Source organism: Nematostella vectensis, chromosome 6 (assembly GCF_932526225.1).
Source record: "Nematostella vectensis chromosome 6, jaNemVect1.1, whole genome shotgun sequence".
NCBI classification, from domain to species: Eukaryota; Metazoa; Cnidaria; class Anthozoa; order Actiniaria; family Edwardsiidae; genus Nematostella; species Nematostella vectensis.
In genome coordinates, this window is record NC_064039.1 from 7,594,038 (window position 1) to 7,732,618 (window position 138,581).

Here is a 138,581-nt window from a genome sequence, read left to right on the forward strand (position 1 = left end):
TCATCACTGTCATTGCTAGGTGTCTCTGGTATATGTATGGGTGCTCTGCTCAAACAGTCAGAAAGGACTTGTTGCTTACCAGGAACATAGTTGACATTCAAATCATACTTTGTAAGCTTAAGGAGCATGCGCTGTAATCTGGGTGGGGCATCATTAAGTGGTTTCTTGAAAATTGACTCGAGCGGTTTGTGATCTGTCTGTACGATGACTGACCGGCCATAAAAGTAAGTATGAAACTTCTGTACCCCCCAGGTAATAGCAAGTAATTCCCTTTCAATGTTTGCGTAATGTTTCTCTGCATTGGTGAGTGTTCGTGATCCATATGCAACTGGCCTTCCGTCCTGCATTACCACTGCACCTAAGCCTGTACTGCTGGCATCAGCATTCAAAACTGTCTGTTTGTTATTGTCGAAATATGACAGAACAGGTGAACTACTGATAACACGTTTGAGCTGTTCAAACGCATTTTGTTGTGGTGTGTCCCATACAAAAATGGCATCCTTCTGTAGCAACTGAGAGATGGGTCCCTGAATCTCTGCTTTGTTTTGGATAAACTTATCAAGATAGTTCACAGTTCCTATTAGTCGTTGCACCCCCTCTTTGTCTGTTGGTGGTGGCATGTCAATGATAGCCTTGATCTTTTCTGGATCTGGCTGCAAGCCTTGTGAAGTAAGCCTATGGCCGACATAACTTACTTCATCCACTCTAAGCTTTACTTTACTAGGATTAAACTTCAGTCCTACCTCTCGGCTTCGCTCCAGTACCATTGACAGTTTTTCATCCATTTCTGACTGGTCTTGTGCATGTATGAGGAAGTCATCCACAATGATTTCAACTGGGACACCTTCAAACAGCCGTTCCATCTCTCGCTGGTATATCTCTGGCGCTGGAGCAACTCCGAAAGGAAGCCTACAGAACCGGTACCTTCCCCAAGGAGTGTTGAATGTGAGCAACTTTGAACTTGCTTCATCAACTGGGAGCTGCCAAAACCCACTGCAGGCGTCTAGAGCTGTAAAAACAACAGTGTTAGCAAGTTTGTCTGCAACTTCTTCTATAGTTACCATAGGGTGGTGTACACGCTTCAGTGCAGTGTTTAGATCTCGTGGATCAATGCAGATTCTGATTTCCTCTTTAGTGAGTTGTCCTTTCCCCTTCTCTCGTCTCTTGTCTACCACTAGCATTGAGCTGACCCATGGTGTGTGTTCCTCCTCCTTGACTATGATTCCATCTTGTTCCATCTCAGACAGCTTCTCTTTTACAGGCCCCAGGAGTGATATTGGTAACTTTCTTGGAGGATGAATAACAGGTGTTACAGACTCATCAGTTTCCAGAGTGATTTCATTAGGTAGTCTACCAGGCTTATCACTGAAACAATCTTGAAAGTTCTTTAGCACTGGATCTGTTGTAATGATATCTGGAAGGGAATGCTTGCTATCTTGAGCATCTGGGGCTGTTGGTTGACGCTGAATCAAATCTAAGTTCATAAATTGCAACACCTCTAAGTCAAGGCATGCATCGCAGCTCACCAGTGGAGTAAAATCACCACGTACAACTAGGTATAACAGGTCAACAGTACGAGTCTTGTATTGAGTAGGGAGCCGTACACACCCAACTGGGTGTATTGTCTTAGTAGCTAACCATCCCTTCAATGGCTGGTGGATTTTCTGGAGTGGCTTTCGTGTAATTTGTCTGTACAGCCTAATGGGAATGACATTTGCCTCAGCACCAGTGTCGGCTTTAACTTTGACTTGACAGTTACTTATGGTGACATTGATCATGCTTTTGCTCCTTGACGCTGATACATCCACTGACCTCAGCTCAACTGAAGCAAAGTAGGCATGAGTTGCATCATCGTCATCGTTGTATTTACTGGCGGCTTTTTCAACTTGATTCACACTGCTCTTCCTTGTAGATCTACACACCCTCGCGAAGTGACCGACCTTTTTACATTTTCTGCACTCTTGCTTAAAGGCTGGACATTTACCTTGCGAAAATGAATGCCTGAGACCACAAAATTTGCATAAAGGGTCATCTTGCCTCACTTTGTTATTTTGCGACATGGAGCTCTTGATGTTATGAATGTTAGATGCTGATTGCTCAACAATGCCAGTGGGTAGATTGAACTTCATCTTTTGTGCCTCTGAGGCTTCGTAGGTACGACAATAATCATGTGCTGACTGTAATGTCAAGTCTGGTTTCTTCAACAGTTCACCTCTCAGTTGATCAGACAACACTCCGCCGACCATTCGGTCTCGAATCAGCGAATCTTTTAGAGTCCCAAATTCACATGTAAGGGCTAGTCGTTTCAAGTCACTCACAAAATTATCAATCCGTTCTCCCTCTTTCTGGCTTCGTTGATTAAACACCAATCTCTCATATATCACATTTCTAGCACCTCGACAAAGTTCTTCAAATTTCTTACAGACGTTCTCAAAGGATTCTGGACTTTCATCGGTACCGTATGTAAATTGACTGTATTCCTCGATCGCTTCACTCCCAGCGCAATTAAGCAACATGTTTACCTTGATCTTGTCGGATTTGTTCTCCTTTTCTGCTGCTGCTAGGTAGATCTCAAATCGCATGATAAACTTTCTCCAATTTTCTGCAGCTTGGGCATCCAGTATTAATGGACCTGGCTTGTTGAACGATTCCCTCTCCGCCATGTTGTTTTGAGATCGATTCGAATGGCCTTTATCTCCTTGTTTAACTCTATTTACGTCTCAGAGTCGTAGCCTGCATTCTTCTTTTCCAATTTAGACTTCTGACACCATGTTATAAGACGGTTGTCGGCCAATTCAACACATTTAATCTCTTAATTCTCTGACACAAAACTCCATGCAAAACGCCATGTGACTGTTTAACGACAACACGTGAGCCCGCGGTACGATGGGCTCCTAAGGGGGGGAGGGTAGTAACAAACTAATATTATAACATTGGCGAAGTGTTTTCTATTGCAATGCTACCCACAATGAAGCGAAGAATAATTTAAAATCGAGAATTGTATGCGAAAAAAGAAAATATCATTTTGTTGTAGGTTTCAAAAACAGCGCGTGCTCGTGAGAATGTCGTCATTCTTGATTGCGAATGCAGCTCGCGCGCACAATGCAAAAACAATTCAAAGACTAAAAGATATCTGCTAAATTTTGCAGATTTGTTTGCTAAAGTTAAATAATCATTTGACTACCAGGTTGAGATATAAAGATGGCGGTAAAAGTTGTAACCACACAACGTTCTTCAGCAAGAAGACATGAAGACGGGAACCGTATTAGCACGCGAATATGTTTTCTCATGTAATTTGGTTGACATCTCGATCTACGTCACAAATGACTGGACCCGGGCCTTTCAGTTCACGGCCTTTTTTCCGAAGGTTGACCAAAATACCTCAATATTACAGATTTGAGTTATTCACGCGAACGTGCGTTTTAAAGGGTCTATACGGACCACATACCATTGGAAGATGAAAATATAAGGAATTGACAAAGTCTTTCAACTCTAAAAGGTTATATGGACTTTAAGAATGTACGCACGGATTGAAATTTAACGTATCCAGGTATCTGGTATCTTTATCACTGCGGTGGCCCTCATTTAGGGGTCATAAAGATGTGGAAATACCTTGTTGGAAAGGGAAACTAAAATCAATTGATCTTATCATATATTCTCAATTTATTTTAGAACATTTATATTTTATGATTTTATCACGGATATGATATGAACTTAGTCTCTCTCCAATTCGACTACCAAGAGATTGGTATGATACACACCATATGATATGATATAGAACCGGTTGTAAATCCACCTGAGTGCCAGGGACCGCTAGTCGGGAACGTGTTAGTCGGGTTGTTTGGTGGAGAAGTGTGCGGGACCCGAAATGATCCCAGGACCCAAAGCGATCCCCAAAAGTCCCCCAACTGATCCCGGGACCCGAAACAATCCTAATTAGTCCCCGACCTTAATGAATTGAAGTAACGAAAAGAACCTTCTGGCCCCATGCTTAGGGACCCAGCGTTCTTTTTCGCCGCCGAAGAAAGAACGCGCTGGAGCCTCGAACATGTTAGGGCCCCCTAAAATAGAGAAAACAGATTGCTTAACTGGAAATACAAGAATTATTTAACGCTCAGTAATACCTTTATTTTCTGTTACAAGAACGATGTACAGGCATACCCGATGCGCCAACAGTAGGCGCATAACGTGCGTAAAACAACACTATTGCTTTAGCTGACCAGTGACGAATTGCAATATTATCTAGATGAAAGCCAAAATATGCAGTTGAAATATCTGAAAACTTCTAAAAAAAACATGGACATCGTTATAGTGCAGTTGGAAATAGCTAAATATGGCGACTTCAAACATTAGTTCGTCAAAGTAAGGACATTTTGTAGTTTCTTATTTAAGTCCTCAGAAAAGTGGCATTTTTATATAGAAAATCCTAAATGAGAACGCGCCAAAATATTTGAAAACGCCTTAATATTCTATTAGAGGCTCTATAAAGCCCAATAAGCCTCCAATAAGCCCCAAACCTCCTGTTCAAGATGACTTCAAGCCCTCTTATCTATTCCAAATACAGGACTGTAACAGGCATCAACATCAAAATACTGGATGGGGCATGATATAGCCTCGTTCCCTGGCTTCTATTGGCTGAGCGGCAAAACACATGAATGTGTAGTTCCAGAAAATATCCATACACCCTTCTGGAATTTCCAACCCCCTGGAAAAAAATTAATACAGTAACTGTTAAGGAAAAAGGGCATTTTAACCCCCACCCTCTGGAAATTCCTGGGCGTTTGAACCCCAACCCCCCCCCCCCCCCGGAATTTCCAATCCCCTCAATGTGGGGGGGGAGGGGTATGGATATTTTTCTAGAACTACACAATCCGCAAATCAGCGTGTCTATGGACTTGTATGGAAATAGGTTGAAATGTCTATGGCTTATAAGGGAAACTGTTATCCAATCGTTTCAGCATGAAATCAGTTGGGATTATTTATTAATTAAACTGAGCCCGGTTTTGGTAGATCGTCAAAGTGCAAGTGTGAATTTAACATGATATTTTGGGAGTAGGTCTGGAACCCGCCATACATTTTTTCCTTTTGTTGTGGCTGTATAGTGTGCAACCATATACACCATGTATATGGTACACAAGGCTCCGCTATCAGTAAGCTGTCAATGAGTTAACGTGTCAGAAAAAAATGCTGAGTGCTGAACTCAAATTTTATATTCTAAACCAAATTAAATATCATTAATTATATTTGACCACCTAATCTGTTTTTATTTTTCATAAAATAATGTTTTACTAAGCTTTGGCACTAAAATATTTGACCACCTAATATGTTTTTATTTTTGTTTTATTAAGCTTTGGCACTAAAATACAGCATTGTCATCACATCGTGAGAATAATTTATGCAGCAGCAATAGATTATGGTAAATTATAAATTTTGCACTGAAAATGTGAGTGAACAGCAAATCACTTGTTTACCTGTACACAGCGGCGTAGCCAGGATTTTTAACAGGAGGGGGCCCAAAAGGCCATTTCGAGGCATATTCTCCTGTGTTTTAGATAATGCCTCATATCTTTACTGTATTTTTGGCTGCTAGAAGGGGGGGCCTTGGCCACCCCCCTGGCTACGCCCCTGCTGTACATCCAAATGGGGTTTAGAGAGAAGCACTAAAGAGGGCCGTCATTGGTGAGGGAGGGTGGGGGGGCTACCAAGTTTTAAAATATTTGGGAATTTGAATAAAATAAGACCATAAAAAAAAGTAAAATCCAAGGAAATTACTTGGTACACAGGTGAATTACCTCATGCTAGAACATCTGTTTTTCCTTATAACCCATTGACTCCTGGCTATTTTTCAGCTGAATTTACAAGAAACAGACTGAAAACAGATACCCCCCCCATTCTTTTATATAGCACGTCAAAATCAAACACCGCTGCACCTCGTCAGCGATATCCTAGCTTTTCAAACAGTGCTTTGCGGTCCCCACTTTTGATCCCTCGTCATTGTGCTTATGCGAGCACAATTTGATGGAATACAGCTATGTGCACATTGTGAGAGTGTCCTAGGACATCATGAAGTCTATTGGGACATAATTGAGTGCTGTGCTTATGGATATTTGCAAGCAAAGGTGGATTCATGGTAATTTTTTTTTCTTGTTTTGGCTTTGCCTGGATGACAAAATATTTTTCTAATGAATCACCACAGCTCTCCTAAATGCTGTCTTTTCTGAAAACCAATTGATTCCAAAACTGTTTACACTGCTATTCTGGGACTGTATGAACAGGAATTCATTTGGCTTCGGGATGAAAAGACTTATGAAAAACATTGTGTTTTGAGGCAATATGAAAATGAACCTGGAGGATCAGAATGAAGGTATCTATTTGTGTCTTGAGCTGTGTTTGCTGATCTCTTCCTTGTGTGGTATTTTTAGCGTTTTGTTAAGAGGGGTGATTCTGCTTTTCTTTCCTTTTTCGATTTGAAATTTGTCAAAGAACCTGTGCTATTATTTGGCCTAAGAGTAGTTGCTATCACCTTGGTAGGATGCATATTTTCAAGACCATTTATCTCTTAGACTGATGCCTGAGTATCTTCATCTTGTTGTGTTGATTTTGCATTATGAAATTTTTTGGGTTGTGGGTACTTCTAAAAGCCGGTACAGGCCGGTTCAGGGGTCAATGTGTTAAAAACAAGATAAATGGTAGAAGCCCAACCTTTTCATAAGGAGAGGTGTATGTACGCACCAAACTCAAACAATAAAAAAGATTCATTTTTTTATTGAAAATCTATAAAAAAAAATCCCCTTTTTCCATATAATATCTCTGACTGCACCCAGTCCCCCCACCCCCTAGCAAACCCTGGCTAGGTGTCTGTGTTATGGCCATCAATTGCAAGATTTGATTTGTTTTGGCTGTGCTAAACCACAGGGTAGGCAGTAGCAACAAGTGACGTTCTTCTGTCCCTGTACGTTATGATCTTGACCCTTTTCCCGTTCATTTGGCAGGTACACTTCCCGTTAGGGTACTTGAGGAAGCACGTGGTGTAGAGAGACAGTTCGAATTCTGGGCTTGTTCCGACGAAAAAACCGCCGATCGGCTTCTGGACGGTGTGGTACTTGAACCGAGCTGTCACTATACGGGGCTACGAGGGGGAAAATCAGAAAATCAGCATAGTCCCTTGCGGTCTATTTATGGATTTCGGTGTGTCATTCATATATGGTTCACCATAGTGTCCCCAACCCTAACGAACCCTAACCATTACTAGTGAACCTTATGCGAAGGATCTACGGAAATTCCTTTGGTTGAGTAGGGGTCAGGGGGAGGTTGAGTCACATCATCAGCCACAGGAGACCCAAAGAACCACAGGAAACCTATGACGAGCCAAATGGATCCTAGGTCCTCCGGTACACAACAAAACAGCATGGTGACAGAAATTGCAAGTCAAAAAATGGGCGTTCATCTCTCAGATCGAGCTTGTAAACAGTGAAAACAAGAAATTATTCGGTAAAATTGGTAACCATTTAACCGGTCCTCATTTACCCGAGAGCCCCATAATACTCCCAAACTACGCATCCCTCAATTATTAATTCCCACTGCAATTTAAAAGAATGGTTCTATGATCCCTCACATCTGAACACGAACCTGGAGCTAGTTAACGGGCGAGCTTACAAAAAGGTACCTCATATCGGCGCCAATTTAACCCTGTCTAGAAAACCCAGGGCGTAGCAGGGTGGTGGGGCACTTGGGTCATGACCCCTCAAATGGCTAAAAAAAACTTATAAGAAAAAGACCAGTAGGAGCGTGACTGTGCCCCCAATATTTTAATTCAATACAATATGTGCCTGTATCGTGTCCCCCGACTTCCGAAGCCTTCTACAGCTCGTCACAAACCTGATGCTACTTAACGAGCGACCTTAAAAAGGTACCCCAAGGTTTAAGAAAGACATGGAGAGTGATGGATGCTATACGTATTTTACCTCTGCTGTATTTGCGACAATGAAGCCCTCGTAGTCAGCCTCCTTCTTCTTCTCCTCTCGATAAAAGCGAACCCAGTTATGCATACCCCCAACGACGTCTTGAGGCCGGCGACTTCTCTTTATCTCTCCTAAGTGCATGTAAAAGATTCTTTTTTCTAATGATGGTCTTGGATACTGTATATAGCTATGGTGGTGTTGATGCGAATGGATGTGATAATGATGATGATTATGGTGATATGATGGCAATGATAACGGTGGTAGTGGTAGTGATGATGGTGGTAGTGGTGATGGTGATTTTGATAGTGATGATGGTAAATAATGATGGGATATAACAATGATGATAATGCCAATGGTGATCATGATGATGATGATGATGATGATGATGATAAAATATTAGTGACGATGATGCCAGTGGTGATAATGAAGGTGATGTACAGAATAAAGGAGGTGTACAGAAAGGTGTTACTTACCAACAAACACGTGCTCAAAGCCAGAAGTGTCGCCAGCAGTTTTTCGACGGTAAAAATTAAACCATAATTTGATCAGCAGCTTCTTGAACGAACCCTATATAAACAGTATTAGTGTCATGGAATATCCAAGTTTTTGCGTTACCTCCATAGGGGGTACATCCTTGGAAACCCAGGGGGAGGGGCGGTAGTTTCAGTTAAATCTTTGTTTATCAAGGGTAACATATTTAACCGAATATACAGTTTTCTAACATATGGCCCTCGGTTAGTGAGCACTGTCACTGGGGGTGGTCACTGCCAGAGGGTTTATTGCGTCCCCAGTGGTTCTTTTACGTCCCTTCGGTTCAGGTTAGTGTAGTGCAGCTGGAAGAGACGGGACCTCGGGTTTAGTGTCCTTATCCGAGAAGACTGGAAACACGAGAGAATAACTTCAACTCACTTGTGACACAAATTCGAATCAAGGCAGGAACCCGGAAAAATCCCCAGTTTGAGCCAGGAATCGAACCTGGGCCACAGCGGTGAGAGGCCGACGCGCTAACACACTAGGCCACCCGTGCTTCCAGAGAAAGGAAGGAGAAGACTTTCTAGCCGTTCTTTGTGTCGGTCACGCAATGCTCAAGGGAGACTACCTTCCCCTACGCAGTCTCTGGGTTCCTGTGGGTGTAAGGGGTAGAAAACAATGTGTGGTCCCGGTTTCCTAATGCTCAGTGTATGATCTTACCCGGCTTTTGGGTACAAGTCTCTCGTGCACAAGATAGTTATGGGTGAGCTTCATCACATCTGTTGCCATGACAGCCTCGATGAACCCTTTTTTCTCTTCTCTTTCTTGTTTGGATTCATGTTCCTTGTTCCCAGTGTAAAGGAAATAGTTGTCAAACAATGCTGTGTGAGAAAAAAAAGATGTTTCGAATGGTGATTATGGTCGGTTGATTGTCTGTCCGCTCGGTCCTTCCGCCTGTCTGTCTAGGCCCGTCTGTCTACATGTTTGTCTAGCTGTGGCTGCGCGCCAGTCCTCCGGTTCATCTGGTTATTGAACATACCTTCCATACTTGAGAAAGTGGTATGCTTAAGCCGCGTTTCGTTTACCCAAGTAAACAGTGGCAGCGGTGCTACGTCGTCACGCATGCTCGGGCGGGTATGATTCTGTAAGCTGATGTTATAGTCGACACCATGGTACAGCCGATTGATATCTGCTTGAAACAACCTTTGGCAAAACTCTGGATCCAGACTTCTTGAGCTACTACTGTAAACCAAGGAAATGTATATTTGGTGATTAATATCATTGAAAAAAGCAAGTGAAATGGACAAATAATGTCGATGGACAAATAATGAGGGAACAGAAAATGCCATCTCCGACACTAGCCTCGTCCTTGGCTTCTATTGGCTGAACGGATTGTCGGTTGATGACGTCACTGTTGCGTTTAGTATAAATCCACCGTTCTCGTTTTCTATGAGGGGGGAGGGGGTGAATAGGGGTATGTAAATCCGCCGATCCGCTACATTTTCGGGGCAAATCCGTGGATCCGCAGATTTTTAAGATCCGCATGGTTTGACAGATAAATAATAGCATCGATTGAAATTCATTTCAAATCCGAAATTCGACCGTCAAAGCAGTCGAAATCCGAAATCCGCGCCCAAATTGTTAACTGATCCGTGATCCTCCGAGTTTCCAAAATCCGCCAATCCGCTGAAATAATCATCAAAATCCGTAATCCGTGAGCATTTCGGGGCCGAATCCGCGAACCTATTCACCCCCTCCCTCCTATGAGTCAAATAGGCGCTACGCGCGTCGTTGACTATCTATTGACTCATAGAAAACTCGAACTAGTAGTCTAATTGTTAAATAAAAGCTACTTCGACCACCATTAGTCTTTTTTTTCCTTATATTTGAGCCGGCTGGATATATGCCCCGCTGACCAGGTGGATATTAGCCTGTCTGTAGTGGTTATTCAGGGATTTCCACCGGGACATAAAATGTATCGAGTCATATATTTGTTTTGTTTTGTCCGCGCGTGGTTTGTCCGCGCGAGTTTCTTTACGCTACAATCATCTGGTGAACGTCGACTGCAAGCTAGTCCTAGTCCATTTAGCAGTCATTCTGTCCTCGTGTAACAGAGGTGAGTTTGTGAACCGTGATACCAATAATTTCCGAATGAATTCCACACAAAATTCTACAAATACTTCGAAGCAATTTATCTCACAAAATCTTGATTTGCAGGTATATATATTGCGTGTCCATAAGTTGACACCGACACCATACACAGAACAGTCTATCCTGACTATGAACATTCGTTTTGAGTTTGACTCGTATGCCCGCCGTATGCCCTGTATAACAATACTGCGTTAGCACTCTAGCTTTGTACCAACACGATTTTAAAGGCTTACTTACTGTGATGTCGTTATCAAGTTGACAATCATAACTGACCAAATAACAGAACTTAGCGTCAGTGCTTTAGTCATCATTGTTAACTCGAATTTGCCAGACTAGAATACCTTGCTGGCGAAGAAAACTAGCGAATACAGAAAGCTCTGAGTTGGGGGGTAGCCTAAAAGGCGATGGAAGCTTAAACCATCGTGTTAGAGTTAACGTCACTTCCGGCTTACGGCATTTACGTCACATCCTAATTAGTCCTAGGTCAGGTTTATACAATAGGAAATATATATATATTATATTTAATTAATGATCACTTACTTTCTGGTTAGACATCTAATTTATGCATTTAATTTTCACCATGGAGTGTTTAAAACAAAGCACTTCTTATTTCCTTATCACAGGATGGTCTGAATTCTTACCTTTTGCCAGCAGCAAAGCGGTCAATTTTGTAAAACCAGAGGGAGAGTAGACAAGAGGAACACGGATGAATGTCAGTCTGATCCATGGAGTAGAGACGTGTACCCGCTGATCCTTATTCCTTCGTAACGTCGCCATCTTTGTGTGACGGGTTTGCACACAACCTATTGTATACTGTCTGGCTTTGTTTTAATGATAGTTTGGGTGAGCGAGTCGTCCTTTAGCGCTGATCTTTGCAATTAAACAAGAAGGGTTCTTTTAGAATGAAAAGATTTGATATAGCTAGAGTGAACTCAAACAGTTGTACACCGGTGACCGGAAATGGTGTACATACAAACATTGAAGTGTTGTGTTATAGATGTTTTTTACCTATCCCATTCTCTCCTTGACAGTCCTCAAGGAAGCTTGTAGGTTTACCCCGGTTATATTGGTACCGTCTCCTCGTTTTTTTATAATTTTTATATTTGATACTGGTGCGCATGCTGGGACATGGTTGGTGTATACAAGAAAAACGCAACCAGTTAATCAACAGATCACAAAGTGAGCGCGTCATCAATTTTAAACTTCGCGGAGAACCGTCAATGTTTATGCGATTGCTCTAGATTTTTTGCCAAAGACGATGGAGAGTGCTCACATTTAAAAATGTTATTTGTATTAACACGCAATAATGTAGTAGCACATACAAAGTAAACAACATATTTTGCACTTATTTGAGACTGACGCATTGCCAAAATCCATTCAATATGTGGTGATACAGCCTCTGTGAAGGTTAGATAAAAATCTGTGGAAGGGAGAAAGTTAGATGTGTATTTAGAATTTCGACCCTTAAAAATGGACGGCGAAGTTCAGCCTGTTCGAAAAGAATTCATGTTCGCCTTTATTATCGCGAGTTTTTGCAAATACAACCGCCAATTGTGTACAATAACTCATACCAAATTTGGTTTGGCTATGTTCAATAAAAAGAAAGTTGTAACATTTTGAATAACACTACCTTTTAGAACATTTTTCCGCAAAACTGATAAAAACACATAATTCACAATATTTCAACAGTCAACCGTTGAATTTTAGAGATATTTGTGGATGAAAAAAATCGGTCCTTTAAAAAAATTCTATGATCGGTTATATTGCATAGAAGCGCTTTGTTGGGGCAGGGGATTATTTTAAAGTGGGGGACAATCTCGGGTTGTGTTTTCGTGGTGGCGGGGGTTGTTAATTTCACACCACACAGCGGTATGCAAATCGAGAGCGTGTTGGAAATGCATACCTCAGTCAGGGGGGAGCAAAGACGAGGGTCAAGTGTGAACTGTTGTTTACAATACAACACCATATGATCTCGTGCGTATCAGCGTGCGCTTTCTTTAGGATGCAAAAAAAAAAAAATTATGTGCTTCATTTTAACAAGGCCGGTGCAGTATTCAATTACTACAATTGGCCAGTTTATAAAATATTGTACTAGACAGTAATAAAAGAATATCGGTCGTTTTAAAATGAAAGCACAAAGTTTTTGAAGCTAAAAGAAAGCGCACGTTGATACGCACGAGCTCTTATGGTGTCGTTGACCCTCCGCCCCTATAGATATATGATAATCATTACACAGTTGCCGTAAATGATTGTTGCAGTAGCTACATCCATGTCTTACGGGCATATTTTTTAACTAGACCCTGCGCGCAGGGTTGACTGGGATACCTGAGATCTGCAATTTGTTTGGGCACTATGTTGTGACATGTATGACAAACTTCTACTGCCCACCACCTTGGATATAATAAAAACATGTATAATCTTGTTCTATTGTATATGCCATATCACAACAATGATTGGGGCAAGTAAGGTACGAAGCATCATCTCTTGAGCTGGGGTTGGACTCGAGGTGTGCTACATTAAAGTAAATGGGGCTGATTTTCCTATCTTTTACAGTGTAAAAATCTTGAAAATACTATCCCCGCAGCAGAGATCGAAAGAAAAGTCAAGAAAACTGAGAATGTGGGGATGTTAAATATTTCTTAAACATTGTTTTGGTTCACTGCCCTCAATGTGCTGTTACTTTAGGGGTTAATTTATTTTAACACCCAAAGTGAGCCATATTGTATTAACAATATAATTTAGATTAAATTTATTATTTCATTTATGTAAGTGCATAGTAAACAACAATATCTATTTATGCTATCATAATGTTTAAACATTTTTATTTTGAAGTAAATAAGAGGGCTATAGAATATCCAGACTTCAAATTATAGCATCTACATATTCTTAAGGATCGAGATCAACAACACTTTAAAGACAACACAATGCTCTAGATTTCATTGAAAATGTTCCATAAAATTAAAATGAAATTATTATGAAGTTATTTTAGGAAGAAAACAAAACTTATCTAAAGGAAGGACCAAAATACCAAATAATAAGCACAAAGTACCGAAATAATTTGAAATCTTTTTGGAAAAAAAATCAGGACATTCAATGAGAGAGATCAAGATATTTTATAGTAAGAAAACAAAATGTGTCTTATGGGTAGCCGTGTCGCGATGTAAGGTAGTCACTTTGGGATTCATTCATAGCGATTTGTGGGAGAAGATTTTCTTCAATAGTTTCAAACTACTTCCACTTCAAAATAGATTAAGCAATCAAGGTAAATACCTCGAGTCCATTCATGAGTGTCCAGAGCACATTTAATTACGTCTTGAAGTAAGCTGTATCTAAAGCAGCCAGTAGATAATTCTAATTAGTCTAGTGGCTAGGAGGGGTTATCGTGCACCCCTCGGAAATAAATGTCTAATTTGCGTTTCTAGAAGGTATAAGATGTGTAGAAAACGGTTTGCAAGCATGAAAAGTGTCCCACGTGCCTTTTTTATGCACAATTTATGCAAATTAGTGCCGCCATTACTAAAAAATGTAATTGTCACTTTAACTTCGCTAATATTGCCGATGAAAATTCGGTGTCTACACCCAGGTTTTGATGGTCAAATAGGGTAACAAAAATATTTTTGGAGTGACGACTGGTTTCCGTGGCATCGAAATATGCAAATTAGGGGCTCCATTACGGAAAAATGGATATCATGTGTCCTTGACATGCTACCAAGCATATTAACAGAGACAGCAGTACTGTATAACTGCATGCAATTTACTATACGTGGAATAAGTTGAGAGTGTTTTGTTTAGGCTACAGGTCATCATCACTCTTGATGAGGCTATCGAAGTCTTCTACACCCTCCACTTCCTCACATTTATCATCTTCGTTACTACCAGTGTCAAGGAGATCCGCAAGAGCGGTTGGTAGGACAGAACAGCAAGACCACACTGGATCTAAAACTCAATCGTCTGTCCTTCTCCTTCCCTGTCCGTCAGCATAGGGTTTTGGTTTCTCTACGATGGCTTTGTGAGCTCGTTTGTGCAATGCAATGCAGTTGTTTACACGCTGGACATGGGGTTTCAGAGCAGAGTAACACGGAGTCGAGCAAGGTCGACCTTAGACTTCGAAGTTAGTTTCTCATCCTCCCCAACCAACTTGTATAGTAGCTTAGCACGGACACTGCTGACTGAAGACTCCTGATTGTGACCATACATCAAACAGGTGAACTGCTCCAGTTGCTTCAGCACCTGCGGCTCAACATCCCAGTTCGTCACCAAGTTGGCTGAAGGCCTTGTGGAACCTGGGGTTCTTCTCTAGCTTCTTCAGGGGCCCCACCTTTCCCTTTCCTTTGAAGGAACTTGTACAGTCCTCTCCACTGAACACATAAAAGCCAAGAAGAGTGGCACAGTAACTTTCTCCCAGGCATTCAGCAAGATCCGAGACGTTGATCAATTGGCGGTGTTTGCATTCTTATATCCCAGGGTTACAGCAAAATGGAGGTACAATACGACTATTGTATCAGTCTCTTCTTGGTTGCTGTAGATGGCAGGGAGCTCACCCACTTCAACCTGAAACACAAACGCGCATGAAAGCTATCAGAATAACAATATAGTTTATTGTTGTTGTTTTCAACTCACCTCGCCATTTGATGACATCAGTTGATGTGCCCGCCCCTCCGCGATCAGCACTGCCATGCCTGTCACTTGCAGCATTGACACTGCCTTTTGGCTACTCCATACACGCAGCAGCAGAGCTGCTTCTTGTTGTCACCGTTAGACAAGAACAATTTGAAGTCGTACTGCTTCCTCGTAGCAGGTACAGCCAGAATGATCTTCTCTGAGCTTTCCCGCCTCAATCTCTCCTGAGCTTCGATGGAATCTGGGTGATAACTGTCAGTCGAGAACAAGAAGTGCTTCTTTGCAACCATTTAGTAATCGAGCACCTGTAGGCATGTCTCGCCACATGTCGCGGGAAGACTGCTAAGGGTGTGGAGCAGCGTCATACCCTCTTGGATAAACAGGGCATCTTCAAGGCATGGTAAGTATTCTGGTGTGACATCTTCAAGAAGGTAGTGCAGAATTGTGGCTTTGTTTGTTTTGGAGAAAAATCCATCTGGTGTCCCACGATTTGGGGGCACAGGAAACAGGGGGTACGTCATAAGCTCTTCTAAGTCCAATGGCTCATCTCGATTCTGGGACTTGACTAGAAGCAGGTAACTTTGCTCCTGATACTGGATGGCCTGGAAGGAATTGAAGATATACAACTTGTAACAACAATTGATCAAAGCATTATTTTTTAAGAAGTACTTTATAATAAAGGTTTTTAGAAAATGAAAAATCAGAGTACCTTTCCCTGTGAGGACGTAAGGGTGATCTTCTTGTTGGAAGCCTCCATTGTCTTTAGTTTCTTTCTCTTGATTGGACTGAAGAAGCATCCTGGAGTTCCACCCTTTATGTATTCCACGAAGTCTGTCTTGCCAACAGTTTCTGCACTCAGTACATCCAATTCGACATCCTTGGTAACTGGAGCACCTGAAGCCACGCAGTAAAGCCTTTCCTTGTCCGCAATGACAAACGGATTGGTACAGTTTCTGACTCATTGATAACGCACAGAACAGCCTCTGATCAGGATAGGATATCAGGATATGAGGTCTACCATCTCGAGGGTCTTCTCATAAAACTGGGCCCGTGCGGAGTTTGTGCGGCACCATTTCTGCTATGCCCCAAACTGGCTGTAATTCGCCTCTGTTATTTTCTTCAATCGCAAAATGATACCTCGACTCCATGCTAAGCCTCGACTCCAAACTAAGCCTCGACTCCAAGCCAGGCCTCGATTGTTGGACATATTTTACAATGAGAAAATCATGGAGTCTTTTTCGTCATCTATAAATATGCTCAAATCGCTTACAAATACCAAACCTTTCGCGGTATAGCCACACTAAAAGATGTCTTCTTTTATTATTTTCCCCCCAAGGAAGTATTAGATGTATACGTATTTTATATTAAGCTAAATATTCACAATTTTAGGATATAAAACTCACCAGTTTTTCGATTGCTATACTCAGATATGGTAGTCAAAGACATATTTATTTGAATTGGTTGCTTTACTAACTCTCAGACATTTCAATAAACATTTCTTCACAGAAGTATTGGGGAGTCATGTCTATAGTTAAATCCAAGAGATAGTTAACTTATAAAATTGACTTAAAGCATAGGAGTCTAAAGTTATTAAAATTGAGTTTATACATTTTTTTAAGTTACTGTTAAAATTTCAATATAAGTAGTAGCAGCCAGTTATCTACTGCATTAACTAATTATTAAAAAGGTAAAATTATTTGAAGTAGCAAGCAAACAGTTTTCAGCTAATTTACATCGAGTCCAAAGATTGAAAGAAAAATTGGCAAACAGCCATTGTACTACTGCATTTATGATAAAATAAACAGATATTTCAATCATTTTTTATTTTTGTGTCTCTTACGTACATAGTCAATTTAACTTCAACATGGTTAAAATCAACAGCTTTCTTCTTTTCTCTTGAACATTCAAACAAGTCCAGTTAAGTAATATTGTCTTATGGTAACTAAAGAAAAACCATAGATAATAACTTAATATACTTTATTTCAAGGCCATACTGTAACATAAGCAAAGTCTAAGTATAACAGTTTTAACAAAATTAATAAGGTTACATTCTAAGAATAAGGTACTTCAGAGTTAATTCATGCCCAAGTAGTGGATAGTTAGTAAGTATGGGGTATTAATATCTTTGAAATAATTATCTATGCCAAAACCTAGACTTCTGCTACTACAGGTAGTCAGAGTAATTAGTAATTTCACTGCACAGTCGAAATAAAATCACTGTTCAATTCTTATTTGAGAAGGCTCACTTAGGACAATGATCCAGTTGTACGCTCCTAACGATCATGGTTAGTAGAGGAGGCCACTAGAGTGATTTTCATTAACCCGCAAACTACACTTCAGCGTATTACACTTTATTGCGATCTAATTCCATTGTTCTCCTTTGTGTTTTCCTGACTATCATACCTTGTTTCGCAGGTTAATGAACCACTCAATGAACCACTCTACTGTGTTATGATGGACTCCTAGTTTATCAAGAGTATTTGAAATATTTTTTGAAATATTTTAGGGTTCTAAAAAAGTATCTAAAACATTTTAAATTTATTTATCAATTAAGAATTATTGATTTACTTTACTATCGATTACCTATACTATTACTAATGGTTGTTTTCCTATTAATTAAAACACGTCCTATTCCCGCCAGCGCTATTCCCAAGCCAAAGCCAGACAAGGATTTTGTATTCACCGAGGTCGCGCAACAACGAATTTGGATATCACCTTAAACTTTGTTTAACAATGGCCTGGGCCTGCTCCCCGCGCCGTGAACTTTGTCATCTACTCATGGAGCTGAGCCTGCGATAAATACTCGTCATCATTATTTTAAGTTAGAACGGATTCTTCTTCAGTGACCGTTGGAAGACTGGACACCCTCATCGGGGTATCCGCTGGCTTGGCACTCACATCGGCTTGAACCTCTTCTATTGGTTCTAGGGCAGTAGTAAGCGGTACATGCTCAGGCGAGGGAGTTCCCCGTAACGAGCTTTGCCGAGATATCATCGATCCTGGCCGACCCATCTCCGAATGCGTTCGAGATAATATTGATCCATGCCGCCCAAGAATCGAACTATGCCGAGACAGCATCGATCCCTGACGAGACGATCGCCTGGTTCCTAAAACAGACACATCAATCGCACTGAGGGTATCCGGGTCAAGCTTGCTGTTGTACGAAGACACATCGCGATAATTATCATCACCGACGATTCCGAATATTCCCACGAAGCTGGAAGATCGACGCGAGATCACCGACTCTGTAACCGAGTCAAGCCTTGCTCGAATTTGCGCGAGCATCATCTCTCCCGGCGAGTTGAACCCGAGCAGCTCGGCGAGCTTCTGATCGTCAACAATCGATGCCGTCTCGGAAGAATCGTCGTAGGTGAGGAGTAACTTCTCGAGCCTCGCGCGATGGGCACGTGAAAGTCGCGGGATAAAGGTCATGAGGGCGGCACCAGTCAAAGTCAAAGCCGCGGCCAGATAATAGACGGCATTATACGAGCCGAGGCTTTCATACATCAGCCCTAAAACAACACAACGAGTAAGGGTTAGAAAGCGGTGCACAAGGCTAGAATATCATACATCAACATAATGTCCAAGGGTTTGCTTAAATATCATAAGTCATGTCTAAAATATTTCAAATAGCCAGGTTAGGAAGTCTGCAAGATGCAAATAAATTTTAAGTCATGAGCTCTAAATTGCTCCCGAAATCCAAATCCACAACATACCTGCCACAGGGGGCCCAGCAGTCAATGGTATCGCAACCACCCCATACATACTACCAAGCGCGGCAGCCATCATTTCTTTGCCGACAATATCCCTAGTTACGAGCCCAAACATGACTGCAGCTCCGCAATCCAAGAACCCATGGATCAGTGCATAGGTGAGCAGACCTGGATATGAGCGCAAGAACGGGAAGACGAAGGCTCCAATAGCGATGACAACTAGAGAGGCTTGGAGCAAATAAAGCCGGTTCACCCAGCGCACATCAGCAAGCCTCCCAAACACGATCTTGCCAACAGTCCCACTGATACACATAAGGCCAACCATGAGACTACCCTGAGACGGGGGGATCCCTCTGAGCTTGGCAATCTGGACCTAAAGACAAGCAAGGAAATTTATAATATTTCTTAGCTAGGTAAAATAACCCATGGTGCGTGGCATCATACGGATAAATGGACAAAAAGACAACAAAAAAGTTTGTATTTTTGGCTCTATTCTGTCAGCAATGCATTGAAACCAACAGTTTCAATCATTACAAATGGTCCTTATCAATAGCTTGACCCTACCCCCTTTCTTGCTACAACCATCTAAATCATAGCTGCCCAATCCAGAAGCATCCACTTACCAAATATATGTATGGAATAAAGACAGCAAAAAACACCAGACCGAGGCTAACAGTCCACAATAGGAACGCCTTGTTTTGCCAATGAAGCCCAGGCTTGACAGCATCATAACATCTCAGTCTAAAGGGTATGCGCTCGTGATCCTTATCAATATCCTCAACTAGGAGCTCCCCTTCATCATCACTCACTGTAGGGTGGTACACCGAGCTTGCCAGAACCCCAATTACACCCGCTACAGCTAAAGTCTTGAATCCAGCATGTACACCATATAGTGAACACATCTTGCCTAAAAGAAGGCTAAAGGCCATGGAGCCACACCCTGAACCAGCCAAGACAACTCCATTTGCAAGTGATAGTTTATCAGTGAAGTATTGCATAAGTACAAATAGAGAGGAGAAATACATAAAACTGAAGCCAAATCCACTCATAAACCCAAACGTGAAGTACATGGGAATAATGCTTGACATATATGATGTTATGAGTGATGCCGTCATGAATAGAAGGCTGCCTACACATGCTATAATACGGCAGCCAAACCGCTCACACAGAGCAGCAGACACAGGGCCACAGAAGTAGGTCATGCCAATGGCAAAGGAGCCAACCCATGCTGAAAGACATAAAGATGTGTTAATGTATTGATCTAGTGATCTTGGACAACCCAAATACAATTGCTATTTGCAAATACAGTGGAAGCCACTTTAGAGAATATACTGAATAATGCAGCATTATTTATTGGAGTGCAAATTGTCTCGTTACCCTGCAAAATGCAGAAACATTGCTGGTAAGATTCAGGCGCACAGCCAGACATGTTTACAGGGTGGGGGGGGGGGGGGGGGGGGTGCACAACCCATCTCATTTTATCCACCAAAAGATATTTTATTAATAGTAAAATTGCAGATATATGTTACAAGTTATATGTCATTTATTTAACATACAACATGCCTTAAAAGGGTAGCGATAAAGCAATGGTTCATTTCAATGCGTAGCATGAATAATAGATACAAACTGATCATCCGTTCAATTTTATATCACTAGAAACACATTTTATAACCCATTATCAAGTGGTATAAAGTGACTAGACATCAGCAAAAATTGATAACCAATCATAAACAACTCTATGATATCAGACTTTTATAGAGAATTTAAAAAAAGCTGTAGTGACAGATTTTAATAACTTATAAATAAACAATAGATAGCAGTTATAATGTATTCTTATGAACTAGAGATGATTTTTTTTTATTTAAAAAGCAATCTATATGAGAGTCGATGAGAGATACACTCTTCGAGCTTCCACTGGGTTCCGATCAAACGGTCTTTCGCAATGTGGTGACTTAAAACGATTACGATGTTTTTTTTCGAGCAAATTATCTCCAAATTATCTCCCGCGTGGGGTCTGATCACGCTGTTTTTTTGTTGTTCGTTCAACCTCTCTCGTGTGAGGGAGGGAGGTGAGAAAAAAACCCGAATAGTTGACAGCTTTCCTTACCTGTTTCTAATTCGCTTCGTTTAAATTCTCTAAGGAGAGCCAAAAACATCGTTCCAAACGAATTCGAAACTCCTCCGACGAGAAAGTGTACACAAAAGGAAGCGGCACACACCAGCCAAGACCATCTTGAATTTGGTTGCTTGACAGACTGGAACATCTGTATTATTGCGACATTCATTTTCTAACGAAGAAGCAAAAAGAAGAAGAAGCCAAAGACAAGAAATGAGGACATAAATCAGCAACTACTTAAGTGCCAGGCTAATCTCTCACGCAAACTCGAACCACGTTTCCCCGGGCGAAGTATTTTTGAGCCTGCGGTTTCTCAGCGGTTATAAGGACAAAAGATAGAAGGAAATCCCGGTAAGTCGATGTCACACAAGCGACTATGAGACGGAACAAGGCCTGCGAAGGGGGAGGGGGTACGTTACGCTGACCTCGACGCCCTGGGTACACGAGGATGTAGATATAAGTTGTTCTGTTATTTGGTCAGTAATGATTGTCAATTTGATATCCTCATCTAAGTACGCCTTTAGAATCGTGTTGGTGCAAAGTAACTAGAGTGTACGCCTAGTCCGGTCGCTTAATGTTTCAATCTATACATAGCGGACAAAAGCACCAAACTTTGCATAAAGATAGCCAAGAGGATGCTTATTAATATTGAGACCGGTGCCCACCGGTACCACTTGAGGATTTTGTGTAATAACAGAATAACAATTAGAAAAAAGCGTCCATCACAGGCTCCCTGTGGTGAAATTTAAAATATCTTGTATTTCCAAAACTAAGGCGAAATATCTGATTGTTTTTTTTTTTTTTTTTTTGGGGGGGGGGGTAGGGGAAATATAACAGTATTTGTTAATATTGCAAGATAAAACTGTCGTCGGCTGCATTAAAATGATTTATTTAAGAGAAAACGTTTTCAAAGCTAGACCCAATCTCCTCACGGTAAGTACCTCATAGAATCGCGTATTTAAGGTAAAAAAAGCTCATTCTTTATGTGTCAAGGACGTACAATGTCTATAACCTACTAAATATGAAATGTTGTCTTGATTTTAAATTTATTTCTTCTAAATCTGCGATTAATCGCAATTATCGGGTATTTTGACGTTGGCTAAATAAAAAGAGGGAGAGATGGATTTAATAAGGGGGCTTTGTAAGTGTCTGTTAACTAGACACCAAAGACCAATAAGATGATTTAGACTATATGCCTCCTTAATCAAATTTATTAGGTTGTGATTCTTTTCTTGAGAATATTAGAGAATTTGGATGTTCTGCAGAAGAAACATCTGTAGAAACTCTTTGTCGCGCAAATAGCGCAAAATGGCACAGGAATTATCACAAATTTGCGGTATTAATGCTCGAAAACACTTAAAGGCACTTAGAGGCACTACGAAAAAAACAGTGCTTATTGCTCCCCACGTGTGCATCATAGTGATGAGGTTGAACGCATCGCATGCTTTTAACAGGATAGCAACCAACCTCCAACGAATCGCCGCACCAATATAGGACTATTTTATTATCCTAAAGATGTCTTAATGATGACCTTGGGGATGGAAAGGGCCGTGGAGCATAAGAAAAGGAAAGGTCTCCAGGAAGCGAGAGAACATGGGGTAGAGCGAGGTTCTCGCCTCGGAAACAATTGTGATACTTTAATTTAAAAATAACATAGGGCGGTAACGAAAAGACAAACAAATGATCCGAGTTGTCATGTCATGTCACGTCATGATATAATATATCAACGCACAATAGGCTATGAAAAATCTCCCTTATCGGTAGCATATTTTTTTCCTGCTGACGGGCCTATTAATTACAGCCGCGCTGGTTAAATTGAAGCTCTATAGCCCTTAATATAATACTTAGAGAACTCGATGAAAGAAAATTTCTGGGAAAATTCATGTGCACTACATTTGTGCTTATTTAATGAATAAAAATCAGTCATATTTGCATGTTAGCAAAAGGGATGTAAATAAAGCTGCGTAGGGCCTGGGTTCCAGTTGGTTTTCCTTCTTCAAATGTAGCTTTTTATAGCTATTTGTATGTTTCTTGGCTCGGAATTCGATAGAATACAGCTGAAATGATAGAAATCGTTTTAAATATGTGCATTTTGATCTTTTTTGTGTCTTGAAAAGGTATGAAAATCTTACCACAGGGTACCCGCAACACCAGATTTCTAGAAAAATTATTGCTCTTTATTTATGGATTCGCAAATGGTACCGGTGGGCACCGGTCTCAATATTGATTACCATCCTCTAGGCTATATTTATACCAAGTTTGGTGCTTTTGTCCGCTTTTTGTGCGCTAAGCGACCCGACTAAGCATACGGGGGGCATACATGTCAGACCCAAAAACTAAGGTTCTTCAAATAGTCAGGATAGACTGATTTGGACACGCAATATTTATACCTGAAAATCAAAATTCAAAGTTCTGTTAGATAAATTGCTTTCACTTCAAAGGATTTGTAGAATTTTGTGTTGAATTCAATCGGAAATCATTGACATCACGATTTTATGTCGGAGATATGTATAGTATATCATAAGCTCACCTCAAAACAGGCTCAAGGTCAGGAACGACTGCTAAATGGATAGGACTAGCTTGCAGTTGGGCCGTTCACCGGAGGATTTTAAGAAACTCGCGCGGACAAACCACGCGCGGACAAAACAAAACAAATTTAGTCGATTTTCAACTTTTAGATCAGTTTTATTATTCCCCAATACTTGTAAATAGGTCCTCATTTAATATATATTTATTCATTTTTATCTCTTATTAATTGTAAAATATTATGCAATTCAGCTTTTGGCTGCTATTTTAATATTGCCCAATAAACTAAACTATCTATCTATCTATGACTCGATACATTTAATGTGCGGGGAAATCCCTGAATAACCACTGCTACCGGCTAATCTCCACCTGGTCAGCGGGGCATATCCAGGCGGCTCAAACATAAGGAAAAAAAACACTAATGGTCTAATGGTGGTGGAAGTAGCCTCGTCCCCAGGCTTCGTGTGACAGCCTCTGTTGTCACGCTTTCTATAAGCAGTGATAGCGGCAATTCAAAAGTGACGTCATCAACTTACAATCAATCATCAGCCAATACAAGCCAGAAGATGATTCTAGTGTCGGAGATGGCATTTTTTGTTCCCTCATTATTTGTCCATCTTCACTCGCACTCGGTTTTTTCTTACAATGATATCAATTGCCAAATATACATTTCTAGCGACAGACAATCAACCGACCATAATCACCATGAGGCATTCGAAACATTTTTTTTTCTCACACAGCATTGTTTGACAACTATTTCCTTTACACTGGGAACAAGGAACATGAATCCAAACAAGAAAGAGAAGAGAATAAAGGGTTCATCGAGGCTGTCATGGCAACAGATGTGATGAAGCTCACCCATAACTATCTTGTGCACGAGAGACTTGTACCCAAAAGCCGGGTAAGATCATACACTGAGCATTAAGAAGCCGGGACCACACATTGTTTTCTACCCCTTACACCCACAGGAACCCAGAGACTGCGTAGGGGAAGGTAGTCTCCCTTGAGCATTGCGTGACCGACACAAAGAACGGCTGCGCGGAAGACTAAGGGGTGAAAGAGAAAGTCTTCTCTTCTCTTCTCTACCACCGCTCCCCCTGGGTCCCCAAGCATGTACCCTCATGGAGGTAACGCAAAAACTTGGATATTCCATGACACTAATACTGTTTATATTGGGTTTGTTCAAGAAGCAGCTGATCAAATTATGGTTTAATTTTTACCGTCGAAAAACTGCTGGTGACACTTCTGGCTTTGAGCAAGTAACACCTTTCGATACATCTCGTCATCACCATCATTATCACCACTGGCATCATCGTCATAATATTATTTCATCATCGCCATAATGATCATCAGTGTTATTATCCTATCATCATCATTACCATCATCACCACCACGACCGTCATCATTACCAGTACATCACCATAATCATCATCATTATTACAACCATTAGCATCAGCACCACCATACATAGTATCAAAGCCATCATTTGAAGGGGATATTTTACATTTTTTTACTAAGGAGAGATAAGTCGCCGGCGTCAAGACGTCGTTGGGGTATGCATAACTGGGTTTGCTTTTATCGCGAGGAGAAGAAGGAGGCTGACTACGAGGGCTTCATTGTCGCAAATACAGCAGAGGTGAAATACGTATAGCATCTATCACTCTCCATGACGTTTTTAACCTTTATGGTACGGGTACCCGGGTGACCTTAAATTTAAAAAAAAGATTCACCTCTTTGTTGGGTGCGATTCATATCAAGAGAATGAGTAGACAAGGTCAAATTAAAACAGTACTTTTTTACGGTCGCTTGTTAAGTATGTAGCATCTGGTTTGTGTTCATGTTTAAGAGCAGTAGAAGGTCTCGGAAGGAAGCGTTGTGGTTCTTGGCGTCTCCTGTGGTTGATGATGTGACTCAACCTCCCCCACTCTCTCAACCACAGGAATTTCCGTAGATCCTTCACATATGGTTCACTAGTAATGGTAAGGGTTCGTTAGGGTTGGTGACACTATGGTGAACCATATATGAATGACATATCGAAATCCATAAATAGACCTCAAGGGACTATGCTGAGTTTCTGTAGTGATTTTTCCCCCTCGTAGCCCCGTATAGTGACAGCTCGGTTCAAGTACCGCACCGTCCAGAAGCCGATCGGCGGTTTTTTCGTCGGAACAAGCCCAGAATTCGAACTGTCTCTCTACACCACGTGCTTCCTCAAGTACCCTAACGGAAAGTGTACCTGCCAAATGAACGGGAAAAAGGTCAAGATCATAACGTACAGGGACAGAAGAACGTCACTTGTTGCTACTGCCTACCCTGTGGTTTAGCACAGCCAAAACAAATCAAATCTTGCAATTGATGGCCATAACTCAGACACCTAGACAGGGTTTGCTAGGGGGTGGGGGGGACTGGGTGCAGTCAGAGATATTATATGGAAAAAAGGGATTTTTTTTAGAAAAAAAAATGACCAGCTTTCTTTTTTTCTCTTGAACATTCAAACAGTTAAGTTATATTGTCTAATGGTAACTAAATAAAAACTAAAGATAATAACTTAATATAATTTATTTCAAGGGCATATTGTAACATGGGCAAAGTCTAAGTATAAAAGTTTTAACAAAATTAATAAGGTTACATTTTAAGACTAAGGTACTTCAAGTTAATTCATGCCCAAGTAGTGGATAGTTAGTAAGTATGGGGTATTAATAGGACATTCGATTTTTTTTCAATAATTATCTTGTTATTTGACCGGAAGTTACCACACCGGAAGTTTGAAGATAATTCAAGGATTTACTATGTTGCGAAAAGCACAGAAAGACCACAAAAAGTTCACGCAGGCAGGCATACAGGTATACATACATGCCCAAGGCACCTAGACTCAAAAACCGAAACCTAGACTCCTGCTACTACAGGTAGCCAGAGTAATTAGTAATTTCACTGCACGGTCGAATTACAATCACTGTTCAATTCTTATTCTTTGAGAAGGCTAACTCAAGACAATGATCCAGTTGTACGCTCCTAACGATCATGGTTAGTAGAGGAGGCCACTAGAGTGATTTTCATTAACCCGCAAACCACACTTCAGCGTATTACACTTTGCGATCTAATTCCATTGTTCTCCTTTGTGTTTTCCTGACTATTACACTTTGACTATCACACCTTGTTTCACGGGTTAATGAAAACCACTCTACTATGTTATGATGGACTCCTAGCATATCAAGAAAATTTAGCCAAAAATTGTCGTTTTTCCCAGACGCGGTCACTTCCATATAAGGAAACTAATATCTTCCTTATTTGGAAAACCTGCACGATTCTTGTCATTTTTAGGGCTGCCGTACCGCAGGTGCTTCGCAAACTTTGTGAATTGTATTCAGAAGAGAAAAAACAGTGACTGTGACCATCTTTAGTCAATGGAGAAAGCCTCTGAAAAGAAACTAAAATTCCTCTGTACCAGACCCCTAAAACGACAACGGTTTCTTCATATGTTTATCAGGAGTATTTGAAGGTTCTTAAAAAAGTAATTTATTTATCAATTAAGAATTATTTATTTTCTTTACTATCGATTACATATACTATTACTTTACTATCTTTTTTCCCATTGATTTTTTATGTATTTACAGAGAAGTTGCCAGAGCCTTTGCAGGGGTGGGGCACTAGAGGCACTAGCCCCCCCCCCCCCCCCCCCTAAATCGTGCCCTCCCCCTTATCATTTCGAGGCCTGCTACAGCTCTGCTAATGAATATGAGATTCCTTACAAGTTGCTCAAAAGCTTCCCGGGGTCAAAGTAGAAACCGAGACCTAGTTATACAGAAAAGATGATGACTATGATAATGAAACGAAGCTCTATTCTAGCTTAATTGAGAAAGACTTTATTAATTAAAACACGTCCAGAAAGGACGGCAGAAAGTCAATCAAGTCTAACTTTGATATGAAAAACCTTCCAGAAGACACTTTAGATTTCTACAAATAAATTTTATCCACATGGGCATGCTCAGCTAGCCTACTACCGGTAGATGTTAATGATATTGGATTTATTCTTTTTCAACCTCTCTGGAGCAACAGCAATGTGAAAATCCCATTAGCTATAGTTAACTTGAGCCCCTTAGAAAATAAAGATGTCAGTGTGGTAGTTGACTTATGCGACAAGGCGGGAAGTTTTAGTTGGGAGATTGCGAAAGCAAATGGTTTTGCGGAAAATCAGTTCTTCCAATGGCATGCTATAGTTAAATTTATCCTCTTGGCTTGGAAAAAAACTCTTGAAAAATCGCCAAAATTTGCCCAGCTCTGAACTCAATCCGTTCTCAGTTTATATTAAGGGTGAGGTTATAGATTTGAACAAATTTAAACATAATCAATTATATATGCTTCTCTTAAAATATTTGGTTGAGCCTCCAACATCGCAAAAAGTCTCCCACGCAAACTGCATCTTTCAAATAATAGATCGGAGATTAGTATATAACAGAATCTACAAGTGTACAAACAATTGCTAAGAGCATTCCAGTATAAGATAATTAATAACTGCCTATACCTAAATTGTGACCTTTATAAATTCAAGCTTGTAGCTACGCCAAGATGTTCATTTTGCTGGACAGAGATGGAGACAGTTTCTCACCTCTTTGTAGACTGCTCTGCCACCAAAACCCTCTATCTTCAACTCAAATCTCTTTTAACACAAAACAATATCACTCTTCAAAACATGACGCGATTAAAAATGATTCCCTTTCCTATCACAAACGAAAATGGGACAAAATAAATAAACTATAAGCAAGAAGGCTAAAGACCATCTTGGGCGAATCTTTATTGCAGCCGCAGGCACAGGTACCACTTGAATATTTAAAATCTATCCTTTTTTTTTCTTTTCTGATTGTAGTCGTTCTTGCGTCCCTCTGCTTTTCTTTTTGCTCACACTAGGCATGGTGGGTTGGGCGGGGTGGGGTGGGTAGGGGTAGGCTGGGGAGGAATGGTGGGGAATGGGGACGGGTGGGATGGTTAATAAGGGAGGGGCTGTGAGGGGGAAATATACCAAAATAATAGTGAACACTGTATTTATTTAATTTAATACATTTCTGTAATCATGTAAAAAACATTAGTCTTGTAAAATACTCACCTCACTTGAGAATCAATAAACAATTATCATAAAAATAAATAAATAAATAAATAAAACACGTCCTATTCCCGCCAGCGCTATTCCCAAGCCAAAGCCAGACAAGGATTTTGTATTCACCGAGGTCGCGCAACAACGAATTTGGCTATCACCTTAAACTTTGTTTAACAATGGCCTGGGCCTGCTCCCCGCGCCGTGAACTTTGTCATCTACTCATGGAGCTGAGCCTGCGATAAATACTCGTCATCATTATTTTAAGTTAGAACGGATTCTTCTTCAGTGACCGTTGGAAGACTGGACACCCTCATCGGGGTATCCGCTGGCTTGGCACTCACATCGGCTTGAACCTCTTCTATTGGTTCTAGGGCAGTAGTAAGCGGTACATGCTCAGGCGAGGGAGTTCCCCGTAACGAGCTTTGCCGAGATATCATCGATCCTGGCCGACCCATCTCCGAATGCGTTCGAGATAATATTGATCCATGCCGCCCAAGAATCGAACTATGCCGAGACAGCATCGATCCCTGACGAGACGATCGCCTGGTTCCTAAAACAGACACATCAATAGCACTGAGGGTATCCGGGTCAAGCCGACTGTTGTACGAAGACACATCGCGATAATTATCGCCACCGACAATTCCGAATATTCCCACGAAGCTGGAAGATCGACGCGAGATCACCGACTCTGTAACCGAGTCGAGCCTTGCCCGGATTTTCGAGAGCATCATCTCTCCCGGCGAGTTGAACCCGAGCAGCTCGGCGAGCTTCTGATCGTCAACAATCAATGCCGTCTCGGAAGGATCGTCGTAGGTGAGGAGTAACTTCTCGAGCCTCGCGCGATGGGCACGTGAAAGTCGCGGGATAAAGGTCATAAGGGCGGCACCAGTCAAGGTCAAAGCCGCGGCCAGATAATAGACGGCGTTATACGAGCCGAGGCTTTCATACATCAGCCCTAAAACAACACAACGAGTAAGGGTTAGAAAGCGGTGCACAAGGCTAGAATATCATACATCAGCAATGGAACAACACAATGTCCAAGGGTTAGGAGGGCTTGCTTAAATATCATGTCATGTCTAAAATGTTCCAAATAGCCAGGTTAGGAAGGCTGCAAGATGCAAATAAATTTTAAGTCATGAGCTCTAAATTGCTCCCGAAATCCAAATCCAGAACATACCTGCCACAGGAGGCCCAGCAGTCAATGGTATCGCAACCACCCCATACATACTACCAAGCGCGGCAGCCATCATTTCTTTGCCGACAATATCCCTAGTTATGAGCCCAAACATGACTCCAGATCCGCTATCTATGAACCCATGGAGCAAAGCATAGGTGAGCAGGCCTGGGTATGAGCGCAAGAACGGGAAGACGAAGGCTCCAATAGCGATGACAACTAGAGAGGCTTGGAGCAAATAAAGCCGGTTCACCCAGCGCACATCAGCAAGCCTCCCAAACACGATTTTGCCAACAGTCCCACTGATACACATAAGGCCAACCATGAGACTACCCTGAGACGGGGGGATCCCTCTGAGCTTGGCAATCTGGACCTATGGCAAGCAAGGAAATTTATAATATTTCTTAGCTAGGTAAAATAACCCATGGTGCGTGGCATCATACGTTTAAATGGACAAAAAGACAACAAAAAAGTTTGTATTTTTGGCTCTATTCTGTCAGCAATGCATTGAAACCAATAGTTACTTTTCATTACAAATGGCCCTTATCAATACGTAGCTTGACATTACCCCCTTTCTTGCTACACCCATCTAAATCATGGCTGCCCAATTCAAAAGCATCCACTTACCAAATACAGGTATGGAATAAAGACAGCAAAAAACACCAGACCAAGGCTAACAGTCCACAATAGGAATGCCTTGTTTTGCCAATGAAGCCCAGGCTTGACAGCATCATAACATCTCAGTCTAAAGGGTATGCGCTCGTGATCCTTATCAATACCCTCAACTAGGAGCTCCCCTTCATCATCACTCACTGTAGGGTGGTACACCGAGCTTGCCAGAACCCCAATGACACCCGCTACAGCCATAGTCTTGAATCCGGCATGTACACCATATAGTGAACACATCTTGCCTAAAAGAAGGCTGAAGGCCATGGAGCCACACCCTGAACCAGCCAAGACAACTCCATTCGCAAGTGATAGTTTATCAGTGAAGTATTGCATGAGTACAAATAGAGAGGAGAAATACATAAAACTGAAGCCAAATCCACCCATAAACCCAAACGTGAAGTACATGGGAATAATGCTTGACATATATGATGTTATGAGTGATGCCGTCATGAATAGAAGGCAGCCTACACATGCTATAATACGGCAGCCAAACCGCTCACACAGAGCAGCAGACACAGGGCCACAGAAGTAGGTCATGCCAATGGCAAAGGAGCCAACCCATGCTGAAAGACATAAAGATGTGTTAATGTATTGATCTAGTGATCTTGGACAACCCAAATACAATTGCTATTTGCAAATACAGTGGAAGCCACTTTAGAGAATATACTGAATAATGCAGCATCATTTATTGGAGAGCGAATTGTCTCGTTACCCTGCAAAATGCAGAAACATTGCTGGTAAGATTCAGGCGCACAGCCAGACATGTTTACAGGGTGGGGGGGGGGGGGGGGGGTGCACAACCCATCTCATTTTATCCACCAAAAGATATTTTATTAATAGTAAAATTGCAGATATATGTTACAAGTTATATGTCATTTATTTAACATACAACATGCCTTAAAAGGGTAGCGATAAAGCAATGGTTCATTTCAATGCGTAGCATGAATAATAGATACAAACTGATCATCCGTTCAATTTTATATCACTAGAAACACATTTTATAACCCATTATCAAGTGGTATAAAGTGACTAGACATCAGCAAAAATTGATAACCAATCATAAACAACTCTATAATATTAGACTTTTATAGAGAATTTAAAAAAAAAGCTGTAGTGACAGATTTTAATAACTTATAAATAAACAATAGATAGCAGTTATAATGTATTCTTATGAACTGGACAGGTTTATTCTGCCAAAAGGAGATTATTTTTTTTATTTAAAAAGCAATCTATATGAGAGTCGATGAGAGATACACTCTTCGAGCTTACACTGGCTTCCGATCAAACGGTCTTTCGCAATGTGGTGACTTAAAACTATTACGATGTTTTGTTTTTTTTCGAGCAAATTATCTCCAAATTATCTCCCGCGTGGGGTCTGATCACGCTTTTTTGTTGTTGTTGTTCGTTTAACCTCTCTCGTGCGAGGGAGGGAGGAAAAAAAAAACGAATAGTTGACAGCTCTCCTTACCTGTTTCTAGTTCGCTTCGTTTAAATTCTCTAAGGAGAGCCAAAAACATCGTTCCAAAAGAATTCTTTACTCCTCCGCCGAGAAAGTGTACGCAAAAGGAAGCGAAACACACCAGCCAAGACCATCTTGAATTTGGTTGCTTCACAGACTGGAACATCTGTATTATTGCGACATTCATTTTCTAACGGAGAAGCAAAAAGAAGAAGAAGCTAAAGACAAGAAATGAGGACATATATCAGCAACTACTTAAGTGCCACGCTAAACTCTCACGCAAACTCGAAGCACGTTTGCCTACCCGGTAAGTATTTTCGAGCCTGCGGTTTCTCAGCGGTTATAAGGACAAAAGATAGAAGGAAATCCCGGTAAGTCGATGTCACAAGCGACTATGAGACGGAACAAGGCCTGCGAAGGGGGAGGGGGTACGTTACGCTGACCTCGACGCCCTGGGTACACGAGGATGTAGATATAAGTTGTTCTGTTATTTGGTCAGTAATGATTGTCAATTTGATATCCTCATCTAAGTACGCCTTTAGAATCGTGTTGGTGCAAAGCTAGAGTGTACGCCTAGTCCGGTCGCTTAATGTTTCAATCTATACATAGCGGACAAAAGCACCAAACTTTGCATAAAGATAGCCAAGATGATGCTTATTAATATTGAGACCGGTGCCCACCGGTACCACTTGAGGATTTTGTGTAACAACAGAATAACAATTAGAAAAAAGCGTCCATCACAGGCTCCCTGTGGTGAAATTTAAAATATCTTGTATTTCCAAAACTAAGGCGAAATATCTGATTGTTTTTTTTGTTTTTTTTTTGGGGGGGGGGGGGGTAGGGGAAATATAACAGTATTTGTTAATATTGCAAGATAAAACTGTCGTCGGCTGCATTAAAATGATTTATTTAAGAGAAAACGTTTTCAAAGCTAGACCCAATCCCCTCACGGTAATCCAGGATGGAGGCATATATTGGCACTGTATATGCTGTAAGTACCTCATAGAATCGCGTATTTAAGGTAAAAAAAGCTCATTCTTTATGTATCAAGGACGTACAATGTCTATAACCTACTAAATATGAAATGTTGTCTTGATTTTAAATGTATTTCTTCTAAATCTGAGATTAATCGCAATTATCGGGTATTTTGACGTTGGCTAAATAAAAAGAGGGAGAGATGGATTTAATAAGGGGGCTTTGTAAGTGTCTGTTAACTAGACACCAAAGACCAATAAGATGATTTAGACTATATGCCTCCTTAATCAAAGTTATTAGGTTGTGATTCTTTTCTTGAGAATATTAGAGAATTTGGATGTTCTGCAGAAGAAACATCTGTAGAAACTCTTTGTCGCGCAAATAGCGCAAAATGGCACAGGAATTATCACAAATTTGCGGTATTGATGCTCGAAAGCACTTAAAAGAAAGCTGACCAGCAGAGGCACTACGAAAAAAACAGTGCTTATTGCTCCCTACGTGTGCATCATAGTGATGAGGTTGAACGCACCGCATGCTTTTAACAGGATAGCAACCAACCTCCAACAAATCGCCGCACCAATAGAGGACTATTTTATTATCCTAAAGATGTCTCAATGATTACCTTAGGGATGGAAAGGGCCGTGGAGCATAAGAAAAGGAAAGGTCTCCAGGAAGCGAGAGAACATGGGGTAGAGCGAGGCTCTCGCCTCGGAAACAATTGTGATACTTTAATTTTAAAATAACATAGGGCGGTAACAAAAAGACAAACAAATGATCCGAGTTGTCATGAGTCATGTCACGTCATGATATAATATATCAACGCACAATAGGCTATGAAAAATCTCCCTCATCGGTAGCATATTTTTTTCCTGCTGACGGGCCTATTAATTACAGCCGCGCTGGTTAAATTGAAGCTCTATAGCCCTTAATATAATACTTAGAGAACTCAATGAAAGAAAATTTCTGGGAAAATTCATGTGCACCACATTTGTGCTTATTTAATGAATAAAAATCAGTCATATTTGCATGTTAGCAAAAGGGATGTAAATAAAGCTGCGTAGGGCCTGGGTTCCAGTAGATTTTCCTTCTTCTTCAAATGTAGCTTTTTATAGCTATTTGTATGTTTCTTGGCTCGGAATTCGATAGAATACAGCTGAAATGATAGAAATCGTTTTCAAATATGTGCATTTTAATCTTTTTTGTGTCTTGAAAAGGTATGAAAATCTTACCACAGGGTACCCGCAACACCAGATTTCTAGAAAAATTATTGCTCTGTATTAATGGATTCGCAAATGGTACCTTTGGGCACCGGTCTTAATATTGATTACCATCCTCTAGGCTATATTTATACCAAGTTTGGTGCTTTTGTCCGCTGTGTATAGATAGCTCTTTTTGTGCGCTAAGCGACCCGACTAAGCATACGGGGGGGCATACATGTCAGACCCAAAAACTAAGGTTCTTCAAATAGTCAGGATAGACTGATTTGGACACGCAATATTTATACCTGAAAATCAAAATTCAAAGTTCTGTTAGATAAATTGCTGTCAATTTTGTGTTGAATTCAATCGGAAATCATTGACATCACGATTTTATGTCGGAGGTATGTATAGTATATCATAAGCTCACCTCAAAACAGGCTCAAGGTCAGGAACGACTGCTAAATGGATAGGACTAGCTTGCAGTTGGGCCGTTCACCGGATGATTTTAAGAAACTCGCGCGGACAAACCACGCGCGGACAAACCACGCGCGGACAAACCACGCGCGGACAAAACAAAACAAATTTAGTCGATTTTCAACTTTTAGATCAGTTTTATTATTCCCCAATACTTGTAAATAGGTCCTCATTTAATATATATTTATTCATTTTTATCTCTTATTAATTGTAAAATATTATGCAATTCAGCTTTTGGCTGCTATTTTAATATTGCCCTATAAACTAAACTATCTATCTATCTATGACTCGATACATTTAATGTGCGGGGAAATCCCTGAATAACCACTGCTACCGGCTAATCTCCACCTGGTCAGCGGGGCATATCCAGGCGGCTCAAACATAAGGACAAAAAAAACACTAATGGTCTAATGGTGGTGTCGTCCCCAGGCTTTGTGTGACAGCCCCTGTTGTCACGCTTTCTATAAGCTGTGATAGCGGCAATTCAAAAGTGACGTCATCAACCTACAATCAATCATCAGCCAATACAAGCCAGTAGATGATTCTAGTGTCGGAGATGGCATTTTTTGTTCCCTCATTATTTGTCCATTGACATTATTTGTACATCTTCACTCGCACTCGGTTTTTTCTTACAATGATATCAATTGCCAAATATACATTTCTAGCGACAGACAATCAACCGACCATAACCACCATGAGGCATTCGAAACATCTTTTTTTTTTCTCACACAGCATTGTTTGACAACTATTTCCTTTACACTGGGAACAAGGAACATGAATCCAAACAAGAAAGAGAAGAGAAAAAAGGGTTCATCGAGGCTGTCATGGCAACAGATGTGATGAAGCTCACCCATAACTATCTTGTGCACGAGAGACTTGTACCCAAAAGCCGGGTAAGATCATACACTGAGCATTAGGAAGCCGGGACCACACATTGTTTCCTACCCCTTACACCCACAGGAACCCAGAGACTGCGTAGGTGAAGGTAGTCTCCCTTGAGCATTGCGTGACCGACACAAAGAACGGCTGCGCGGGAGACTAAGGGGTGGAAGAGAAAGTCTTCTCTTCTCTTCTCTACCACCGCTCCCCCTGGGTTCCCAAGCATGTACCCCTCATGGAGGTAACGCAAAAACTTGGATATTCCATGACACTAATACTGTTTATATTGGGTTTGTTCAAGAAGCAGCTGATCAAATTATGGTTTAATTTTTACCGTCGAAAAACTGCTGGCGACACTTCTGGCTTTGAGCAAGTAACACCTTTCGATACATCTCGTCATCACCATCATTATCACCACTGGCATCATCGTCATAATATTATTTCATCATCGCCATAATGATCATCAGTGTTATTATCCTATCATCATCATTACCATCATCACCACCACGACCGTCATCATCACCAGTACATTACCATAATCATCATCATTATTACAACCATTAGCATCAGCACCACCATACACATATACAGTATCAAAGCCCATCATTTGAAGAGGATTTTTACATTTTTTTACTAAGGAGAGATAAGACGTCGTTGGGGTATACATAACTGGGTTTGCTTTTATCGCGAGGAGAAGAAGGAGGCTGACTACGAGGGCTTCATATACGAAGCATCTATCACTCTCCATGACGTTTTTAACCTTTATGGTACGGGTACCCGGGTGACCTTAAATTTAAAAAAAAGATTAACCTCTTTGTTGGGTGCGATTCATATCAAGAGAATGAGTAGACAAGGTCAAATTGAAACAGTACTTTTTTACGGTCGCTTGTTAAGTATGTAGCATCTGGATTGTGTTCAGGTTTAAGAGCAGTAGAAGGTCTCGGAAGGAAGCATTGTGGTTCTTGGGGTCTCCTGTGGTTGATGATGTGACTCAACCTCCCCCACTCTCTCAACCACAGGAATTTCCGTAGATCCTTCACATATGGTTCACTAGTAATGGTAAGGGTTCGTTAGGGTTGGTGACACTATGGAGAACCATATATGAATGACATACCTAAATCCATAAATAGACCGCAAGGGACTATGCTGAGTTTCTGTAGTGATTTTTCCCCCTCGTAGCCCCGTATAGTGACAGCTCGGTTCAAGTACCGCACCGTCCAGAAGCCGATATCGGCGGTTTTTTCGTCGGAACAAGCCCAGAATTCGAACTGTCTCTCTACACCACGTGCTTCCTCAAGTACCCTAACGGAAAGTGTACCTGCCAAATGAACGGGAAAAGGGTCAAGATGATAACGTACAGGGACAGAAGAACGTCACTTGTTGCTACTGCCTACCCTGTGGTTTAGCACAGCCAAAACAAATCAAATCTTGCAATTGATGGCCATAACACAGACACCTAGACAGGGTTTGCTAGGGGGTGGGGGGGGACTGGGTGCAGTCAGAGATATTATATGGAAAAAGGGGAAAATTTTAAGATGTTCAATAAAAATTACTCTTTTTTGTTGTTGTTGAGTTTGGTGCTTAGGAAGAAAAACAGATGCACGAGTTACTGCACATATATACCAGGTGATTTCCTTCTCTTACTATTTTCCTGGTTCTTTTTGCTTTAAATTCACAAGTATTATAGAACTTGACAGCCCCCCCCCCCCCCACCACCACCACCAATGATGGCCCTGTGATCTGCTGTTCACTCACATTCAGTGCAAAATTTTAAATTTACCATAATCTAGTGCTTCTGCATAAATTATTCCTACGATGTGATGACAATGCTGTATTTTAGTGCCAAAGCTTAGTAAAACAAAAATAGAAACATATTAGGTGGTAAAATATACTGAATGATATTTAATTTGCTTTAGAATATGAAATTTGAATTCAGCACTCAGCAATTTTTTTCTGACACGTTAACTCATTGACAGCTGACTGATAGTGGAACCTTGTGTTCCATATACACCATTATAGTTGCACACTATACAGCCACATCAGAAGAAAAAATGCATGGGGGTGTTTTGTCCTTATTATACTAAAATTGCTATTCTTTGTGTGGGTTCCAGACCTACTCCCAAAATATCATGTTAAATTCACTCTTGCACTTTGATGATCTACCAAAACCAGGCTCAGTTTAATAATCTCAACTGATTTCATGCTAAAACACTCGAATAACAGTTCCCCTTATAAGCCATAGACATCTCAACATATTTCCATACAAGTCCATAGACAGGCTGCTGTTTCCCGATTTCATGTGTTTTGCCGCTCAGCCAATAGAAGCCAGGGGACGAGGCTATATCATGCCCCATCCAGTATTTTGATTTTGATGTTTTACAGTCCTGAATTTGGAATAGATATGAGGGCTTGAAGTCATCTTGAGCAGGAGGTTGGGGGTTTATTGGAGGCTTGTTGGGCTTTATAGAGCCTCTAATAAAATATTGAAGTCTTTGTGTTTTTGTGTTTAGAACACAGTTGTTTAGAAGAGTACAATATTTAAGGCTCTCAAGGAATTTTCATAGTGTTAGATTTCAGCGAAGCATGCATTAGATGAATATTTCAAGGAAGCATGCATTAGATGACTATGTTTTACATCTTTGGTATGGATTTTCCACTTCTACGTCAATGTAAGTCCATTTTCGGCTACAACGGCATTCCACGCCACATTTCTCCGATCCACACGCCGAGCATGGGAAATGGCAACCTGGGCAATTCAAATCCTGGCAATCGCACACATCTTTGCCGTCTGAAAGACGAACTCCAGAGCGATCATGACGAGCCTGCTTGGACGGGGGAGTTCTTTTACGACGTTTAGTACCAGCTGCACCATTACGATCGGCCCTTCTCGAGGTGTGTTCTTTCTTTTGTAAAGTTTTCTCAACAAATTGATTAACTTTTCTCTGTTCTCGTCTGCTCCGATCTGGGTTAAAACCGCTTAGCTGTGGGCCTGGATTCCTAAACTGTAGGACTTTCAGCAGTTTCTCAGTTTTGTCGCCGTCAGAGCTTACAGATGCACTCCTACTGCATGTTGCTGCCGAGGGCTGTTGTTGCAAATCGAACAAAGTATTGGAACTTGTTTGTTGACAAACTAACTTTGTTTCAACCATTTGCACGCTTCCATTACAGCTTTCACTGTTTTCCACCATAATTCTTCCTTTTGAAGGACTTGGTGTTCTTCTTTTTTTAATATCTAGTAAAATGTTCAATAGTGTGGTCGACGGACCAAAATGTTCCACCAGCAGTCATCACAACCATGCCGCCATGTTTTTCAAGCAAAGTAACAATGGCCCAGAAGTCTGTGCGTGTTGTTTGGGAAGCCTGTGGTGTCTAAATTACAGTGAGCCCAAACCCTGTACTACTAGGTTCGATTCATGGGGAGTTCAAGTTATTCAAGTTCGAATTGTCGGGGTTCCACTGTATGTAATAATAATAATAACAATAATCTTTCTCAAGCTTATGATCTAGCTCATAGTTATATTTACAATATATATTACACTTTATTGTAAATAAGTCAAATGTTTTGATGCTCGAAAGGTCAAGCGAGGCATGGGTGTACTTCTGGAGAAAGGCACTCTGTCATATGGATGCGTCTGGGAGTTGAAAGAGCACCTTTTGCAAACCCGGATGCCTTTTCCAAGTCAGATTTTTTTTACACATCGACATTGACATTGACTTTTACAAATGCATATATTATAGCAGGAGCTCATAAATAGGGGCAATCAACTTCCCCACATTCTGGTATTATATAAGTGTCACGGCCTTTCCGAGGATCAGGCTATTTTTAGACGGCTATTTCTCTGGCTTTTTTTCTGAGACCGTGCGTGCAGTTGAGCTCAGCCAAAACGTCAACACAAAGGTCGAATCTGATTGGCTCATCCGCGCGTCTTAAAATAGCCTGATCCTAGTGACACTTATATAATACCAGGGGCTCATAAGTAGGGGCAGTCATCTTCCACACATTCTGGTATTATAAATGTGTCACGGCGTTTCCTAGGATCAGGCTAAAAATAGCCTGATCCTGGGAAACGCCGTGACACTTATATGACACAGATGATTGCCTCTACTTATGAGCCCCTGATAATACAGATAATTGCCCCTACTTATGAGCCCCTTTATGTAGCCTGAATATGTTATTGGCAACGCTATGAGACAGCTTTTGTTGCATTTTGATTACACATTTCAATAATAATAATAAATAAATAAAGTTTCATCTATTTAATAAGGGATGAATTTTTTTTGACCCACCCTTCAACCACATTGAAACTTTTAGCTCCCTCCCCCCCATGTGGGAACCGACTCCCCCCCTCCCCCCCGGCAATAAATAATTAACACGCCCTTAAGTGCTATTATATACCTATCTGACGCACAAGATTTTACTAGACTTCCTATTCCGGCCCTTTCTCACCCCTTCCCTCTTCCTCAGCTACCCTCAATAAAATAATGATAATTATAATTATTATAAAAAATAAAAACAAAAACAGTAATGAAATATAAAAGCAAGAGTCACTTACATTTAAATGATACATTATAAGGGATATGTGTGGTTTGTTTCAATATTTTCGGTCTGGAAAATGCAAATTATTCTCTGAGCATTGCTAGAGCATTGCAAGTCTATGAATTATGCTAGTTTTGAGCGATTATCATCCAGAAATTATGCTAGCAGAATTGACTCGTCCCTATCTGACGGCCGCCAGTTTTGAAAATCAAAATTCTAGTGGTGGTTTCAGTGCGCCCGCGATCCTCTCCCATTCCGTCAGTGGAGGAGCAGAGCGCGACGAAACCACGGCTGGAAACCGAGCTAACCTCTGCTAGCCGGCTCTCCGGAGTTTGGGATTCCTGTGGAAAGGAATCATATCAGTCAATCCTGTTTTAAAAACTGTCGTTTTTCTAGCTCGCCCGGTCATTTCCTTATTAGGCACTAAATACCATATTTGGGATTCCCGCTTCAATCAATTTTTTGCTTTTTTATTGCTCTGGAACTTTGTTAGTCGAAAATTTCCACGTAAACTTGCAGGAATTCGTGTTTACTACGATTTTGCTGGCAGCGCGAGTGCTGAATAACGTATGCGCATGCGCGTGCTCTGGCGAAAACAAGCACAATCGTAGTGTTGAATCGTTCGAGGCTGACTTCAGTTGCTGTTTTGACTAACTGTACAGCATTAAAACCATACTGCTCAAAAGATGACAGATTTGTGTGATAATGAGGGAGTCATAAAGAAAATTATAGCCTTATGTTTGGTCTAGTTGTCTTAGCATTTGCCAAAATGTGACAGTTCGCAGGTAAAAAGACGCCATTTTAAAACAAAAAGGCTGGTTTAACCGGGCGGAACTGGAACTAATCTTGCGTTTTTCAGCACTGGCGCTGGCAGCCATCTTGTAAATGGAGCTTAGATTCAAGGACATTTTGAAAAAAGACCTCAAAATTGGATGCGTCCTTGAAGTGTGGAACTATCATGTACAAAATAGAAAGGAATGGAGGGCGATCACAAATAACATCTGCACGTCATACGACAAAAGAAGATATGAAACATATTTAAAACAAAGGGAAGCTCGCCGTAAAAGGGCGGAGAACAGTTAAATACAAACTGTGTTATACCCGTTCGCGGGTGCAGGCGCTTATATATATATATATATATATATGGCAGCCATCTTGTAAATGGAGCTTAGTCCCTATCGTTTTAGAATATCACAGGTCTCCCGCGCGCTCGCCCCAGGCTCTTTTAGACCTTCTAGAAAAACGACAGCCATTGATTGATATGCCACAATAATCTCGAAACTCCGAAAAGACCGGCTAGCAGGCTAGCACGACGACACTCCAGAGAAAAAGATCAGCTAACTGGCCACGACAAAAAGAAATATCGAGCAGAAAAAATATATTTTCCCTTACGCCGTTTCCTCCCCAGTTACCTCCAGTCCCCCGCCACCTCCCCTTCCCCGTGTTTAGGCCAGCTTTGCCGCCGCAAGGTGGTCGTACCCCTAAAAATGGAACAACAGTTTCTTCGTCTCTCAAGCCTTTCAAAATTAATAAAAATAGGGGTGAATGGGCAAATAATTGCCCGTTCACAAGGAAAGAACGAAGAAAAAAATTAACGTAAAAACACTGTTTACTTCGATCGAATATTGTGATCTGTCACAGATAGTGAATAACACATTCATTACTTTAGGTCTGGTGGAAAAAATATGACGATCGAACTTTAACAGCACACTTGCATGCACACATTGGGCCAAAGCGGGACGCTAGCACATGAAAAGAACAAAGAATTATAGCGTGAAGCTGTGAACGTGTGCTAGCAATCAAGACTAGAGATAACTGAAATACAATATGCTGGCTTGAGCAATTAATCCCTTTAAGCTAGGTGCCCAAAGGGGGGTATAATAGAAAAAAATGTACTTTTAGTGACAAAAAATAAACTGATACTGTGACTAAAAATGAAAACATTTAAAAAACCTTAAAAAACCATAACATTTTTACATTTTTTAATAAAAACCTGAAATTACCCAGAAGACCATAGGAAAGATGTTGATTAAAAAAACGGAAGTTGCTTTCGGGCATCGATGAATAAATTATACAATGAAAACAATAGATATTGATATTTTCGTGAGAAGATTTCCGGTTTCAATCCGGTTTGTTACCAGGGTTTCGCCTGAGTGACTCGTAAAACATTTATTGCCGACAATTATTTTCACAGAACGCATCGAAACCTATTGCGCATCGCAACTGTAAAAGACAGAGCTAGATTTACTTGAATGGCAAAAAGGGGACAGCGGATAAGCAAACAGAAAAGCGACGAGGAGAACGCTACAATAACAGAACCATCAGTAGATGAAGAGGGCGAGATGAAAGGAGTAAGTTGACCACTTTGTCTTAAAAATAGAGAACAAAATTGGTCGCGATACAATCCACTCGTTCTTTAGCCTTGCTCCAATATCCTCACACATTTTTTGTTACCTTTAAAGGTAGGAGTAAACTCGAAAATTGAAGAAAATTCTAATATAGAAGAGGAGAAAGTCAGTTCAGAGACGGGACCTCAGCCAGGGTTATTATGGAGACTTTCTGGTGGCGTTTATAACAAAGCGGCGAATGTGGTTGGCGGAGTTGGCTCGGTGGCTGGTTCAGCCATTTCTACGACTTGTAGTGCCGTAACTACAGTCGGAGGTTATGCAATAACACCGTTTAGAAAGACACCAAAGGATAAGTCGGACTGAATTGTACTTTGGACCCAAAGACTGCAAATATTCGAGACAATCATTATCGTAAAACGACGAAGATTTCCTTCCCAATCTCAAGAAACTGGAATTATGTTGATCACATTTTCAAAAAGGACAACCGATGGAGTTATTCAAAGGAAAAGGTAAAAAATTCCATGCGCGATTTTAAAAGGAATTTTTTTTTCGACCTTTATACATGCCACGTACACTAGCAAGCGATGATTCCGCGGCTGCGAACGAAATCTAATGACGCTCGAGCGATTATAATTTATTATAGTGAACACGAAAGAAGTCAATATCACAATTTTTATATAGTGGAAGCACAGAAATTTAAAAAACTAGTTTGATAAAATACATTACATTTGAAATCTGTTAGAGTCATGAATAACTATAAAGTGAAATTCGATAACTAGATGTCTGATCCTTTTGTTACACAGAATGTCTTTGTGCCTGTCGAAATATATTGACGAATCGCTGCCGTACTACACGCTGTCGTACTAAACGCTAGATTAAAGGCATTCATTGTTAATTCATTCTATATTTATATATTTTTTTCTTTGTAAAAAGGAAATAGCATGTTTTTATGTTTTTGAAGCGGGTGGCCAGTTTGAAACTGCTTTCAGGGAATATGTAAATAGAATAAAATTGTTTAATAAAAAGAAAGAACTTCGCGAGGCGACCGCTTTGATTAATTTTCACAGTGTTCTCTAAACGGCCATCATAAAATAGAACTAGTAATTTATTCGAACACCGATAAGCTTACAAGCTATTAAGCACTTACTTAAAGCTATTTACCTATTTATTTTGTTTTTCTTTATTTTAATTGGCTGAGTTAAAAGTTCGAATTAGCGAGGGTACGATATTCCCTATAATATGGTTTATGACATTGGTTTTTACATTACAGAAACTAGTTTAGAGATTAAGAATACAAATTAATTTATGTACAAAGGAGAAACTGTATAAATAATGATGATAAATAATCTTCCTATAACGCAAGAGTTGTACATTAACCGATTGATTAACCTCCTTGGTTAGAACCGTAAAAGAAACATCAATCATAAAACCACACGGTTATCTATGAATGTTTGCACAAAATGTTTTATTAGCTGAAAACCACACAGCTTGCGCGGTTTTATCTAAAAATTTATGTTATTTACACACAACTTTTCGTTGCCAGCTTTTTAAACTATAATGACGTCACAGTTTCAATGCCGTCACGGTTCCTATGAAGTCACGGTTCGTAAGACGCCGTTACAAAAGGCAGCTGCAGCTAATCAAATCTTAAACTAGTCTGATTTCTGTTAATTGAGAAAAAACGCACAGGACATGTATTCTTTACACCAAAAGAAATAATCAATTTGATTAATCATGTCAAGACTTGTCGAGTATAAGTGTAACAACGAAGAGCAGGTATGATGAGGGAGTATAAGTGTAACAACGAAGAGCAGGTATGATGAGTGAGTATAAGTACAACAACGAAGAGGAGGTATGATGAGTGAGTATAAGTAAAACAACAAAGAGGAGGTATGATGAGCGAGTATAAGTAAAACAACGAAGAGGAGGTACGACGAGCGAGTATAAGTAAAACAACGAAGAGGCGGATGAGCGAGTATAAGTAAAACAACGAAGGGCAGGTGTGATGAGCGAGTATATAAGTGCGACAACGGAGAGGAGGTATGATGAGCGAGTATAAGTAAAATAACGAAGAGCAGGTATGATGAGCGAGTAAGTGCGACTACAAAGGTCTGGTACGCGCCCTGTCGAAGTCGGTAGTTATCTATTTTTGCTTATCTAACTCTCGACAGTTTATTCTATACAACAATTTCAACAGCTAGGGGTTTTCAATCCAAATATTTTGATTAGCATATACTCAAGTACGGCACGTTTCGCAATGTATAACAGATTCTAGTGCATATTACTCGTATTACCTGAATATTATTCAATATGGTAAATCCAAAACTTATTCCATGAGGCCAGGCGGGAGTGTGCATTTTCATAGACGACATGTAGGTATTATAGGAGGGGGGAGGGGCATTGTTCATATTTTTGGGGGCATTATAATATAATGGAGGGTTCTCTGTCCTCCCCTTTCCAAACAGCTTCCTGATTACTTTCATGCTGTCATGGTTCGCACAGTAAGAACTCTCTGAAAGTGCCTGCCGTTCCATCAAAACCTCCTACAGATCGAAATTCTGGGAGACAAGCGTTGTGACCTTCAATCATGCAATGCGCAGCCGAACTTGATTTGAACATTCGATGAGAAAGGTACTGCGTTTTATAATACTTTCTGCATTGCTTGAATACGTCTTTACTGACGCTAAACCAGTTTCCGTTGGCTTGCAAGCGGATCGACACTGGAGGCTTTCCTTTACACAGAAACAAGGTAATGGGCCCGTTTCTCCCTGCCTTAGGTGGAGCACAGTATATAAAAAACGGATAACCCGACTTATAGAACTGGTAGTTGTTGGTTTTGGCGAACTCCTCGCAGATTTTTGCGAACGGTTCAAGGCTGTCTCCAAAGAGACACATGTCGATATCCCCGGCTTCCCACGGAAGCACGGCTTTCATCTTCAAAGCGCCCAAAACCACCCCACTATCAATCATGTACGAAATGTTCTTGCTTGATAAAAACTCTGTGAACTTCCCGAGACAGTTTTGGAGGTTTTCTATGACGTAAGGGTAGGCGTAGGTCCCTTTATAAGCCCAATGGCCGCCGCCAAGCATGACTTGATGTGCAATTTCTTCGCTGCAAATATCCTCGCCGACAATTGGACTGTCAAACCGACACAAATCCAATACGCTCCCGTCATGGTTTTTTATTTTGAAAATTTTATATTCTCTTGCAAAAGGTAACAATGACTGGTAAAGTTTACATCCAGTCAGAATAGTTTTAGAAGAAGTGCATCTGGCGTTTGCGTTTATCTCTAGCATCACCTCGGGGCGGACTCCAGAAATAGCGCCAGCTCTTTTTGCGCGCAAGAAGAAATCTACATGAGACATCGATTGCAATTCTACATTAAATATCGACGTGCTACCGTTTCTCACTAACTTTGAAATACTGCTGGTTCTACCCATAAATGAAGATGCTATCATTTCGCAAATCATAAGCTCGTCAATAGATCGTTCGTATTCGTAACTAAGTGAAAATGTCCAATTACACAGACGCATTCTATAACAAGGAATTTCCAGCTGGCTCTCAGAGTTCAAGATTGAACCGCTCACAAAATCCAGCTCTGGAACTTGCTCGAGAGCGTGCAGTAGCCAGCCAACACTGTGGTCTGGTGTCTGTTTGGAGATTTCGTGCTGTACATCCAAGAATAGGAAGTACTTTGATTTGACAAAATGTGCAAAAATGATTGGGATCTTGTCAATCATTATATTCATGTGTGTATCTTGCCATTGCCATGCTGTTACAGTATATTAGCCCACCGCTACCGCATCTTAGTCTGAAGTTATGCAATGGCAAGCAAAGCAGGTGACAAAACAATATCGAGAGGGTTATTCTTTGGGTGTGGGCAACAGCAATTCTCTTCCTCGGAGATAGCTCATTGGGTGTCAATGAAGCAATTTTCTAGAGATAACACTAAAAACACATTTCAGTTGTTCAGAATCTTATTGCGATCCTCAAGACATCACCACCGAGCACGAATTTTGAGTACCGTCACAAGTCTGTTGATATTGGTTACAATGACCTTGTTTTTAAAACTGTCAACTTGATGTCAACAAAAAAATCAAAGATGGCCGACAAAAGAAATTGTTTATTGTCAAACTTCGAGATGTTTGATGTCAACAAAAAAAATCAAAGATGGCCGACAAAAGAAATTGTTTATTGTCAAACTTCGAGATGTTCCCCCCAAGAGAACTTTGGAGAACTTTTGGGATGATATTTAGAATGTCTTTTCTTATCATTAAACAATATAATTGTTTGTGTTGCAATTACTTTTAGGTTCGGCTATAAATTTTCTGCTTCGATTATTCCGCGTATACGATAGCGAAAAGAAGAATTATTAGGTAAGAATGCATTCTTAGAATGCCAGTTGTCGGACAACTTATTATCTGATGTTTTACGGGTTTTGCTTATCATGGCTTTCGAAGTTATGTCATTTGATGATAAAATAACTAAAAGAACCGATTACTTGAAGCGTAAGGGCAAAGCGAAAGGTATTCAAACAGAACAAATCCCATTTCCTGACGATTGTAACGTATTGTATTTTTATAAATACAGCTGAGCGAAAAAACCTTATAAAGGGAAGACAAATCAACCCAAAGCAAATCTATAGATATAGATTTAACCCTTGCACTTGACTGACCAGCCAGTCTATGAGCTCGAGCACTTCACTTCTCCATGAGAACTTCTAGTTAAAGCCGCATTGTCACCAGTTTACTTCCGGAGGTCCGACGGAAAGACAAAAGAATCTATTAAAATCCGAGATATTAAACAGGCCATCCGCTCTAAATTATCAATCACATCCTCAAATAAACTTTCAAAAAACACACTGCTTTCAATATTTTTCGCGTTTTCCGTTAAAAATCATCGGAGATTGTTACGTAGTCGACCGGAAGTAAACTGGTGACAATGCGGCTTTAATTCAATAGACCGTTTCGCGATGTTGCGCGCGCATCCAAAATGCCACAGACTGGCGGGTCACAGCTGATCTAAAATGGCGGAGTGCTTCTTCCGCGTAGAGTCAAATTTCCTTTCGTCCGCATTCTGGATCAGCTATGGCCTAATTCCCTTTCGAGAGTTTGAATATGGTTTAAGCATAGTTTTCGATACATTGATTGCGCTACGTCCCATACAACTCAGATAGCCCAAACCACAGGCAACCCAGGATTCACAGAAGACCCTTTTAATCTCTATAGACTAAACTCTAGTCTAGAATCTAACTTGCAAGAAAAACAAATACTAACCGCCAATTTCTACTTGTGTAGTGTATTTGAAGATCAATTCCAAAGATCAATTCTGTTATTTACAAGATGCTAACAGCATATTTCACATAAAACCGGTATACATATCATGAAAATATGGACTACATCATGACAACTGTTAAAATTGAGAGAGAAAAAGAGTTTGTTCATAAAATTTATAACAAAGCTTTTTCAGAGTTTAAAATAACCAACTAGCGTTGGCGCCTAGCGCCTTCCGCACCAGTATAGCTGGTGGAAGTCAGTACAAACAAAACATTTGAACTTCAATTGAACACAACATTAGAACACTGGAAAGTCTATTGGTTCGACCATTTGATATTTTACGGGTTGGTAACAAGAATCCGAAAACAAAAAAATTGAGGAAGCCAAGATCTTAAGAAAAATATCGAACAAGCAATCCCTGGCTAATATAGGAGGCACAGCAACATTCAAGAAAGACAAAAAACGATCAAGCCACCTGGCCACGAAGAAAAAGTGTTATTAAAATATGTTACGTCCCTGTCGAATTCTATTTCCATTTCTTGTAGGCGTTTGTGAAACAACACCCAAGTTTTTCACAAACGGCGCCATTTCTTCGTAAAAATGTTTAACAAATGTTTGTTATATGATATCTAATTCAGCCGTAGCCTACCAGTAGGCGTTGGATGGCTTTTACCTACGTGAAAACCCCAAAGCTCGGAGTTTGTCGCGGCCGCCATCTTGGGTTATGCAATGCGCAGGGGGAGGGGAAAAGGAAGAAAAATGCCGGGTCGGAACATCCATCCAATGCCTACTGATAGGCTGGTATGCCTACTCATTACGGCATTGCGCGAGATTTTATGAGATGACAGATGGCGCTCTGTACGATGATATCCCAGCATGCCCCGGGGTCATGTGAAGAAGCTTGAGACTCATTGTGTCCACACCTTTATCTGCCATGCCAGCAACGCTGATCTCGACATTGTAATTGTTTGCCTGACAACAAATAAAACTTTTCACCGAGGGTAGCAACAGGCTATAGAATCAATGTATCTTGATATGGCAAATTTGGGCTTCAATAAGTTACCACACAAAAAATATTAGCAGTATTTATATTCCAACATTTATATTTATATTCCAACACTTATACAAACAGTGCAACATTTACGGGCCATACAATCAGTACAATATTTATGGACCATAAAATCAGTAATATTTATTGACCATACAATCAGTACAACATTTATGAAATATACAATCAGTACAACATTTTTGGTCCATACAATCAGTACAACATTTATGGACCATACAATTAGAACAACATTTATGGAACATACAATCAGTACAACATTTATGGACCATACAATTAGAACAACATTTATGGAACATACAATCAGTACAACATTTATGGTCCATACAATTAGTACAACAATACAATTAGTACAACAATACAATCAGTACAACATTTATGGTTCACTTATACAAACAGTGCAACATTTATGGACCATACAAACAGTACAACAATTATGGGCTACACAATCAGTACAACAAGTATGGGCCATACAATCAGTACAACAATTATGGGCCACTTATAAAAACAGTGCAACATTTATGGACCATACAATAAGTACAATATTTATGGGCCATACAATCAGAACAACATTTATGAACCAAACAATCTGTACAACATTTATGGTCCATACAATCAGTACAGCATTTATGTACCATACAATCAGCACAACATTTATGGACCATACAATCAGCACAACGTTTATGGACCATACAATCAGTACAACATTTATGGACTATACAATCAGTACAACATTTATGGGCCATTTTTAGCAATTCTGGTGCTGTTTTCATGTGGCTAAGACCGCGTTTTTATTACTTCATCATTAGTACAAAATATGCTGTGTATTACACAGTTAATGCACTCGCATTCCTACTTACCAGTTGCAGAGTAGCTAGAAAGTATCTGCAGATTTCAAACGGCTTCTGTACAAGCACAAAAATATATTCAATATGCGAATAAAACATATTCATACACATGTCACATAAAAAACAAGAATGGTAAACTTGCCTTGGATTTCATAATCTCAGCGAACGGTTTTACTCTTTCCTCTGCAATAGAGAAAATATCTACAAGCTTTAGGCTATTTGCATGTCTGGAATAAAATCATGTTTTGTGTTATAATGATCGTGTTTCACAAGAGGTTCGTGTCAATCAAAGCGATGATCCTTGCAAGTTTATTTGCTGACTTTGTATTGATGACCACAGTAGCGCGCGTCGCACAATAACACTTTGTATTGATGGCCACACTAGCGCGCGTCGCATTATAACACTTTGTATTGATGGCCACGCTAGCGCGCGTCGCATTATAAGTAAGGGTTAAATACCGAGGACGGAGGCAGTTCGCTATCAGCCGACGTCGGAGGTATTTAACTGGCTTATTACATGATCTATACCTAGTAAATTTAAACTGGGGGAAAAGAGACAAAACTGAATAATAGTTGACTATTTTGAAAAAAAAAGTTCAGGTTATCATTGACCTGCAAGAAAACCCAGGAGAGTTGGTGGTTGATTGCACAAACTTGAAAAGCTCATTAGATCAATAATGTACACAATCGACATGACGGAAAACCCCTGAACATGCAATCTTCGAAGAGATGGAGAAAGAGATGCAGTTCCTTGCATTCCAGACTGATTTTCCCTTATCAAAACACAAAAAATAAGTGGCCGAAATTTTTTTTCTTGATATCCTTGCGCTATGTATGGGCTCAGGGACGAAAACCTCAAATTTCAATGATACTTTACAAAAAGTCGCATCAATCTAAAAAAAGTAGCATTTGATATTTTGTTTGCTATTACTCACTAAGTAATTTGGGGAATTTTCCGCCTTATTTGATGTGAAATGAGCTTATTGGAAACGTCAAGTCATGTTTTTTCCGTCATGTCTAAACAATCCGTGTATCCGTTTTCCGTAAAGTCAATGATTCTAGATAAAATGACTAATAAAATGCTGTTTTAGTGTGAAGATCTATAACCTCGGAAGTAAAAATCCAGTTTTCGATGGTCATTTTACAAATCAACTCACTATTTCGAGCTTTGGAGGTGAGCGGTCCGGATCGTGGGATACCGGACCTCACGAGAGCCAATCAGAGTGCGCGATTTGATGGATACCAGACCCCATAAAAATAATGTAAATTATTTACAGGTATTTTAATGACAGGACTTGCAAGATAAAAAAAGGTGTCAATCATGTAATAACACTTTGTATTGGTGGCCACGGTATCGCGCGTCGACCTATAACATAAGCCATACACCAACATTCACCAAAATACACCAGCACTTTGTATTGGTGGCCACGGTATCGCGCGTCGCAATATAACATAAGCCATACACCAACATACAACAGCACTTTGTATTGGTGGCCAGGGTAGCGCGCGTTGCACTGTAAAAGTGTTGGAGAAGGCTATCAGGGGCAACACCCTATAGTAATAATCAATGGCCAGAACAATTTTACTTAAAATTGACTAAATTTTATTAATACAGCTGATTTTATTAATACCATAAAGAATGATGTGCACCCTCAACCGACAAATGTGTTCATTACTTGCAGATAGATGTCTGCATCATAGTGTTGACAAATCTCAAACCGGCTACCATTCTTGCCCATCCATATGTCCTTTTATTGCTTGTCAGACCAGTTTTTTCAACATTGTGCCTTTCTATTGCTTGACAAACCAGCTAGCATTCTTTCCCATCTACATGTCTTTCCATAGCTTGTGAGACCAGCTATCATACTTGCCCATCAAAATATCTTTCCATCGCTTCTCAGACAATTTTTCATTCTTATACATCAACATGCCTTTCTATCGCTTATCAGACCAGTTTTCGTTCTTGCCCATCCACATCCCTTTTTTCGGGTGTCTATAATGCATCAAACCTTGTGCTCGGACGCGTTCGTACTCTAATTCCTTCCTGATAACTCCATCCATCATGTGCCAGTCTTCTCCTCCCCATGTCTTATAGCCCTCGTGATATCCACCAACCTGGTCCCAGTCAGACTTGTACATGCCGACAATGCCAAACCCATGAATTTCCCACCTGCCACTGATGTTTAAAGGATTGTGACCGCACCCCAACCTTATCAACACTGGCGCGTAGACGCTCCTGTTCTGAAAGCAATGCTGTGAGCAAACAAGTGCAGCAAGTTTACAAACGTTTTACTTTACAAATGTTGTCATAGATTTCATGGAAATAGAAGTGCAACACGATATCTGGACAGATTTTTTTCTTCTAATGACAAATTTAATGTCTCTTGTTTACTAAGATTTTAGTCAAACAAATAAAATAGATGGACGAGGCTCTATAAAATTCAAAATACCTCTACCATTTTATGTCATTCAGATGGAAATAGTTCACCTTAACTTATTCAAAACTGCGAAAAATTATTTTACCCTATGTCATTCCAAACGAACGAGGCCCTATCATCATGTCAAAATACTTTTACCTTAACTTACTTTACCTTACCTATCTATAAGATCTATAAGTTTTACCTTTCTAATGTCATTGAGAAGGCGTAGGGGCAGTTCGAGATGAAGATCCATGGTGAATATAATTGCGCGAGGGTCTTTTACTAGCTTTACTAAGGCATTGATGGACTCCGTACGAGAAAAGTTGCCTCTCTTCTTCAGAAGTTGATGAGGCGGTAAACGCCTAGTGCTGAGTTCCAAGCCAACGTCAATATCATCACTGTTGTAATCAAAGACCAGTAGACTGACATGTTTGTCATTAGTGTCCCTGTAGATATCCTGTAAGTTATCAAGGAAGTGGCCCATCCAGTTGCCTTGGTTACGTATAGCGATCACTATGTAGATATGCGCTTGTCTCTCCCACTGAAGGCCGTCGGGATAGCACAACGTTCGCTGGGTGTCGTTGTACTCGTAAATGATCTCGGAGAGCATCATGGGCTCCGGGTGATCTTCACTCTGAAATATCAGCTCCAAAAAATACCGGGATCCATTGAGTTTGTTAACTTTCTTCTCCACGGAACTAATTTCGAGAAGCTTGAACTTACTAAAAGAAAAAACAACATGATCATACTCCCTTGATCATAGATACGTCACTAAGATACTAGAAAAAGCTAAAATCCTCTAGACCTCCTATGCCCCGATGATACTATTTGGAGAAGGGGAGTCAACAATGGTGATCTACCTAACGACATCTTTAGGCCATTTCACCTTGGACTCGCGCGCGATTTTTCGGGACATTTACTTTGGCGGGAAAAAATTACGGTGGTGGTGCGCGCGTAACTTGGCGGGAAAAAGGGTTTCGCGTTTTTGCTCAATTAGCTTGCCATTTTTGTCTTGCTTACATCTATTCATCCTATCGATGTACTCATGCCTAAGAAAAACAAGATAAACATCACGAGTACTTGAGGCTTCACAGCCAAAAAATAAATAACATCTAAAAAATAAAATACATAAAAAAGATGACAATGTAACGCGATGCCTATGACTCCGTGCGATATTCGAAATACTTCATTTTTTTTAGTTCAGTGGAGGATTTAGTAACCAGGCAGATAAAGGCATGGCTACTATTCTGCACTTGTAAATCTGTTAGATTAACGCATCTTCTTGTTACGTAAATAAATATAGAAAGTTTTTTTTGCACCGTTCTACTTTAGAAATTTAGGGTCTAAAATACGTAAAAATATGCATGCAGGGCCCGAGGGCAGAAAAAAATCAAATAATCCTCAGCTTTAACTAACGCTTACACCTTTATCTATTTTTTACAACAGCAAAATAGTCAATAGTTTTATTTAATTAATTCCATAGTTTTAGAAGGGCATTTTCATAGAATATACATTTACATACATTTATAATATCTTAAATATAGAATATATGATATACTCAACTTAATATGCATTTGCGCTCTCGGTGGTTTCAAAACAATACCCAAAGAAGCAAAGAACCTACCTGGGATATGCCGCATCTAATTGTTGCACGTAGGACTTTGTGATGCGCATTGCTTCCTCACTACTTAGATCGACATCAATCAGCTTGTGTTCGTTTTCCACTCGAGGTAGATCTACGCTTGGGTATCGATAAATCGGCACAAAACTTTCACTAAAGAAGCAGCCAGGAGGACAATTCCTTGTAACATAGCTTGGCTTATAAGTACAAGAAGGCAGAGCTCGACTCACTTCAGCGTGGTCAAGATACCGGACCGGAGACTCTATCGGGGGAGATCTAGCGGGGCTTGCATCACCGAAGTGTTGATGGTAAGACGGTGGACAAATAGCACTCTTGACAGATGAGCGTGGAGTGGCTCGTGTAACCTCCCTATACATTAACTGTGTGTGCTGTTCATCAATGACTTTAAACCCTACTGCATCGGGGCACATTAAAGACAACTGGAAATCCGCACGTGGCTCTAGTCTGCCGCGAACAATCTCTAAGAAGTAACGATGACCCAGGCGCATGTAAACCTCTTCTGATGTAACCTCAAGGTTACCCGATACCTGAGCGGTGCTGTTGAAAAGATCTCGGGCGTTCGAGGGAGAAGTATCGGTGCTTAGCCAAACTTTTGTAGGATGTTTCGATACCAAACGAAATCTATAAGGGCCCGTCATGGGCGGAACAAAAAACCCAAAAACGCGCTGACCAAGAGAAGACGAGTTCACGAGGCGTCTGACTTTGTTCACTTTGTCCGGACTTTTAGGGAATAGAGGAAAGCGGCATAAGACGTCGATTCCCTGTGCGCAAACGTGCATCCAAGTATGTGAGTGCAGCCCTTTTTCCTCCACTTCGAAGCTTTTGTAGAAGGTAGCGCTGGTTTCGTTAAAAAAAGCGTCCCTGCGGGCAAATAGTGAGCTAGGGTGTCCCAGGGAACGAATTAGTTCTTGTGTTTTATCCAGTTCGCTGAAAACTAGAAATCCAGTCGTCACAAAAGCAGTTAAAACGAACACTAGAGCTATCCAGTGCATGGTGTCTGTACTTAGAAAAGCGGGGGTCTGGATGATCTTATTGTTCTGCGCGCATATCTCACCACGCCGTTTTTCCCGAGTTGATCGATATAGGGCACAAATGATGAATACCCTTGCAAACTTAGGATAGGCTTAGGGATAAGCTTTCATGTTGCTTAGGGACTAAAAGATAAGCTTTCATGTTGCTTGTTAAGCAAATGGCTTTGGCTAGAACTGCCTAGACTTGAGTGGGTGCTTTTAACACGTTTCGACATGTTATTTAGTCTATTTCCCTGTATTCAGACACAGTTGAAATTTTACATTTAATTACTTGGAGAATAACCAGGGTTGAAAAGTATGTGTTGTTACGAAATCTGGGGAAACCTGTTCACTGAAATTGCGTGCAAAGCGTAATTGTAATCAAACTTATTCAATTTAGTATTATAAACTCCTCAACTCAATCTTTGGCAAGTGAACCATGCGGATACAGAGACACCGCTGGTTGATTCTTTCCCCTTTTTCGGTCGTGATTTCTGATGTTATGACGACAGTGGGAATTTAACAAGAATAACGATTAGCATCTACTTTTATTATATCTAGCTTTTGTCACGGAATTGGCACGTATAAATGACGGGAAAAAAAAGAAAAAGTTAAAACCCAAAACATTCATTTTTTTTTTAAATATAAAATTGGGGTTTAACTCCAGGAAAATCTGAAATGCGAGGAGAATGAGGCCATTATTCTGCCTCGTGGTTTGCAATGTGCGAAGTGCTATCTATGTGCAAGGTTTTCCGTCATCTCATGCGCAATGTTGTTTGTTTCTCTTGTTGGGCAGTGAAGTTTTTGATCATCAGTACGTTTCTCGCTTTCTAATAACCCTGGTTCTGAAAACTTGAAAACGAGCTACCTTATTGGCTTACTTTTTAGAACTCTCAAGGTAGCCACGGTATAGCGCGCGTAGCGCCACAGGGCATCCATGATAAGTATGCATTTCTTATTTATTTGACTTCATGAGAATACACTGTTCCAAGCACTACGCTGAGGAAAACCTCCATGCCAGAAAGTGTATTACACATATTAACCTTGCTCTAATAATAGTTACTGCATTTAAATGATTTGCATATTTATCTAAAGGGTAAGATGGTGGAAAGTGCCTAAAATCGTGATTATCACGTGCTAGTTTAGGTTTATTCGTTTTTTCCCGAGTTGATCGATATCGGGCACAAATGATGAATTGTCTTGCAAACTTAGGATAGGCTTAGGGATAAGATTTTATTTTGCTTAGGGACTCAGGGATAAGCTTTCATGCTGCTTGTTAAGCAAATGGCTTTGGCTAGAACTGCCTAGACTTGAGTGGGTGCTTTCAACATGTTATTTAGTCTATTTCCCTGTATTCAGAAACACAGTTGAAATTTTACATTTAATTACTTGGAGAATAACCAGGGTTGAAAAGTATGTGTTGTTACGAAATCTGGGGAAACCTGTTCACTGAAATTGCGTGCAAAGTGTAATTTTAATCAAACTTATCCAATTTAGTATTATAAGAACTCCTTTAAATTTGTGAGTATATTTACCTAACTCAATCTTTGGCAAGTGAACCATGCGGATACAGAGACACCGCTGGTTGATTCTTTCCCCTTTTTCGATCGTGATTTCTGATGTTATGACGACAGTGGGAATTTAACAAGAATAACGATTAGCATCTACTTTTGATCACCCATAACGGTTCAGTTGGATCAAAGATACCGATAGCACGAGAAAAGTAGGGGATAGGAAAAGATGTGAAGTATCGGTTCAGTGATAAATTGGAAGATAAAAATCAAATTCCTCTAAAAGCTTAGCGAGCAGCAGGGAACAAAATTTTAAATGCAACTTTTAAAATTCATCTTGATGTCAATTAAATCTTGCTTTCGTCACGGAATTGGCACGTATAACTGACGGGAAAAAAGAAAAAGATAAAACCCAAAAAATTCATTTTTTAAAATATTAAATTGGGGTTTTACTCCAGGAAAATCTGAAATGCGAGGACAATGAGGCCATTATTCTGCCTCGTGGTTTGCAATGTACGAAGTGCTATGTGCAAGTTTTCCGTCATCTCATGCGCAATGTTGTTTGTTTCTCTTGTGGGGCAGTGAAGTTTTTGATCATCAGTACGTTTCTCGCGTCCTAATAACCCTGGTTCTGAAAACTTGAAAACGAGCTACCTTACTGGCTTACTTTTTGAAACTCTCAAGGTGGCCACGGTAGCGCGCGTAGCGCCACAGGGCATCCATGATAAGTATTCATTTCTTATATTTGACTTCATGAGAATACACTGTTCCAAGCAATACGGTTCTATTAATTAGACACGGACAAGGCATTACATATAAAAATTTAGTGCTTACCTTGGAATGAGTGAAGAACATCTTCCCCATATTTGTGGATATCAAACGGCGCGTGTTTTTCCTACATAAGACAAGATATTCAATATCGTAGTCCCCTACGCGACTTTTCTGAACTGTCACGTAATACACTTCAGCTCTTTTACAGTACGTCTGTCACGCACCGTGCTTCAGTTGTATTGACCTCTGTCACGAAATGAGCTAAGTTGTTTTGACCTCTGTCACGCAATGCGCTTCAGTTATATTGACCTCTGTCACGCAATGCGCTTAGTTGTATTGACCTCTGTTACGCAATGCGCTTAGTTGTATTGACATCTGTCACGAAATGCGCTTAGTTGTATTGACCTCTGTCACAAAATGCGCTAAGTTGTTTTGACCTCTGTCACGCAATGCGCTTAGTTGTATTGACCTCTGTCACGAAATGCGCTTAGTTGTATTGACCTCTCTCACGAAATGCGCTTCAGTTGCATTGACCTCTGTCACGAAATGCGCTTAGTTGTTTTGACCTCCGTCACGCACTGTGCTTCAGTATCCGCAGCAAATTAATGAACAGATCAGAATTTACACAAAATATTGAGGCGTCCGCAGCCAGAGACCAATAGGAAAGCATGGTGCTTTAATTATAAAAGTCATATTTGATAGCATGATAAAAAGTTACAAACTAAAAAACACAAGCTACAAACCTCTTCTTCCAAGGTTGGCAGGATTTTGTTTTCCCAGGTCCGAACACGCTTGCTAAGGTCTGTCTCCTGAGCATACTGCTGTGCTTCCATCAAGTACCCCTCCTGATAAGGGAACATTTTAGTCAGGGTTAAGGGGGGTGCACATACACCTCCTGATATGGGAACATCTTAGTCAAGGTTAGGGGGTGCACATACCCCTCCTGATATGGGAACATTTTAGTCAGGGTTAGGGGGGTGCACATACACCTCCTGATATGGGAACATTTTAGTCAAGGTTAGGGGGGTGCACATACCCCTCCTGATATGGGAACATTTTAGTCAGGGTTAAGGGGGTGCACATACCCCTCCTGATATGGGAACATTTTAGTCAAGGTTAGGGGGGTGCACATACACCTCCTGATATGGGAACATTTTAGTCAAGGTTAGGGGGGTGCACATACCCCTCCTGATATGGGAACATTTTAGTCAGGGTTAAGGGGGGTGCACATACACCTCCTGATATGGGAACAATTTAGTCAAGGTTAGGGGGGTGCACATACCCCTCCTGATATGGGACATTTTAGTCAAGGTTAAGGGGGGTGCACATACACCTCCTGATATCGGAACATTTTTGTCAGGGTTAGGGGGAGTATACATACAGTAGGGCAGTGTTCAACCCTTCCTGATATTTCAACTGTTTAGTCAGGGTTGGGGGGGGGGGTTATAAATAGGGCAGTACATACCCCTCCTGATTTGTAAACAGTTTAGTCAGGGTTAGGGGGAGTGTAAGTACATGGGGCAGTGTACATACCCCCCCTGATTTGTAAACAGTTTAGTCAGGGTTAGGGGGAGTGTAAGTACATGGGGCAGTGTACATACCCCCCCTGATTTGTAAACAGTTTAGTCAGGGTTAGGGGAAGTATACATGTGGCAGTGTACATACCTACCCCTCCTGATATGGGAAAAGTATTGTTAAAAACTGCTGTAGGGATTGACCAGAGTGAAGTTAGTTCCTTATTCGCAGTTCCTTTTTCGTCTGTTTCCTTATTCGCTCAGTTCCTTATTCAAATCCGGGGGGGGTACTTACATGATACCTTTTAATTCGAGTTGAAACAGTATTTAGGCATAACAGTTTATTCAGAACAAGTCCAACAGCATTATTGTCGGGTAAATTTGGATGCTTTAACGTGCACGCTGCTAAGCGGAGCTGTAAACATGAGACTCTATCTGCTACAAAAGGTCAAATTACGAAATGCGTGCAATCGCTTTCACAAATGAATCTAGCAAAAGAGAGGAAATCTACCTCTCATCTAATAATGTATTTGTATCTTGGGCTTTCTTTCCAAACGCATTAATTAGGGATTGGGCAGCTAACTCTAGCTTATCCACATTTCTTATCCAAAACGATAAGAGATTCGGTCACCAATGCAGAACAAGGACCACACTCAGTTGACAACCAAAAACACTGAGTGTAATCATCACTTCCATCCACTTACCACATATTTCCGAACTAGATCTTCATAACTTGACACAACAAGAACATCTGCAGCTGCTTCCTCAAACGCTATGAATATCAAAATCAGGCATAAGTCTATTTCTTTCTCTGTATTCATAACTCAATACGCCATTGGTCCAAATGGACCAATCTCATGATAAACTCAAAGAAAATACCCACCCATGGGGGGAATGTTGACAATGGCTTGCTCATCATCATGCCTAGGGTCGCAGAACCCACCAGCTTCATCTTCATCATCGTCCTGATCATTGCTTCCAATATCCCCTAAGTTAGAACAGTTCATCACTTAAATTTTTAACCTTTTTGGAAGCTCCCCCCTCTCCTCTGGCATGTTGTATATGCTAACTGAATACCAAAATCTACTTAATTCTGTTCTCTTCTAATTTTTCCTTGTGTTTAAGATATCAACATAAAAAAATTGGCTGAAAGTATACTGAACATCAAATTATATTTCTTAAAGTATTTTACTCTATTCTTATACAAAATATGAGTTGGGATATTTGGTGGTCTGATTTAAGACTGTGTGTAATTTAACATTGATTAATGAGATTTACATCTACTGTAGCTGCAAGTTATTAATGATTATTTGGGAGTAAAACTGACAAGTCAGAAATAGCTGGCACTAAAAGCAATGATTGTACCATAATCATCTTGTGGGAAAGGCTCATTTTCATCTATGTCAGGATCTGGAGCATTGAGCTCATCAAACTGCTCTTCAGTCAGGTACTGTGCCTAAAAGAAAACATATCCAGGACTGACTCAGAAAAATGAAGAGTTTAATGGGGTTTACAACAGTCATAAACCAGCAGTCATAAACCAGCTTTCATAAACCAACAGTCACAGTGGGTGAATAGATCTTCTAAGTGATAACAGTACTCAAGAACTACTGTTAAGTAGTTCTCACCAGAATTTTCTTCTGTTTCTTATCCAGCTCCTGTCTTCGTCTGTACTCCACCCAGAACAAGTATTCGAACTCTGCAAAGATTAGCTCAGGTATACAATACGCTTAACTGCAATTCCCCTACACAGACACATCTGGCTGAATAACTCAACTCATGCAACACATCTTTTACACATTACAGACACTTTCAGTAGAACTTGATTCAAACAAACAAATCCATAACATTTGACAGTATTTTCTCCAAACAGACAATAATTTTGACTAAATTGTCTTATACTGTACATATATAAACACATCTTCTATTTTACAAACACATCTTCTATTACACATACAGTACTGTAAGTTAACTCACTGAATTATTAAAGCATCGCCTTCATGTTCAAGAAAAGCAATCAATGAAAACAAACATACTATGTGTAGTACCTTTCATTGCAGGGGCTTTCAGTGGATTCTTAGGAAACTTTGAAGAGTGAGAATGAACTAAAAGACATTAAACAAATATGTAAAAAAAATGGGTAAGGAATAGACATATTAAGGATCTTAATACTCAATATTAATTATATTTATTCTCTATGCATTTTTATATTTGTTATAGATACAGTATTCAAAGGAGACACAATTCATAGATCCGACATGTCAATCACGCGCCCACGAATAGCTAATCAGGAAAGAGATGATGCAATAACAGCCATGTGGTCCCACAAATGTCCCACAAAAAGTTGGCAATCGACGGCGAAAAAGATTGCTTTGACATATTTTTCTGTGAATCTTGACAAGCAAATATTAAGCATTTTCCGGTCAGCATAGAAAGTGCCCTTTTTTTTTTGACCGGCCACATTTATGAATTATTATCACTCTATATACTATACATTGTATGGAATGAATTTACATACTTACAAGCCATTGCACAAAACTCGTGTATAGGTATGAGCACTGGATGTGAAGGGTTGGCTTCTGTTCGTTTTCTCTTTCTCTTGGTTTCCTTAGCCATCCCAAGAATAGAAGGGGGCAATTTGAATGGCCTACCTATAAAATGAAGATACATTTGTAGGTGCAACTCTTAAGAGATTCATCGCAACATGTTATAGTGATTTTTAATGAAAAAGGTAAATGCTTGCCTTCACAGAGTTCTATCTTCTAAAAACTAAGCAGAATCATGCTGTTCAAGATGTGTATTTTTCATCAATTCACAACATTTTGGCATAGTCATTGACCTGCTTCTTGCATCTGAATATATGATAGGGCTGTATGGACTTTACAGCTCTCAAACCAATAAGAAAACATATGAATTATTACTGTACTTGACACTGGACTAGTGTTTAATCGAGAAAAATTATCATATCATATACTTTACCATTATTTACCTTTTCTGAATGGTTTCTCATCATTACTTTTAGGGGCATGAGGATCAAGGAGTTCCCAAGGATCTCTTGACTAAAAGTCACAAGTTATGTTTTAGTAGAAGACAAACACTACAAGATCCTCCTCCCAAACAGATATTGCCACCAAATTAGTGATAAGCAAATAATTCAGAGCTTAAATTCAATTACAAAGCCAACTATTCTACCTAAGAAAATGTTTGGCATAAGTGACACAATAATAAAATGCACCAAGAACAAACACTATGTAACATGTTTTGCTCACATGGTATGCAAATTACATTATTTTAAGGATTTCGAATGGTCACTCACTGTGGCTTTGCTAAGAGCGGCTACAGAAGGAGCATGCTTTTGTCTCAATTGCATTCTTTCCTCAGGGACATCCTACAAGTTAAATATTATTTCAGAAATGGCAAGATGTCTATATGAGCAACTTTTAGCTGAAACTTCTTGTTGTTTACATACTGTACACCATATACAGAACAACTTTATACTGTATTGTCATGGACTGTATACTTTCAGCAGAAAAAGGAAATAGAAGGACAATGACTCCTTTCTTAAAAAAATAAGTTGGCAAAAAGAAAGAAATGTCAGCTGATAGTTGTAAAACTCGGAGTCCAAAATGAGACAAGGCTTAAAATACTAGCACTTTTCTGACTTTGAGCATAGTTAGTAGAGGGAGATTCTACTAACTATGCTTTGAGGAAACAACTTGACGACCTTGAAATTGCTAAAGATATGGCTTTCTGTTATCACAATAATTGTCATAATTGAAGATCAGATGTTTGGAGGATGTGGCTGTCAATAATGAAAAGAAGAAAACTAAGAGAACTAATAAGAGGAACGAGGATCCTCTACTTCAGGAGAAGGGAAACATCAGAGACGTTTCAGTTTTTTTGCTTGGAAGCAAAGTGAGTACTAATGGAGGTACAGATGAAGATGTCAAAGCCGGAATTTAATGAATTTTGCAGAAGGTCCAGAAAGCCAGAGACACCAAAACAACAACAAAGCTCCCTATCTTTGACACCAACATCAAGTCTGTAGATGACTAACCACCAAAGCAATGCTTGGAAAAGTGCATGCATTCCTCAATAGATGTCTAAGAAAGATTCTTCAGACATGGTGGCCAGAAATGATCAGCAACTAGGAGTTATGTAGAATGACTGACCAGGAACCAGTGGGGAGGAAACACAAAGATGACATTACCAGACAAGCAACATGGAATCCATCTGGGAAGCGCCAGTGTGTCAACCAAAGAACACAAAGAGTCAGGGTGTCGACAAGGAGATCAGAAAAGCGGGTCAAAGATGAGAAGAACTGGAGTAGGTTGCCCAATACTGCTCTTACCTCTGCTTGCTCGTCATATGCATGCTCTTCAATAGCATCCCCAGCCAAATCCTCACAACCATTACCATCATCATCATCATCATAGTGGTTATCTCCAGGCCCTATCATGCTGATGTCTTGGGCCTGGGAGTCGGTCACAACTTAAGAGAAATATAATCCAGGCTAGTTAACAGGACAATCAAAGAGTTTGGTTTGTTGTTGGGAGTCAGTCACGACTTTAGAGAAATGTAATCCAGGCTTGTTAACAGGATAATTAAAGAGTTTGGTTTCTTGTTGGGAGTCAGTCATGACTTAATAAGAGAAATGTAATCCAGGCAAGTTAACAGGATAATTAAAGAGTTTGGTTTGTTGTTGGGAGTCAGTCACGACTTAAGAGAAATGTAATCCAGGCAAGTTAACAGGATAATCAAAGAGTTTGGTTTGTTGTTTTTATAACACAATGACTGAATCACCTTGCTCTTCAAGTACAGGCTTGGGATCTGAAATAGTCTCTGCAAAACAAATTAAGCATTTAGAGGATTAATTCAGCTCCAATTTTCACAATTTTAATACAAATGCTTGCGGTCTGATAAAGTTCACATACACAAGCTTTTACAATAACCTATAAAGAGTGAAGGTCGCTCCCTTTGTTTATGGGACTACTGTAAGATAGACAACCCTATCTACACTTCAAGGCCCATCTAATTAATCCATCTTATAGCATGAGGTCAGGCAGCAAGCATCAGCCATAGCCAACAAGGGAGGATCATTTGTCACTTTATAACAGTGAAATATCAGCCCTGTTAATGTTAAATGTCAATGTTCTTGTATTGGACCTGTATGTAATTCAGTTCGTAACTGCGATTGAATTAAACTATATATACAGTATTACTGTATAGAGTTCTGGGGACGGTTCCTGGAAAGCAGGTTAGTGCTAACCCAGGAATAAATATGGCTATCTCAACACTTGATTGGATAAAATGAGGCATTCATTCCTGGAATAGTTATTTTGCTTTTTATAGGTACCCGGCCCTGTAGTGGAATGAAAGCTGTTCTCTGCTGATGAACCTTTACCTTTAGCCATAGCTTGTTGGGGGGTTGAGGTTGGCAAACGGGAGAAGGAGTTATCAAGCAAAGAGAGATGTGCAAGGTCCAGTATCAGAGCACCAGACTTGTGAATGCAACAGGTATTCATCTACAACCAGAGATAAACAAACAGTTTAATGGAATATAAGAACCCATTTTTTGAAATGTCAAGAGTAAATCATAACACAAATTGTACTGTAGCATACCTTGAAATCATTCCGGCTTCCCAACACCTCACCAGTTTGACTGTGGAACAACAACAAGGACGAATCCCAATTGTGAATATAAAAGTACACGGCAAGTAAAACCATCATCTCAAAAACACAAAATACTGAACATTAATTTATTCACCTTAGCAAAACATCTTGTCTCTCTTTTTCCCCAAGAGGAATCAAAGCCAAAGGAGTCCTGGGTATCAATGGTGACTAGAGCAGCAAATGAACTGGTTTACAAGTGTCCTTATTTTACAGTGGCTACAATTAAATACAATCGTATCATTCTGACCATTAATCCCTACCTCAGCTAAACAGTCTATATCTTCCTTCAGATCAATATTTTTAGCCTCTTTGATGTCATCCAGGGACAGAAACTAAAAATACAATCACATTATTTCTTATGTAACACTTGTGTTTTTAAGACTTGGCATAACACAAAATATCCTTATAATTTTCTTACATCGTCCTCTTCTTTGAAGGTTGTATCTTTGTCTTGACCATTCTCATCTACAGATGCAGCTTGTTGTAGCCGTCTAATACAAAAAATACAGTAACAAGGATGCTAACACTTTAATTATGACAACCCATCAACATGTCTAGAAACCTGATACACTTACACTGTATTATGAGAGGGAGCATACTGTATTGAAAAGACTAAAGCTATATTCATGCTCACAATTAATTAATCAAAATAAAATGGTCAACTTTAGTCACAAACGAATGGCTAGAAATCTTTTAGTTGGGGGAGAGGGGGTACAGGGGGCAAGAGACCTTTTTCCCCATACTTGATGTTCTTGTAAATTTTTCGACTCTACTAGAAGTTTGGGATTCCATCAAAGCAAACAAGGTCAATGGGATATTCATTATACAGCATTTTGAGCTTTTTGTATCAAAGTATTGTGTTGTTTTACATGTGGCATCACAATGAAAGCGTGCATAACACTGTAAGTGTATAATAAAAGCTCTTATTCTTGCTGGCTAGGAGAGCTTACTTTTTGCTGGCTATCAGATCGAGCGTCTGATACACAAGCGTGTAGAGGTACTCGACTTTCTTGCTATAAATACATGCAGAGCCTTGGATCAACAAAGCCGCCTCCGCAAAGTTCATAGATGTCTTGCCTCCATCAAATGAAATCTGAATTTTCTCAATCTGAAACAATCAAAAGATAAAAATATTAATTCTCTGTTAATAGAGAAAAGCGGGGGATATGAAAGAATAGACACAGTAGTAGTTAAAAACAATAACAATCCTTTGAGGGATTGGAAGGGTTTTTATTTGATAAACAGCTGTTCAAATATGAGCAATGATTCTAAAGTTATTATCTTGCTCATTATACTTGAACTTTTAACATAACAAAATTAGCACGTGCATCTTAAAGGCTATAAATGACTCACTAATGCGATAGGTGATAGTTGCAATCTATACATGTTTAATTTTAATCTGTTTTACTTGGATCTCTAATGGAAAATGTATTTGTAAGATCTTGAGACATCTTTAATACTTATAAATCATCAATTTGATGTGTGTATACAAACCTCTTGTAGATACTCTTCCAGTTGGGTAGCAACATCAATGTCCCAATTCTTTGTCATATCTCTGATTGGTTGCAGCAAATAGCTATAACGCGACATCAGGTCACCATCAGGGTTGCTAGCTACCTGGGTCGGCATTTTAGATATACTTTTTCACCCCTGGTTAACAAAAAAAATAAAAAGACATAATAGGGTTAGGGAAGAAGGTTCGATCTTCCCGCCATTTTTGAAATGATTACATTATTTGTACGCATGCGCAGGTGACAGCCTCTGACCAGCAAGTAAGATAATCGCTGGCGATATTTCATTACACAACAGGGACCCTTATCTCATTTTTTACAAGAAAGAATCAAGCTCTAAAAAGAGTAAAAATAGTAGATCACGCAAAGATTGTTTTTAAATTATGGAAAGGACTGAGGAACAGCATTTGCAAAGTGCAAACTTTACCAGAGTAATTTATGTGGATATCTCATTTCACGCATTCTCCGATAGCTTTTCTATTCACATATGAAAAGATAGTATGCTTCCATATAAATTAACGCTAGGTCAACTTTCTAAGGCCCAACTCTGATGCTGTTGAGAAGCTGCTTCTTTTTACTACTTCATCCTGGGTTGCCTGTGGTAAGATCGTATGAGAGTGTTCGCAGGGGTTGCTGGGTAATTGAGAGGGCCACAAGCAAAGATGGCGGCCTACAATTCATATGTGATATGGCTTATTATGGCCGCTGTTGTCGGCGTTATGCTGGCTATAGCGACTTTTATTGCCAAAAAGAAGGAGAAAACGAAACCTAGTAAGTAATCCTGCTATCTGTATTTCTTTTTACCCGTAACACTAGGAAAATATATAATAACAGTGATAACTCGAAATAGGTAGTACACGTCAGTTTCTTTTCCTTGGACAAAAATTGCGATCTAAATCAATATAATCAATATTATAAATCAAACCCATTGATTTGTGTCGCTTAAAAAAATCCTATCCGAGAACAAGTGAATTGTAATCAATTGAGTTTTGAGAAATACATACCTGTCAACCATATATTTTTTTTTTAAGAAGTGGAATGGTTAGGGGGTATGCATTTTTGCCTTTATATACCTGGGTGTCTATTAAGAGCATGTTCACAAAATAAAATGTAATCAAATAACTGGCAACAATAGATTTGTTGGATCATACAATCATATCTGTCCTAGTGCTTCTGGTTGCCCTGGTAATGGATGTTATGCTTTAAAATTTAATATCGCCATAGTCATTGCCTTTTTAGTGTTACTTACAGTCTTTATGAAACAGGCAAACCTCGAGGCACGGCCCCTATACAAGACGATGCTGCTCCTGTCAGAAGAAGAAATCGAAACGCCCGCAATAGGATGCAAGCCGGGCAGCGTTTACAAGCAAATGATGATGACAGTGACAATGATTTCCATGGTGATAAGAGATTCTTCGTTTTCAATAGCAAAAGCACAGCAAAAGTTAATCTAATATTCAAAGAATAACATTTGGTGTAGGTTAACTCAAAATGGAGTTCTATACAGAGCACTGACAAATAAATCAATTTACTAATTCATAAATAAATAGTTTTTAGTAAAATAATTAATTTGTTGTCTGGTGACCACACCCTTTATCAAAATTTAGTTCCTTTATCAAAACATTGAGGCCCTGTTGAGGCTCCTTTATTTTGAATCAACTGTTTAATTCCTTAAATCAAAGCCATGTATTCGCTAACAAGCCCTCAAATATAGGATAAAGGGTAACTGTGTTGCAATTCTATGGCACATGTATCTTGTGGCCATACTTGCCCACACTTCTCATTCATTTAGCAGCTTGTCAGAGTTCAGTATATAGAATTGTTGACTGTTCCTCACAGTTTACAATTATGAGTATGAGTTAGTGTGTAATTAATAATTACTGGCACTGAAGATGGTAACATAGTCTAGCACCCCCAGTTTTTACGCCTCCCTAAACATCTCATTAGGCTCATTCTTATCCAAATTGACAAAGGATTCATAGTCATGATTGTAAAGAGCCAGGTTTTGCATCTCATCACCTCATTTTTGTGACAGATGATGATGAACCATTCTCATTGGGACTGGAAGATCAGATGCCTGGAGCAAAAATTGGAGCAAAAAAGATGAAGAGAATGGAAATGAAGGCTGAAAAAAGAGCCATGCGAGAGGTACATTTTATAAACATTAGCATGGTTACTATTTGTTTTTTTGTTTTCATACTCACCAAAGGGCAATAAGAGTGTTATATATCTACACTAACTCTTTTATCTTTATCATTTCTTTATTTCTTGTCATACAGGCACCCATTTAGTTTTGGATTTTCCCTGGCAGATATTTATAGTACTGCAAACCAACCCCTATTTACATATTTTAGCAAATGGAGGCTGAAAGGCAAGACAGAAAGGAACGAGAAGCCATGAGAGAAGAACAGCGGAAGAGAGAGGATGAAAGACGGAAAAGAGAAGAGGAAAGACTTGTGAGTTCTTGACAGACTTGTAGTACAAATATTGTGTGTAATGCAACCAAGGGTATATTTTCCTATTCCTTTAATATATACTTTTCACTTGTGATTATTACAGTGTTTACCAAGGGGAACCCTGTTAAATTTGAACTTTAAGGGGAAATGAAAATTAGTTGAAGTAGCAGGGGTTCTAGTAAGGTGGTATCAATATAACAGAGTACAGTAAGACTAACTTACTAAGTCAGAGTAAGACTAACTACTGTAAATCAGATCCAAATTCAAGAAAGTTATTCCCAGCCCAAGTCAACAGGAGATTAAAGTTTTCTAGGGTCCAAGGATAAAAACTGTTGATTTTTGTGGAGGGAGGAAAACCAAAGAACCTGGAGAAAAACCCTCAGAACAAAGGCGAGAACCAACTAACTCAGGGAATCAAACCTGGAACCTGGTGGGAGAGGCACCGGCATAACAGAGAGACCAACTGCCAACTCAGTGACACACAGGGTCCACCCTGGCCTGGAGACTTACTCTATGTCTGTTATTGGCTCCAAAAGAACTTCAAAATTGTTGGATAAATGATTTTATGATTTCCTTTTTGTGTTTTTTAGGAAGCAGAAGAGAAAGCAAGAAAGGAAGAAGAAGAAAGGAAAGCATATGAAGAGTATTTAGCCATGAGGAATGCTTTCTCAGTGGAGGAGGAAGGCGTGGGAGAGACAGAGGAAGAGGTGTGTATTTGTAATAAAGAATGTTCTTTTTTTAAATACATCTACTCTAAAAAAACACTCATTCATAATGTCAAAGACTTTGATTTTTATACTTCGGTATTGATTATTTGTAAGAATAGTGATAAATACATTGAAGTAATACATTGAAATATTTTTTCCTGTTGATTAACTATCAATTGTGTTAGCCAGTGATATTTTCAATGAAAACTCAGGCTTAGACCTGATGTGTGATGTATGTTCATATTCCAGAACCAAGCCCTGCTACAGGACTTCATTGATTATATCAAGGTACGGATAATGTAAGGTCCAACAATGTTTAGCTTCCCCTCTTTTGTTTGTATATTGCCAATATGCCATTATGAAGGTTTTTTATTCTGACCATATCACTTAAACATCTCATAGAAGAGTCTGTCAAAATAAACAGAGATGTTGTGGTAATCTTTGCCCCTTATTGTTTACAGAATAACAAAGTTGTGATGCTTGAAGATTTGGCATGCCATTTTGGTTTGAGAACACAGGATGCCATAGAAAGACTTAACTCCCTTCAGGAGCTTGAGAGGATCACAGGTGTGTAGTATAGAAGGCAATACGACTACCTGAACTAACCCTTTGCATCATATTGGAGTCCTTTTGTGTAAATAAAATCTTAAAAAGAAAAGGGGGGCAAACCATGCTTGACCTGTAGTGTAAAATGTGTGCTACATACAAGAGGTGAATTTGAAAATTTAATGCTCTGTATGATCTCACAGGATGGAATGTATTACTGTAAGTTGGGTTCAGCAATTTTTTTTCTGTGGTTTTGCTGGCTGAAATGGCACAGAGGCCTAAATTCATGATATTATGTTTGGGTTGTAATGCTGTGGTCCAGTCCCTATTTACCTATTTAATCCCCCTTTCTGTTGCAGGTGTTATTGATGACAGAGGCAAGTTTATCTACATCTCTCCTGACGAGCTTGAGGCTGTAGCCAAATTTATCAAGCAAAGAGGGCGTGTTACGATAACTGATCTTGCTGAGTCTAGTAACAAACTTATAAACCTAAAGACATCTAGCACAGAGGTTCAGGCATCGGCCTAGCCAGATTTATATATATATATACCAGTGGCGTGGTCAAGAATGTTTTCTTGTTATAGGGTTTTGGGAAGTATTCTTGCCAGAGTAATTCTACTAAAAAATCACCTCAGGGTGTTTGCTTACATACAATAGTTAACTGTATTTATTCTAGTTGTTACCCTGTTTCCTCGAGCTTGACCAAGCCCCTGTTTTGAATCTTGTGCTTTGAAGAAAATGTAAACCCAAGTTGAGGTAGAAAGCCATCGCATGCTTCAACAACTTTAATTGTAACATTAAAAATTGATTATAAATGCTATAGTAAATCCATAACTGAAATAAAACGTCAAAATTTACTCTTGCACTGCCCTACACTCTTTTCTTATCTATTACAGTAAATCACACATCGCAAAAGAGTATAGTTTAAAGGCCTACTTAGGGTAAGGGATGTACCTAAAAAGGTTCTCAAGCGGTAACATATCCTAAGAAGCCGGTGTCTTCTTGCTGGTTTTGCGTAGAATTGCCCTGTCTTCGCTTTTTATGACCTAGCGATGCTGGGACGGAAGTATTTTGTTTTGGATGTTTTGAGCCCAGGTTCTGTGTAGCCATAAAGAAAACTAGAGGTAAAAATGCACGCCGTTTTCTTGCACTTAGATGGCTCAACACCGCAAACCACAGGCCAGCGAATTATGTACTAGAAGGGAAATCCGGTACCTCATTTGTCAAAACTAAGACTTTAACTTACACTAAGCCTTAAACCTACATCTACATAGTTCTTTTTTGTTTCTCCCACTATTATCCGTTTTCAGTCCTTTTAAAAGCTGCTGATCTCTCCACTTTATGCTGCGTTCTTATCTGCCGGAACTTCCTTGTTAATGGCTTCAATCGGTTCGCCCTCATCGACTTCATTCGATTCTTCACCGACCTCATCCGAATCATCTCCTATGATGATGTTGATGCTCATCATTTGGGTCCATATCGACTTTGCCCGAGTCCTTCTCGACCTCATACGAATCATAGTCAAATGATTCGGGATATTCATCATTTCTTTCCTTCTCTTTGGTCGCGCCCATGTCAGAGCCGCTTTTGGCTTCGTTCTAGTTAACAATTATGATACATGAGTTCTAATGATGGAAAAGCCCTTTTGGAGTATAAAATCTACATAATTATCACTTCTGTATGTCGGGAGATACCTTAAAAATATTTATCCCTTATGCACTATTATTGCCCATAAATTATTAACACAAAATGATACGCGCTCTTGGTTTCTTCGTTTTAAAATGGACTGTCAATGACCTTCATTTTCCACGATAGATGATAAATCAGCTCATGTCACTGACATAAATCTGCCTAGCATCGAGAATTGAGATCTTGATTGACAAGCCCAGGTTAGAACTAGAGACCACCCAGGTAAGGAGAGCTAGGGACCAGGCCAAGTCTAAAAACTTAATATTATGATAATAGTATTCTAACCTTGTCATCTCCCACGTTCTTGGTCGCGAATCTCTTGCCATAGCCATAGTTCCCCGCATTGTTGTTATTGTTGTTGTTGTTTCCACTGCTATGGCGACGTCTGGTAAATCCACGACGTCTGGTATATCTACGCCGGGTGTAGCGACGTCTGGTAGCTCTACGACGCCTGGTAAATCTGCGACGTCTTATGTAACGACGACGACTGTTGTAACGACGTCTGATAAATCAGAAACAGTTTAATTTTCGATTTTCGCTAGATTACATGCTATGTCACTGGCTGTAATGTGTGGACCATTCATGTGTGATAAGTGATTGTGAGTAGATGCCTTGTGGGATTCGCGTGGGTGTATGATGTTTATGGGATTCGCGGGTGTGGATGTGGGAAATGGATGCCGTATTTTGCGGTTGCACGTGTTGATGTGCATTCGGCGTCTGTGTGCGGGAGAGGGGAGGGATTGCGTTTTTGATGTGTGGGTTTTGATCCGTGTGTGTGTGATGTGCGTTGGGCGTGGGTGTGTGAGATGTGCGCGTGTTTGATGTGTGTGTGTGTGTGTGGGGGGGGGGGGGGTGCGTGTTGAATGTGGGGTTTATTTATATACAACAAATTCTTGAATCACTGAGTTCTATTTTTTTCGACGTTTCGGCAATACTGCCTTCAATGAAATAAGCACAAGACAATCACTGCACAGGACCAAAAACACTACTTGAATATGTGGTGTGTGTGCGTGCGTGGGGCGTTGGGTGTGTGAGATGCGCGCGTGTTTCATGTGTTGCGGGTGCGTGTTTGATGTGGGGGGTGTGTGCGTGTTGAATGTATGGGGTTTGCGTGCGTGGGGCGTTGGGTGTGTGAGATGCGTGCGTGTATGATGTACGTGGGGAGCATAGATGGGTTGGATGATGATGATGATGATGATCATGCGTGTTTTACGTGTGTGATGGTATACCTGCTCCAAAATCTTTCCACCGGCGCTATCTCTTCGCTTTAAGAGAAAAATGATAATAAAGGTTAGAATAAATTGTCCCACCGAATGATGTCCAGTGTAGTTTATTTAAGTCTTTGTCTCCCTCACCCCTCTCTCCCTACTACTCCTAGTTGCTATGAACCTAAGGCGCTAAAGCAAATTGCAAACGAAGATACCAAGAAATGCAGAATACTTCATATTGAAATTAGCATTAATTATTAGACTTTCAAAGAAATTCTTTGAAAGTCTATATACATGATACCAGAACCATTAGTATTTTTGCATTGCCGTTATTTGTTTTCTATTTTTGGCATATGGCACTTGGAATTATGAGAGGCATCGTCGGTTGACTGTCTAAACACTCATACCTCTTTTTGTCAATTGCTTTCTTTGTAGTAGTTTGCACTGCAACGGTTGCTGCTTTCTTTGCATTTCTTTTAGGAGCTTTTAGTATGGATTTTTTCATGGCATTCTTTTCGATGTGTTTCGAAGACTCCTTCTTCGCAGGCTTGGGTTCGTCTTTCTTCATAGGGCCTTCGCTCTTTTTAGGCTTCGGTTCGTCTTTCTTCATAGGGCCTTCGCTCTTTTTAGGCTTCGGTTCGTCTTTCTTCATAGGGCCTTCGCTCTTTTTAGCCTTGGGTTCGTCTTTCTTTATAGGGCCTTCGCTCTTTTTAGGCTTCGATTCGTCTTTCTTTATAGGGCCTTCGCTCTTTTTAGCCTTGGGTTCGTCTTTCTTCATAGGGCTTTCGCTCTTTTTAGCCTTGGGTTCGTCTTTCTTCATAGGGCCTTCGCTCTTTTTAGCCTTGGGTTCGTCTTTCTTTATAGGGCCTTTGCTCTTTTTAGGCTTGGGTTCGTCTTTCTTCATAGGGCCTTCGCTCTTTTTAGCCGGAACTGCAGGCTTTTTGGTTTTACTCTTCATTTCCGCTGTTGAGATGCTCACAAGAGCGATCACAAGAATAAGAAGCACACAAGTAAATGTACGCATCTTGACGGCGAGGCATGCAGGACCTGAACAACGCCTTTTCTCCTTCTGTAGCAACCCGACCAGTGCAGCGGAATTTTAAGACGCGGGATTATTAAAGTATGCTTTGTTAGGGCTTGGTAAACACGGCTCTTTACATTATCAAAGGCGATGGAGAGGGGAGGGGGTGTCTCAGCAAATCTATCCACGAGAAAAGATTCAACTATTACACCCTAAAATGTACTCTTTTAAGGTGTGAATGGGTACACGTGTTAGCTTCGGAGAGATTGCGCAGAATTTTGAAACCGCAGTAACTTATTTTAAAGCTTTTTTTTGTTTGTGTATGTAAGGCAACAAGGATTACGTCTACTTAGGATTCCTAACACCGCCCGCATGTCTTTTGAAAAGAAAATTACCGAAATTTGCATTTTTTTTTCTGACTTTTGTGCCTGGCGTTCGCGAAAGAAACTCTGCTAGTTAAATACCGAAAACAGGGCAACAAGGGCATTTTGAGCAATTGTCTTTGCTTATCCGGGCCTCACTCCAGTTCAAAACATTAAGAGAATGGGCAATTGTTTCATGCACCATCTTTTTCTACAAAAATCTTTCTTCGCATCTAATGGTCTGTCATATCCCATACATTATTTACATTATCCACATATAAAAATAGCTAAGTAAATGCAATGTTTTCAATGGCAATTACTTGATGGATTTAGTCTTTATTTACATATAGCTTTGCTAAGCCTTATCTTTGTGAAGTTGCAAAAAGGGCCTAAGACTATAGGTCAGGGGGGGCTTTGAAAAGACATAGAGCCCCTTAACTAAAAAATTTACAAATCCTTATTGGATGGATATGCTGCTAGGAAAAAACTATTGTTAATTTCAGCTCCACTTTGAATTTCTTAAAACAAACTTACTTTATCATGGACACAAAATGTTTAGTGATAACACACCTCCAAGCTTCTAGTTTCTAAACAGCCCTCGATAATATGGAAGCTGGGCTACTGCTAAATATGAGAGTCTTTTTGCTTGCATAACAGTCTTGGATTATCTACAATAGGTTTAATTTATAGATGGCTTATTTTGAAATTTGTTACAGTGTTGTACTTTTAAAAGGAGAACTTATGCCTAGGGTGTTGAGATTTCTGTTTCTGATTAGATATGATAGCCACCATATGAGTGATAGGTCACCCAGTTTGATTTCAAATGTTCAGGTCTTTTTTCATGTCCTGATGCAAAAAGAGACTTATAAACCTTGCTTGCATTTGGGTCCTCTGCGACAGTCTTATATTTTGACAGCTCTGTTGGTATGGTAACATTCACTTTAGGGCTCTTGCCTTTTTTGGATGATACACTTCTACTTGACGCACCATTAACTCCTGGTTTGGAGTCAAGTTTAGGTTTTTTGAAAGGAATTTCTGGCTCTGTCTTGGATCTTTTTGCTGTTTCAGATGAAATTTTCCCTGCATCACTACTACTAGGGCCTGCGCTTGGAGAAGCTGATGTTGTTGTTTCAGCTGATTTAGGTGCTTTCTTTGCTTTCTTTTCTTGTTTGGCTTTTAATCTTCTTGCATTCATTTTTTCTTTCATGATCTCGACCTCATCTTCGCTTCCGTTAATTACAACCACGTCCTCTTGGGAGAAAGTCTTTCCACACTTGTGACAAACAACAGACTTCACTTCTTTCAAAGCGCGTTCAGAAAATACACAGCCACATTTCCACAGAAAGCAAAATTTATACCTGCCATTCATTTCAATGCCAACCACGGGACAAATGTACTGACTGGCTTGAAAGTCGAGATATCCGCCGGCTTGTTCTTTGGTCTTCTGCTCAAAAGCTGGATTCACGGTTAAGTTGAGTTGTTTGGTATCCTTGAGATTTCTGATGTGGTTCGCCACATCTGATGTTGCAGAGCTACGATCAAGGAGAAACTCAAGTAATTTCTCTTTGTTGTACAAGTTTCCAAGCTCACAGGAAACTATGGGAGAATGGAGCTGTTCCTGACTGATTGCGCAGTGAAACCATTTCGCATTTAGCTCATAGTTTTTTTCGACTTTTTCGGGGGCCTTCTTCATACGTACAAGCTCATCACGGGTTGGAATTGTTCCTCCGTCGCACCCCATGATTCTGTTGTGATTTCTTTTAAGTAAATCAACGGAAATAGACTGAAATATACGGCGAAAGAATGGAACGACAAAATAACAAGGAAATACAAAATGGCGGACGGAATAATACCCATAATGCCTTTGGAGTATGACATCACTTGTTTTGCAAAATCGAGACTTTTACCCCTAAATCAAGTTTATATCAAAGAAAATTTATATCCAGCTTTAAACAGTCTACAGTGTAGAAAACGTTAGTTATTTTAATGGAAGAAATAACTAAGATGTGTAGAATAAAGATAAAGAAGCATGTATAACAGCGGTGACGTCACATCTACCCACAATGCATTGCGAGTAGCAGCTTGGAATAAACAGAAACAAAATGGATGCTTGTCTGAGTGTGGAGAGAGAGCAAGAAAAAGTTAGCAAGAAACTAAGGGGAATTCAAACACACACAGATGCTACATTAGGGGATTTGTTTAACCACGTCAATAATCTTCAAAAGGAAATTGCTGATTGTAAGTGCAGAATGAGGTTCGCGTGATATTTGAAATGTAATGATTGTTCTTTCTTCTGTCTGTTTCTACCTAAAATTTCGACCCGTGTATAAATTTTGTTCTCGCTCATATCTCTTCTTTCCGTTTATAAATAAACTGATAAGGTGTTAATGTATTCCAATAACTCAAGTAATCTTACATCTAACAAAAGAAATAGAACGACGCAATGTATACTAAAAGTGGTCTTAAAAATCCCGTGAAATTATTTAGTTTATTTAATACACTGTAATGTCTTTGTTCTCTTTTGTTCTGGCTTGACTATTACACTTTAACAACTACATTTTGTTCCACTCTGACAATTATACCATTTCCATGGAGCCGAAGGCTTGAGGTAAATATTTTTAAAGCCACTATTCGCCGAAATGGAAATGGTAAAATTGTTTTAATAGTACAATATAAAACGAGCTTTAGAGCAATTTTCTTTGCAGAAACTCTTGCAAATTGGCTGTTATACCTGCCATTTTGCTTGATTTCAGGGCGCAAGTTTTTCAACCAATCAAATAGCTTGTTTTTGTATACAGTAAAGGTCGGTTCCCACTTGGACGTTAGAACAAGCAGAACGCACTAGATCATAAGTGCAAGCGAAAGTGCAAGAGAACACAACTGCTTTGACCGATTCTCACTTTTGTTGCGCTTACGCTTGCACTTGCGTCCTAGTGAGAACCAACCTTTAAAAATGTGAGCTTAAAATAACCTTTTTGAGATAAATTCAAAATTGTATATTTTCTCATGATGTTTTGGTGTTTTCGTTTTAGGTAATACAGATGACGAACTATCACCATTGCAGTGCCATGTGTTATCCCAATCAGCAAAAAAAGTTAAAGAGACAGTCACTAGATTAGCAACAGAACATAAAGAATTGCATGGTGGAATATCAAAGATTGGTAAAGCCATAGATAGGGTGAGTGTTCGATTAACTTGCAATTCATAGCTGATCCAACATGTCGTTCACATACTCACAAATGGCCAATCATAAATTAGGTTGTAATTTTACCCTAATTTCCCATAAAAAATGGAAACAAACATGAGATGAGCGGTGGTAGATAATTATTATATATTATTAATTTACTTATTTGCTGAGTTGGTAATTGAAATGTTGGCTTTGATGATGTCTTCTGCATGCAAATAATTTATTTTGGAATATGTTATATTTACCAAACAAAATCAAACTAATTAAGGGTTCTATGTTGAATTAAGCTTAATAATAAAGCTCAAGGAAAATTGTTGTTACACTGTGTTCGATTACCAAACAAATCACAAATCAATTGAACTTGTATTTCAGTGGCATTTTGTTCAGATGAGTTCAGTTGATAATGCTGGGTATACAGTGCCTGATAGTCAATTATGGCTTATTACCCCTTTCAGAATCTTATAGCAGACAACACTACATGCAGCAACAGAGATGCGTTTGAGGGTGCAAACTTGGTCCTGCTAAATGAAGTCATTTGCGAACACCTATTTAGACAAGGCAGATTGGATGTCGCAGAGGAACTAATTAAGGTAACATAGTAATTTTTAACGATGCAAGGTCAACATGTATCCAATTTTGTTATAAATAAGATCAGGGTAATGAAGTTAGAGTGGAATGATGGATATAAGATAAACTTTTTCGAGTTTTTGTTTTCACAGGAAGCCAACTTACAGCTTGATAGTTCAAGAAAAGAGCCTTTCCAAGAACTGAATAGAATTCTCGAATCTTGTAAAAACAAAGATTTAGATCCCGCCCTTGAGTGAGTAATCAAATTAAAAGACCCCTTATAATAGTATTCCTAGGAATATCTTTAGCACCTTACTCTAGGGGTATCAAGACCTGTTTAACATTTTTGTCTTTCTATTTTTTAGCCTAAAGTATTCAAAGCCAAAACATTACCATAAGTGCTGACATTTTTATGATCAAATTCCCTTTTTATTCAAATTGGTATTACTTGATTGGATTGCTGACTTGAAGTTTCCATCTAAACGTACATTTTCAATTGTGAGTATAGAAAGAAGTTGTCGACAGGCATTTTTTTAAATGTATGAAATGTTTTTGTCTAGCTTGGATTACAGCATAATTACATATTTTTCCATTGTCACCTACATGTATCCATATCAGGATCTTGCTTTCTATGTAGGTGGGCCAAGGCACATCACTTCCAACTCAAGAGCCGGGGAAGCTCCTTAGAGTTTAAACTACACAAGCTAAAATTCCTGGACTTGCTCAAGTGTGGTTTACAACAGGAAGCCTTGATGTATTCCAGGAACTTTGGACCTTTTGCCAAAGAACACACAAAAGGTGTTGTTGTAAGATACGTATCTCAAATGTCAAAGTTAGGCGTAATGTGATTTTCAAGCATAGTATGAATAGATTTTGATGATTGCTTACATTCCTTTGAAAGGGCATATGTATGAATGATTTATGATAAGAACTAATTTCTTTAGTTATTGAAATGAACGATTATGTTTAATTCTTATCACTGATATTTCTTATCCCACTAGAAATACAGCAGTTGATGGCATGTCTCTTGTACACCAAGACCGGTCTTGAGCAGTCTCCCTACGCCTCGCTACTAGACCCTGTCCATTGGCTAGACATCAGTGACATGTTTGCGCGTGATGCCTGCGCCTTACTGGGCTTGTCTCTAGAGAGTCCCCTGCAGGTGTGCATCACAGCAGGGTGTGTCGCCTTGCCGTCCCTCCTGCAGATCAAGCAGGTCATGCAACAGAGGCAGGTGGCTGGTGTGTGGAGCTCCAAGGATGAGCTTCCTGTAAGTATTTTTGGAGGCCTAGTGGTGTGTACCCTGAAGCATGTATGCCATTGTACTTTATACAATACAATAATAATTTATTTTCCGTCGATGACATCAGGAGTGGTGACCCAGTCTCCTGAGCTCGGGGAGCTCATGGTACAAACGCTCGACAACACTACTGAAACACTCACGTTACACAATACATAATGATTCTAATTATGTGTGAAAAAGGGAGGATTTACATACAGTTGCTGCATTTGCAGCCATGTGGAATGATGTTGGGCAGGTTCTTGTGGAAGTCATAGACGGAATTAGCAGTTTTAGCAGAGTGGGGTAGCTGGTTCCAAAAATGTGATATTAGGTAGTAAAAGAGTTATGCATGTACAACGATTGATAGGATGGCTGCTTAAGATTATAAACAGAAGAGCGCAAATTGTACTGAGAAGACCAGGTTACAAAGAAGTTGGAGATATACGTGGCCTGTTGCATCCTATATGATTTAAAAAATAATAGAAGAGCCTAAACTTGCCACCTATGCTCAAGTGTACGCATATTGGATATAGATAAGCAGTTTTCATAGGTTGACGATCTATCTAAATTAAAAGTGTCCTTAAATTATAGTAGTTAGACTTCTCTAGTCTGTCCTTCTGTGTTTTCGAAGCCCCAAGGAGCAGTGGTGAGCAATATTCCAGATGAGGGAGTACATGTCATATATAACGCAACCAGAGTTATGATGCATGTATGCCATTGTCCTTTATTCAAAGTCATGGTGTATGTATGTCATTATCCTTTATTCAGAATCATGGTGCATGTATATCATTATCCTTTATTCAGAGTCATGATGCATGTATGTCATTGTCCTTCATTCAAACTTGTGATGCATGTATGTCATTTTCCTTTATTAAAACTCATGTATGAATGTCATTGTCTTTTATTCAAACTAATGATGTGTGTATGTCATTATTCTTTATTCAAACCGATAATGAATGTAATGATATTATCCTTTATTTAGAGTCATGATGCATGTATGTCATTGTCCTTTATTCAAACTTGTGATGTGTGTATGTCATTGTCCTTCATTCAGACCGATAATGCATGTATGTCATTATCCTTTATTCAGACCGATAATGCATGTTGTAATGTTATTATCCTTTATTCAGACTTGTGATATGTGTCATTGTCCTTTATTCTAATTCTTTATTCTATTCATAATGTACATACCGTACGTCATTGTCCTTCCAGGTGGAGGTGGATCTTGGTCCAGAGTACAGGTACCACTCTATCTTTGCCTGTCCCATCCTTAGGCAGCAGTGTACAGAAGCCAACCCACCAGTACGCCTAACCTGTGGGCATGTCATATCAAAAGATGCACTCAACAAACTTACAAATGGAAACAAGTAAGAATCATTTGTTAATTGTTTTGTTTTTACACTGACCACACTCTACTGCAAGCGACAATTTCATTATGAAACAGACCACCTTCTACTGCAAGGGGCCATTTTTTTTAGGTAGACCACAACTCACAGCAAGGGTCAGTATCTTTTTCAAGAGATAGGCGCGATATCGAACATTATCACTGATATCTGATATTGAGATTAGGATATTATTATTGTTTTCCTCTAATTACATGCTATTAGATAGTGGTTAGACCCCTTTCCTCTCCTCTCCTCTTCCCTCGATATTGTGATATTATTGGAGATTATCTTATTCTCATCTACTAGATGTCTATTTAGATACCCTTCTTCCCTCTGCTGGATCCTTGATATTGTGATATTATCGGAGATTATCTTATTATTATCTACTAGATGTCTATTTAGGTACCCTCCTTCCCTCTGCTGGACCCCTCGATATGGTGATATTATTGGAGATTATTTTATTAGTGTAGTGGATTTCCCTTCCAGTCGCCTTTACTGATATTACACATGACACGACACCGACTTTGGTTTTTCTATAACTTTATTGTCTGTATTACACCGTAAAAACTGAAATAAGAATAATTATGCAGTTAAGCTAAGCGAATAATCGGCTATACTACAGGACTACCAAACGATGACTAAACTAAATATATCTAAAACTACAGTGCGATAACAAATTATCCAATAGGCAATAATCAAAGTAAGAAATCAAATATGTGCGCTAGCCGCAAAGAAATGATTCAAAACATACCTTGATCCGGCTATATCAGGGGAAATCGTTGTGCGTGTGTTTAATCGTTCGATTCGTGTGTGATTATGCGGGGGCTTAGCACTGCCTGGCTCTAATTTTATCAGGTTACAGAGTTAATTATTATCTAATACAGTAAGTACTGTTCGCTACAATTAGAATCTGCTAGATGTCTATTTTGATCCTCTCCTTCCATCTTCTTTACCCCTCAATATTGTGATATTTACTTGAGATTATTGAAATCTACTAGATGTCTATTTAGATCCTCCCCTTTCCTCTGCTGCACCTCTTGATTTTGCGATAGTATTGGAGATTATCTTATTAGAATATACTAGATATCTATAGAGATTCCTTCGTCCTCTCTGCTGGACCCATCGATATTATTGGATATTTGACTACAAAATCTAATTTGACTGTCACGTTTGTAGAACGAGTCTATGTGATATTATCTGATATTATCAAGTCGTGAGATGCAATAATCAAGGTCAACACAGCCGTTCTAAAGTTATAGTATCTGATATATATCAGTAATTGGATTGACTTGCTATGTGTAAATCTTGTAATATTATCTGATATTATCAAGTCATGAGATGCAATAATCTAGGTTCAACATGTCAGTTCTAAGGGTATAAGATCTGATAAACATCAGAAATTAGATTTGTGAGCTTTGTCATAATATGGACTAAATATCTGATTCTAGAACCCTGTGAAGAAATATCTGATTTATATCCGATTTTTGATGAGTGATAAATATGGTATAAATATCAAAGTGCCAGAAAAGTTCGATATCGCGCCTTTATCTACTGCTGCTACAGCTTCCCACCCAACCAGCTCTCCTATGACTATATTAATTTATTAATTAATGACATTAATTATGGGTCTGTGTTTTGCAGGGTCAAATGCCCATATTGCCCTCTCGAGATGGCCCCCAGTGAAGCAAGAGATATTAGATTTTACTAAGATACTTACAGTAGTTTCTGTTATAGTACGTTGTCTAGAGAATTATTATGTACATATGCAAGTCATCAAACAAAATTGAGGCTCAAGACAAAATTCTGAAAAATACAAAGGGGGCAGAGAGAAAAGCAAAATAGAGCTTAGAGGTAGTACCTTGATGTCAAAATTGTTGTATAGGATGGACAATCTGGGTCCTGACAACGGTATAGGTAAATGGAGTTACTAAACTACTTATTATTATATCATTAAGAGAGCTTGAATCCAATCAATTCTTAACTTTGTAAATATCCAAAGATAAAAACACCAAATAAAATCATTGATTTAGAAATGTCATTGATAAGATTAAAAATAGGTGTTTTTTAAAGTTTAACGGTTGGGAAAATAGGCAATTTTTTACTTTTCAGCATTTTTATTATGGTTAATGATAATTTTTTTTCTCGAATTGATGCTTAACTCTTATTTTTATTTTGCCATTTTATGGTCCACTGCATGGAGACCCTCTAATTTTATCTCCAAGCAAATTTAATAACAAGATGTGCGCATAAGAAACTACACACATTTTTAGTAGGTGGGACAGTTTAATCTTTTTTTTTATCGAGGGTAGCATATTTAACCGAATACAGTTTTCTAACATATGGCCCTCGGTTGTAAGCAATGTCACTGGGGGTGTTCACTGCCAGAGGGTTTATTGCGTCCCCAGTGGTTCTTTTACGTCCCTTCGGTTCAGGTTTTAGTATAGTGCAGCTGGAAGAGACGGGACCTCTGGTTTAGTGTCCTTATCCGAGAAGACTGGAAACATGGGAGAATAACTTCAACTCACTTGTGACACAAATTCGAATCAAGGCAGGAACCCGGAAAAATCCCCAGTTTGAGCCAGGATTCGAACCTGGGCCACAGCGGTGAGAGGCCGACGCGCTAACACACTAGGCCACCCGTGCTTCCACGTAAAGGACATTTTCCTCAAAGTTCTTCCTTGCTAAGTGGGGCATAAGTTGATTTTTGCACTTTGTTCGATGCCATTTTCCACCCATGCCCCGGGATGTGGGGGTTCGGGATAATAAACTTTACTGGTGCATGATAAGGAGCATAATTCCTGTTTTATGTCACTTTATTCAAATCTTTATCTATGACTCACCTACAGTCCTCAGAACCAGGGCAGGCCCGTAGCAAGGGGGGGGGGGGGGGGGGTTAGCTAGGGCCAGTTATCTATGATAAAATGTCTGCTAAATGGGTAAAGGAGCCCCTCCCCCCCACTCAAACTCCTGGCTACTGGCTTGCAGGGAGAGACTCTTCCTAAAAAACATGTACATATGCTCATCCTATCCCTTACCATTAAAAATTCGCCCCAAGTGCCATCACTTGGGGTCTTCTGGGATCTTCTGTAAATCTGGTATCCCTCAGAGTGACTACCGGGATACCCAACCCCAAAAAATACAAATCACACTTCATGTTACAGTTTGTAAGACTTTCTGTTTAATCAATTTCAATCAGCCTGTTAACTCAGACTTTCTATTTAACTTGGACTTCCTTATTTAATCAATTTCAATCAGCTTGTTAACTCAGAAACCTGATAATTTGTATACTTTATCTGCTATTCCTAAGGATTAAAAATTCCAGAAACCAAACCCATTTTGCTATCTCAAGGGTTAAAATTTGTTCTCTCAACAAGCATATAATCCTTTTTTTAGTGAGAGTCCCCCTCCCCCCCCCCCCCCCCCCCCCCCGGGTCCTGAGATGTCTTTGGTCCCTTGTCGCCAACTTGTAACCCCACTTTATTTTTACCACCGTGTTAAAAAAAACCCTGCTGTCATACTCTTCAATAAAAAGAATAATATACACCAAATTTGTGAGCAGAAAAATTTTGCCCATAGTCAGGCTGCTGTGGACACAGGATGACCGTCTTGTTCCAGGATGATCAATTCTGCTATTGTTTCTAGCTGACTGAGTACTTATTTCCGTTTTCTTTCGTTGAACATGTTGTTTTGGGCACGTAAAACAAACCGATTTTGCACAAGATACCTCATAACGCTGTTAATTAATATAAGTACACATTATTTCGCGTATTCGACTTCTTCTCAAATAACAGAACAACGGACTAGCACCCGACCAACCATCACAACAGCAAGACCACCACAACCCTCAACACACCAACGCGAGACTGCTGGGCACTCTACGAGCTCAAATGGAGGTCGAATTGCTGGACTTATCCCCGAGGAATTTTATACAGGAGTTGTGCTTCTAGTGTTGCTGTTTGCGTGTATTTTAGCCTGTGTTATTTTGTGTAACACGAAAAAAAGACGAGATGCCAATGAGGTGGTACAGAACACAAACACCAATTCGGTAGACATGTCCCCAATAAACAATGATCAGGCCAATAAAGAAAGCTGTTCTCGTCAGACGGAAGAAATGGGGGACCAAACGTAGTCTGCTCGTATGGATTTTATCTGTCTCCTTTCCACCATTGGCTTTATCAGTGTCTAAGTCAGAATGCCTCGTACATTGTTTACACACCATTATTTCCAGGGTAGCAAACATTTCATTGTTTTGTGGTCAATCGAGAGGTTGTGCTGATTCCATGATGCTTACGTGTAACGCAAAAGTCTCACTTCCATGACAGAGCTAAGAAAAGGGCTTTGATAAATCCGTTTTCACCACTACCATTCCCGAAGAGCTATTGATATGTGCAATCACTAATTCCGGGGGGGGGGGGGGGGGGGCATAACGTGCAGCCTTTGTGTGCTGTTTACCAGACTTCAGAGACTTTGAGTCTTCATACCAGTTATACAAATTATATTCTGAAAGATCAATTGCAAACCTTGTAATACAAGTATTACCAACATAAATGAAACATTATAATCTAATTAGTTTTTTTCGAGTGCACTCTCTTTTACAGATATTTCATTCACATCTTTTCTTACTAGACAAAAAGAGAAAAAATCTTTATTTAAAAATCTTTATTGAAAAGAGAAAAAATAGTTATTATTTGCAGTTGAAGAGATCTGCAATTAGACACCCTTTATGATAAACTATAATGAACCGCATCCTCAGGGACCCAGGGCGTTGCAGAGATAGGGCACACAGAGAGCAGGCAAGAAAGAAAGAGCTATCTCGCATGCTCCCTGTGCCCGATCTCCACAAAGCCCTTGGTCCCAGAGGATGGATAAACTGTTACTTCAGTAACCATGGGGGTGGCTCAGGGCCCCCCTCCCCACCCCTTCTAGAAGAAAAAAAAATACAGTAAAAGTACAAGACATTATCTAAAATACAGGAATAAATGCCTTTGAAAGGGCCTTTTGGCCCCCCTCCTGATTAAAATCCTGGCTACGCTGCTGGTAACACCCTTTTTTCCCCTCACTCCCCCTTTCTACAGTTCACCCCTGAGACAGAATGTCAAGGGGTGAGAGTAGTTCACTGATAGTAGTATTAGACAATTTTCTATAAACACAACATAAATGTTGCTATCCAGGAATTACAATGGGAGAGGGGGAGGGCAAGGAGTTCAAGGGGGGAATAATTGTTTTCTTTTTATGGATTTCCTTATATTTCTTTTTATATTCAAACCAGATCTCCGAGATTAGGGGAGTTGCAACCCGCTCAGGCCATCCCCTAGATCTAAACATGATGATACAGTGTACTACATACATACAGTACACTATTTTATTTACTCATTTGTTATAACAAAATTTTATCTTTTAAATACTTGTGTAAAAAAAACCTAACACTTGAACCTTGAGGCACTCCTGAATTTTGCTGCCAATGCTTTGAAGGCTATAAATTCAAAGAGTTACAAACTTGGAGAATTCTAGTTATTGCAATTTTGAATATTCTAAGAACTTTTGCAGAGGACTCCCAAAATGCTTAAACCACTCCTCAATTTTGTCAATGTTTGAATTTTCACAGAACATGGCTTGGTTGGATGCAAAGTGCAACATTTAAGGCTATTTACTGACTTAAGTAAGCCAAAATAAATTTTGTCACTTTGAGTTTAAGAGGGTTAGAGTACAGATTACCAGAGAGTTGGCAGGTATAAAATTATTGGTATCAACAGACAAGGGATGATGTCACCTAAGGCCTAAGCTTGTACCCAACTCTACAAGAAGAGCTTTAGAATGATAACTTAACTGTTTTGTGAAAAATGAACAGTACACTCTTTTGAGAAAGCTCCTCTTTGTCCCATCTCTGTCACAGCCCTAACAATAAAGATACTTTTCATACCAATGTTTAAATTTGTCAGGGTACAAGCCATTGGAAGTTTAAGTGCCTTCATCGCGCCAACAATCCTCCATTGTGTACTTATTAAAATTTCCTCCCATTGTCGTATTTCAGCGGCATACAACTCATAAAGACTGATATTGGGAGAGTTTTCTTGGAACTCCATGGTCCAGATCAACATTACTTTGTTGTTGAAATGGACAGTTGATACTTTAGGGCGTGGGATGGGACCTGGGGTTGTCAAATGGTACAACTGATACATACCAAGTTCCCTAGATGTTATACTAGGACCCAACACAGGGCAAATCCGGGTGGTGTTTTGTGGGGCAGAGGGATTACTTTGGTCTGAAGTGGCTCCCATCTGATGGCCTAAAGAATCTGTCTGATTATTGGCCAAGGCCCTGTTTTGCATGTGGTTTGCTGTTAAATTCACCTGATTGGTTGCTAAATCATTCCTTTCCATCTGATTCATTGCTAAGGTCCTAATATTAAATGGATTCGTTGTTAAAGTGCTCCTTTGAATCCGGCCCATTGATGTGGTTCCTGTATAAAGCTGGCTTGTCGCTAAAGTATTTCTTTGAAATTGGTTTCGAATTTGGTTGGTTGCCATAGCACCACTATATACTTGGTTAGTTTCTAAGGAACTTCTTTGCATTTGGTTGGTTGCCATTGCACCACTATGTACCTGGTTAGTTACTAAGGCACCCCTTTGCATTTGATTGGTTGCCATAGCACCATTTACCCGCCTTGTTGCCAGGGCACTCCTTTGCATTTGGTTGGTTGCTAAGACACCAGTTTGGGCATGGTCGGTTGCTAAGGAATTTTTCAAAAATTGGTTGCCTGTCAAGGTCAAACTATGCGGTTGGTTTGTTGCTAAGGTACTTCTTGTATAAAGCTGGCTAGCTGTTGAGGAACTGCCTTGTAACTTGTTGGAACCTAATGCATAAGTTTGCAAGTTGGCTGTTGAATTTGGATGCTGTAGATAACTTTGCACTGTAGTAGTGATTCCTTGAATGATTTGTGAAGTGGTGAAATTTGCCGTGCTAATGGGATAAATCTGGGTGCTGTTCATCAGGGACAAGTTAGGCAAGTTGATGTTACTTCTCTGGTTAGATTGTGATGTAAATTGGGTTTCTGCCAAAGAGTTTGATGGTTGTCTTATTAACGTCCTTGAGGGGCCAATGCCTTGTGATGCAAGATCTGTGTCTGTCAAAGAAGTGAATTGTTGTCTTGCTAATGCTTCTGGAAGAGCAATGGCCTGTGCTTGTTGGATTAGGTTGGTGCTGCTTGAATTAAGGCATGATGATTGGGATAATGGCTGGTTACCAGGTTGAAATGGTTGAAAAGGGGTGGTTGTTTGTCCATTCCATTGCTGATTGATACTACCCCTGATCAATGCATCTCTTGATTTCATTCCCTGCCATGCTAGTTGTTGTTGTTTGTGTGCTTCTGGAAAAATGGTGTTCATGTCACCATAGTTATGCTGCAATGGCCCATAGCCCTGGTAGCCAAATTGCATCGGTGTAGCCCCTCCCTGGGGCACGGATGTCTTTGGATTTGAGATTGGCATTTGTAAAGGCAATGACACATTGGCAACGTCTTGCCTAATGTTGGAACCAATTGCTTGTGAAGTGATTTGACCAAGGTCATTCCCAATAAGTGGTGATTCTACACCTGAGATTCTTGGTGCCGATCGACCAAAACTTGGGTTTGAGTACAGAAGCACTGTACTGCTTGGTGTCTGCAGCAATTGCGAAGAGATGAAGGATGATGATGTTGCATCACTGTTAATAGTTGAAGTGCTATCCAATGTTGATTGATTAGGCAAAGAAACGTAATGGTTCAGCGGTGACATTAATTCAGTAGCAGCAATTTGTTGCTCATTAGCGCCGTATGTGCTGTTGCCTGATGTGTTGTCAATCACGCTAATGGGTGGTTCCTCTTTAACAATCGACAAAAGCTCCTTTACCAACTGGTCACCATCATCAGTCGAAGCATCTGTCGACGACACACTGTTCTGATTTGCATCTTGTTTACTCCTTCCTGCTTTATCTGTGTTTATCCTACCTTTTTCTCCTTCTGTAGTTGAGGAAGTCACCTGCTCATCAGCTACAAAAATTTTCAAATGCCCAATTGCATGTTCGCTGTCAGATGTTGTTGATTCAGGTTCAACACTTACATCATCTTCATTGTCATCATCATTTAACTGGATATTAAGAGGTGAACCGAAAGGGTTATAATCTTCAAGAGCTAGTCTATCAATGTGACGTTTATTCGCAATATTCTTCAGAACACTTGTAAGCTTCAAGGCTGTCTTTACCAACCTTTTCTTTTCCTCAACAAGTTTCTGTATCTGTTCATAGGCATCACCTTCGCAACCACTGGCTCTCTACAAATAATGCAAGAATATTTAATATTCAAGAGACTTTCTCAATGCAAGACAATGGAAATTTTTATTTTTAACAAAATAAAGCATCAGAGTACGGGCCACGACATGGAAGCGATGAGCGATGAGCGATGACTTGAGGTTGTTTTCGCATTGTTGGGAAAACCTCCTGCAGCATTGATGGCAAGAAATGCTGGCCTATTCGTAAAAAATGATACAGGGTGCTACAGTAAGAAGCGTGGAGCTGATTACTTTAAGCTTTAGCAAAGGAATGGAGTTGTTAATTGGAGATGAATTGAATTTTCAGTGATTCGTCATAAATGCGTCTCCATGGATGTTGCGTTACAGTAGCATGTAAAATATTTATCGAACAAGTTCGATCAATTATCGTTACTTCTACTGATACGAGTGACATGTCAGAATGTGTCCACCTGAATTACTTTTTCCCAAATAGTAACAATAGTAATACGTACCTGCGATATATTGCCAACCAACAAACTTCCAGTCTCCAAACTTCCAGGGTATAGGGTTTCTTCACTGGGACCAGAGAACTCCTGCGCTGTGCCACTATCAGTGGACACAGGCTGCCTTATCAAACTGGACTTCTCACTGCTACGCCCTCTGGGACTTTTATCAGGTGAAGTAAGAATACTTGGTGGAAACAGCTCTTTCACAGGACTTTTAGTTGAAAAATGTTTTTTATTTGATGTCTGGGTGTTGTCATCCTGAGGGAAGACATCATCAAAGCTTGTTGGCATGCTTTCTTCATCAGCATTCTCATAATCAAATACACTTGTCATACCATCTTCTACTGAGAAGGGGTGTTCCTTGTTGTTTAGCACACTTAATTCTTCAACCTGGGTACTTGGAGATAGTTCCGAAGAGAATGACATTCTCATATCATTACCTAGTGATAAAGACGGACTCAAACTACCAGGAAAGAGCGACTTGAAAGGAGATCTTAAGATGTTGACATCATTACTAGGCTCCACTGAACCATGTGGACTCGGAAAGGATAATGTAAGTTCTGTCATTGTTTGTTTTACATCTTGTACATCCTTGGATTGTTGTTGCAGACAATGTCTGGTTGTTTGGAAAGGGAGTTTTGGGATGACTATAGCCAAGTGCTTGAGAGGATGATTTTGTACAGAGGGGTACCGCATTGTTGTTTTTCTTTTTTTGACTGGAATAGAAAAAGAGATCCATGATCATCTGTTACTGCACATTTACATAAAGAGCATGTTCCTCATCCTCGGGAACCCAGAGCGTACTGAGAGTAAACAAGCGTAACGCCAAACGAGTGCCGAAGAGGGGGGGGGAAGTTTTTTTTCTTTTTATCCTTTTCTCCTTCCTCCCCGTGGCACGCTCGTCCGCTTCCGGCTCGCGCTCGTTACTCTCAGTGCTGGTTTCCGCTCAGTACGCATTGGGTCCCCAAAGATGCATGTTCCTCATACAGTTTGTTTTAGTATGCCCAGCATGTCACAACCACAACATACTGTATATTACTCTCTATTAAAGGTAACAACATCAGGACTGAGGAATGTAATTTTTTAAAGATGATAATCTGCGGCATCAAAATTGCTTGAATTTACTAGAACAATATGTATTTCCATACATTCACTGTAACTCAAGACATAATTCCAGTGCTGCCATTGCAGGATAATTACTTGAAAAAGAAAAAAGAAAAAGAGAATAACTATAAGGAACTACAATCATAGTACCTTACTGTAGTTCGAATGGGAACAAGAGTCATCCGGAACAAACATTGAAGATAAAGCCTTTTTCCTTTAACATTAAACAAGGCTATAAAAGGGCCTATGCCAGGCGTTTGTCACCTTCACTTGTCACTAGTCCTCCAATCTGACAACAGCCCCCAGTAGCGCTTTGAATAACAATGCAAATAGAAAAAGATTTTGCCTCTATCCTGCTTGAATTATTTAAAATTATGACAAGTCATACAATAGCATACACTCTACAGTACTAGGAATCTTCAAAAGGGTCTAAATATGTTTTTTTTTGCCTCTGAATTGTACAATATAAAAGCCAATAACATAAATTTATTTTCCTGCTCCAAGTTCCATTACCACCGTCCATCTTTACTTTTATTCAAAAGGTGTGTGTGGTCCTTACCCTTTTATGGCCATAAAAGGGTTTAAAGTTATACTTGCCATAGGAGTCGGTCATTTTTGTAGTGTATACTGTAAATTCCATTACCTGGTGTTATATCTGACTCATCACTATCACTGCAAAACACAATGATTAAATAACATTAAAGGAGCTATAAATTTAGAATTTCAGACAGATTGAGAAAAAAAAAACATAAAAACACATGGATACTTCTAGGTATGTATCTATAACTGTGATGGCGTCGATATCTGGTAGAAAATCCTAATAGACCGAGCATTCTCCACTTAAAAGTAAAACAGTAAAAAAGTAAAAAACTATCTTCCTCTTTAGGCAATTCAAAAGCTAACACTAAAAACTTGATTGATCGCTTGTTTCATTTGCTATTTTTTTCTATTTAATTTTTGCTGTTTTTTTTTCTCCTTTGGGCACCCCCAAATGACTAAATATTTTTTCTATTTACTACAAAAAATACTATGTACAGTTACTATTATAAGACCTTAAAAGCGTGATATAACGTTTAAAACATTTTAAGACTTTTTAAAAAAATCATAGGAATCATGTTTTAGAATGTTTGGCCAAAAATGATAAAAATCTGTATTATTAATTATTTTGGTTGCTTTGCTTTAGGACTACTGTAAAAATTCATTCCATGCACAGATACTATCCTTTTTATACAGTAATACTGAGAAAAAGTCTAACTTTGGTTTTGTCATGATAATTAATTGTCTTTCATTTGGCCTGATTGACTGAGGTGAATCAAATTAGTTTTCAAAAATAAAGTTTAGCTTCCTAAAAATAGTGTTATAACCATGCTTGTTTTGTCACAACAATGCAAAAAAATTGTACTGAAATTGTATTGAAACATGGCTGAGAATTCTAGGCTTTGCTCTTATATGACGTTTTCTAACATATGCGTTACTAAATGTGTGGTGCATTGTCAGAATAAATAACAGTAAAACCATTTTCTAAGAGTATAAGATGTCACCTTTCTTTTCTGTGCTTTATTCTTGTGGCTGGCCTACGTATTCCTGCAAAGGGCACATATTATTATATTTATTATATTCTTAGCTTTGGATTTTATTGGATAACGTTTTTCTTTATCTATATTTGGGTGTAGAAAAGTTGGTTCAGGATTAAGTTTTAGTTTAGAACTTTAACCCACCAAAAAGACTCTAAAAATGAGAAAGCATATTCAATATCAAATCAATTCACATATTCATATTAAATTCACACCAATTTTTATGGGTACTGTTGCTTCATCATATTTATAGCTGAGTCAGGGGACCACTTTTCCCTGGGAGGAAAGAAATGTTAAGGGTGGGGCAAAGCACATGACTCACCTCCACAGCATTGGCTACAATTGCCTTTTTCTTGCTGTGCTTCGGTTACAAGGTTCTCACAACAACCAAGTTCATCGAGAAACTCCACAATATTTTGCCAAAACTTTGCCCTTCTATCAACTGTCCTAAGGAAACACCCGAGTTCCTTGCCTTCATAACAGGTTGAAATCCTTATTCGACCATTGCCCTGAGGCAAGCATTTGAATGCTTCTTTTTTGTTGTAGCTACAGTTAATCAATGACTCCATCACCTCCTTAATGACAACTGGTAACGTGCCATGGTAAGAAGTTGTGAGACTGGCAACTTTGTTAGGGTCAAGCAATGGACCGGTTGAACAGGACTTGTTGATGTACACAGCAAACTTTCCAGGACTGGCCATGGTTGCACTCCTCCTAACAGAGGAAAAGGCTTGATAACTCCATTACTGCAATGCAAAAGATACGTCATCATCAGTTGTATATGGTTCAGGTGGGGTTAAGGCTCTGTGATGAATATTTAGTTATTTGATAAGAGAGACCAAATAGAGTTAAGGCAAAATAGAAGTTGATTGAATGGTTTGTGCCAGTACCAAATCTAATTTTGGCCCTGCACTTGTATCCAGTGAAAAACAGGGGAAAATATTGCATCAAAACTTACAACTGATATCAAATGTGATCGAAATCTTGCATCTAAATAATATCACTAGGCTGATGATGACAGATGAATGATAATCTAAAACTTGCATCAAAAGGGGCTGACACCAGCCATGGAATCATCAGTCTAACCACAGTTTTGCACAATTTTATACATACTCTAACTTATGTTAGAGTATGTATATATTTGGTTAATTGAATAGAGCCAAAGCAAAAGCAATCAAATCAACAGCTCATTTAAAAATTCTTATGATTGATTTCACACAAGCTCTAAACACACACTTCAAAGCAAAACTCAGCCAATAACTTGTATATGAACTTACTTATCATATATAGAGTGGTTTTCAAAAACCTGTGAAATACGTTTTACCTTATTTAGTACTAATACATTGTAATGTCTTTGTTCTCTTTTGTTCTGGCTAGACTATTACACTTTAACAATTACATTTTGTTTCACGGGATTTTGAAAACAACTCTATAATACACTAAGAAACAAAAAGTGTGCCCCACCTCTCACATGATCAAATCAGTTCTAACAACATCAATATTTCGATTTAATAAATACTGCAGTAAACATAGAAGAAAACCTTACTCTATGCCACTTTCAACTTTCATTTTAGTTTATTAGATCCACTTCTGATCTCTTGTCAATCCAGGTTCTCTCAGAAATAATACAACCATTCAAATAGGCTTGGCTGTTTGTTATATTTCTTCTTTTATAGCATAAAGCCACATACCTTCGTTTCACATTTCACACAATTTCACATGGGTTTCACAAGATTGTGGACCTCATCACAAGCCTAATTTTTTGTGAAAATGTTAATACATTCTCTGTATTCACCCGCATTGGCTCAACCGCATTTCATAAGATTTCTGTCAAAGTTGTTGACAGCTATGCAAATGCATTGAAAACATTAATTTAATTTGAATGCAGACGTGCAAAATGGCATAGATTTCACGCCAAACCATAGCTGTCAACTCACCCACATTAGGTGAGTGTAACAAGATTTTGGACCTCATCACAAGCCTAATTCTTGTGAAAATGTTCATACATTATCTGTATTCACTTGCATTGGCTCTCTTGGTTTTTTCCACACATTTACTGTATTTCACTCGATTCCACAACATTCCTGTCCAAGTTGGGTTGACAGCTATGCCAAACACTCCGAACATGGACAATGAAAAGTGAAAGAAAATATTTGGGTCGTAGTTTTCCTTTATAAAGTGTCATAAACACTGTCTCAAGATTACAAAAGGGTATTCCATAAAGAAAGGACCATATAACTTAAACATTTTGAGGAGAAATGAGTTTTTTTCCTCTGACTCTGAAAGGGGGGGAGGGGGGTAATATCATGGCTCATACCTCTGTTGTTTGTTGTGTGGAACAGTTTAGGCACAGGAATGAGGCATTCTACCGTGCCGTTCTGGACTAATGCAGATTACAATACGTTGGAAGCAAACAGACGTGTTTTTACATAGCTCTACCGGCAACTAGAGCTAAGAGGGTCATCAAAATATAAACACTTCGAACGAAAATGGCGCGTTGATCATTTAGGTGAGCCGTCGGTTGTTATTAATTGTATGCGGTGTTCTTAGCTCCGCCCATGCGCCATGAAATTTACACAGGTAACCCAAGTTCGGTTCTGGAAACATTGTCGGCCGTCTTTGTAGCGGGCCTTAAACTCGCTCTACTGGCATTCTACCGGTAAAATGTAAATAAAGGAAGACTCAACAACATTATAACAAGGTCTCAAATTTATTTGTCACGATAAATTATTTGCTTCCACTGACATTAGCCTTGGGCTGCCTGTGGTTTATGACTTGTACCTCGTATTTTTTTTGCTAATAATAATAATGATGATAATGATGATGAAGTGATGATGATAATAATATTAATAAACAAAGGAAACAAAAAGTTACCTAAAAATGAAATATTTTACATTGTAGGCTAGGCAAAACATATACGTCTTGAGCGCTTGTTTAAAAGGGTTTAGTCCTCTTATCCGCCTGATGATAATAGGCAAATTGTTCCATTGGTCCGGACCGGCATGTGCGAACATACCTGTCAATTCTCCCGCGTTAGGCGGGAGTCTCGAGATTTTGGACCGAAAAATGTTGTTCGCGAGAGCTTTCTATACGGCAAACGCCTGCAGGTTAAACCCACCCCTCCCCCCAGAAAATGAATATACCCCACCCCTCCCCCCAAAAAAATCTCAAGCCTTGAGATTTTCGGAGGTTGACAGGTAAGTGCGAACGCCCTGTCTCCTAGGGTTTTGCGTCTAGTCTTTGTGACTACCAGGAGATTAGTGGTGTTTGATAGGCAGAGCGACTGCAGTTCATAAAGGACTTCAGATAGGAGGGGGCGTTGCCATTAATGCTGTGGTGAACATAAAGCAGAATCTTGAACTGTATCCTAAATTCCACAGGTAGCCAGTGTAATTGACGGGTGTGATGTGATTAAACTTAGGTACTAGTTGTACAACTTGCGCAGCGGCATTGAGGATCCGCTGGAGACGTTTGAGTTGGTATTTAGGGATCTTGAAAAGGAGTGAGTTGCAGTATGTCTCGTAACAAAGGCATGGATCAAAATTTTACAGGCGTTTTCATTCAAGTACTTCCGTATTTGTCGGGAGTATAAGCCACGGAAAGCCAGTAAGATATATTTTTGGATTTGTTAGGGATGCTCATGATGAAAGCTAACGAAGACCCTAACGTTATTGGTATTTTTCCTTGTTTCGGTACCTTGTGGTTGAATTTTAGAATTAGCCAAAAAAAAAAACTAAAAACCGGAAAAAAAACCTTATGTGTCGATTTTAGATTATAGGTTTGGCATTATCACATGTAGTTTGAAAGCATGTTTGATTTTGAGGTACTATTGCAAAGGAAGTTCCAATCTGCCTAAGATGGGTACCCTGTGGTGTTACAAAATGTCTCAATAAATACGCCCAGAGCTAGAAACAAACTTGGAAACATCACTTTTCTTATTAATTTAAATCCTCTGAGCACAACTAGCGTAGCCGCTTGCTTTTTTAGACATATGCCCCCTGAAATAAAAGCCCCACACTATTTTTAGTGGACAACTAGAAACAATTTTTAGTGGACAACTTTATTTGTTGGCACCTACACTTACTTACAGTCTCATTAGAGACTTTTTTGAACAGTTTACATTAAAATGCTAACAGGAATCATTTTCTGACGTGTCCTGTAGTACCTTATGTTAGTGTAGCGTTTGAAATAATATCTTAATGTATTTCTCTTGATTGAATTTGCTAAAGCGATCTCTTGAAATAGCTTTTCGACTCATCCCTTAAGCCTTGAAGATTTTAGCCGTATATCCGCTTTGTTATTGATTTTTTATTTATTGTATCCATTTAGGTAAACAAATACATATGAAATTTTTCTCTTTTTCTTTGTATCATAATAGCCGGCGAAATTTTGTGTTTATTTTAAGTCCAATACAATTTTCGTGTTGCGTTTGTTAATTAATAGACGAAAATCTTAACGAAATTATGAGAAAAAACTTGTAAATGAAATTATTTGCTACATACGAGCGACGTGTGTTTTTATATAAAGGTCCCTGTAGATATTAAAATGAAAACACACAAATAAATTTCGAGAATAAAAATAGAGAAGCACGGTAATGCACCTGGACTCTAATAAGACTGCCGCTATTCATACAAATAACGATCTGTTGTCATTATATCAATGTTGTCATCTAATAAAACCACTGTGTCAAATAGAATTATTACAGGAAACCTTGCACCGGCAGAGGAGAGGGCCGATCTTTTTAAAACTCCTATATTGCCCATACCTGCTCTATCCTCGTGACGTATGATTTGTTTTACGAATATTTGGAAAGAGCATGTATTAATCAACGCCGGAAAAACTAACATTAACATTTATTGCACAAGTTCTTACAATCCTTTTATACACTTATGTTTTTACAGAAACTTGCGAATCAGGATACGTAATAACAACCATTATATTGAATTAAATTCTAATGAAAAAAAAAAAAAACAAGAGAAAGAGCTATGCGCAAATGACCATAACAAGCCATTTGCAGAGTCCCCGGGACACGTGCCTCCCGCGACGTAACATCGTCGTACAGTATCTAATATATATGATATCCGAATTCCTGATAAATAGTAATTTTAGCACAATCCAGTTAAACCACTAAACGAAAGGATGTAAGTTTTCTTTGAAATCGCTACCTACTCTCGTTCTCTACAATTTCCTATTTTATTGTTGTTTAAAATGAATACACTTACGTTTTACAGTGTAACTACCTTGATTAAATATGGAAATATTAGATAAACCTTTTGATTTAATAATAAGATTGAAATTTCAACTAAATCTCCATTTTATTCTGTTCAGCAAAATGATCACGAATAGTCCATTATTCTAGATACACTTCCTTAAATGAGTTGTTTTTCGTTTGTTAAATGAGTTTCTTTTTTAGATTAAGTGTTTTCAATACAAAAGGATATTTCTAGGAGGGACAGACCTAGGTTTTAATCAACCATGAAGACCGTAGGTTTATTGACATCTTCCGATCGTTAGGTTAGCGGGTTTTGTCGTGGTTTTATGTGATTAGACGCTTTACAGACAAATTCCCGACTTCCTGATCAAATCTCTCAAACCACGGCGGAAATCCTTACAAAACCCATAATAAAGAAATGCATTAAGCGCGGGATGAAAATACGAAGTGACGGTAACTGCTCTGGAGATTATTCCTAGCTTGATGACTGTGACTAAGGGAGGTCTGGAGGCAAACTGCAGGTACAGGTACAACACGTTGTAAGGCAACCAGAAAACAATAAAACTGATTATTATGGCGACCAAGAGTTTCAGTAAGCTATCCCTTTTTCTCCTGCCTTCATTCCCATGCTCACTAACTTCAAAGATATCTGCGTTCTTAATGGAGAGAATGATCATTCCATTGGCGAAAAGAATTATCAGGGAGGGCAGAACAAGTAGGGTTGACGCCAGTACAATGGCGTGAACTTTCTCATGTCCAGTCTCACAGAGGGCAAGCGGGAACGCCACAGCAAACGACAGAATCCAAATTACGGCGAAGATGAGTATTTTTAGCTTTTTCTTCTGCACCGTCTTACGCGCGGCTGCAAACGGCTGACAGATGGCGTACCAGCGCTCCACGCTCAGGGTAGCGATAGAAAACACCGATGCAGCGTAGCAAACAAACCTGGCGGTAACCAAGGGTTTGTGGATTAAACAGTTGTTAGCTTTGAGCGCTTGGGGCGTCATTGCATGGCTAAGAATGGCGCCTGCTAGATTGACCACGCTGTAGAGAATATCCGAGACGGCGATGTTAAGAAGGAATATGTGCGCCATCCCGCGAATTCTCTTGTCCCGTAGAATAGTCAGTATTATCAGCATGTTGCCAAGAAGTGCTATTGCTATGCAGCTGAATGTCAATCCTGTAAAGATAGGCTTTAAGTTTGCGTCGAGCTTAAGAAGGTCTTGGATTTCTGGCGGGAAACTTCCTGGCCCAGGTTTCCTACATCGTATTATCCCAGAAATGTTCCTGCATGCTAGCGCAACACTCGAATTGTTCATCTTTATGGCTTTAGATTGAAACCAATTTTACAGTGCTGGTTTTGAATCAGGACTGCTTTGCGCAGTTGATTAGCAGTCTTTTCCTCTCACTCTGGCGTCGAATGTTGCTAGAATCCACCAGTTCCTCTTCTTCTTAGCCCCTAGGGATAAAACCAAAGATCTGTTGACAAGATTATTTCGACTTTAGACTAAAGGCCGCTCCTGCTAACTAATTGCTGTTTATGTTCAATTTCGTATCAACCACAACACTTTATCAAAGCTTTGACAAAATTAGACCAAGATTTGATTACGGAGATATTGCCCAATCGGAAGCTAGGTTCCAATTACTGCCCGTACTCGAGTAAGACCCGGGTACGAGTAGGCTTGGATCACACCTGCTCTGGTGCGAATGCAAGGGTTTCATTTTGTATTTCGCATGGGAAACCAGTGCTCAATCACTTTAGACGCCTTGCTGGGTTATTCTATTTAATTTTTTGAAGTCGATATGTAACTCAAAATACACAAATTAAGCCATTCATTAGGATAGTTAACCAGTAGCAGGTTGAAGGAAATTCATAGGAATTCAATTTTAAGCATCGGCCATCAAGTCCAGTCATTCCTGCTGTAGAAATTTAACATACTAAACATTCTCGACTAATAGCGGCCTGTGGATTCTGTTTGCTTGCTGCAAATTACAAGCTATGCATTTTTTATTTGAGGCACAGTTGGTCCTACTATTTCATTACTGCAGAACGAATTACTGTGTACTTTAAGTCAAAGACTGCGAAGATCAACTTAAATCACATTATTGATATTCTAAGCTTAACTGCAAATATGCGCTCTCATAAAATAAGCCAATCGCTTTTCTGACCGAAACTCGTAATCCAGAGCAAAATGAGTATTTCTTAATCGTCTGGTGCTGTTGGATTATTGGCTTGTTTTTCGTGGTACAGAATAAATGTAAGCAGGGATTTTTTCAATAAACATGTGGTCTTGACATTTTTCTCCTGCTCAAGGTTTTATTAAAAAGGAAGGTAGTTTTTAGCCACATAAACCGCTGATTTAAAATCCTCGTGTCTGTCAAGTACACACTTTAAACGCTTTTCGCTATAGTAGGAAGTATTGACAGTGTTGGATACGACACTATCCATTACGAGAATTTGGGTTTCAATTGAACAGTTTTGAAGACTTTATTTAACTTCATTCAATAGAGTTGACGGGTTTCTTATTAATATTTGCCTTGCATCAAGTAACTTTTCACAAAATCCGATTTACAAGACTTGTACACTTTTAAGAGTGCGATAATATTCGCGGCCGATAGATAAGGCAACAATGAAGCGATCATAAGACAAACCTGTGCCGTGCGCGCCTACGACACTACGGCCCCTCTCAGCTTTTGTTAGAATATAAAAAGATATTCCAGAGTTCTAAAGTTATTAACTTTTAAAAATGTTTTATAAGAAGTCTGTACTTGCATTTAAAGAAGATTTAGGAAGCCACGCCTTGGTGTGTTCATTCGTGGGAGAAAAATGATGTAATGAAATCTTGTATTATGATTAAAACCATCTAAAAACTAAGCTGTATATTTCATTTAAAACACCATTCGTAAATATTAAAAAAATTTCCTAAAATCAGCCGATGTGAACGGATATTTTCTCACACTTGGTATTTTGCTAGAGGACAAAATGGCGGTCCACAAAGACTCAGCGATCGTTCAAATTTAGCGCCTTTCTTGATTTAAACTTTTATACCCTTCGGTTGTCTTTTTTTTCAAATCCAGACGTTAGACAACAATTTGAAATAAATCAAAATTTCTCGAGATATCGAGCGTTATGGACTACCGAATGGATCTCGACAAGCGCTTGTAAAAACATAGAGAAAATATAATAATATTTCGGATAACTTATGCACCATTATGCTTTTATATTGTGAGCATGTCCAAATTTCAGATGACCAGGGATCTAATATTTGAGCAACTTTAAGTATAGGTTATTTGGCGATGAAATTTTGTTGTTGAAATATTGTTGTTGGGGAATACTGTCTTTTTGTATTTGCCCTTTGGCTTTGGAGAGCGTATTAGAAAGTATTTGCACACGCGACAGATGTGTCGTTTCAGTTATTGTATTAAAAACGTATTCTAGGTAAAGTTGAAAACGGATTTTGGTATAGTTAATCCCTAAGCAACAAACCGTCATTTTAAAGTCAAGAGTTGCTTCAAACGCATCTATAAAAAGAGTCTAGATACGAGATGTAAAGAAAAGGTGACACAGCAAAAATGCTTATGATAAAATAATTGAACCCCTTCGGCGATAACCACTACGGCATTCTGTAAGAGCTCATGTGGTTTTTATGTTATTCTAATTACTAGATCTAGATTGGTTGGAAATATAATTTGTTATAGCATTACGCTTATTTTTCGCAGTAGGGTTACAAACCAAAATGGCCTTACCTCAAGCGCTAAAAATTAAGACAATACTTAAAATTAGCTTAATGGCAAATGGAAACTAAGAAAATGTAGATGGAAGATTTAGTTCTAATCACTTGCTCTGGTATATTTCATTCAAAATGTTCAAATGTATGTTATTTTCATAGTCAATGCAAGGAGTCAGCCTAGAGATAAAACTTGCTATTAAAATCATTCCTTTTAATCTGTTACCCTGCACCCTCCGCTGTGCCGTGTTGTCAGTTTTAATGACATTTTGGCTTCTAAGTATTTGTGAAACAAAGTAGGCTTTCAGAGGGCAAGATGTAAGTAAATGATATTTATCTAGCTGTTTCTTGACGAATCTTGGTACAACGTTCGGCCTAAGCTAGCTTCCCGCCCACCATTAAGATGCTTTAGTCTTTCTTCTCCCTGATGGAACGAAATTACCGATCACTTAGCCTCGTTCGGCTCAAATGCATAGCTCAATTTAGAGTGAATATTTGATTAAACCAGGAACAAAGAAGAAACAATCGCATATTATATTTGTGAGAAAAGAATTCAATCTCCATAGAAGATAAATTAAACCTCCTACTAAAGTTTGGCAAAATTAAACGGCTATTTGCTATCTGAATAAAATGTCAGCGAAATAGTTTCTCTTATTTTTGTTATTCTAAATTTATCTAAATTTGCCCAAAGCGTCGTGTGCAATTTATCCCTCCAGCAAGCGCCACTCTTTTACTTCCTCTTTTAGTAGGGTCCTGATTTTAGGATGAATACTAACATGGCGGCAGACGTATCATTCCATTTAGCCAATTCAAACATTACCTCTGTAGTTTCCCTAGGACGCTCACAGCAAGACTATTTTTTTGTTGTGGTTTACTGGTAACGCTACATGAAATTAGATTATAAAATTCATAGTCATTATCGAATTCCGATTAATACCTCCCTCGACTCCAATGCTTTGCTTTGCTTTAGAGCTAAAATTTGCCCGGTTGTACTCAAATTGCTAGGGAAAAATCGTTGTACTTTTATCCTATTACCTTTTTTTTTCGTGGAACTATGGATGGCACCAATTTCTTAACTCAGGCATTTTACATGTCGTTCTCATGACAAGACTTCGAAGACTGTAATCACCAATGTTATCTCTGCCGGCTTTTCCACACGATTGTTCAGTGTAACTTAAGTCCGCGTAGTTTCCTCTTTTCGGCGATAGGCTCTTTAAGCCTTTTTATCATTAGCACTGTTTGCATAAATGAATTCCAAATGCAGAAGCTAATAACCCAGACAGTACTATTTGTGCAAACAAGAAATTTCGCCCTTGCTTGACCAATAAAGCGCAAAAAAAAAAAACAATAGAGTCCCGACAATTCAATGGTAAGCTTCCAGTGCACCCTTGCTTGCGGGATGAGGCAGCTAGGTGTTGATGTTCGCTGCGGTTAAATTAGCACATGCGCAATGCCGAGATAGACAAAAGTTTAGATGGTAATGTCAGGTGTTTTTCGACGCAATTTATCTTTCTATATATATCATGAAGGTGTGAGTTTTTTTTATCGGTTTTATGTTCTGTGTGACTTTTCTTGGCTAATAAGCGTTTTAGGATTATCTCAAAGCTCAGATACGTACGAAAAGAAAGCTGTGTTAATGGTTTGGACAATAATGGGTCGTCTGTACTTCCGGAATGTCTGTAGAAATCCTCAAATGATGTTAGGTCTAATTGTACTTAGTTCCTAAGAAACAAAGACATAAGAAAGAAGAAAAAACCGCCACAAAAGAAAAATAACCTTTTTAACAGAAAAAAAAACATGAAATACATTCCCTCATAATTATATTCTTACCTATTTACGGGATCTCGGCGAACGGTTTTATATCTCCTGGAAACACTAGATCTCATGATAGTTCCGATCACTGTTTTGAACATCGATCATAAGATAGGTATCGCAATTTGATAGGTAATTAGAAGCACGAATAAAAGCCGCTTTTTTTCACATTTGCCCGCCATTGAGTGGCCATCCGAAAAAAAAAAACACCTTTATCTAACTGCTTTTGGTTACAGTATTAAAGAAGAAATAAATAGAAGGAAATGTCAGATGAAGTGGTCTTTTTTTATTGAAAACAGGTTATACCATTGTTAAACAGATATTTAATGATCAAAATTTTGCCGGGAACCCTGTGCCTGGACCTGACACCATAGTCGAAGCAGGCCACGTAAGATTGGGGGGGGGGGGGGGGGGGTGGGGGAAACCTTACAAAAATATTAAAAGGTCACAGGCACGCCCCTACTGCTCATTTCCTTATAAGTTTTTGAAATATTAGGCGGTGGGGGGATGGCTGGGGGGGCACATACCCCCAGTGCCCCACCCCCTGCTACAGCCCTGCAGACGAAATACAATACGATACGATACGATACAATACGATACGATACGATACGATACAATACAATACGATACGATACAATACGATACGATACAATACGATACGATACGATACGATACGATACGATACGATACAATACGATACGATACAATACGATACAATACGATACGATACGATACGATACAATACGATACAATACGATACGATACAATACGATACGATACAATACGATACAATACGATACGATACAATACGATACAATACGATACGATACAATACGATACGATATGATACGATACGATACAATACGATACAATATGATACGATACAATACGATACAATACAATACGATACGATACAATACGATGCAATACGATACGATACAATACGATACAATACGATACGATACAATACGATACGATACAATACGATACGATACGATACGATACAATACGATACGATACGATACAATACGATACGATACGATACAATACGATACGATACGATAAACTTATATTGTATACACAGCAACCATAAATATAGTTTTCTAACCTATGGCCCTCCCTGCTCTACTAAAATACAATAATAAGAAAATATGCTAAAGATACACATAATTAAATTAAGGTAATTCCCTTGAATTGCACTGCGCACCCCTTCTGCGCATAGTGGCGCGCGCTGTTTGTTCGAATTTTCCGGTATTAAGTGCGCGTGCGCGCCACAGTTGTACAAGAAAACACAGCAAAAGGCGCGCGTTTTTTACTTAAAATCGCTTTGACAGAAAAACGAAGTCGGTTACCCCCATTTTTTATTTGCTCAAATAGTTAAATATATACGGAAAAATGATATACTGAAAGAGAAAAAAAGTTGAGTTGTAGAAGTTTTGTTATTTCTCTTAAAAGCCATAAAAATACTTCAAAATGGCGCTTTTTACAGTATGAATAGTGGCGAAAACAATGTATTTTAGTGTGATCTCTTAAAATGTGATTTGTTTTAAACATTAGTTACTACGGGTTATTGTTTAGGAGTACGGATTTTGGCAGCTCGACAAACAGAACTTAATTTTCTAAAGACTATAGGCACTCTTTTTGAAAACTAAGAGTTGGGATTTTTCCTTGCGCGATCAATGAAAACGCGTCAACTCTACGCCCCTCTGTTGTGAAAACAAGGTCGGTACCCCCATTTTTTTATTACATTTTTTGAAAGCCCTTAATTTCAATATTGTTTATGCCAAGTTTTAAAATATTCTGGGTTGTAGAACTATTTCAAGGGAATTACCTTAATTACAAAAATGGAGGACTATCTATGTTACATGTAAACTGAAAAACCACACTACCTACAGCCGACTGAAGAGACAAATACAAAAACATTTGAATTGTGCACAACAAATTACTTGCAAACAATAATTGGAGACAAGGCGGAAAAATTAAAAATAGACGAATAAGAGCCTCTTCTGGATTTTTAATTTTTTTCCGCCCTCCAGACAACAATCTAGACGAAAACGGAATGTTTGACAAAATAGCTCCTTCAGGCTCCTTCAAGGGAAGGTTGTGCTTGACATTTTTCTTAATGTTTGATAAGACAATCTTACGATTATTAACATTTCGGATGGGTGAGACGGCAATCAGTTTGAATCTTGTGTCCAGGAAATGAAACAGATATTCGGCCGAGAAATAAAAGGTGCGCTTGCCGGCTGGCTGGGGGAGCCTGGAGTCATTGGAGGCAGATGCCCTAGTCGTACGCCCATGTGAAAAAATATCCTTCCTTCCGTCTGATTACTTTGGAAGATACAAACATTCAAAGCACATCTACGGATCTAAATGTAATATTGGTAATATTCATTCAAATATGTAAATGCATTGGCAGAGTATAATAGCAGCTTTGTTGCCGTTTTATATTCCATTGATTGTCATCTTTGTTAAGTATCTAGGATAATAAATCTTTATTGTGTATGTGAGATTACTAATTTCAAACAATAACCTTATCTAACTGGCTTTAAAAATTATTTTGAATATTATGACATTGTTTAATGACCCAAACTCGAAGCCAAATACTTGCTTCAACAAATGGGGGCGGAGCAACAGAGGTAAAAAAAAGTCTCTGATTGGCTCGGTTTGAAATCCTGATTGAATGGTCTTATGATGGTAAAAATCACACTTGAGACCATCTCAAGCTCTCTAAATCATAAGTGTGCATCATAAGATATATTTTCTTTTGAGCTAACGGCAGTGTAAACCCTTCCCCAACATTGCCAGTTCATAAAAACGCGATGCGCTAGACCTAGTTGGCCCATACCAGCGGTCTCTATCGCGTGTTTTGCGCGGCCGAACGAGAAAGCGCTGGATCCGCAAGAATGCAGTTGGCCGCATCTTTTCATATCAAGAAAATTCAGGCAAAATTTTTTTTAGCCAAACGCGTCACTTCCATATAAGGAAACTAATATATTCCTTATTTGGAAAAAACTGCATGATTCTTGTAATTTTTAAGGTACCAGCCCCTCAAAACGACAACGTTTTCTTCATATGTATTGTTTTTATATCCATCATAATAAATTGTAATGAATTTTTCGTGCTTTTGGTCATCTGCTTAAAGTACCTGAGTGACTCACTGGATTCGTAGGTTATCAAACCCTATGTAAATATACAAGGTGTTCATCTTAGTCGGGAATCCGCTTAAATCACAGTGAATTTCGATCCGCAAATTAGGGGCGCTCTACCCATGACGTTGCCCCTTTAAGGTAGTTACGCCACAAGCTTACCATCCTCCCGTTGTTATCATCATAATTATTTCCCGTAAACAATTACAAAATAAAGGTCGAATGAAATCTCATAAAGTCGTCTTTGATGCCAATGAAATCCATAAGATTTCGATTTTTTACGATTTATTTTGTAATTATTTACGGGAAATATATTATTCTGAAGATAACAACGGTAGGATGGTTAGCCTGTGGTTACGCCATCCGGTCGACTTAATTGACATGTGAAGTGAAGATTTTGGACATGTGAAGTGAAGTTTTTAATAAAAAAAAACATGTTTAGAAAACAGAATCCAGGTGGAGTGAAGATAGTGATACTGTTGTAGAACACCTGACATGAAAATTGAGATCTTTGTTGATTATGGACAACCAGGGTTATTCTATTCTTCCAAGTAGACCCATTATTTGATTAAGACTTCTTGAAACGTTTACATCTCTTGACACTTCGCCTTCAAATGGTTACATCGGATGTTAGTTCACTCTGAGCAATGTCAACAAAATAAGCCTAAAGTTTAATTGAAAGTGACTATATTACCCTGTACTGGTTGAGTGCATACTGAACTCCTTTTGCGTACTCTCTCAGTCACACGTAAACACTTGTTGTACTGCGTCATGTCAGCAAAGATAATCTTTCTTCTCCTCGGAAGCTTGTGTTGTTTGGCACAAGGACAATCAGACGCAGATCGTAAGTTTCACCATACGCGCTTAGTCATCGCATCCGATTGCGGGAAAAAAAATGATCATGTGTGGGCGGATCTTTTTACCCTTAATCTTCTTCCTTGTATTAACTGCATAATTTGTGAAAAAAGTCCAAAGACTTGACAATATCATCTCATGTTTGGCCTCTTTATGCTCTCGCGAATGGTGACAACAAAAATTCAGATTGAAAACTTTGGCGGATTAATTTTTTCGAATATAGTTTTCTTTGTATAATTGTTCAATGATTAACTGACATTCTTATCTTTATTTAAAAAATGTGCTACTGCTTGTTTGAAAAAAGTACGAAGCAGTGTTTGACCAGAAAAGTGATAGTATCAACGCTGTTTTTCTAGCGAAGTGAATAAGTATCTTAACGGTATAATACGGAGATGTCAATCCGAATCCTTCTGCAAGCAAAAGTGTCCGTTAGCGGAAGAGTTGAAAGTAGTTCTACTTTAACAGCTTAATAACATCAGCTGCTTTTCATTTAGTTTCAAATGATGAGTCATACTGGTACCTGTGTAAGTTTGTGTGCTTTGCGGTGCTTTGGTGAGCGGTAAAAAAAGAATTACATAATATTACTTGTGATACTTCCTGCCGGAATAATAATAATTTTAGTGGTTTATTTTAAAAAGGGTTAATATGTTTTCTTTTAGGGAAAAATGGCAATAGTTAATACAACAATGCTGTCCGCTGTGGTTGTTCATCAAGAACTTAGATGGGTGCTTAATGCTATTTCATTTGCTTCTTTTATGCTGTAACCTGGTAACAATTCTATACAATTAAATCTAAAGAATTCTATCAGTTTCCTTTTTAGAGAAAAACTACAATTCTAAACAAAACCGGTTTTGGCGCCATAAAATAATCCGTACCTATCGTTAGGCGACTATTTTCTTCTTATGAGTATCGCTGGAAGCAACCCCCCAAATTTCGGTTTTATTAATACTTTACCATGTATTCACCATATCAAGGGAAAGCCCATAATGTAGGCAACGGGTAGCAAAAACCCATGCGCTAATCGGATGCGCAACTTATAGCGCACCAGCGCATTAAAGAAACTAAAGGGTCATCAAATTGGCATAGTAACAGCGTGAAAAAGAAACAATTTTCAGGAAAAGATAAGTGAATTGACAGAGTTACCAGAAAATATTCATCAACAATATTAATTTTGACAAAGTAATTAAGGTTAAACACCAAGTGGGAGGGTTTTCTGTCATGCTGTCAGACGTTTAGCCTTGTTTTGCTTATCAGATTTTTCACTGATGGCCTCAAAACGAAAACACTATCCTATGGGATAATATCTAATCAACATCTGAAATCGATAATCAGATGTTTTAGTATATAAATGTTTAGATGTTGGCAGATTAACTTGCAGTGCGAATTGCTCAAATTTACCTTAAAGCTTTCACTTGCACTTATAGTTCGAACCAGGAAAATGATAGCTAGGGGTGGGTGTGAAGTATCGATAGGGGTGAAGTATCATCAAATATCATAATATAGCTAACCCTATTCTCCTCCTCCTTTAGCAAAGTCTTACTCAAAGAACCACATGCTTTCACCAAAGCATTACTGCTAGGAAAACTTCGAGCAAATATATTGATTTTCTTCACTGCGCACCCTAGATTTCGACTTGGGGCAAGTCTTGCAAACACAGGGCAGGGCACAATGCAAAAAAAAAAAAGCGAATTTGTTTTTTCAGCCTGGAAGAAGATAAGCCTGTGGCCGGTTTGTTTCGAGGGCAGGAACGATCGCTATGGGTTCTTCAACTATCTTGGGGGTGTCCCAAGACTTGTGGCAGGGATAAAGCTCGTCCACAAATCAGGAACGATCAGGTAGATTAGAAACCTCGCACTTTTTTTGTGGCGACAGCTTTGAAAGACAGTCTACATACCGCGCGGTTAACCCAAACTTCCATTCTTAGCAAAGAAATCGGTCATTGTTTTTACTGTAGTTCCTGATTCTACAGAGATAGAGGCGAGGTTGTGAATGTTAAAGAAGCTGATTACGATGGTTAAAATTTTGTAAAATTTTCTCCACAATTGACGGCTTAACGAATACAGCTTTTACAGCGTTCTAAAAAAGTGTAGTGTGCTACGAAATTTAGTAAAAATCGATTGCAGTCGCGATTCAATTTCGTGCATCTAGTGCAAACGGGACCTAACGTCACAGTCTTTCCCAGGTGTAAGACGGATGTGTCGAAAAACAGCAAATGGGGCTGCTATCGCCACTCGGAGTTCAAGGATTACCGTCTGAACGTGGTGGTAACCGATAGCAACAACAACGTCATCTTCCCAAGACCAGAGTACATCAAGCACACCTCTGGACTGTGGTACTGGTTGCCAGGTAAACAAGGGCATGGCTAGAATGGAGGGCGCACAGGGTAGGGGCAGGGGCTCATAAGTAGCGGCAATCATCTGTACTATATAATTGTCACGGCGTTTCCGAGGATCAGGCTATTTTTAGACGCACGCGCACGAATGGGCCAATCAGTTGACGTCGTTGACATTGACGTCGGTCGAGCGCGCGAGTGACGTGAGGCTGCACGCGCAAATGGCAGTTAGGAAGAATATTTTTTATTCATCATCTGTCGGTTTTGTTCGTTTACCAAAAGAATTGCAAGCTAGAATTCAAAGTCGTAGGTAGGATTGAATTCATATTAAAGAAAAGAGGGGAGGGGAGGGGAGGGGAGGGGAGGGGAGGGGAGGGGAGGGGAGGGGAGGGGAGGGGAGGGGAGGGGAGGGGAGGGGAGGGGAGGGGAGGGGAGGGGAGGGGAGCATAATATAGCCAACCCCCTTCTCCTCCTTCTTTAGAAAAGTCTTACTCAAAGAAATATTTTTTCTCAGCGAAACCTGGTACCAACATGCCTAGCTTTAGCATCCACATTTTCTATGTTCCAGTTTTTCTATGGTGATGGCTTTTCGCGTTTTCAGGTGTGGATGAGAATCACTCCAACGAGCTTGTGTTCACAGACTTTGCGCACCCTTTCTACCTCCCCCACAGTACTGAGTTGCGCGTATGGTACGGGGAAGATCTCAAGAATTGGAACGAGAGGGATAATCAAGGAAAAGTGTGTGTCGATGTATTTGCGCACTATATGTGATAAACCACGTCTATGCGAAAATAAAACAATAAGGGAATATAAATATACCGTCGTGTATGCCAGTGGTGTAGCCAGTTTAAGAGTCCATGATTACGGCAAAAAATCACTTTGGATTGCTAGTATATATTTGACTCATTCTCCATTTTTTTAAATTCACCCTATCAACAACTCGTCTACCCCATCTATTAACCCCTCGTCCATCCCCTCTATTATCCCCTCGTCAACCCCATTTACTAACCCCTCGTCTACCCCATCTATTAACCCCTCGTCTACCCTCTCTATTATCCCCTCGTCTACCCCCTCTATTAACCCCTCGTCTACCCCCTCTATGAAACCCTCGTCTACCCCCTCTATTAGCCCCTGGTCTATCCCCTCTATTAACCCTTCGTCTACCCCCTCTATTAACTCCTTGTCTACCCCCTCTATTAACCCCTCGTCTACCCCCTCTATTAACCCCACGTCTACCCCCTCTATTAACCCCTCGTCTACCCCCTCTATTATCCCCTCGTCTACCCCCTATATTAACCCCTCGTCTATCCCCTCTATTAACCCCTCGTTTACCCCCTCTATTAACCCCTCGTCTACCCCCCTCTATTAACCCCTCGTCTATCCCCTCTATTAACACTCGTCTACCACCTCTATTAACCCCTCGTCTACCCCCCTCTATTAACCCCTCGTCTACCCCCCTCTATTAACCCCTCGTCTATCCCCTCTATTAACCCTCGTCTATCCCCTCTATTATCCCCTAGTCTACCCCTCTATTAACCCTCGTCTACCTCATCTATTAACCCCTCGTCTACCTCCTCTATTAACCCCTCGTCTACCGCTCTATTAACCCCTCTTCTACCCCCCTCTATTAACCCCTCGTCTGCCCCCTCTATTAACCCCTCGTCTACCCCCTCTATTAACCCCTCGTCTACCCCTCTATTAACCCCTCGTCTATCCCCTCTATTAACCCCTCGTCTACCCCCTCTATTAACCCCTCGTCTATCCCCTCTATTAACCCCTCGTCTACCCCCTCTATTAACCCCTCGTCTACCCTTAACCCTCGTCTACCTCATCTATTAACCCCTAGTCTACCTCCTCTATTAACCCCTGGTCTACCCCCTCTATTAACCCATCGTCTACCCCCCTATATTAACCCCTCGTCTACCCCCTCTATTAACCCCTCGTCTACCCCCTCTATTAACCCCTCGTCTACCCCCCTCTATTAACCCCTCGTCTACCCCCCTCTATTAACCCCTCGTCTACCCCCCTCTATTAACCCCTCGTCTATCCCCTCTATTAACCCCTCGTCTACCTCCTCTATTAACCCCTCGTCTATCCCCTCTATTAACCCCTCGTCTACCCCCTCTATTAACCCCTCGTCTATCCCCTCTATTAACCCCTCGTCTACCCCCTCTATTAACCCCTCGTCTACCCTTAACCCTCGTCTACCTCATCTATTAACCCCTAGTCTACCTCCTCTATTAACCCCTGGTCTACCCCCTCTATTAACCCATCGTCTACCCCCCTATATTAACCTCTCGTCTACCCCCTCTATTAACCCCTCGTCTAACCCCCTCTATTAACCCCTCGTCTACCTCCTCTATTAACCCCTCGTCTACCGCTCTATTAACCCCTCTTCTACCCCCCTCTATTAACCCCTCGTCTGCCCCCTCTATTAACCCCTCGTCTACCCCCTCTATTAACCCCTCGTCTACCCCCTCTATTAACCCCTCGTCTATCCCCTCTATTAACCTCTCGTCTACCCCCTCTATTAACCCCTCGTCTATCCCCTCTATTAACCCCTCGTCTACCCCCTCTATTAACCCCTCGTCTACCCTTAACCCTCGTCTACCTCATCTATTAACCCCTAGTCTACCCCCTCTATTAACCCCTCGTCTACCCCCTCTATTAACCCCTCGTCTACCCCCCTCTATTAACCCCTCGTCTACCCCCCTCTATTAACCCCTCGTCTACCCCCCTCTATTAACCCCTCGTCTATCCCCTCTATTAACCCCTCGTCTACCCCCTCTATTAACCCCTCGTCTATCCCCTCTATTAACCCCTCGTCTACCCCCTCTATTAACCCCTCGTCTATCCCCTCTATTAACCCCTCGTCTACCCCCTCTATTAACCCCTCGTCTACCCTTAACCCTCGTCTACCTCATCTATTAACCCCTAGTCTACCTCCTCTATTAACCCCTGGTCTACCCCCTCTATTAACCCATCGTCTACCCCCCTATATTAACCTCTCGTCTACCCCCTCTATTAACCCCTCGTCTAACCCCCTCTATTAACCCCTCGTCTATCCCCTCTATTATCCCCTCGTCTACCCCCTCTATTAACCCTCGTCTACCTCATCTATTAACCCCTCGTCTACCTCCTCTATTAACCCCTCGTCTACCCCTTCTATTAACCCCTCGTCTACCCCCCTCTATTAACCCCTCGTCTATCCCCTCTATTAACCCTCATCTACCACCTCTATTAAACCCTCGTCTATCCCCTCTATTATCCCCTCGTCTACCCCCTCTATTAACCCTCGTCTACCTCATCTATTAACCCCTCGTCTACCCCCTCTATTAATCCCTCGTCTACCCCCTCTATTAACCCCTCGTCTACACCCTCTATTAACCCTTCGTCTACCCCCTCTATTAACCCCACGTCTATCCCCTCTATTAACCCCTCGTCTACCACCTCTATTAACCCCTCGTCTACCCCCTCTATTAACCCCTCGTCTACCCCCCTCTATTAACCCCTCGTCTACCCTCCTCTATTAACCCCTCGTCTATCCCCTCTATTAACTCCTTCTCTACCCCCTCTATTAACCCCTCGTCTACCCCCTCTATTAACCCCACGTCTACCCCCTCTATTAACCCCTCGTCTACCCCCTCTATTATCCCCTCGTCTACCCCCTATATTAACCCCTCGTCTATCCCCTCTATTAACCCCTCGTTTACCCCCTCTATTAACCCCTCGTCTACCCCCCTCTATTAACCCCTCGTCTATCCCCTCTATTAACACTCGTCTACCACCTCTATTAACCCCTCGTCTACCCCCCTCTATTAACCCCTCGTCTACCCCCCTCTATTAACCCCTCGTCTATCCCCTCTATTAACCCCTCGTCTACCCCCCTCTATTAACCCCTCGTCTATCCCCTCTATTAACCCCTCGTCTACCCCCTCTATTAACCCCTCGTCTATCCCCTCTATTAACCCCTCGTCTACCCCCTCTATTAACCCCTCGTCTATCCCCTCTATTAACCCCTCGTCTACCCCCTCTATTAACCCCTCGTCTACCCTTAACCCTCGTCTACCTCATCTATTAACCCCTAGTCTACCTCCTCTATTAACCCCTGGTCTACCCCCTCTATTAACCCATCGTCTACCCCCCTATATTAACCTCTCGTCTACCCCCTCTATTAACCCCTCGTCTAACCCCCTCTATTAACCCCTCGTCTATCCCCTCTATTATCCCCTCGTCTACCCCCTCTATTAACCCTCGTCTACCCCATCTATTAACCCCTCGTCTACCTCCTCTATTATCCCCTCGTCTACCCCCTCTATTAACCCCTCTTCTACCCCCCTCTATTAACCCCTCGTCTGCCCCCTCTATTAATCCCTCGTCTACCCCCTCTATTAACCCTCGTCTGCCTCATCTATTAACCCCTCGTCTACCCCCTCTATTAACCCTCGTCTGCCTTATCTATTAACCCCTCGTCTACCTCCTCTATTAACCCCTGGTCTACCCCCTCTATTAACCCATCGTCTACCCCCCTATATTAACCCCTCGTCTACCCCCTCTATTAACCCCTCGTCTACCCCCTCTATTAACCCCTCGTCTACCCCCCTCTATTAACCCCTCGTCCACCCCCCTCTATTAACCCCTCGTCTATCCCCTCTATTAACCCTCATCTACCACCTCTATTAAACCCTCGTCTATCCCCTCTATTATCCCCTCGTCTACCCCCTCTATTAACCCTCGTCTACCTCATCTATTAACCCCTCGTCTACCTACTCTATTAACCCCTCGTCTACCCCCTCTATTAACCCCTCTTCTACCCCCCTCTATTAACCCCTCGTCTGCCCCCTCTATTAACCCTCATCTACCACCCCTATTAAACCCTCGTCTATCCCCTCTATTATCCCCTCGTCTACCCCCTCTATTAATCCTCGTCTACCTCATCTATTAACCCCTCGTCTACCTCCTCTATTAACCCCTCGTCTACCCCCTCTACTAACCCCTCTTCTACCCCCCTCTATTAACCCCTCGTCTATCCCCTCTATTAACCCCTCGTCTACCCCCTCTATTAACCCCTCGTCTACCCAATCTATTAACCCCTCGTCTACCCCCTCTATTAACCCCTCGTCCACCCCCTCTAGTAACCCCTTGTCTACCCCCTCTATTAACCCCTCGTTTACCCCCTCTATTAGCCCCGCGCTCTATCCCCTATTTACCTATCGTCTATCCCCTCTATTTACCCATCGTCTATCCCCTCTATTATCCCCTCGTCTACCCCCTCTATTTACCCTCGTCTACCCCATCTATTAACCCCTCGTCTACCTCCTCTATTAACCCCTGGTCTACCCCCTCTATTAACCCATCGTCTACCCCCTATATTAACCCCTCGTCTACCCCCTCTATTAACCCTTCGTCTACCCCCTCTATTAACCCCTCGTCTACCCCCCCCCCCTCTATTAACCCCTCGTCTACCCCCCTCTTTTAACCCCTCGTCTATCCCCTCTATTAACCCTCGTCTACACCCTCTATTAAACCCTCGTCTACCCCCTCTATTATCCCCTCGTCTACCCCCTCTATTAACCCTCGTCTACCTCATCTATTAACCCCTCGTATACCTCCTCTATTAACCCCTCGTCTACACCCTCTATTAACCCCTCTTCTACCCCCTCTATTAACCCCTCGTCTACCCCCTCTATTAACCCCTCGTCTACCCCCTCTATTAACCCCTCGTCTACCCCCCCTCTATTAACCCCTCGTCTACCCCCCTCTATTAACCCCTCGTCTATCCCCTCTATTAACCCCTCGTTTACCCCCCCTCTATTAACCCCTCGTCTACCCCCTCTATTAACCCTCGTCTACACCCTCTATTAAACCCTCGTCTATCCCCTCTATTATCCCCTCGTCTACCTCCTCTATTAACCCTCGTCTACCTCATCTATTAACCCCTAGTCTACCTACTCTATTAACCCCTCGTCTACCCCCTCTATTAACCCCTCTTCTACCCCCCTCTATTAACCCCTCGTCTGCCCCCTCTATTAACCCCTCGTCTACCCCCTCTATTAACCCCTCGTCTACCCAATCTATTAACCCCTCGTCTACCCCCTCTTTTAACCCCTCGTCCACCCCCTCTATTAACCCCTTGTCTACCCCCATTATTAACCCCTCGTTTACCCCCTCTATTAGCCCCGCGCTCTATCCCCTCTATTTACTCATCGTCTATCCCCTCTATTTACCCATCGTCTACCCCCTCTATTGACCCCTCGTCTACCCCCCTCTTTAAACCCCTCGTCAACCCGCTCTATTAACCCCTCGTCTACCCCCCTCTATTAACCCCTCGTCTACCCCCTTTATTAACCCTCGTCTAACCCCTCTATTAACCCCTCGTCTACCCCCCTATATTAACCCCTCGTCTACCCCCTCTATTAACCCCTCGTCTACCCCCCTCTATTAACCCCCCGTCTACCCCCCTCTATTAACTCCTCGTCTACCCCTTCTATTAACCCCTCGTCTACTCCCCTATATTAACCCCTCGTCTACCCCCTCTATTAACCCCTCGTCTACCCCCCTCTATTAACCCCTCTTCTACCCCCCTCTATTAACCCCTCGTCTGCCCCCTATATTAACCCCTCGTCTACCCCCTCTATGAACCCCTCGTCTACCCCCTCTATTAACCCCTCGTCTACCCCCTCTATTAACCCCTCGTCTACCCCCTCTATTAACCCCTCTTCTATCCCCTCTATTAATCCCTCGTCTACCGCCTCTATTAACCCCTCGTCTACCCAATTTATTAACCCCTCGTCTACCCCCTCTATTAACCCCTCGTCCACCCCCTCTATTAACCCCTTGTCTACCCCCTCTATTAACCCCTCGTTTACCCCCTCTATTAGCCCCGCGCTCTATCCCCTCTATTTACCCATCGTCTATCCCCTCTATTTACCCATCGTCTACCCCCTCTATTAACCCCTCGTCTACCCCCCTCTTTAAACCCCTCGTCAACCCGCTCTATTAACCCCTCGTCTACCCCCTCTATTAACCCCTCGTCTACCCCCCTCTATTAACCCCTCGTCTACCCCCTTTATTAACCCTCGTCTAACCCCTCTATTAACCCCTCGTCTACCCCCCTCTATTAACTCCTCGTCTACCCCTTCTATTAACCCCTCGTCTACCCCCCTATATTAAACCCTCGTCTACACCCTCTATTAACCCCTCGTCTACCCCCTCTATTAACCCCTCGTCTACCCCCCTCTATTAACCCCTAATCTACCCCCCTCTATTAACCCCTCGTCTACCCCCCTCTATTAACCCCTCGTCTACCCCCTCTATTAACCCCTCGTCTACCCCTTCTATTTACCCCTCGTCTATCCACTCTATAAACCCCTCGTCTACTCCCCTCTATTAACCCCTCGTCTACCCCCTCTATTAACCCCTCGTCTACCCCCTCTATTAACCCCTCGTCTACCCCCTCTATTAACCCTTCGTCTACCCCCTCTATTAACCCCTCGTCTACCCGCTCAATCAACCCCTCGTCTACCCCCCTCTATTAACCCCTCGTCTACCCCCTCTATTAACCCCTCGTCTACCCCCCTCTATTAACCCCTCGTCTACCCCCTCTATTAACCCCTCTTCTACACCCCTCTATTAACCCCTCGTCTACCCACTCTATTAACCCTCGTCTAACCCCTCTATTAACCCCTTGTCTACCCCCTCTATTAACCCTCGTCTACCTCATCTATTATCCCCTCTTCTACCCCCTCTATTATCCCCTCTTCTACCCCCTCTATTAACCCCTCGTCTACCCCCTCTATTAACCCCTCGTCTACCCCCCTCTATTAACCCTTCGTCTACCCCCTCTTTTAGTCCCACGTCTATCCCCTCTATTAACCCCTCGTCTACCCCCTCTATTAACCCCTCGCCTACCCCCTCTATTAACCCCTCGTCTACCCCCTCTATTAACCCCTCGTCTACCCCCCTCTATTAACCCCTCGTCTACCCCCTCTGTTAACCCCTCGTCTACCCCCTCTATTAACCCCTCGTCTATCCTCTCTATAAACCCCTCGTCTACCCCCCTCTATTAACCCCTCGTCTACCCCCTCTATTAACCCCTCGTCTACCCCCTCTATTAACGCCTCGTCTATCACCTCTATAAACCCCTCGTCTACCTCTAGTGGGACTAGCCGGGATCAGACGAAGACGAAGTTGGTGTTTTCAAGCTTTAACCGTATTTGCCCGAAGGACAGCGCACAATACTATAATATAAATTTTGCTACAGGGCTAGACTTGCTGTATTTATACGCTGGACCTGACAGCAATCCGGGTCAGTACGCAGCTCTTACAAGCTGCAATTTGATTGGGCAAATGAACAATATCCGCACCTTGACACAAAGAACGGGAAGAATAGAGACAAAAGAACTCCTTTGTAGAACAAAGATAATAGGAGACAAAGCAGCTGCGTATTTACTCAGCAATCCATGTGGTGGTCCCACAGTGGTGGTCACACAATCCAAGAGGGAACGGGGAGAATTGGGTACGTTTAGCAAAATGAACCAATCATGAGAAAGAGTAAAGGCGTGGGAAATCACAGGATTGGTCTCTTGTTCAAGCATATTTACAAAATAATCAAAGAAGTCAAGGTAACTCTAAAATAAAACTAATTTAACTTTACATGCACATGAATACAAAAAAATTCTCAATATACAAGTGAGAATAAACATTTTCGATGTCAAAACATCTATTAACCCCTAGTCTACACCCTTTATTAACCCCTCGTCTACCCCCTCTATTAACACATCGTTTACCCCCTCTATTAACCCCTTGTCTACCCCCTCTATTAACCCCTCGTTTACCCCCTCTATTAGCCCCGCGCTCTATCCCCTCTATTTACCCATCGTCTATCCCCTCTATTTACCCATCGTCTACCCCCTCTATTAACCCCTCGTCTACCCCCCTCTTTAAACCCCTCGTCAACCCGCTCTATTAACCCCTCGTCTACCCCCCTCTATTAACCCCTCGTCTACCCCCCTCTATTAACCCCTCGTCTACCCCCTTTATTAACCCTCGTCTAACCCCTCTATTAACCCCTCGTCTACCCCCCTCTATTAACTCCTCGTCTACCCCTTCTATTAACCCCTCGTCTACCCCCCTATATTAAACCCTCGTCTACCCCCTCTATTAACCCCTCGTTTACCCCCTCTATTAGCCCCGCGCTCTATCCCCTCTATTTACCCATCGTCTATCCCCTCTATTTACCCATCGTCTACCCCCTCTATTAACCCCTCGTCTACCCCCCTCTTTAAACCCCTCGTCAACCCGCTCTATTAACCCCTTGTCTACCCCCTCTATTAACCCCTCGTCTACCCCCCTCTATTAACCCCTCGTCTACCCCCTTTATTAACCCTCGTCTAACCTCTCTATTAACCCCTCGTCTACCCCCCTCTATTAACTCCTCGTCTACCCCTTCTATTAACCCCTCGTCTACCCCCCTATATTAAACCCTCGTCTACACCCTCTATTAACCCCTCGTCTACCCCCTCTATTAACCCCTCGTCTACCCCCCTCTATTAACCCCTAGTCTACCCCCCTCTATTAACCCCTCGTCTACCCCCCTCTATTAACCCCTCGTCTACCCCCTCTATTAACCCCTCGTCTACCCCCTCTATTTACCCCTCGTCTATCCACTCTATAAACCCCTCGTCTACTCCCCTCTATTAACCCCTCGTCTACCCCCTCTATTAACCCCTCGTCTACCCCCTCTATTAACCCCTCGTCTACCCCCTCTATTAACCCTTCGTCTACCCCCTCTATTAACCCCTCGTCTACCCGCTCAATCAACCCCTCGTCTACCCCCCTCTATTAACCCCTCGTCTACCCCCTCTATTAACCCCTCGTCTACCCCCCTCTATTAACCCCTCGTCTACCCCCTCTATTAACCCCTCTTCTACACCCCTCTATTAACCCCTCGTCTACCCACTCTATTAACCCTCGTCTAACCCCTCTATTAACCCCTTGTCTACCCCCTCTATTAACCCTCGTCTACCTCATCTATTATCCCCTCTTCTACCCCCTCTATTATCCCCTCTTCTACCCCCTCTATTAACCCCTCGTCTACCCCCTCTATTAACCCCTCGTCTACCCCCCTCTATTAACCCTTCGTCTACCCCCCTCTATTAACTCCTCGTCTACCCCTTCTATTAACCCCTCGTCTACCCCCCTATATTAAACCCTCGTCTACCCCCTCTATTAACCCCTCGTCTACCCCCTCTATTAACCCCTCGTCTACCCCCCTCTATTAACCCCTCGTCTACCCCCTCTGTTAACCCCTCGTCTACCCCCTCTATTAACCCCTCGTCTATCCTCTCTATAAACCCCTCGTCTACCCCCCTCTATTAACCCCTCTATTAACCCCTCGTCTACCCCCTCTATTAACGCCTCGTCTATCACCTCTATAAACCCCTCGTCTACCTCTAGTGGGACTAGCCGGGATCAGACGAAGACGAAGTTGGTGTTTTCAAGCTTTAACCGTATTTGCCCGAAGGACAGCGCACAATACTATAATATAAACTTTGCTACAGGGCTAGACTTGCTGTATTTATACGCTGGACCTGACAGCAATCCGGGTCAGTACGCAGCTCTTTCAAGCTGCATTTTGATTGGGCAAATGAACAATATCCGCACCTTGACACAAAGAACGGGAAGAATAGAGACAAAAGAACTCCTTTGTAGAACAAAGATAATAGGAGACAAAGCAGCTGCGTATTTACTCAGCAATCCATGTGGTGGTCCCACAGTGGTGGTCACACAATCCAAGAGGGAACGGGGAGAATTGGGTACGTTTAGCAAAATGAACCAATCATGAGAAAGAGTAAAGGCGTGGGAAATCACAGGATTGGTCTCTTGTTCAAGCATATTTACAAAATAATCAAAGAAGTCAAGGTAACTCTAAAATAAAACTAATTTAACTTTACATGCACATGAATACAAAAAAATTCTCAATATACAAGTGAGAATAAACATTTTCGATGTCAAAACATCTATTAACCCCTAATAGTCTACACCCTTTATTAACCCCTCGTCTACCCCCTCTATTAACACATCGTTTACCCCCTCTATTAACCCCTCGTCTACCTCCTCTATTGACCCCTCGTCTACCCCCTCTATTAACACCTCGTCTATCCCCTCTATTAACCCCTTTGTTTACCCCCTCTATTAACCTCTCGTCTACCCCCTCTATTAACCCCTCGTCTACCCCCTTTATTAACCTCTCGTCTACCCCGCTCTATTAATCCCTCGTCTACCCCCTCTATTAACCCCTCGTTTACCCCCTCTATTAGCCCGCGTCTACCCCCTCTATTAACCCCTCGTCTATCCCCTCTATTAACCCCTCGTCTATCCCCTCTATTAACCCCTCGTCTACCCCCCTCTATTAACCCCTCGTCTACCCTCTTTATTAACCCCTTGTCTATCCCCTCTATTAACCCCTCGTATATCCCCCTCTATTAACCCCTCGTCTACCCCCTCTATTAACCCCTCGTCTACCCCCTCTATTAACCCCTCGTCAACCCCCTCTTTTAACCCCTCGTCTACCCCCCTCTATTAACCCCTCGTCTACCCCCTTTATTAACCCCTCGTCTACCCCCTCTATTAACCCCTCTATTAAGCCCTCGTCTACCCCCTCTATTAACCCCTCGTCACCCCCCTTTATTTACCCCTCGTCTTCCGCCTCTATTAAGCCCTTGTCTACCCCCTCTATGAACCCCTCGTCTACCCCCTCTATTAACCCCTCGTTTACCCCCTCTATTAACCCCTCGCCTACCCCCTCTATTAACCCCTCGTTTACCCCCTCTATTAATCCGCGTCTAACCCGTCTATTAACCCCCGTCTACCCCCTTTATTAACCCCTCGTCTACCCCCTCTATTAACCCGCGTCTACCCCCTCTATTAACCCCTCGTGTACCCCCTTTATTAACCCCTCGTCTACCCCCTCTATTAACCCCTCGTCTACCCCCTCTATTAACCTCTCGTCTACCCCCCTCTATTAACCCCTCGTCTCCCCCCTTTATTAACCTCTCGTCTACCCCACTATTAACCCCTTGTCTACCCCCTCTAGTAACCCCTCGTCTACCCCCTCTATTAACCCCTCGTCTACCCCCTCTATTAACCCCTCGTCTACCCTCTCTATTAACCCCTCGTTTACCCCCTCTATTAACCCCGCGTCTGCCCCCTCTATTAACCCCTCGTCTATCCCCTCTGTTAACCCCTCGTCTACCCCATATATTACCCTCGTCTACCCCCTCTATTAACCCATCGACTACCCCCTCTATTAACCCCGCGTCTACCCCATCAATTAACCCTCGTCTATCTTCTCTATTAACCCCTCGTCTACCACCTCTATTAACCCCTTATCCATCTCCTCTATTAACCACTCGTCTACCCCCTACATTAACCCCTCGTCTCCCCCCCTTTATTAACCTCTCGTCTACCCTCTTTATTAACCCCTCGTCTACCCCCTCTATTAACCCCCTCTTCAACCCCCTCTATTAACCCCTCGTCTACCCCCCTCTATTAACCCCTCGTCTACCCCCTTTATTAACCCCTCGTCTACCCCCTCTATTAACCCCTCGTCTACCCCCTCTATTAACCACTCGTCTACCCCCTCTATTAACCCCTCGTCTCCCCCCTTTATTTACCCCTCGTCTCCCCCCTCTATTAACCCCTCTTCTACCCTTTCTATTAACCTCTCGTCTACCCCCTCTATTAACCCGTCGTTTACCCCCTCTATTAACCCCTCGTCTACCCCCTCTATTAACCCCTCGTTTACCCCCTCTATTAACCCGCGTCTACCCCTCTATTAACCCTAGTCTACCCCTCTATTAACGCCTCGTCTACCTCCTCTATTAACCCTCGTGTACTCCCTCTATTGACCATTTGTATAAGATGTTATCGGCTCTTTTGTGTCACTTTGTCATGGTTGATTGATTGATTGATTGACATACTTATTCTACACTAATGGGATAGCTGGCAATATTCGTTAAGTTAACTGCTTTAGTTACACTTGCTTCTCTAACTCTTCCCCTAACGTCATACAACCCACGCCTTCCACTCGGTACGTCACCAATATTGTCACATGATGCAATGATTGACAAGTTCGTCCATGACGTCCTACACCTGGGTTCTCTGGTCCTCTCTTGACGTCCCCGGAACACTTTGATAAAGATATCCTTAAATGCGTGCATAAAGTTCCTATTCAAGAGGATATAAAGAAACGGGTTGATGGCCGAGTGAGCGTGTGTTATCCAGAAAGCAACGAGGGGTACGTATGGTGGGAATCGCGCAAATTCCTCGTATCTGTAGTACACATAATAGTGCATTAAGTGAGCTGGGAACCAGCACGCCGCGAACACTATCACTACTATAATTAGCATTTTGACTGTGCACCGCTTATAGCGGTCAGCGGTGCGTCGATTTAACTGGGACGGGTTGCCGGGAATCTTTCTTAGCCAAAGTTTTCTGCAGATGACTATATAGAATATAGCTATGACAGTCAGCGGAAGAAGATAGAGTAGAACAACTGTCACTGTGTTGTAAATACGCATGATAGCAATGGTATCCACCAAACGACCGAATGAGACGATACAATGATAGGAGCCATTACTAAGCTTGTGCAACTGGTACATGTACAAATACGGCGAGAGAAGGATGGCTGAACTAAGCCAGATTGCTGTGTTCGTTACGGAAATCCTTCTGATAACACTTGCGCGTCTGAAAGGGTACACAATCGCGAAAAACCTATCCAGAGAAATCACCATAAGGGTTATAACAGATGCAGCTATTGATAAACCAACGAAAAACTGCACCAGTTTGCAAAGTACATGACCAATGAACCCGCCAAACCATCGGCTCTGTACGTACAAGTAGGCGATGGAGTACGGCATGGCGAAGAAGGTCATCATTAGATCCGCCACGGACATGTTCGCTATCAGGTAGTTTGTGGTAGACTTCATGTAAGGCTTGGTTTTCACGATGTAAATGATGACAGTGTTTCCGGTGAGCGCGAGCACGAAGATAACAGAGTAGGCCGGGATCATACCTAGACGGATTGTGCTGAAGTCTGTGTTGCTAGGCAACGATCCATTTGAGGCGTTGCTAGGCAATGGTCTATTGGTTGCGTCTGGGAATGATTCTACGGAGAGGGAATGTCGAATGAAACGTTATAATATTAAAGTCATAAAATAAAAAATTGGAACGTGTATACAGCATATTAACCACTTAATACAAATTTCAGCCCAGTGATATTAAAGTTTATCTACATCTTTAAATGCATTTTTAATGTTTAATTTTTTGGGGGGAGTACGGCGACATCTCAGCCGAATTTCCAGCTACTGTGGCAAAGTGTAATCATGAGTAGCAATAAAACCCCTATAAAAGCAACAGAGACACGTATCGTTTGACGCTAAATTGCGAGATGTTACCAGGGCCGGGTTTCCAACGCTAACCTAGTGATGAACGCACTTTTTATCCAATCAAATGTCAAGAGTTAGCGCTAACTTGCTTTCTAGGAACCGTCCCCAGAGCTCCAGGGGCCTAATGTCTGCTTTATTTACCCCTGAAATGTTATTATGGTTGTTTTAGAACAGGCAAGGTTTTTATTTGATTGTGACATCAGATTCACAAAGCAACAGTTTCATTCCCCGGGATTAGAAAATACGGGAAAATGCAAGCAAAGCCTGAAAAAATAGTATCATAACCCGTTACTCGAGAAATGTGTTATAGCTCTTTTTTCTTTTTGTTTTTTGCTGGGGTAATGTTTACATTACATGTCTTTTTTTTTTTGCTAGGGTAATGTTTAGGAAGACAAAAATCCAAATAAGCAGATAGGTTTAACGGTGCAGGTGACATATTCTTTACGACGTCTATTTTTCAACACAATGTCCTTTTACAAGAGGAGTTCCTTTAAACGTTTACTTCTAAAAATTCTAGATGAATAACTTTCTACTTAGATATCATACCTGTGAGTTGCTGGCGGAAATATCTAAAGTAACTCTATATCAGAACCCTCTCCATATCATATTATTTCAACAATTTTTGGGGGGAGGGGAGGGGGAAGGGGTAGGCCCTCTCTCGCCACCATTCGTATACAAAAACAATTCAAACAAAAAGAAAAATCAATTATTTTAGATAACGTCATTTCTACCCGAATGATAGACTTACGTACCGTTGATGGAATCCATCATGAGGAACATCCACTGCTAGCAAGACTTCAGCGCTGATAAAAACAAAAACTGCGATCTATTAGATCCTGTAGATCTCAGGCGGTGGGGGAAGTATCATAGGCTCGATACACGCAGCTGGACCGTGTGATAGTAAGGCATATCATTCGCCAATCCTTCTGTTTACAAAGAGCAGGCTTTAATCATCATGTAGACAAACAGGAAGAAATCTTCTATGTCAGTAACAATGCAAAAACTGCTACCTTCATCAATTCTTCCTGTATGTTATAAAAATGTATCGTTAAGTAGTTTATTTTTTTAGTAAAATCAGCATGTAAGGCCCTATTTGAAAATTTCGGCACGTTTTGATATTTGATCATTCTGCACTTAACGAGAAAATCATGTAACTTGGGGATTGCTCTTAAATTACTTCAATCAAACGAGCGCCCTAGACGATATGATTTGATGCTATTTTCAAGAAACATTATAAATATAATTGCACGGGAGAAACATATCTCTAGCATCTCGGTTATCTTTTTCCCTTTTCTGTGTATTTTTTACATTTTACCACATACCTAATAAATGATAAAACAAAAGAGACTTAATGAAAAGAATCGCTGGTGCGAACACGCCAGGTGATACAAAACAGCCCTATTACGTATTTGGGTGTGACTTTTATTCGAGGTTCTTTGGTTAAAAAATAGACAGTAGAAAATTATATTGTTTAATAAAGAGCCAAAATATGTATTCAACGTTCACAAAGGCTTATATGCAGTGTCCAAAATCTCTATTCCTAACAGTTTGCAAAGGCTCGATAACTCACTACGCACAAAGGTTCATTATTTACGACCCGCAAAAGCCCATTCTTTACGAGGCGCAAAGGCATTATTTACGGCGCAAAAAGACTCATTATTTACTGCGCGCAAAGGCTCATTATTCACAGCGCGCAAAGGCTCATTATTCACAGCGCGCAATGGCTCAATTTCATGGTGCGCAAAAGCTCACTATTATTCACAGTGGTGCACAAAAGCTCATTTTCCATGGCGCGCAAAGGCTCATTATTCACAGTACGTAAAGGCTCATTTTTGCATGGTGCGCAAAGGCTCATTTTAAATAGTGCGCAAAGGCTCATTTTTCATAGTGCGTTAAGCCTCCTTTTTTACGGTGCGCAAAGGCTGATTATTCACGGCGCGCAAAGGCTCATTATTTACGGTGCGTAAAGATTCATTATTCCCGGTGCGCAAAGGCTTATTATTCACATTGCGCAAAGGCTCATTATTCCCGGTGCGCAAAGGCTTATTATTCACATTGCGCAAAGGCTCATTATTCCCGGTGCGCAAAGGCTCATTATTTACGGTGCGCAAAGGCTCATTATTCCCGGTGCGCAAAGCCTCATTTTTCACGGTGCGAAAAGGCTCATTATTCACGGTGCCCAAAGGCTTATTATTCCCGGTGGGCAAAGGCTTATTATTCACATTGCGCAAAGGCTCATTATTCCCGGTGCGCAGAGGCTCATTATTCACGGTGCGCAAAGGCTCATTAATCCCGGTGCGCAAAGGCTCATTATTCACGGTGCGCAAAGGCTCATTATTCGCATTGCGCAGAGGCTTATTTTTTAGAAGGCCTTTTCACTCATGGAGCGTAAAGAAGGAGAAAATCAAAAAATATTTAAGCTTGTCGAGCCTGCCTTGTTTAGCGTGCTAAGACGTCGACACAAACAAAACCACATAGCACTTTGGCCACATTCAATCACGCATCAACTTTCCTGGGTTTTTCTTACAAGCCGGCTGTAAATCGACCTCTTGATTTTTCTATCATTTAATTAAGGGCAAATCATTTCTACCTCACTTTACATTAGCCAAAAGATCAATCGTTTTAATTTTTTTCATTTAAATGTCATTTCCAATCAGCTTTTTTGTAACACACCAAACGCAAAAGAATAAAATAAAAATCTGAAATGTGCCGAATAAGTAAGTATTTTTGCTATAGAGAACGGCATCCAGCAATTTGACGCTGTCTTTTCTTTGCCTGTCTAAGACTTTTTAAAAGTTAAAACATGAAGACGCAATACACAGGTATTAATTGCCCGAGCATACTCTTTTTCATCCGTGCAAGCTGATTCTCTTGTTATCTTATATTCAAATATTTTCTACACCTCCGATGCCTACTCCTACTCCTCAGATGCTCTTCAATTTTAGTAATACCCAATGAATTATTAGGAAGAGAATTACACAAATGATCAATAGCAATAGTATAAAAGGTTGTTATTATGAATTTGACTAGGCATTTTAGAACGCATCACGACTAAAAAAAAGCAATATTTTTTTTTTTTTTGTTTTCTAAGCCTCGGCATGTTCTTAAAATTTGGTGAAATTTCAGGCTGGAAGTTCTTTTAAAAAGGTTCTTTTAGAAACATTTTCTTGAACCCTTTACATTTGGCCACGGAAAAGGCTTGTGATATGGGACCAAAAGCCATCTGCAAGGGCCGAGAATGTGAAGAATGTGTTTTTAGCGGAGCCGGCCGCGCGGAGCACCATAGGTTTAGATAAATTGTATATTATGGACTCAGTTTTTTTGGTCATCGCGCGGGTACCATGTGGGTCTCTTGTCCGCACACTTTGCGATAATTTCGTAACACGTCTCTTCAGTAAACAAAAAACCAAAAAACTACACTTTTACACTATCCGTGATTGCTAAATTCTTTATAAAACCCTGACAGTTCCTGTAAAAACTAATTTGATTTTTTTGTATTTTTTTTTCGTTTTCACTCACGGGAACCCTGCGTCTGGGTATAAAACCCAGAAAAATCGACACACTAACACAATAATAGTATAAAAATGTACAAACGATAGACGGAAGGATTGAAAGACAAACGATGAAATTGGAAGAAGGAGGTAAGTAAAACTTGTAAGACTATTATCTTTTCGTCGGAGCTATGAAAGTCCCTGTGTTGACATTTTTAAGCACACAACACAAGCAACTTACTTGTTACAATTAAATACTTTTAAGTACTTAAAAGTACTTCAGTAACTTACTTACTTAAGTAAGCTTAAGTTAAGTTACACATTTGATGAAGGGATGCTTTCTTAGTAAATATACCCAATTATTCAGCTAAGTCGTTCATCCATTAGCCCATAAAAAGGATAGGAAATTCGTGGTGTAATTGTCTGCAAGCAAACGACTCTCTTAATGAACACAGGGTTTTTTGTCTCGATCAAAGAAAATGTCATTTCTTTGCTTTTTAATATTTCCCTCCCGTATTTTTCACATCCGAAGATAAGTAGAAATTTTGTGAGTTCTGTTTAATCTCTTAGTAATCAGGAAACGATCTTTTGTTTTGTTTTTAAACTTTCTTGAATTGAACTCGCCAGCTTACACCCTGGTACTAAAGCTGAATTTGTTCATTTGTTGGATTCTGACATGTTTGAAATGCATATAAGTTAAGTTTTTTTACTTATTTACCATCTGTCATGAGAAAATAATTAGCCTCCATGATATAAATTGAAAATAGAAACAGAAGTGAAGAGAGATAAGCTCAAATAATGCTTTAAAAAATTACTCTAGCTTTCTTTTCTGAAAGATATTGAGAACTGGTTTTAGTGAATTTGAAGAAAATTTGTAATTTATAATGACTTTGATGTATTTATTGTCATCAAATAGTGGAGAAAAAAGATGCATACACACACTGGGACCTTGAGAGATCTTTTATTACCCAGAAATGCCTATATTTTACATTATTAGACATAAAAGCAACTTGAATACCACAGGTATTCTGAACTGAAATCTAAAACTGAAATTCTGGACTGAAATCATCCCGTCTATTTTTACAGAGATCCCCCCCCCCTCCCTCCTTCGGGTTTTGTCTTTTGATGTTCTCGCGAATCTCACAAGAGAAACTGCAAGCAAGCTGCCAGCTTAGAGGCATGATGTAAATAATGCATTTGTATTAATGCAGCTCAATGAAAATTAACACAACCTTAGTTTAAAAAAGATAGATAATAATTTTACAAATGAAAACTTGTTTTAAAAAACTGAATCAGAATAATATAAAAAACTAAAGCAGTTCAAAATTTTAAAAAAAGGAAGAGTTTCTTTTATTCACTCTTTGACAAGTGAGCTGACACAATATTGTGCCAACTTAGGCTAACTTAGGTTTTCTATCTTATGTTTTAACACACAAATAGCAGGCAACACCCCCTGATAATTTAGTATGGGGACCATCCAGGACTATTAGTCCAAAAAGCACACAAGTAAAGGTTAACAAAACTTTTAGAATTTTTACAATTTCTGCTAAAAAAAGACTTTTATACATTCACCTGGCAAATCCAATACACTACATTGTGTAATCTTCTGATATGCTTATATATAGAATATATATTCGCACAAGACGACGTCTGTTAAACTAACACCAGAGGACATTCCTTAGATATTTGCACGTGCGCTTCTTTACTTAGTTATGTTAATAGCTAGATGTAGTTATAAGTTAGGATTATTCAACGTGGTTTTAGGGTTGAATTCGGTGAGAAGTACTAAGATTTTGAAATACGGTTATCTCTATTAAAAAAGACCGCGTTATTACAATATTCTATATATATAGAATGTATGTTCTAGTTTCTGAAGAAAATAAAAGCATCCATTTTTGCTGTATTGGCTTCAATTTTCCTGAAAACATGACAGTATTTTCCTTTATACCGTGGGACTCGCTTGTCAAATTTCTTCTGAAAATGTTAATAACTTCTGCGATTATATTACTTGTCATCTTTATTATTGCAAATAATTATACCCATAAGAAGTGATTGGTCTTACTGCCATTTTCCATTTGCTGACAACGTTGTATGGCTACAATTTAATGTATGCTGGCTACGCTTTTAGGCAGTGCCTAAATCTATATATTATATATATAAATTTAGAATCGACATTTCTCCCCATTCAGAATGACTGTGTGTTTACTCAATTGGGACTGTGATAAGAATGGAAACAGAATTACTGAATGAAAGTTTCGTGCGCAACTCCGCACTTTGACAAAACGATTTTTTAAGCTTAACCGTTCGCTGATCAGTAAAACCCTTGTTCTCCCTTTTACAGCCTTTTGCCAATTTCATGTCGCAATTGAAAATGAATATATCACAATGAAAGCAGTATAATATTAGATTTAGATATTCTAGGTATATTTGCCTGTCCATTTTTAGGTCAAAAAAGAACAGGACATTTGAAAACGGCGGTATTTAGGCAGACTTACCTTTCGAGTGGATGTCTTAAGATACTTTTCAATGAGTCATTTGTGGACACTGTTTAAGTGAAAGTTCTCAAACACCTGTCCATTAGGGTACCTGGATATTAGCATGAGGGAAAGGGGGGCGTATTATCAGACATATTGTCTTCGCCTAAGTGCTAAAAGGTGTCTCAAATATTTTGGCGCGTTTACATGCATTTAGCGTTTTATTTTTAGTTTTTAGATAAAAATTTATAATCCGCTTTTGAGAAAGCATGTTATCCAAGGCCCGTGGCAATCTTGAAATGTAAAACAATGTCGACATTCAGATCAAGCTCAATTTTTACTGTATTTGTTACTCATTTCTTACTAGTTAATTTTATCAACTTTCAACTGAAGGAAATCCAAAGCAAATAAACTAACGTTGTTTTCTACTGCAATTAATTCATTCAGTCATAATTGAACAAAAATATCAAACGATACGAAATAACACATTCAATAAAATCGTCTTTTCTGCTGCATGGCATCGTTTTCCTTCGTATAAAGTGACGATGTGCGGCTTTTTTAGTTTTTTTATGGTAACTTCACAAATCGGTTCATTATTCGGAGTTTTAGCGGTGAATACTGTCCATTATTCTTAAGAAGTTCATTAGTTCTTAGTTCTTATGAAGTTCTAATCAAACAAGGAAAGCGGGTCGGAAACAAGGCACACTTCAGCCAAATTAGAGGGAAATTCGTGGTTTATTATCAGAATTTAGCCTAACAAACACTGTTCCTACTGCCCTGCCATGGGTCGATTGCTCATGAGCCTAAAACTAGCCGGGGAAAAACGACCAAGAAAGCAATAGAGGATATGATTTTCTGTATTGGTTACAACTTACGTCGTCTAGTAGTAAAAAATACGGCCCCGGGGGGCTACTTCTTATATCCATCGGGTATCATCGTCGTATCTTTTAGGGTGAAAATTTGGTTACTTGGGTATCTTTTAGGGGTGAAAGTAACCAGATTTTTTTTACCTCGGTATCTTTTAGATTGTACTATAAAAGCCATCGCTCATCTAACTTGTAGCTCATGAAAGAGCGTTAAAACGTGCCAATCGGTGTTTTTAGATCACTAACCAGCGAAAAACAATCTGCTTGTTCAGCCTGCTTTTTCGACCTCGAGAAATCTAGCACGTTCCGAGAAGAATCTTATGATTTTTTTCCATTAGATTCAGTTTAAAATAAACGTTTTTATTACAAATTATTAACGTTTGTTTGAGGTATCTTTGAGGGGGTAAATTCATGCCTTACCACGCCAACTAAAGTATCTTTTAGGGTTAAAATATCACCAGACCACGCCTACACGCCTATCTTTTAGGGTTGTTTTCAAAAACTCCAAAAAAGGCCGACATAGCTGCACCTCGGAAGGCTTAGTTTACTCCGCATTTCGTGCATTTTTTTTACTAAAGCATACATCGGCAAGACTGGTCGCAGACTAGGGTATAGACTTAGAAGCCATAGGGTGGATCAGGGGCTCATAAGTAGGGGCAATCATCTGTATTATTTAAATGTCACAGCGTTTCCCAGGATCAGGTTATTTTTAGACGCGCGCGCACAAATAGGCCAATCATCAGCTATGTTGACGTGAGGCTGCACGCGCAAATTGCAGTTAGGAAGAATATTATTTTATCCATCATCCGTCGGTTTTGTTTGTTTACCAAAATAATTGAAGCTAGAATTCAAAGTCGTAGGTAGAGTTGGATTCATATTAAAGAAGAGAGCAAGAAAAGTCAAAGTACCGAAGATAGCTTTTTGTCTTAGAATGCGCGTGCAGTTGAGCTCAGCCAAAACGTCAACACCAAGGTCGAATCTGATTGGCTCATCCGCGCGTTTAAAAATAGCCTGATCCTAGGCAACGCCGTGACACCCTGGCGCCGTGCGAAATATGACAAGACTAGCAGCAGGCTACTTCAACTCTCAAATTACCCAATTGCGTAATGCAAATCGATCTTCAGAATAAAGTCACAATCGCATTTAAGTTTGGTTTTCACTTGGACGTAAGCGTAAGCGCACCGCACCGATTTTCGCTGGGAAGTAAGCGCAAGAGAACGCTTTTAGGATCGAATATAACTTTTTGCCATAAACTTTGTTAACATCGCCTTAAATTCGTTCTTTTTGGCAAGATGATTAAAGTCGACGGCCTTAACATTTTCGTAATGTTTTCTTGCTGGTGATGACGTCACATAATAGATCACGTGACAAAAAAGTTTTTTGCCTTTCCGCCGGTGGGGAAAACAGCTTGGACAAAGATGTTTACTAAATAAGTGTTGACTTTATGTGTGTCATATGATAGCGTTTTAGCATCCAAACTTTTCTCTGCCGTTAACAAGATATTAATTATTTTGTTAAGTCACGTGACCTGCTGCGAATTAAAATGTTGATTTGTGACAAACAGATAAAACTTTTCTTGCCGGTTAAGACATCAGTGTGCAGATGTGTTTCAAAGGAACATAAAAACATGCGATGTTTTCTTTTTTATAGCGTATCCACCAGCGCAGAATTTTTGGAAATATTGATTTGCAAAAGTCACGTGATCGGCTGGATGACGTCATTACTCAAAATAAAACATTACCAATCAGCTAACATTGCCGAGTTTGATGTTTTGACCAAAAATGGTGCATTTAAGGCAATGTTAACTCACTTTAAGGCAACTTTTAAAATTTCAACTGTTTTAGCTTAGGATCCAAGCCTTAATACACTTGAGCGCTGCTTGATTTTCTTGCGTTTGCGCTTGTGTTTGACCTATTCTCACTTGTCTTTCGCTTCCGCTTGCGCTTGCGTTAAAATACAATTTAATTTTAAAGAGAGAGAGATAGAGAGAGATAGAGATAGAGAGAGAGAGAGAGAGAGAGAGAGAGAGAGAGAGAGAGAGAGAGAGAGAGAGAGAGAGAGAGAGAGAGAGAGAGAGAGAGAGAGAGAGAGAGAGAGAGAGCAAAATGAGAACAATTTTCCTACAATTCAAATGCAGAAGTGCTTTAAGAGTTTGATTTGAGAGTAGTATTAGATGAAAAGCGAGCTTGGTTTGAGAGTTTGAGAGTGACAAATGAAACTTGGAATCCGAAATCCATGCTACTGGATTTCGGAATCCACAGACTAGGATCCGGAAGACTTAAGCTGGAATCCGGAATACAAGAATCCTGGAAAACAAAAATGGAATCCGGAATCCACCGGAAAAAAAACCCACATGGAATCCGGAATCCACAACTAGGATCCAGAATCCAGAACCCAATTGAAGATCCTGTCATCGAGCGAGAGAGTTGTATTTTTCAAAAGCGAAGTTGAAAAGCAAAAGCGTTGCGACTTGGGAGTCTGTTTTTGATTTTCAAGTTGTAGCCCGATAATGGAGAGCGATTTCAAAGTTAGAATTCGATGATAGACTACAATTTGAAAGTTGGAGTTCAATTACAGATTGCACTGAATTTGATAGTTGAAGTCACAAGTGAAATTCAAACTAAAGTTCAAGGGTGGCCGGCCTGGGATTCCGTATTACACTGATGCCTGAGTATCTTCATATCATTTTTTTTGGGAAAGCCGGTAGGTTTGAAACATGATTCATAGTTAAAGTCCAAAATCCTTTTGCTATGGACGTTTGTTTGTGTCTTGGAATATGTCCCTGCTGATTTTTATTGTTGTTGTTGTTGTTTTTGTGTATTGGGGGGGGAGAAGAGAACATCTCTAATTCTACAAAATTTTGATAGTAAAAAATGCTGGCTCCGCTTTTAGGCAGTGCCTAAATCTATATAATAGACTGTTGTTTTGTAATCTTCAAAGGGAAAATATATAAAGCAGCTGACAAACCTTTTTTTTCGTCGACTGGTGGTCGAAGTTGTACACGTAAGCGGGGTATCGGAGTCAGCTAGTCCCGACAGGAAAAAAAATGAAACGGAAAAGTGATGACAAATACAGCATAAGATTCATCTGTTGTTTAACTTCACATTGGATTTTCTATCTGAATCTATGATTTTTCTCTAAATTACACGCGGATCTTGTGTAAATCTCAAGCTATAACGAAGACAGGTAAAAATTAATTCATTTCCTACATCTCCAAAACTGTCTAGATTTTGATTTCGCGGATAATAGTAAAACATTCTAGCACTTTCAGAGACAACTCATTAGAGCAAAACAAAGCTCTATAGACAGCGTTATCCTGAATTAATTGACTTTGTATTTGAACAAAAGTGTGACAAAAAGTCAACAATTATCTAAATGGGGATGCGCCAACGCCAATTGATCAACCTATTAACGGATTCTATACCGTACTTATTCAAGTTTCTATATCTACATTTAATTTGCTGGTTTGCTCTTTCACAATTTACTAGTATTTTGACGTTCACAACCGAGTCTATTTTTAATAGGAACCAACACCAAAATGGTATAAGAGACATTTTGACAGTGTCCATTAGTATTTTTTACAAGGGTACGATGGAGGAGTTAATTGATCACGTGATTCAAGACGTGACAGTGTCTAGTCCAAGTCCTCCTCGGTCTGCTGTTTTTCGGCATTCCTCGCAGTCCTGAGCTGCCGCTGGGTTTCAAGGAGTTGTTTACGCCATTTGATTCGCCGATTTTGAAACCAGACTTTAACTTGAGTTTCTGTCAATCCAAGCTCGACGGCCAGGAAATATCTAAAAGCGATAATCAGATAATAAATATATTTATAATAATCCACTGTTGTTGTCTGATAACTTTTCGCTAATGCGTATAGATTTTCCTAAGAGTCACAAAACCGTGTCCAGAATATAGCCTTCCCTGCTTCCTACGCCATTGCACACTTCCATATTCTCTGCCCTATCAATTTGCTGAGTACTGATAATAGCAAGAACTTTGTCTACCCTACCCTCTCCATCACCTGCCTGGAATTGCGGTTTGTTCGCCGACAACCCTGGACGTTTCGCCGACACGTTTTATTGCAATCCCTCCTTATATACAAATAATCTGCATCTCACAAGCAAACTAGTTGTTTGGGGTAAACGTTAGAGCTTAAAGCCGCATTGTCAGCAGTTTACTTCCGGTCGATAACGTAACAATCTCCGATGATTTTTAACAAAAAAAAAAACGCTAAAAATATTTCAAACAATATTTTCAACGCGCAGGGCTGACTGGGATACCTGATGGGTTACCTGTGTATATGTATGACAATATTTTTGGCCATAATAATACTGCCTGAGATATACTAAAAACATTTGTAAAAATTTTCAATTATAAATGCCATATCATAACACTGATTGGGGCAAGAATGGTAAGAAGCACCAACTCTCCAGGTTTGATTGGGGGGGGGGGACTCACTATGAAAGTGGACATGACTAATTGTCCTATCTTTTACAGTGTAAATTTCTACCAAATGCTATCATACAGCAGTGTAGAGAGCATACACTAGCATACACATAAACTACATAGAAAGAGATATAATCCACAGCAGAGCACTGTCATAGAAAATGTGTTTGAAAATTGTTATAAGTGATAGCACATTTGTGTGTGTGTGTGTGTGGGGGGGTCAAAACAGTTTTTAGGATATAGCAATTGTCAAACAAATAATCTATCTGGCCTATCTGGTTAACTTCTAGAATACCATGGATGTAGGGGGGATATGGCCAAACATTCCTTGGGTGTATTTGCTTTGAAATTTAAAAAAATATAGAAACAGATGTGAAGACAGATATATAGACACGAATGGGAGCTGCTTCTTCCTTTCTTGGAACTCCGGTCTCCCACTGTGGACCTTGCTATTTTCTAACTATAAGGGTTTGTAATAAAATCTGAATACTAAGCAAAAAATGTTTTAAGATATTAGCATATTCATGGCGAATTTTAGAGCATCACTTAGGAAGCAGCAGCATTAGAGGAACAGTAATAATGAGAAATAATACAAAAAAACAAACTCTCTCTTTTTTAATTTAGTAGCAGTAAGTATTGTAATAAATAAGTACTTACATATCATTGTTTAATTCATTGTTCCAATAAACCCGCGATTATTAGCCACAATTTATTTTGGGTCTCAACAGCATTCCCTTGTTGAAAATATCAGCCGTTTTCCCACCAAAATACAAAATGCACATAAGAAATAAACGTAATTAACTTTACTTCATTCCTGAGTGTATAAAGCTAAAGCACCTCAAATTTTGGCCTTGAAGAAAGCTCCCGAACACTCGTTTCTTTCTCTACGGCCGTACGGGTCGGGTCTTTGACTAATCGTATCATGAATCGACGAAGGAAATACGAGGTAAAAATTCAAATTGACATGAATTTCCACAAGTCTTTAACACAGAGATCTCCTCGTCTATGGCTTCAAAACTCCGACGAGTAAAGAGTAAGGCATCCTTAGAATTCACGTACATCTCGTACATCTCAAGTTACCAATAAGCTACCAGATGAATGGTGCACGTGGTTTAGTTGACCAATGAACAAGCGAAGTATTGACTATGACGCAAAGGCTCTTGGGGTATTGCGAAACATTGCAGATTTCCCGGGACCACAGAAAAAAAAACAGTTGCAATTTATAACTGGGCTACCACAGGTATCCCAGTAAATACTGAAAGCAGTGTGTCTATTGGAAGTTTCTTTGAGGATGTGATTGATAATTTAGAGGGGATGGCTTGTTAAATATCTCGGATTTTGATAGATTCTTTTGTCATTTAACGGTTGAGGTTTCCGTCGGACCTCCTGAAGTAAACTGGTGACAATGCGACTTTAAGTCGATTCGAAAGCAGTAACTTATATAATAATCTGTATCTAATCGCGAATTTTAGCATGCTTTTATGATGATGATCGTGTCCGCGATCGTGTTATTCATAGCGGTTTGATGATGATTTGAGTTTTGATTTAAGACACTTCTCTGTTTAAAGAAAACGAGCTTCACTGCAGTATAGTCACTGTAGAAAGTAAAGACTCCTATTTAGACGAAAAAAGCGTGTCGGCGAAACAACCACTTTTGTCGGCGAACAGCTTGTCGGCGAACTGGCCTGATACCACCTGCCTGCCGCCTTCTCCCCCCTACCCCCTTCCCCTTACCTATCTCCCCCCTTTCCCTCACCTGTCTTTCCCCATTTCCTTCCTCACCTGTCTGTCGCCCACCTGTGTGTCGCCCACCCATCACCTGTCTGCCCCCCCTCACCTGTCTGTCCCCACCTGTGTGTCCCCCACCCATCACCTGTCTGCCCCCCCTCCTCACTTCCCCCCCCTCACCTGTCTGTCCCCACCTGTGTGTCCCCCACCCCTCACCTGTCTGCCCCCTCCTTACTTCCCCCCCTCACCTGTCTGTCGCCCACCCATCACCTGTCTGCCCCCCCTCCTCACTTCCCCCCCTCACCTGTGTGTCCCCACCTGTGTGTCCCCCAACCCTCACCTGTCTGCCCCCCCTCCTCACTTGCCCCCCCCCCCCTCCCTCACCTGTCTGTCCCCACCATATACTGCTGGTGGGCAAACTCCTTCTCCATTCGCTCCAGCTGCTCCATCGTGAATATTGTGCGCATGCGCTTTGGCTTTTCTAGTAACCAGACCCCATCGTGGGAATCCTCGTCTAAGCAAGAAAATAGCATCAGGTTAAGAGAACAATAGCAATAATCTGAATAGTGTTTAAATCACCCAGCCATCTATCGTAATTAGCACGATTATAAGCGCTTATGAAAAACATCTGCGAGAACTTTTCTTTTGAAAACACTAATTCTTGAATAGACACAGCAGGCAGTTTGTTAAGGAGATCCTGTCTGAATTTCTGACACAAACAAGATAAACGTAGTAGAAAAAGAGATCTTGAAAGCGCGGTGATCCTAGCTACTAATCCCCCAGTTAATACTGCTCGGTTATTAATCGCGGTCAGGAGGGCACTTTTTTAAGACATTTCGAAATGATACAAAAAATACCTAGTATTTACCTAGTAAAATCAGCCAGGATCGGTGGATAGGTATTATTTTAATAATGCCATATTAAAATATGGTTTCTAAAACTATTTACAGCAACTTTTTTTTGTGGATCCCAGACTTATGTCTAATAATAAAAATTTAGTCCTTAATCCGCTAAATCGCGCAAAAATCGCTGTTATTATGTTGACGTATTCCCAGCCGTACTCTCCTATTCTATGCAGAAATAGCTTATTTTGAATTTTATTTAATATTGACAAGTACCCCCCCTGCCATTAGTAACTGAGTGGTAACCGCTTAGTAACCAAGAAGTTATAGGAACCAGGATCACCGCAGTCGGCGTCTTGAATAGCGGAAACAGATCGAAAAGGAGATTAGCATAAACAATTTTGAAAACTGTGACATGAACTGGGTATGAAAAGTCAGCATTAGTTATTTCACTCCCCAGGATATAGATATGATAATGTATGATATTATAAAGATGAAAATGATATAATAACAATAGGACAGAACCACCTCCAATTAAATTTTAGGTTTGGGGCTAACCAAAGGCTTATGGTAATAATTAGAGCATTTAGCAAAAGGAATTGAGCCCGTAATTGTTATTACCTCTGTAATGAGATAATATATTAGCTAATCATCTTTGATGGTACCTAATTCAGAGTAATTTTTGCTTCTACAAACAGATTCAATAATATATTACCGCAAAATACGCTTCAAGTAAAAAATCTTGTACTTCACAAAAGAAAGTTGCAAAAGAAACAAAACCAGAGAAATATTTTATTGAACTGAACTTAGCGTTTCACGATAAAAAAAAACTCGATGGGCTAAGAATAATAAAGAGACTAGAACGATGGATAAAAAGTACAGCGTAGAAACCCGAGTAAACAGTTAGATGTTTTGTAGTTTAAAAAGTACTGAGCTGCGCAGACCTGCCCTTACCAATGTGTGTTGAATGGCGGCTAGTAGACTGGCCAAGGGAACTTCCCATGCCATAGTAGGGGTGGTATCGATGCATCTCCCCATAACGAGCTGTATCTTTCTCTTTTCTGCATTTCTTCGCCAGGAGTGAGTCGATGGAGAATTTCGGTTTTTCCATAGAGTCTTGATTTGTGGAGAAGCTATAGTGCTCTTTCTCAAAGCAGGTGCATTTAGTAGCAGATGAAATATGATGACGGCACGCAAGACTCTCCTCCATGACCAGAAAGAACGAAAATTCTATTCAGAAACTTGCTTTCGGGTGTGTTGTTGTATTAACCAGCTATTACAGACGCTTTCTGTTAAAAAACAAGGTATCTATCGAGCTATAATTGTATTGTTAGTTTTAATTCAATAACAAACAGGAAGGCCTCCTTGGAGGGGTCCATCGGTTAGCTCTTTTGTGTCATTGCTTTGCGCTTCCTCTATTTTGTTAACTCTTAAACAAGGGATCACCTGCAATAAACGCAAAAAGAGTTTCGATGCAAAATTCTGAACACATAACGCATAATTATATACTGACCAAATGCAAAATTAAAAAGGCCTCGACACTATTAAGAATAATGTGAAAAAAACAGCATTGAAATGCTATTTAAACGCAGGCTTGGAGCAAGTGTATATCGGCGATTAGTTGGTTTAGCCTGGACCATATGTCACCCAAGTGGCAGTAATAGGATCATATTAATTGCAATCCCACTATGTTCCCATGTAAACCACTCGCTCCCCGAATAGCCCCTAAAATT

The 138,581-nt window shown here is 40.3% G+C and overlaps 17 protein-coding genes and 2 long non-coding RNA genes across 27 annotated transcripts in view; 7 read left to right on the top strand and 12 right to left on the bottom strand.

The window, feature by feature from the left end:
- Positions 1-6,749: 6,749 nt before the first annotated feature.
- LOC5514979 (uridylate-specific endoribonuclease B) lies at positions 6,750-10,997 on the bottom strand. 2 transcript variants are annotated; one of them, XM_032384699.2, is made up of 6 exons: positions 10,821-10,997; positions 9,472-9,671; positions 9,153-9,313; positions 8,435-8,528; positions 7,965-8,092; positions 6,750-7,129 (listed from the first exon to the last, which is right to left on the bottom strand). In XM_032384699.2, the coding sequence occupies exons 1-6, from the start codon at positions 10,892-10,894 to the stop codon at positions 6,905-6,907; spliced, it is 882 nt and encodes a 293-aa protein (XP_032240590.2). In that variant the 5' UTR covers positions 10,895-10,997; the 3' UTR covers positions 6,750-6,904. The 2 variants fall into 2 exon arrangements, with proteins under 2 accessions (XP_032240590.2, XP_032240589.2); XM_032384698.2 differs by having other exon boundaries at positions 9,472-9,674; positions 10,821-10,996.
- Positions 10,370-11,931, top strand: LOC116619682. Its single transcript, XR_004296795.2, has 2 exons — positions 10,370-10,548; positions 11,207-11,931. It is a non-coding gene; the product is annotated as an uncharacterized LOC116619682 (long non-coding RNA).
- A 4,702-nt stretch (positions 11,932-16,633) lies between these two features.
- Positions 16,634-21,338, bottom strand: LOC5514975 (monocarboxylate transporter 10). Its single transcript, XM_032384695.2, has 4 exons — positions 21,024-21,338; positions 19,540-20,144; positions 18,920-19,289; positions 16,634-18,715 (listed from the first exon to the last, which is right to left on the bottom strand). Exons 1-4 carry the CDS (start codon positions 21,199-21,201, stop codon positions 18,021-18,023), a joined length of 1,848 nt encoding a protein of 615 aa, XP_032240586.2. The 5' UTR covers positions 21,202-21,338; the 3' UTR covers positions 16,634-18,020.
- Positions 21,339-25,113: 3,775 nt separating this feature from the next.
- LOC5514990 (uridylate-specific endoribonuclease B) lies at positions 25,114-25,893 on the top strand. Its single transcript, XM_048728934.1, has 2 exons — positions 25,114-25,194; positions 25,658-25,893. Exons 1-2 carry the CDS (start codon positions 25,114-25,116, stop codon positions 25,880-25,882), a joined length of 306 nt encoding a protein of 101 aa, XP_048584891.1. The 3' UTR covers positions 25,883-25,893.
- A 2,690-nt stretch (positions 25,894-28,583) lies between these two features.
- Positions 28,584-32,175, bottom strand: LOC116612488 (monocarboxylate transporter 10-like). The gene is made up of 4 exons (XM_048729579.1): positions 31,962-32,175; positions 30,452-31,056; positions 29,828-30,197; positions 28,584-29,605 (listed from the first exon to the last, which is right to left on the bottom strand). The coding sequence occupies exons 1-4, from the start codon at positions 32,137-32,139 to the stop codon at positions 28,911-28,913; spliced, it is 1,848 nt and encodes a 615-aa protein (XP_048585536.1). The 5' UTR covers positions 32,140-32,175; the 3' UTR covers positions 28,584-28,910.
- Positions 32,176-32,263: 88 nt separating this feature from the next.
- Positions 32,264-35,388, top strand: LOC125568105. The gene is made up of 2 exons (XR_007312100.1): positions 32,264-32,323; positions 35,333-35,388. It is a non-coding gene; the product is annotated as an uncharacterized LOC125568105 (long non-coding RNA).
- A 1,634-nt stretch (positions 35,389-37,022) lies between these two features.
- On the bottom strand, positions 37,023-38,832 carry LOC5514984 (ARL14 effector protein-like). The gene has a single exon (XM_032384697.2). It carries the CDS (start codon positions 38,665-38,667, stop codon positions 38,104-38,106), a length of 564 nt encoding a protein of 187 aa, XP_032240588.1. The 5' UTR covers positions 38,668-38,832; the 3' UTR covers positions 37,023-38,103.
- A 1,297-nt stretch (positions 38,833-40,129) lies between these two features.
- On the bottom strand, positions 40,130-65,828 carry LOC5514994 (condensin-2 complex subunit H2). 4 transcript variants are annotated; one of them, XM_048729389.1, is made up of 22 exons: positions 65,591-65,828; positions 65,047-65,204; positions 64,515-64,587; positions 64,357-64,428; positions 64,191-64,264; positions 64,046-64,085; positions 63,828-63,948; positions 63,227-63,265; positions 62,775-62,914; positions 61,740-61,811; positions 61,413-61,482; positions 60,946-61,074; positions 60,472-60,528; positions 60,052-60,122; positions 59,789-59,879; positions 59,307-59,411; positions 59,128-59,195; positions 57,653-57,754; positions 56,973-57,033; positions 49,698-49,738; positions 49,568-49,612; positions 47,565-48,613 (listed from the first exon to the last, which is right to left on the bottom strand). In XM_048729389.1, exons 1-22 carry the CDS (start codon positions 65,723-65,725, stop codon positions 48,476-48,478), a joined length of 1,902 nt encoding a protein of 633 aa, XP_048585346.1. In that variant the 5' UTR covers positions 65,726-65,828; the 3' UTR covers positions 47,565-48,475. The 4 variants fall into 4 exon arrangements, with proteins under 4 accessions (XP_048585348.1, XP_048585346.1, XP_048585345.1 ...); XM_048729388.1 differs by having other exon boundaries at positions 49,698-49,756; XM_048729391.1 differs by lacking the exons at positions 47,565-48,613; positions 49,568-49,612; positions 49,698-49,738 and adding an exon at positions 40,130-40,357.
- Positions 42,157-43,407, top strand: LOC5514978. The gene is made up of 2 exons (XM_001635153.3): positions 42,157-42,367; positions 42,479-43,407. Exons 1-2 carry the CDS (start codon positions 42,269-42,271, stop codon positions 42,725-42,727), a joined length of 348 nt encoding a protein of 115 aa, XP_001635203.1. The 5' UTR covers positions 42,157-42,268; the 3' UTR covers positions 42,728-43,407.
- Positions 51,142-55,029, bottom strand: LOC125568068 (N-acetyl-beta-glucosaminyl-glycoprotein 4-beta-N-acetylgalactosaminyltransferase 1-like). Its single transcript, XM_048729392.1, has 3 exons — positions 53,600-55,029; positions 52,178-52,697; positions 51,142-51,808 (listed from the first exon to the last, which is right to left on the bottom strand). Exons 1-3 carry the CDS (start codon positions 54,607-54,609, stop codon positions 51,491-51,493), a joined length of 1,848 nt encoding a protein of 615 aa, XP_048585349.1. The 5' UTR covers positions 54,610-55,029; the 3' UTR covers positions 51,142-51,490.
- A 387-nt stretch (positions 65,829-66,215) lies between the features above and the next one.
- LOC5514992 (DDRGK domain-containing protein 1) lies at positions 66,216-70,179 on the top strand. The gene is made up of 8 exons (XM_048729393.1): positions 66,216-66,378; positions 66,873-67,007; positions 67,643-67,755; positions 67,962-68,063; positions 68,654-68,770; positions 69,020-69,058; positions 69,232-69,337; positions 69,676-70,179. Exons 1-8 carry the CDS (start codon positions 66,270-66,272, stop codon positions 69,843-69,845), a joined length of 891 nt encoding a protein of 296 aa, XP_048585350.1. The 5' UTR covers positions 66,216-66,269; the 3' UTR covers positions 69,846-70,179.
- On the bottom strand, positions 70,069-73,328 carry LOC5514988 (translation initiation factor IF-2). Its single transcript, XM_001635090.3, has 4 exons — positions 72,622-73,328; positions 72,236-72,271; positions 71,292-71,508; positions 70,069-70,915 (listed from the first exon to the last, which is right to left on the bottom strand). Exons 1-4 carry the CDS (start codon positions 73,236-73,238, stop codon positions 70,754-70,756), a joined length of 1,032 nt encoding a protein of 343 aa, XP_001635140.2. The 5' UTR covers positions 73,239-73,328; the 3' UTR covers positions 70,069-70,753.
- A 585-nt stretch (positions 73,329-73,913) lies between these two features.
- Positions 73,914-75,466, bottom strand: LOC5514982 (replication termination factor 2). The gene has a single exon (XM_032384711.2). The coding sequence runs from the start codon at positions 75,336-75,338 to the stop codon at positions 74,370-74,372; it is 969 nt and encodes a 322-aa protein (XP_032240602.1). The 5' UTR covers positions 75,339-75,466; the 3' UTR covers positions 73,914-74,369.
- A 178-nt stretch (positions 75,467-75,644) lies between these two features.
- On the top strand, positions 75,645-82,051 carry LOC5514983 (E3 ubiquitin-protein ligase RMND5A). Its single transcript, XM_001635150.3, has 8 exons — positions 75,645-75,835; positions 76,630-76,775; positions 77,240-77,374; positions 77,504-77,604; positions 77,989-78,149; positions 78,353-78,621; positions 79,846-80,000; positions 81,660-82,051. Exons 1-8 carry the CDS (start codon positions 75,700-75,702, stop codon positions 81,724-81,726), a joined length of 1,170 nt encoding a protein of 389 aa, XP_001635200.2. The 5' UTR covers positions 75,645-75,699; the 3' UTR covers positions 81,727-82,051.
- Positions 82,052-84,662: 2,611 nt separating this feature from the next.
- LOC5514989 lies at positions 84,663-93,991 on the bottom strand. Of its 5 annotated transcripts, none has more exons than XM_048729180.1 (6): positions 93,784-93,991; positions 91,789-92,212; positions 91,434-91,476; positions 90,536-90,564; positions 88,795-89,504; positions 84,663-88,324 (listed from the first exon to the last, which is right to left on the bottom strand). In XM_048729180.1, exons 2-6 carry the CDS (start codon positions 92,165-92,167, stop codon positions 85,841-85,843), a joined length of 3,645 nt encoding a protein of 1,214 aa, XP_048585137.1. In that variant the 5' UTR covers positions 92,168-92,212; positions 93,784-93,991; the 3' UTR covers positions 84,663-85,840. The 5 variants fall into 5 exon arrangements, with proteins under 5 accessions (XP_048585137.1, XP_048585139.1, XP_048585141.1 ...); XM_048729182.1 differs by lacking the exon at positions 93,784-93,991 and adding an exon at positions 93,158-93,311; XM_048729184.1 differs by lacking the exon at positions 93,784-93,991 and adding an exon at positions 90,157-90,203 and having other exon boundaries at positions 92,039-92,172.
- Positions 93,992-96,302: 2,311 nt separating this feature from the next.
- LOC5514995 (neuropeptide FF receptor 1) lies at positions 96,303-101,818 on the bottom strand. Its single transcript, XM_001635087.3, has 2 exons — positions 101,442-101,818; positions 96,303-98,137 (listed from the first exon to the last, which is right to left on the bottom strand). Exon 2 carries the CDS (start codon positions 97,995-97,997, stop codon positions 97,020-97,022), a length of 978 nt encoding a protein of 325 aa, XP_001635137.2. The 5' UTR covers positions 97,998-98,137; positions 101,442-101,818; the 3' UTR covers positions 96,303-97,019.
- A 4,238-nt stretch (positions 101,819-106,056) lies between these two features.
- LOC116619641 lies at positions 106,057-109,368 on the top strand. The gene is made up of 4 exons (XM_048729488.1): positions 106,057-106,211; positions 107,925-108,057; positions 108,405-108,568; positions 109,156-109,368. Exons 1-4 carry the CDS (start codon positions 106,139-106,141, stop codon positions 109,323-109,325), a joined length of 540 nt encoding a protein of 179 aa, XP_048585445.1. The 5' UTR covers positions 106,057-106,138; the 3' UTR covers positions 109,326-109,368.
- Positions 109,369-121,368: 12,000 nt separating this feature from the next.
- On the bottom strand, positions 121,369-129,023 carry LOC116616931 (trissin receptor). Its single transcript, XM_048729570.1, has 3 exons — positions 128,991-129,023; positions 123,757-123,930; positions 121,369-122,724 (listed from the first exon to the last, which is right to left on the bottom strand). Exons 2-3 carry the CDS (start codon positions 123,782-123,784, stop codon positions 121,538-121,540), a joined length of 1,215 nt encoding a protein of 404 aa, XP_048585527.1. The 5' UTR covers positions 123,785-123,930; positions 128,991-129,023; the 3' UTR covers positions 121,369-121,537.
- A 3,889-nt stretch (positions 129,024-132,912) lies between these two features.
- The window catches only part of LOC5510067 (homeobox protein EMX1), a 5,724-nt gene continuing 55 nt past the window's right edge, over positions 132,913-138,581 (bottom strand). Inside the window, exons 1-3 of the mRNA XM_001630519.3 lie at positions 137,803-138,581; positions 136,391-136,520; positions 132,913-133,629 (exon numbers count right to left, since the gene is read on the bottom strand). The exon at positions 137,803-138,581 is cut by the window's right edge and continues 55 nt beyond it. Coding sequence (XP_001630569.2) covers positions 133,470-133,629; positions 136,391-136,520; positions 137,803-138,058 — 546 coding nt within the window. The 5' untranslated portion in view covers positions 138,059-138,581 and the 3' untranslated portion in view covers positions 132,913-133,469. The remainder of the gene's footprint in view (positions 133,630-136,390; positions 136,521-137,802) is intronic.

What these genes read in the sequence shown, in the direction of transcription:
- LOC116612488 (XM_048729579.1), bottom strand. Translation starts at nt 32,139, where the DNA reads ATGAATGTCGCAATAATACAGATGTTCCAGTCTGTGAAGCAACCAAAT. An exon ending in TTATTCCATACCTGTATTTG is followed by an intron (nt 30,198 to 30,451) that starts GTAAGTGGATGC and finishes TGCTTGCCATAG; the next exon opens with GTCCAGATTGCCAAGCTCAG. An exon ending in TGCTGGGCCTCCTGTGGCAG is followed by an intron (nt 29,606 to 29,827) that starts GTATGTTCTGGA and finishes GTGTTGTTTTAG; the next exon opens with GGCTGATGTATGAAAGCCTC.
- LOC5514994 (XM_048729388.1), bottom strand. Translation starts at nt 65,725, where the DNA reads ATGCCGACCCAGGTAGCTAGCAACCCTGATGGTGACCTGATGTCGCGT. An exon ending in CGAGTTTTGTGCAATGGCTT is followed by an intron (nt 60,529 to 60,945) that starts GTAAGTATGTAA and finishes AATGTCTTTTAG; the next exon opens with TTCATTCTCACTCTTCAAAG. An exon ending in AGAAACAGAAGAAAATTCTG is followed by an intron (nt 59,880 to 60,051) that starts GTGAGAACTACT and finishes GTTTTCTTTTAG; the next exon opens with GCACAGTACCTGACTGAAGA.
- LOC5514984 (XM_032384697.2), bottom strand. Translation starts at nt 38,667, where the DNA reads ATGGTGGAAAACAGTGAAAGCTGTAATGGAAGCGTGCAAATGGTTGAA.
- LOC5514975 (XM_032384695.2), bottom strand. Translation starts at nt 21,201, where the DNA reads ATGAATGTCGCAATAATACAGATGTTCCAGTCTGTCAAGCAACCAAAT. An exon ending in TTATTCCATACATATATTTG is followed by an intron (nt 19,290 to 19,539) that starts GTAAGTGGATGC and finishes GCTTGTCTTTAG; the next exon opens with GTCCAGATTGCCAAGCTCAG. An exon ending in TGCTGGGCCCCCTGTGGCAG is followed by an intron (nt 18,716 to 18,919) that starts GTATGTTGTGGA and finishes GTGTTGTTTTAG; the next exon opens with GGCTGATGTATGAAAGCCTC.
- LOC5514982 (XM_032384711.2), bottom strand. Translation starts at nt 75,338, where the DNA reads ATGGGGTGCGACGGAGGAACAATTCCAACCCGTGATGAGCTTGTACGT.
- LOC5514988 (XM_001635090.3), bottom strand. Translation starts at nt 73,238, where the DNA reads ATGCGTACATTTACTTGTGTGCTTCTTATTCTTGTGATCGCTCTTGTG. An exon ending in GTGGAAAGATTTTGGAGCAG is followed by an intron (nt 71,509 to 72,235) that starts GTATACCATCAC and finishes CTGATTTATCAG; the next exon opens with ACGTCGTTACAACAGTCGTC. An exon ending in AGAACGTGGGAGATGACAAG is followed by an intron (nt 70,916 to 71,291) that starts GTTAGAATACTA and finishes ATTGTTAACTAG; the next exon opens with AACGAAGCCAAAAGCGGCTC.
- LOC5514979 (XM_032384698.2), bottom strand. Translation starts at nt 10,894, where the DNA reads ATGATGACTAAAGCACTGACGCTAAGTTCTGTTATTTGGTCAGTTATG. An exon ending in AACTTGATAACGACATCACA is followed by an intron (nt 9,675 to 10,820) that starts GTAAGTAAGCCT and finishes CTTGGTTTACAG; the next exon opens with TAGTAGCTCAAGAAGTCTGG. An exon ending in TTGTCGCAAATACAGCAGAG is followed by an intron (nt 7,130 to 7,964) that starts GTAAAATACGTA and finishes TCCCCCTCGTAG; the next exon opens with CCCCGTATAGTGACAGCTCG.
- LOC116616931 (XM_048729570.1), bottom strand. Translation starts at nt 123,784, where the DNA reads ATGTTCCTCATGATGGATTCCATCAACG. An exon ending in CATGATGGATTCCATCAACG is followed by an intron (nt 122,725 to 123,756) that starts GTACGTAAGTCT and finishes CCCTCTCCGTAG; the next exon opens with AATCATTCCCAGACGCAACC.
- LOC5514990 (XM_048728934.1), top strand. Translation starts at nt 25,114, where the DNA reads ATGCATAACTGGGTTTGCTTTTATCGCGAGGAGAAGAAGGAGGCTGAC. An exon ending in TTGTCGCAAATACAGCAGAG is followed by an intron (nt 25,195 to 25,657) that starts GTGAAATACGTA and finishes TCCCCCTCGTAG; the next exon opens with CCCCGTATAGTGACAGCTCG.
- LOC116619641 (XM_048729488.1), top strand. Translation starts at nt 106,139, where the DNA reads ATGTCAGCAAAGATAATCTTTCTTCTCCTCGGAAGCTTGTGTTGTTTG. An exon ending in CACAAATCAGGAACGATCAG is followed by an intron (nt 108,058 to 108,404) that starts GTAGATTAGAAA and finishes AGTCTTTCCCAG; the next exon opens with GTGTAAGACGGATGTGTCGA. An exon ending in ACTGTGGTACTGGTTGCCAG is followed by an intron (nt 108,569 to 109,155) that starts GTAAACAAGGGC and finishes TCGCGTTTTCAG; the next exon opens with GTGTGGATGAGAATCACTCC.
- LOC125568068 (XM_048729392.1), bottom strand. Translation starts at nt 54,609, where the DNA reads ATGCACTGGATAGCTCTAGTGTTCGTTTTAACTGCTTTTGTGACGACT. An exon ending in TTAGATGCGGCATATCCCAG is followed by an intron (nt 52,698 to 53,599) that starts GTAGGTTCTTTG and finishes TTTTTCTTTTAG; the next exon opens with TAAGTTCAAGCTTCTCGAAA. An exon ending in TTCTCAATGACATTAGAAAG is followed by an intron (nt 51,809 to 52,177) that starts GTAAAACTTATA and finishes GTTTGCTCACAG; the next exon opens with CATTGCTTTCAGAACAGGAG.
- LOC5514989 (XM_048729180.1), bottom strand. Translation starts at nt 92,167, where the DNA reads ATGGCCAGTCCTGGAAAGTTTGCTGTGTACATCAACAAGTCCTGTTCA. An exon ending in ATAAAGCACAGAAAAGAAAG is followed by an intron (nt 90,565 to 91,433) that starts GTGACATCTTAT and finishes TGTGTTTTGCAG; the next exon opens with TGATAGTGATGAGTCAGATA. An exon ending in TGAGTCAGATATAACACCAG is followed by an intron (nt 89,505 to 90,535) that starts GTAATGGAATTT and finishes TTTCTATTCCAG; the next exon opens with TCAAAAAAAGAAAAACAACA.
- LOC5514995 (XM_001635087.3), bottom strand. Translation starts at nt 97,997, where the DNA reads ATGAACAATTCGAGTGTTGCGCTAGCATGCAGGAACATTTCTGGGATA.
- LOC5514992 (XM_048729393.1), top strand. Translation starts at nt 66,270, where the DNA reads ATGGCGGCCTACAATTCATATGTGATATGGCTTATTATGGCCGCTGTT. An exon ending in AAAGAGAAGAGGAAAGACTT is followed by an intron (nt 68,064 to 68,653) that starts GTGAGTTCTTGA and finishes TGTGTTTTTTAG; the next exon opens with GAAGCAGAAGAGAAAGCAAG. An exon ending in TGGGAGAGACAGAGGAAGAG is followed by an intron (nt 68,771 to 69,019) that starts GTGTGTATTTGT and finishes TTCATATTCCAG; the next exon opens with AACCAAGCCCTGCTACAGGA.
- LOC5514978 (XM_001635153.3), top strand. Translation starts at nt 42,269, where the DNA reads ATGGCAAAAAGGGGACAGCGGATAAGCAAACAGAAAAGCGACGAGGAG. An exon ending in AAGAGGGCGAGATGAAAGGA is followed by an intron (nt 42,368 to 42,478) that starts GTAAGTTGACCA and finishes TTACCTTTAAAG; the next exon opens with GTAGGAGTAAACTCGAAAAT.
- LOC5514983 (XM_001635150.3), top strand. Translation starts at nt 75,700, where the DNA reads ATGGATGCTTGTCTGAGTGTGGAGAGAGAGCAAGAAAAAGTTAGCAAG. An exon ending in TCAAAAGGAAATTGCTGATT is followed by an intron (nt 75,836 to 76,629) that starts GTAAGTGCAGAA and finishes TTTTCGTTTTAG; the next exon opens with GTAATACAGATGACGAACTA. An exon ending in TCGCAGAGGAACTAATTAAG is followed by an intron (nt 77,375 to 77,503) that starts GTAACATAGTAA and finishes TTGTTTTCACAG; the next exon opens with GAAGCCAACTTACAGCTTGA.